Genomic DNA, 144,179 nt, shown 5'->3' on the forward strand with positions numbered 1-144,179 from the left:
TTTCCGGTCTACATAGGTCCCTGATCTGCAACACCCCAGACCTGCTGCACAGGTCAAGGGAGCAATGGGAATCTGACCTCGGGCCTATGGAAGAGGAGGCAGTACTTAATTTATGCTTGTTGTTTCTGGTGCTGAGCACCGGCACTTATTTTTCAGGGCCGGCGCTTATTCTACTGCCTCAAGCATGTACAGCGAGCAAAAGACACATATTGGAAAGACGGAGGAAGAGAATAACGAAAAAGCTTCACAATGGGAGAAAGCTGCAAGAATGAGCTGAAGGGTCAGGGAGTGGTTTTAAATGAATTAAGGGGCCCGAGATGGCTTCAGGATTAGGCTGCCTCAGTATTCCGTGCTCTCACATTTAAATGCAGCAGCCGCGTGTTTAAGAGGAGAGCTTTGGGCACCAGCACGTATCTATTTACAAATGAAGCACTGGGAGGAGGCGGAGTAGATAAAGGCTAAAATGGAGGCCCATGAACTTGTAATAACACCCTCACTTGATTATTTTCATGAATTTTCAAAAGATATACTAACCCTGGCGAGTTTGTGGACAATGGGACTTGGGAGTGGCCCTGAATGCCCCAGATGTGGCAATACCAAGGGCACGTGAATGGATATGGTGTGGGAGTGTTGGATGTTAAAGACCTATTGGGACTGGATATTTCGTGCACTAGAAACAGTGATCAGATTTCCTATAGTGCGGGAACTCAAACTGGTGATTATAGGGGTGTTCCCTGGGTGGGACATGACCAAGGGACAAAAGAGTTTGGTCCGAATCAGGCGCATGCTGACAAAAATGGAATATTGCGGGTCTCTGGAGGTCCATGGAGGCACCTCCGAAGATGAAGTGGCTGTGAAGGAGGAATTATAGCTCATTGGCCGAAGAGGAAGTATACAAATCTAGAGGCTGCCCTCACAAAAATCTGAAAATCTGAGGATTATGGAGAGAATGTCATGATACTCCATGATTACTGCTGCGGCTGACCCGATTCTTGAGTGGAATGACGAGACAACCTACGGGACTCTGGACACCAGAGGAGGGTGGAGGGCAATAGTTAGACAATGTACATCACCTGATGTGAAATGCTATGGGTAGGAGAGGAGGGAGTAAACGCTGAGATGTAACCATGGGCTTTTGAATGACCTAATTGCACAATAAAAATAAATTAAAAAAGTACAAGAATGACGGATGGTACAATTAAAATGGCTGTGCCATCCATTAAACTTTTAACATGTTTTTGTTTTTTTCAAAAACAAAATCCCAAACGGGGATTTTGTTTAAAAAAAAAAATGATTTCCACAGAATAGGAGTTTTCTCCCATGGTGTGGGAGTCATTTAAACGTTGTTACTGTCCCTTACCACCACGTTTTTCACGGCGGTAAGGAAAAGTAAGAACTGTCCAGTTGAATGCCCACTCTAAATCAGGCAATCAAATGGCTAAACCTCCGACAACTCTTCGTCAGGCCGTTGAAGAAGATTATTGGTGACGGTGATGAAGTAGTGTCTGTCGCCGACAAAATTAAGTTCAGGAGTACCTTCTCCGCAAAACTCTAAACCAGGCCTTAAGGAAATCAGTCCCACACCTTAGCATCATATTTGAAAACCTGGAGCGGAGTCCGAGGATAGCATTTCATTTATCACAAACAGAAAAGTCAGCAGCCATGAGAGGTGTGGCAAGCTGTTTGAGAGCAGGATTACACGTGAAATCTAAACAATAATGCCGTCAGAGGTGGGAGGAATCCTCTCTTTGGTGGCAATATTTGAGCAAGGAGGAGGTAACAAAGTACTTCTCTGTGTTCAATGTTAAATCTTTAAGCTGGTTTTACTTTTAAAGCACTGGAATGCAATACATGGTTTTAGACTATCTGATCATCATATAAAAAAAGATGAGGATCACATAAGATACATGGACAAGAAGAGTTATTGAAATTCCAATTGTTCATTGAATAGAACAAGAAGCTTCTCAGAATGAGAAACCAACTTCTTTTAAATTAAGATCTTTCCAAGAGCATAACAAACAGTGGTCATGGGTTTTATAGACATACTTGCGGTACAGTAAGTTATTGCAGGACTAAAAGTGTTGGAGACGCTGTATGCGCCGCATGCGCCCACGGGCATAAGAATTCCTCACAAGTCCTTGAGGCCTCCCCACATGGCATAGTGTTACGAGTCAAAGTGGTCCCATGTCATTCGTCTTCCAGTGTGACAGCAGCAGCATATCTCACCCTGAGACTTGCACACCCCTGCCCACTTGCCGGTATACACGCTGTAACACAGCTTTCCTTGCCCTTACCCATCATCAAACTGTTTTTCCAGGACACCAGTGACCATGCAAGGAAAGACTTCCAATGCATTGCTATCGCTCAGCGCACCAGTACCAGTGCCAGATCTATGAGCATGGCCCAAGACTTGCTGCCTTTGGGCGAGGTGTAAAGCCCAGCAGACAGGTCTAGAGTGTGTCAGTGTGCCCCTGGCCTGTTACTTGCATGAGGTATGTGCAAACTGTAGCTCAAAAAGGGCACAGCACTGAATTCTGCTGTGTCATCTGATAGAAGTCTGCTTTTTCCGATCTACATCTCGGACATTCATGTGCCACTGTGGAGAACATACTATGTAGGCCCATGAGGGTGAAATATATTTATAGTACATAATTGAATTGTAGTAGTTTTCATGTACGCCTTTCGAGAGACCCATGGGGTGCTCCCCGTAACCATATTCCAGTCCTCCTCTGTCAGGGCCATTTGTAAGTCTTGGCTCCATCTATCTTTTAGGTCAAGTAGAGTCAAGCCCACCGCCTGTTTCAGTGCTGCATACAAATTGGTGATGCAATGGCATTCAAGGGCCATGCCAACCTGCAGTGCATGGTAAGTCATGGCCTCCCTCTCCAAGTCTGGCTACACCTCACTTATTGCGCCCTTAAGTGCAGCATGAGTAAGGAACTGCTCAACAGTAGGTTACACGCTTTGTGGAGATTGTCACATGAAAAGGCAATCCCATTCGTAAACAACCAGCCAACATAGTCACTGAGGTATGATACCACCACGACTGGTGTGCTGTGATCTGAACTTAATAAAAGGCCGGTAAACACCACAGCAGTTAATCCAGCAAGTATGCAGTTTCCCAGCGTCATCAGCACTGGTAACTCATCCAGCTTTATTGGGTCACCCGGAGCAGGAGTGGGTTGATCTGCACGCAGGACCATCCCCCCTACACAGCCCTGAGGACATCTTTTGTCCCTGGGGGCCAGAGGTAGCATGTCTTCAGTAATGCCAATCATGTCATCACCCACTGTAATTGAAAAGTCAAGTAGTACAGTTCTTAATCCAGATTCCCCAATTCCACCTCTGCCAGTGGCAGACACAGTTTGTTCAGTGCAATGCACCTTCGGCCTGCAGCCCAAATGAGATTGGAGAGCCAGCTGTTCTAGTCAGGGAACACCACACAGGGCAGGAGTAGGGGCACGTTGGTAACAACATATACATACTCCGCCATTGCCACAATCTTCACCAGTGCCACTCGCCTCATGGGTAACAGCAGTAACAATATCCATGATGTTAATGATGCACTGAGTGAAGCAACCACCTTGCCCAGGTTGCCCTCCCGAATTTCTGCCGGGTCTTTGTATATCAGGACACTCATATCAAAAAGTGTGGGAAACAATAAGCGCGCCAACAGGCTCTGCTAGATCGCCCTCCCTCTGCTAGATGACCTGCCCCGTCGTCCATCACAGGGCAAAAGTATTACTTTGTCAGATTCATGCGCAAACCCAAAAGATTTCCAAACAAGGTCAACCGATGCATAATGGGTGGCAACCCAGTGACAGCGTCCTTCAAATATATCAGGATGTCATCTGTGTAAAGGGAAATGATGAGTCTGCCAGTCTATTCTCAGTCCTTGGCCCTGTGGTAGTGCTTACATTCTAAGTGCCAGTAGTTCCATGGCAAGAGTGAACTAGAGTGGCAACAGAAGGCAGCCCTACTGGTGCCCATATCTAGCTATCTGTCTATCTAATCTATATCACCAGTTAGTAGAAACTGGGTCTCTAGGTCTCAGAGGTATACATCCTTGTCCAAGTAGGGACCACAATCCTACTCAGGGTAAGTCAATACACAACCTAAATTATCCTGTGCTCACCCTCTTGGAGCTTGGCACACAGCAGGCAGGTTTAACTTAGGAGACAATGTTTAAAGTATTTGTGCAATAACTCATTCAGTAACACAGTGATAACACCACAAAAAGTACCCCACACCAGTTTAGGGAAATAGATAATATGTATCTGAATAAAATAAGACCAAAATAACAAAACTCCTATGTACACAAGTAAAGTTATGACTTTTGCAAGATTAAATCCTATTATAGCAATTAGAAACACAATAGCTCCAACTGGGGCTATTACAATGTCGTAACGGTGTCGTTCCAAACAGTCTGACACCACCTGTTGGGGAGTGCAGGCTGGTCACAGAGTCGCACAAACCCCCAGGCACAGTAGCTGTGGAAAACAAGGAAACCACAATGTGCAGAGTCAGGAAGATGAGGCAACACTGGAGCTGGTGCAGCTTTGGTTCCTTAGCAGCCGAGTAGGTGAGGTGTCAGGTCCTTACTGCCAAGCAGGGGAGGTGATGCATCAGTTCTGTGCAGTTTCAAGGGAGGTGATGCGACATCAGTGGTGAGGCGTTGGTTGGTAATGACTCAGCAGGGTTGATGAGTCAAGCAGGTCAAGATGCGGTGCGTCAACTTCACAGTCATTTTACAGTCCCAATCACACCAGGGGACTTCAGCTGCTGGGGGGAGGGTTATCAGTCCTTTGAGTGAGGGCAGGCCACTGGCCTTTGAAATGTAAGAGAGAGCCCCTCCACCTTTCCTGCCCAGAGAAACCCATCTGTATGCAGATGCAAATGCAGCTGAGTGTCCTGTGTTTATGGCTGTCTGACTGGAATGCACAAGGGGAGCTGTCGACCAGACATGGATTGGTGACAGGCTGTAAGGCACAGATGGCAGTGAGTACAGAAAAATGCCTACTTTCTAAAAGTGGCATTTTTGAAATAGTAATGTAAAATCCAACTTCACCAGTAAGTAGGATTTCTTACTACCATTTCAACCATACCAAATATGACAAGCCTATTCCTCTCAGCTCAGAAATGACCACTTGAAAGCATATAAGGGTACCTCTAATGCTGGCATATAAAAGAAGCAGGCTTCACAGCAGTGAAAAATGACTTTGGGAGTTTTTCACTACCAGGACATGTAAAACGTATAAGTACATACCCCGCCTTTAACTTATATAGCATCCTGCCCTATGGGTCACCTAGGGCCTACCTTAGGGGTGACAAAGGAATACTACTGGCAGACCTGAGACATGGCTAGGGGGCTACTTATGTGGGTGGCACAATCAGTGCTGCAGGCCCACTAGTAGCATTTAATTTACAGGCCCTGGGCATATGTAGTTCACTTTACTACAGACTTATAGGTAAGTTAAATATGCCAATTGGGTATGAGCCAATGTTACCACGGTTAGGGGAGAGAGAGCAGAAGCATTTGAGCACTGGTCAGCAGTAGTGAAGTGCACAGAGTCCTAAAACAAGCAAACATTAGATCAGAAAAATGGAAGGAGGCAGACAAAAATTCGAGGATAGACCACTCTAATGTCAGGTCTAACAGTAGTTATAGTTGGCCCCTAGTTTCCATAGTTGAAGCATTTTATTGTTTAACTAATAACTTGCACAGTTTGGGAAATTTTCACAAAAGTTTCAGAACTAGTTTGCCACTCACTTAAGCAGTCGTCTTGAAAGTTTCAGGGTGATTCATCAAGGGTGGTCCCAAAACGTGTTTTTCCCATGCAAATTCCCAGAGGGATTTTGAACAGGACTACAGCCCGAACACCTAAACGGACTTACACCAAGTTTGGCAGAAAGCTAGATCTCTTTTTGTTATCTGGTGTAAATCAGTTCAGTAGCTTTGGAGATATTGAAGGAAAAAGAATCATAATTATCCTTCACAGATCCACCACAGTGGATACGCTGATCCTCACACCAAACCAACACTCAGATTGTCTGGCCGCAAGCTGAGAGAAAAGTTGTGGCCACCATTTTGTTTATCAACTCGGTGCAGGGAGGAAAAAATAAAATGTGACATAAGGGATCAGGATAGAGGTATCCTGACCCAAAAGGGACAGATGGAGAGGTCCCTGAGGGACCCCTCATGGGCAAAAATTTGCCTAATTTTTTATGGGCCAATCTGCGGATCCACTGCGGCACTCAGCACATCCCCCTTGTAAATCTGCAATGAATTCATGGATCCAAAGCTCAATGAAAAAAAAATACATCCACTCACCAACTCCACGTGGGTTATGTGCAGCCAACTGAAAAAAAAAAAAGGCTGCAGGGATATTATACTAATGTTCAATACAAAACCAGACAAATTCAGCTAATACAGTTAGTTATTTAAAGTAGCTATAGCTCGTGCCCCAAGGTAACTATAACCTACACCTTCACCATGTACAGCTATTTACCCCCTCACAATGCACAGCTAATGACCCCATATATGACATCATTCATGACCTCTTCTATGGCATCATTCATAATATCATTGCAACATTTGCAATAACATTATTGATGACAAAACTGTGCATGACAGGGAAGAGAGTTATAGTTACCTTAGGGCACAAGTCATAGTTACTTGAAATAACATAACAGCTGAATTTCTATGGTTTTGTACATGTAAATTCTGAATCTAACTATAACTTCCATGTAGCCTTTGTTTTTTCAGTGAATAATGCCACTGGTCTAAGTTTTCATGACGGATCTGTATGCTGCTCTCAGATCCGAATTTAGCACCCAAATACAGGTGACTAGGTCATTTCCAAATACCATGCGGCATAGGACTGTGAAGAAACAGGCCGACAATATGCTGTCAAACACTTTTCCCATTTCTGCCAACAGTGCTGCCACTCGGTGCAGTCCGTTTGGCAGTGCATCCATTATGTGATAGAAATGCTGAATGTTCTGGGAGGTGCTTCTCCCGGGGTCTGGTCTGGGTGGACCAGGGATGGCAAATGAGGGAGGATGCAGTCTGCTATAATTTTCCCTAAGTTCTTGCAGTTTAGGAGGGACAGGGGGGTATACACACCCCTATCCATCGGGTCTCACCCTCTCTTTGTATTATAACAATAACAGCTTCTCACAAGGTATCTGGCAGATAGACAGCCTTGCACGCTGCTGAATACATTTTAGCTAGGGGTATGAGCAATTCTGCTTGGCTTCATTTGAACAATTAGAGCGGGAGGCCACTGCCACCTGAGGTATTACACTCAGTCATCCGTTTAATCACACAGGCTATCTCTACCTCTGTGATAGGAGCTAGCCATCGGCACAGTCATGGCGGGTGTCAGCCAAATAGGAGGCCAGGCACCTCTTTGCAGGGCCATACAGGGATAGATAATAACATGAGAACACTGCCACGATATGAGCTTGCCTGTATACATTATGTCTGTCTGGATGGTGGATGGCTGTGATAAGGAGACGAGTGCCCTCCACATGGTGAAGGCCCACAAGCAGGCATCCCGCACGATCCCAATCAGCACGAGTCCTCAACAGGTATTCCAGACAGTCGTGAAGGGCTAACTTAGAACCTATGTTGACATGTTCCTATTCGAGTCTGGTCAGGTCGTGGTAGGCCTCTTTCTCAGTAATGCACACATTTCCAGACTCTGGAGCTCTCGCTGCACTTGGTACAGTTGGGTGTGCAGGGAAAAATGCACCCCATTTGAGGTCTTAATGCAGAGCCCTCTAATGTATGGTTGAAAGAAATTGAGAAAGTAAGACGTTGACAAAGGACATTATATGAACTGTGTAAACAAAAAGAATTGTTAGACGATTACCTAGAGCCACGGTTAAGAAGAATAAACTTAAGGATAACAATTATTAGAAGAACAAGAAATAGAGTTAACAATTGTCTAACAAAGATTGTATTAACAATAGAAAAATAACTGACTGAAGAAAATTAAATTTTGGAATTGTTCAACTGGAAGAAACTTAAATTGCTGTCACTAACAAATTGATTGGTAGTAAATCTGATTACAGGGACATGTGTACTGTAACTAGAATTAAATTTTAAATATTCCTAGGGACTTTACTTATTTTGGTACTATTGGAAGCTACAGCTATAGTTTTAGTGATCCATGTTCCACCAGAAACAGAAAACAGTGCTACATCTTCAAAATGCAACACAAGAGGCAATAGTTGATGAGGACAAGTTAAAGACATTTTGTAAATTATATGAATGATGACTACACTATGAACGTTTACTCTAGATTAGTACAGGAATACACTAAAGCTTTCGATGTTAAGGACTGCTACGTCTGTGCATACATGCCAGCTTCAGCTGATGAACAAGTCTCATATCACCACATCCCACTCACTGATGCTACAGCTTGTAATATTCTGCTTAGCTCAGTATATAGATTGCAACATTTTGAATATTCCTTCTCACATTTTGAAATGGCTCCATCCAAATTTCCTTTAAGAAAAGGCATACATTTGCATTCTATGGCTAGTGAAACGGAGACAGATTGACATTGCTTTACATCATTCTTTACTGTTAATACTGTAAAGCACGTGAGAAAAACCTAACACGTCTAATGAATTCAAGAAAACATCTTTATAGAAATGTTAGAGGAAAGAAATGAAAGACTTACGAAGAATGGATATAACAAGGAGGATGTACAGAAGAAATGTGTGGAAGAGAAAGTAAGATGAATTTAGAAGAAAGGTGGCAGCCCCTAAACTGAAATTAGAGGAAAGGCTCAAAGGGAAAATGTGTGTTTAAAAAAAAGAATGAGTGGAAAGAAGGTGCCAGTGGGAAACGGTCACTGTGATCCTACTTTTGAAATTGTCAGGTGGGTAGTGGTAGATTTTTCAAAAAGATGACCTGACAGTACCAGGAGTTTATTTTATATGTGGAGGTTGTGCATAGAATAGATTACCTGCTTTATGAGAAGTAAGATGTGGCTTAGAATTGTTATTTCAAAACATGCATCGTGTACAATCTTTAAAGCAGTAACAATGACACCAGCATACAAAAGATTCACACGAAGTGTGAATGAAGGGACATAAATGATAGGAGATATATTTGGAGCAATTATACCAGCAGGAGGGGTAGGTTTGTTTGGCAACAAGTACTTCTGGAGCTATATGGTTAGAAAACAGATCTTGTAGCTATTAGGTCAATGGTTTTACAAAGTCACTATGCAATAGACATTCTTTCAGCTGAGAAGGGCAAAGTCTGTGAAATGTTAGGAATTAGAATTGCTGCAGCTATATTCCTGATGAAAGCAAACAGATAGACGCATATGCTAATAACATAACTGATTTAGGGCCTGACCTACAATCTTTGGAGACTCTTACTCTAGTTGGGAGTGTTTCCATACGGCATGCAACAATGAGGACCTGGCTAAGAAGAGGAGGAATCCTCAAAACTATATAGATATCCGTCATAATATTAGTTTGTCTCTTAACCACACTAGGTGCCCATAAAGCTATTAAGGCATTGTTAATAAAGAGAAAGAACTGAATAAAAGAATGAAACAAGATTTAGAAATGAGGAATACAATAAAATAAAAAAGAACATTTAAAATGAAAAATCCAAGGGTTTGAGGTCATTGAAGACTGTAATCTAGTAGTTATTGAAGTTATTTGTGATGGTTCCAAACCATCAAAGGAAGGATTGATAAGGCTGCCAATAGATAACTAAGAACCAAACATTAATTACTAACATGAGAGAAAGGTGTTGGGGCTAAAACTGGCATTGCTTTCAATGCTTTAATAGCATGCTCTGAACTTTCCATAATCTTTGGCCGCTTAAATCGTAAACTCGCCAAGCTGGCAGATTCTTGTAATTAAATGTTTCACTTAGAACCCCTGTTTGACTTACACATGTTATAAAATGTTTGTTTTAACAATGGAACCAGTATTAACTGTATCCCTTTTTTACTTACTAACCTGCTTTGGAATGCCCTGATGTGCATAGGAAAAAAGCTAATTTAGTTTGTATGACTGACTTAATAGCATAAATGGGAAAGGAAGTTGAATGCAACTTGTTCTTTCAGAGAAAACATAGGCGCATGGGAGGACAACAGCATCAAATCTCCTCTGGTTGTGAAAGCATCTATTGTCTGCAATTGCAACATTTCAAGACACGGTTTACAAATATTATAAATTGCAATGATCAATAATGTATAAAAGATGTCTGAGGGAAAGAGCAGAGTGATGCTGAAGCTGTTGAAACTGATTAGAGCCGATTTTCAGGTTCGAGCTGTAGAAGACACCATTGACAGTCATCTCTGCTGTGTGAGCTGCCTGGGTTCTGGGCTATGGGGGAACAGTATTGCTGTTTTTCTCTACTGCAGAATAGACATGCTTATTGTTAGGAAGAAGGGAGCTGAATAAACTGTTAGTGTGGTATGATAGCTGAGAGCATATTGTACTGCTAGTCGTGGGAAACTGTTAAACTTATAAGATTGAATATTTTATTTGCAGGAAGTTAAAAAGTATTCAGTCTACTTTAGACAACAAGACTAGATTGTTACAGTATTATTTCTGTGTGGGAGCACATTCTGGGATATAGACGAACAGATACAGGACACTTCATGCATGTTTCTGTAAACCTTTCTGATTATTAAAAAATATTATTCAATTCTAAATATAAATATTTCAAACCATCCTAACTCTCTTTGACTAACAAACTAGACCATATTGGCAACTGTAATTTGTGGTATTATATTGCAGCTTAATACACCCAACAGCCACCAAAATAAAGATCCATACTGAGGACCCAGGAGAAGAAAGTAAGTGGTAGCAGGCAAAAGAATAATTGAATACAAAGTGGATGTTGCTTCTTTAAAGAGTGAGTGCACCTGCAGTGCCGTGAAACTCAGCATTGTCCAAGGACGCACAGCTGAGCTGCAATGAGTGGATGCACATCAGAAACAGAAGGTAGGGGCAGCGGTCTGACCATATAATGAAGAGATATTTAGCATAATGTTTTGCACCTGCCATGATATGAGAATCGTGTCTACTCTGGGGTGTAACACATGCATGTGAAAGAGGGGTGCAAGTGTTCTCTACTTGCTGGGTGGATCTGTCACCTCACATCCAGCAGGTGCCAGTTAGCTTGCTACTCTTGCAACTGTTCTGTTATCCGAAATGAGAAAGAAACTTTCTCTCTTTGGATCGACTAGGTTAGAAGAGAAAAAAAAAAACTTGAATCGGACACTGCTGCAGTGGCCATATGAAGATTAAGAACCTTGCTAATCAGCAGGATAATTTTTCAAAATGTGCCACAAATGTCAGGAAATCAGAGGAACGCCAGAAACTGTCAGTTCTGTGGTGTGGCAAAATAAAAGACTTAAGACACTTCCTGTTGATTTGCCCAACCCACCGCAGTCTTGGTTGCACTCCCACTCTTTAGAATTATGGAAACTCGAAAATCACTAGGAGCATGGGGCATACTTTTTAGTCGGGAGGACAGTGGTCAGCGAAGGCCCAGATGAAATGGTGTTAGAAAATATTAAGATTAAAGAACCCGCACATCTTGTCTATCAGACCGTCTATTTTCCAATCTGCCACCCCAATTGCAGGCTTCACATGATTCCTGCCCACATGCTCAGAAGTCACTTTACAGGCTGCTCCCTGGCACCATTTCCTCTGGTGCTTTGGATCCCAACAATGGCTGACTGTACACATTTTTGAGAAATTAGACGTGGATGCAAAAGCTCTCCCATGAGGTACAGTATCCTCAAGTATAAAGTATTTTTCCCAACAATGTTTATGACCTATACAAATAAAAGACAGACATTTATGAACCAGCCGTTGGAAAATAAATGTTCTTGATTTATTTAAAAAAATGTTTTAGCAGGTAAAAGATGGGAATAATCATGCAAGGTAATATGTTCGAAGTGTGCACAGGTGCTCAAGTGAGTGAAAGCTGAAAATGCATCCAAACATGGAACTTACGAATGACCCTTGACTCCTCGGATGATTTATGGAATGTGGTCATAATAAATTCGGGCAAAATATGGATTAAAAAATGTTGAGATGCAGAATTATAGTTTTATCACAAATAATGTGTAAAAATGTTGTTGACAAAAATATCGATGTTTTAAGGTAAGAAATATCATTTGTTTGTGTTTACATAATATTTTAATTGTCTGTGTTTTATATTGTTTGCAGAATTGTTAAGGTTTTTAAATATAGTTTGTAATAAAAGTTATTTATATTTTTAATTTAATAGTAATTTATAGTGTCATAATGGGTTGTGAGGTTTGTAGGAGTACAGGGGTGGAAGTTAATGTAGTTTTTTTAAATCAATATTAATTATTTGATTGTTCAGTACGTAAATTGTGCATATTTTTTATGTTTTACTTTAGGTGCAGGTTGTTGGGTTTGTAGGGGTATAAGATGGGAAGTTAATTATAAATTGATATGTAAATTGTGTAATTATATTTTGTTAGTTCAGATATGTTTAATGTGGTACTATAGTGTGGGACTTTAATGACATTACAGGGAGTGCAGAATTATTAGGCAAATTAGTATTTTGACCACACCATCCTCTTTATGCATGTTGTCTTACTCCAAGCTGTATAGGCTCGAAAGCCTACTACCAATTAAGCATATTAGGTGATGTGCATCTCTGTAATGAGAAGGGGTGTGGTCTAATGACATCAACACCCTATATCAGGTGTGCATAATTATTAGGCAACTTCCTTTCCTTTGGCAAAATGGGTCAAAAGAAGGACTTGACAGGTTCAGAAAAGTCAAAAATAGTGAGATATCTTGCAGAGGGATGCAGCACTCTTAAAATTGCAAAGCTTCTGAAGCGTGATCATCGAACAATCAAGCGTTTCATTCAAAATAGTCAACAGGGTCGCAAGAAGCGTGTGGAAAAACCAAGGCGCAAAATAACTGCCCATGAACTGAGAAAAGTCAAGCGTGCAGCTGCCACGATGCCACGATGCCACTTGCCACCAGTTTGGCCATATTTCAGAGCTGCAACATCACTGGAGTGCCCAAAAGCACAAGGTGTGCAATACTCAGAGACATGGCCAAGGTAAGAAAGGCTGAAAGACGACCACCACTGAACAAGACACACAAGCTGAAACGTCAAGACTGGGTCAAGAAATATCTCAAGACTGATTTTTCTAAGGTTTTATGGACTGATGAAATGAGAGTGAGTCTTGATGGGCCAGATGGATGGGCCCGTGGCTGGATTGGTAAAGGGCAGAGAGCTCCAGTCCGACTCAGACGCCAGCAAGGTAGAGGTGGAGTACTGGTTTGGGCTGGTATCATCAAAGATGAGCTTGTGGGGCCTTTTCGGGTTGAGGATGGAGTCAAGCTCAACTCCCAGTCCTACTGCCAGTTCCTGGAAGACACCTTCTTCAAGCAGTGGTACAGGAAGAAGTCTGCATCCTTCAAGAAAAACATGATTTTCATGCAGGGCAATGCTCCATCACACGCGTCCAAGTACTCCACAGCGTGGCTGGCAAGAAAGGGTATAAAAGAAGGAAATCTAATGACATGGCCTCCTTGTTCACCTGATCTGAACCCCATTGAGAACCTGTGGTCCATCATCAAATGTGAGATTTACAAGGAGGGAAAACAGTACACCTCTCTGAACAGTGTCTGGGAGGCTGTGGTTGCTGCTGCACGCAATGTTGATGGTGAACAGATCAAAACACTGACAGAATCCATGGATGGCAGGCTTTTGAGTGTCCTTGCAAAGAAAGGTGGCTATATTGGTCACTGATTTGTTTTTGTTTTGTTTTTGAATGTCAGAAATGTATATTTGTGAATGTGGAGATGTTATATTGGTTTCACTGGTAATAATAAATAATTGAAATGGGTATATATTTTTTTTTTTGTTAAGTTGCCTAATAATTATGCACAGTAATAGTCACCTGCACACACAGATATCCCCCTAACATAGCTAAAACTAAAAACAAACTAAAAACTACTTCCAAAAATATTCAGCTTTGATATTAATGAGTTTTTTGGGTTCATTGAGAACATGGTTGTTGTTCAATAATAAAATTAATCCTCAAAAATACAACTTGCCTAATAATCCTGCACTCCCTGTAAATAACATTTTAAAAATGATAGTTATTTTAATTCTTTAAATATATATTTAAGTTTATGTTAATAGTCTTACTATTAATACAATTAGTATTTGTATTATAAAGATATGTTTGAAGTGAAGTACTTTTCCTAGTGTTGCACAGACTGGAGTGTGAATACATAATTTTACCCCTCCTGAGTCCAACGCTTTCCCTACTGTTGCACAGAGTGCAGTGGAAATATTATGTGTATTATTCCTAGAAATGTAGTTTTTATATATTGATTAAAATTATGTTTGTGTATTTAAAATTGTTTTAATTAATGTTTGTAATATATATTTTTAGTACTTTACCATGAACTGGTATTCTATCAACTTTGATGGCCTCCCTTTTGATGCCTCTGCAAGCTCTTTTTGGCAGTGGCACTATAGAGTTAGTGGTAGGAATTCTTTTTAGGGCGTAATTGTGCTTCAACAATTCTGGAAGAAACAATTTTGAAGTTAGAATCAAATTACACCCCCCAGCGCCTCCTTGAAACATCTTCCTCCCTGAAACTTATTTCCTGCATAGATGGTACTCTTTGATTGTTGTTCTAGCTTGGTCTGTCATGACGTGTCCTTTTGCCCAATGTATACTATTTATACATCAAAGATTTTTAGTTGAGAGTTCCAGGGAGGCACAACATACATACAAAGTATTCCTTATTTATAGCGAACTTTCAGATTAGACAGACCATACTAATAATAAAAAAAAAGATGGAAATGAGGATCCTCAGCAACAAGACCCTTTCCTGTAAACATTCCCAGACCCAGTTAAAGACAGTTCGGTAAAACCCAAGTAACTTATTCTAGCATTGACTGATCTCCACTGGAAGACCTCTTGTCATGCATCGGTAGCATGATAAAAAAAAACCATTACAAATTCTCTGTTAACTTCGAGCTATCCTGGCACTCCTCCAAACCAAACAGTGATGATGAGAAATAAAATCTAAAGTTTAACTCATGTAGCATTTTGTTCCTATAAGTGTACCTCATAGTAAGTCCTAGATACTCCACCCAAGCCAATGCAAAAACAAAAAAAAGAAATATTAGGAAAACATCTAGACCCAACCAACAGATGGCTGTATTAAGCAGATCATGGTAATCCAGAAGATACTTTAGACAGCAAAACAAGTACTTATTAGTTACAACATTGATAAGAAAATAACTAGTGCAAACACTATTTCTGTGGGTAGTGCGACAGATAGACATGCAAATAATCAAACAACATATTATGCCCATAAATGTTAAAACAAACACTGCGTATTTCTAACAATTACAAAAGACTCTCTCAACAGAACACAATAATACATAATTCTATAACTCCATTCAAACTACCTCAAACATGCAATGATCTGGGATTTGTTCCCTCCAGCTGCCTTACACTTAACCCTTGTGAAGCAAAATAGCATAGGAGGCCAAATGATGTGTGCATGGATAGAGTACTGAGATTCAGGGTACTGAGTAACCTACAGCTTCTTAGTAAGGGGGTGCGGTGAGGGGGAGCAAGCATCCGAGGGGTGCATTTCACCACCACCCCTTCCCCATACAGTGGGGGGAGGGGGGTGTAAAGGGGAGGGCTGCCACCCTGATACATTGATGGGCCCACTATAACTTGCATGCAGTTATACTTGACTGCTGTGAACATTCAACTTTCGTGCATGGCCCACGCTGTCATGGGTTAAACAGACCCCAGGCAATGTAGACTCACCTTTGACAGGCAAAAACATTTGCCACAACTAGGGGAGACCACCATGCAGGAGCAGGGACCGCACAGACACGATGATGCGGCACAGCACCGCAGCCATTCTGATTCTCTGCCCCAGCTTCAAGGCCATCAATGCAAGATTTGACGCAATGGTGGGTAGCCTAGACCGAATGGGAAAGCACCTCGATTGCCAGGACCTGCGTCTGGACCAGGAGGAGAACTGAATATCCAAGACAGAGGACATCACTCCTAAACATGCCAAAAGGCTGGAGGTGCTCGAGGCCGGTCTGCACACTGTCACAGTTAAAAACAAGGACCTAGAGGTGAGAAGTAGACGTAACAACATATGCATCCTTGGAGTAGCAGATACTACGAACACAGCACGCATGCACATCTTTGTTGAACGTTTGCTTACTGAGCTTTTTGACTGTTCCAGCTTTACATTTACATTTGTTGTGGAACGTGCCCACAGATCTCTTAGGACACAGCCGGTGCCACCACACGTCCAATCATCGCCCGCTCAACTTTAGGGACCGCAACACTTCCCTGTGCTTGGCACGCGAAAAAGCTCCTTTCCAATAACACAGCACTACAATATCCATCTATCCTGACTACACTGTAGCTATACAGGCCAGACAGAAATTTCAGGAAGTCAATTTCAGGAAATGTTGCTATGGTATGTTGTACCCAGCCAGAATGTGTATATGTCCCAGATGGGAAACCACGCATCTTTGACCAGCCAACTGGAGAGGTAGATTTCCCAAGACATTGTCAAGCCAGGACAGCACAACTCAGAATGCTTCATCAATGCTGCCAGGCAGGAACACTTCACATCGGACTGATCGTTGACTGTGTGGCGCCAGGCTACTTTGTGACATAATTAGACCTGGATTCAGATGCCCATCCACCCTCCCTTTGGAATGGGCCCTGCAATCCTGGGTCAATTGCACCCCTCTGGGGCTCCTCAATAAGACTTAATTCTCTTTTCTTGCATACTGGAGAAATGGGGCCTATCCACGGTAGTGTTGCCACCCCATGGTGGAGGCCATGTTACTTGATCTTTTGGGTTCATTCCATATTCAAATGGTTTGGGTTTCACCTGTCATGTTCAACAAAGGTGGTGTTGTATATGTATTCAGTTACTGTATTGTTTCTATGTTGCAAACCAACGTGCCAATTCACGAATCTGGTACACCACCATTCACCAGATAAAAGGCCGACAGACACCAATGCAGCAGACATTGGACATCACACTGATCCTATGGAACACCCAGGGCCTCAACAAACCCCACAAAGGGAAGCAGGTTCAACAGTATCTGACAAGGCATGGTGTACAAGTCGCCTTCCTGCAAGAGACCCATATGCCTCCCACCTCTACCTCCCCATTAGCCAAACAATGGGGTCCACACCCATATTTATCCACTCCTAGCTCCTACTCACGGGGGGTTTGCATCCTGGTTCACAAATCTTCACCATTCCATCACCAACACACCATAGTGGCAGAGTTCTACTGGTGAGGGGCATTCTAGCTGGCCGCCATATAGCTTTACTCAACATACATGGCCCAAATAATGATATTCCTGAGTTTATTTCACATGATACAGCGGCACTTGGACATGGAACCTGCTAAACACCTGATAATCGGGGATGACTAACTTGCTACAAGACCCCACCTTAGACACCACCTCCCTACATTCCTCCAACAAGCCTAGATTGTTGCAGGTTCTCTGTGACATATGTGAAACACTCCCTCCATGACCCGTGGCGACTATCCACGAGTGCCACGCTCCCATACACTTTCTACTCCACCACCCAAGGCACCTGGTCGCAGATTGATTTCTGGCTGCTGTCGCCATTGGTCATGACAGGGCAGCACAGCCCATCTACCACACACACTTTCAGACCACTTCCTGGTCCGACTTGAACTACACATCCCATGCATGGCCTATTTGGAACACCCATGGAACTTTCCCACATTGGCCCTGCATGATGACGCTTTCCGCAAGATCTTCTTGGTGATTACTGAATATTTCAACCATAATGCACCCTCGGCCCCATTGTGGGCGGTGATATGGGAGGCTTTCAAGACCTACATCAGGGAAATTATTATATCCAAACATTTGGGTGTGCTGCGTTCTATATGACGGGAACATGTAGAGGCTGCCAAGTCTAAGCTGGATGACGACTACGTTACTAATCCTGAAGAACCCTTGTTGCGGACTAGGTCCCGCCTTATGGATGAATTCAGGGAACAAGATCAAATATATTGGTGAATACGCCACTATGGTGAAGGTGAGACCCCCAGCCATATGCTGGCCCTCCTCATTCACCCATCTAGCTCCATCTCCTACATCCTGGAGATAAAAAGCCTAGATGGCACTATGGGCGTTCAGGCACAACTTCTTAACTATCATAAACAGTTGTATACTGCCAGGATCCCCTCCAGCAGCCCAGCTCTTCTACAATATTTAGAGGAGGTGGCTATGGCTTGACTAAGTTCAGAGCAACAATTTCTCAGTGAGCCCTACACTGAGGAGCTTCTACTGGCCATATATCCACGGGATGGTTCTAAAGCACCCAGGTCAGATGGCTTTACAGGTGTCGAGACATACAAGAATCTCCCGACTCCTCACCTCCTTGACATGTACCAGGAGGCAGTGGTAGAGAAAGTACTCCCCCCATTCTTGGAGAAGCAGTGATCACTTTGCTCCTGAAGCCTGAGGGAATGCCCCACGCTCTGTGGCTCATCACTCCCCCACAATTATTGAAATTTGACAACAAAATCGTAGCAAAGCTGGCCACTAACAGACTGTACTTGTTACTAGATCAGATTCTCACCAGCTCAATCAGGATTTGTGCCACACAGATCGACCTCCATCAACCTCTGCACAGTCTTCGCCACTCTTCAGCGTATCACCCAGAATCCCTGCAGCAATAGCCCTGCTGGATGCAGAGAAGGCTTTCGATTCGCTTGAGTGCCCATTCTTTGAGGCCACCCTCCGCAAGCTCTTGATCTCACGGGGCTTCTCTGCTCTGATAGTGCTGCTGTACACATTTCCAACTGCACACATCTGGGTCAATGGCACACTTACTTCTTTCTTCATTACTAGAAGCACAAGACTAGTATGCCCCTTTTGCCCCTCTATTCATACTCACAGTGGACACACTGATACGGCATCTACACGGGAGAGACTTGCATATAACTCTACAGTTCAAGACCGGACGCTTGCTCGTCTCCCTTTATGCTGAGGACATCCTCCTCTTCCTTTGTTACCCTACCACTAACCAGAGTCCTGTACTCACCAAGATCACCTACTATGGCACCTTCTCAGGGCTACAGATAAATCAGACTATTACCTGCGAGTTTTCCTTACCTGTACAGATCAGGTTAAATACTAGGCTTTTACATACATAGGGACTATAAACAAATAATCCACTTCAACTACGGCCCCACAGTGGAAAAACTGAACTCAGATAGAACGCTGGATCCACCGCTCCTTGTCCATTGCAGGTCATATTTCCTTGATTTAAAAAGAAAAAGAAAAAAAAAAATGGTGCTACTGCCTTGGTTCTCATCTCTTTGGAAACATTCCAATTCCCCTCACTAACTCATTCTTCAGAACATACAGAGCTCACTTACCTGATAGATATGGGCCAGGAGGCACCCACACATACACTGGGAGATCCTCTCACTCCCTTGCAAACGAGAAGGATTCAGTGCTCCCTACTTTCAACTATATTATCTGACTGCACAGTGCCATTACACTTATTGGTACCATCCGGATGCCCACTTGCCATACAACATACCAGAAAGGGAGCTAGTGTTCCCTACACATTTGACAACCCTGCTCCCATCTGGCGTCCCATTAGACACTACGGATGTTCAACCCCTTGCCACAACCTGCTGGGCATGGCACTACTTAGGACATCTACTGGCATCCCCTACATTATACTCACCAGTACTTCCTCTGAAAGAGGATCCATGGCTTCCACATACATAGGAAAACTACACCACCGTACCCTTCACTCCCATCACTTACCACAGGCAACCGTTTCCCAGACAGGCATCTCCAGGATGGAAGACCCTCGCTTCATAACAGCCACCCAAATGTATCACTTTGTCCTTAGTCTTCAAAGTACATTACGGTCACACCTACCCCCTTTAGATTTTGCCTCACTTTCTTTGATTACAGCAGATTCTAAGGCCAGTCTCATATCCAAAACTTTATCACACTTGTCTTACAAGGCTCCCACTTAATGACCAGCGTGAGCAGGAAGCTCGGGGACAGATCTGGGACGGGGTATCTCAGACAAGGTGTAGTCAGAGTGCAGCACACAAACATGTACAATCTCTTAATCATAGGCATAAACTATTGGATTAAAATGTTTTACAAAGAAAATATATATATCTGGAAAATGTCACTTACCCAGTGTACATCGGTTTGTGGCATGTTCTGCTGCAGAATCACATGCTGTGCATATGGATTCCTACATCTAGTGTTGGGCTCGGAGTGTTACAAGCTGTTTTTCTTTGAAGAAGTCTTTGAGTCAAGAGATCGAGTGACTCCTCCTCTTCGGTTCCACTGCGCATGGGCAGACCCAGTTGTTAGATTGTTTTCCCGCCAGAGGGTAAAGGAAGGAGTAATAGAGTATATTAGGTATAAAGCAAGAGATGTCCATGCAAATGTAAATGTATATACAAATGTAGTAACTTAAATGACTCCAGGCTTCCAGGGAGGTGGGAGGGTGCATGTGAATCTGCAGTAGAACAAGCCACGAATAGATGTACACTGGGTGGAATGTTCCGTTCGATGGCATGTGTAGCTGCAGATACACATGCTGTAAATAGACTACAAAGCAGTGTGTCCTCCCAAAAAATAGCAGTGGTTAGCCTATAGGAGTTGGTTGTTTGAAATAATGTTCTTAGGACAGCTTGACCTACTGTGGCTTCTTGTTTTGATAATACGTCCACACAGTAGTGTAGAGTGAATGTATGTGGTGTTGACCATGTAGCTGCTTTACATATTTCAGTCACAGTTATATTCCCTCAGAAAGCCATTGTCACACCTTTCTTTCTTGTAAATGTGCTTTGGGAGTAACTAAAAGCTGTCTTTTTGCTTTGATATAGCATGTTTCGATGCACTTTACAATCCATCTTGCTAAACCTTGTTTTGATATAGGATTACCTATATGTGGTTTTTGGAAAGCTACAACTAGTTGTTTAGACTTTCTAAATGGTTTAGTTCTGTCTATATAGTACATTAAAATGCTTTTGATGTCCAATGTATATAGAGCTCTTTCTGCCACAGAATCTGGCTGTGGAAAGATGACTGGCAGTTCCACAGTTTGATTAATGTGAAATGGTGATATGACTTTTGGTAGAAATTTTGGATTTGTTCTCAACACAACTTTGTGTACTTGGAAGAAAGGTTCCTCAAGAGTAAAAGCTTGTATTTCACTTACTCTTCGCAAAGAAGTAATTGCTACTACGAACACAACTTTCCATGATAGAAACTGCAGTTGACATGAGTGCATTGGCTCAAACGGTGGACCCATACGTCTTGTAAGCACTATATTTAGGCTCCATGATGGAACTGGTGGCGTTCTAGGTGGAATGATGTGTTCTAAGCCTTCCATGAACACTTTAATGACAGGAACTCTAAATAAAGAGGAATATTTTGTAAATATGCAGCAAGATGTATTTTTATGGAAGAAAATGCTAAGTTAGATTTTTGTAAAAAACATACAATATCTTGTATTGATGCTGTAAGAGGGTCTAGAACTTTAGATTGACAGTAATATGCAAATCTTTTCCATTTGTTTGCATAGCACTGTCTAGTAGTGGTTTTTCTTGCTTGTTTAATAACTTCCATACATTCTGATGGGAGTTGTAAATATCGAAACTCTATGACCTCAGGAGCAAAATTGCTAGATTGAGTGCCTTGGTATTTGGATGTCTGATCTGACCCCTGGCTCACGTCAACAGATCTGGTTTGCATGTAATTTTGGAATGTGGTACTACCAATAGATCTAGTAATGTTGTGTACCATGGCTGACATGCCCATGTTGGTGCTATGAGTTATCATGTTGAGTGAAGTTTGACGCAACTTGTTGACTAGAAACAGAAGGGGGTGGGGGAGAAGCCTTCACAAATATCCTTGACCAATCGATCCATAGAACATTGCCCTGGGATAGGGGATGTGGGTGTCTGGATACGAAGTTTTGGCATTTAGTTTTTTAGTTTGTTGCGAACAGCTTCATGTTTGGTGTTCCCCACTTTTGAAAGTACTGGAGGATGAATCTCCCATACGTGAGTTTGTTGGTGATCCCTGCTGAGGTCTGCCAACTGATAGTTTATCCTTGGGATATACTGTGCTAATAGATGAATATGGTTGTGGATTGCCCATTTCCAATTTTTTTGGGCTAGAAGGGACAGTTGGGATGAAGGTGTCCCTCCCCGTTTATTGAGATAATACATGGTTGTCATGTTGTCTGTTTTTATAAGAACATTCTTCTGTGTGAGAAGAGGTTGAAAAGCTTTGAGTGCCAGAAATACTGCTAATAACTCCAAGTGGTTTATATGTAGCTGTTTGTTTGACATCCTATTGTCCTTGCATGTTGTGATTGTTTAGGCGAGCTCCCAACCAATCACTGATGCTTCTGTTGTAATTATGGTCTAAGGCACATGGTCCTGAAATGACCGCCCTTTGTTTAGATTGGTAGAATTCCACCACTGAAGGGACATATATGTTTGGCGGTCTATCAACACTAGATATTGGAGTTGACCATGTGCCTGTGAACACTGTTGTGCAAGGCACTGTCGTGAGGGCTGCCTGTTTAATATTGCATGTGGAACAATTACAATGCAAGATGCCATCATTCCTAGTATTTTCATGACAAATTAGTCTATTATTGATTTTGTGGTATTTGTGGAATTAGGTTTTGAAAAGCTTGTATCCTTTGTGTGATTGGATATGCTAGAGCTTGTTGAGTATTTAGTACTGCCCCTACATATAGTTGTATTTGTGCTGGCTGGAGGTGTGATTTTTGGTAGTTTGAGAAGCCTTGTGTGTAAGGTTTGTATTAATAATGTGTATGATTTTGGCATTGTGTACGACTGCTTGATTTTATTAGCCAATCGCCTAGATATGGAAAGACATGCATATGTTGTCTTCTTAGGTAAGCTGCCACTAATGCCAAGCACTTTGTGAATACTCTTGGCACCCTTGTTATTCCGAAGGGTAACACTTCGAATTGGTAGTGTTTTCCTTGAATGACAAACCTGAGATATTTTCTGTGGACAGGATGGATGGGTGGGTACGTGAAAATACACATCCTTGAGGTCCAATGCAGTCATAAAATCTTTTTTTGTAGAATTGGGATGACATCCTGTAAAGTTACCATGTGAAATTTTTCTGACAGGATGTAAAGATTGAGGGCCCTGAGGTCTAAAATTGGCCTGCGGGCGCCATCTTTTTGGGAATTAGAAAGTATGAATAAACTCCTTTTCCTTCCGGAGACTGTGGAACTAACTATTGCTTTTATGAGTAGTAGAGATTGGACCTCTTCTTGTAACAGAAGTGTGTGTTCTGTGGTTAATTTGTGAAATTTTGGTTGTATAGATGGAGGGGTGTTTATAAATTCTTGGCAATTACCATTGCAGATAATTGATAGTACCCAGTTGTCTGTGGTAATATTTTGCCAATGTGTGTTGAACTGTTGTAGTCCTTCTCCCCCCCCCCCCCCCCCCCAACACACACACACGAGGTGTGGAGTGGAAAGGAGTGAAGTAAGTCACTGTTTTGGGTGTGTTGTAGGCTGCTTAGAGGTCTGGAATTTTCCTCTATTTCTGGAGTATTGTCCTCTGTATGTGCCTCTAAAACTAAAAAGTTGGTACTGTGTTTGGTAAGCTGGTTTTGTTTGAGAGGCTGATGCCTCTGAGGGCTGTGGTCTGAAACCACCTCGAAACTGAGGTTTACAAAATGACCCCCTATATAGCGTAGAATAGAGTGCACCCCTTGCTTTTGCTGTGTCAGAGTCTTTTCATAGTTTCAATTACTGTGTCTACCTCTGGCCCAAAACGATGTTTTTTTGTCGAAAGTCATGTTTAACACAGCCAGCTGTAATTCCAGTTTGAATCCAGAAGATCAGAGCCATGCATGTCTACGTATAGTGACTGCTGTGTTGACACTCCTAGCAGCGGTGTCTGCTGCATCCAGGGCAGATCTTATTTGGTTGTTTGTGATGTCTTGCCCTTCCTCCACTACTTGATGAGCCCTTTTTTGGTGTTCTTTGGGGAGATGCTGCATTATATCTTGCATCTCGTCCCAATGGGCTCAGTCATAACGTGCTAGTAGTGCTTGTGAGTTTGCTATCCTCCACTGGTTTGCTGCTTGGGACGCAAATTTTCCCTGCAGCATTGAATTTCCTGCTCACCTTATCAGGAGGGGCTGCATCTCCGGAGGATTATTTGCCCTCTTCCTGGCAGCACCAACTACAACAGAATCCGGTGGTACCCGATGGGTGATATAATCAGGGTCAGATGGTGCAGGTTTGTATTTCTTTTCTATTCTAGGTATTATAATGCATGCCTTTACTGGTTCCTTAAAAATCTGATCTGCATGTTTTACCATGCCTGGGAGAATTGGGAGGCATTGGTGCCTAGAATGAGTTGAGGATAAAGTGTTGAATAAACAAATCCTCTTTTAGTGGCTATGTATGCATGGTAACTCCATGATAGGCTGCAGCCCAAGTTATGACCTGGTTATATACAGTACTATCCTCAGGTGGTGATGGTTTAGAGGGGTAGCTGTCTAGATCATTGCTTGCGATGGGATCAGGGTCATAAAGATCCCATGGATCCACAGTGTCCTGTTGTGAATCATATGAAGGAGTGGGTGAATGCATTGGTGTAGGGCTAGTGGGAGGAGAGGTAGGTAGCTGTGGAGAATGAGGAGGAGAAGACAGAGGAGGTGGTGGTTTCTCCTTCGGTTTTGGCACTTTAGCTGGAGGCTGCAGTGTCCAATTCCTCCTGAAATGCAAGCTTCCTCTGTTTTTAAAGCAGGTGCTGTGAGAATTCTCCCCATTTCTTTAGGGATGTGGCTCCTGGATTGCCTTTCATCCATAATTTGCAGTATTTATTCTACCTCTAACTCCTCTTCAGAGGTTTTGCGGCTTTCTTTAAGTCTTTTCGAAAGTCCATGTTCCTCTGTATATGTTGGCTTTCGGCTCCAAAGTGTTTTCGGGATCAAAAAAGATGAGGACGAGGAAGGTTCTCTTATTTTCAACTCCGAAAATTGGTGTTTACCAGAGTCTGAAAAATACAAAAGAGCTTTTTGCTGTTTCCAAGGAGTGGCCTTTTTTGGTGCCTTTGGGGGGGCTGGGAGGGAGAAAAAAAAAAATCAGTCACAGACAGTCTTTTCGGGCATAGCCATGGCCCTCCAGCAGTGGCATACCCAAGGCCTTTTGTTTTTTCTTTTGTGAAGGTGCAGGGGCAGACATACTCACATGTTGTCCGGCTGTGACTGGTCTGTCTTCCTGCTCGGACTCCAAATCTCAGACTGAGACTGCTGTCTGCATTAATTCTTCCTCTTCTACATCGAAATGTTTCCCGCTCTTAGACGCCATTTTGAGCCTTCTTGCTTTTCTGTCTCAGTCTTTTTCCAATCAGAAGGATCGACAGGCCTCACACTTTTCCTCCCGCTGGTCTGAAGAAAGGCAGAGGTTGCAAACCAGATGCTGGTTTGTATATGGGTACTTTGCGTGGCACCAAGGGCAAAAATCGTAATGGAGTCCGATCCATGAGGCTCTCCACGCGGTCGGCCCCACTAAGCCAGTTGGGTGCACACGCCCCAAAGGGCAAACAAAAGTTGTTTCCCCAACTGTACTGCTGTGTCGATGGAAGATTAACCCAATCGATACAATACAGTTGAAATGAAAGTTTAATGTTTTCAGAATCGAAATCTCAGAGCGAGAAGGAAACGCGTCCGAACCCGACGGTGGAAAGAAAACTAACAACTGAGTCGATGCCCATGCGCAATGGGAGGAGTCACCTGATCTCATGACTCGGAAAAATAAAATAAAAAATTAACACGGAGCCCAAAACTAGATGTCGGAATCCACATGCGCAGCATGTGTATCTGCAGCTACATATGCCATCGAACATATATGTATGTGTATATGTATGACGCCTAATGCCTTGGCCAAGCACGATTCCCCACCCGACCCCCTGTTTGAAATGTAATGCCAAACATGCAGACTTTGCCCACCCGGCAGGCTTATTCCACCGAAATTCTCAGCCGCCCTTGGTTATATTACTATACCTTTGTATGTTTCTCTGTGTCAGACTCCTTATGTTACTGGCCCTATAAGGGGCTTGTTACTTTTTGAATGACTGTTTACAGTTGAAAATCAATAAAGTTAGTGATAAAAAAAATGTTTTAAAAACATTCCCATATACATGAGAAATACAGAGAACTTGGTGAAGGTTAAAAAAAAAAATATATATATATATGTTAAAAAAAAGTGGGGAAGGCACAACGAGACAAAAAAAATAGTCGACTTTTCTAGAAGATTTATTAGTCACTAAACAGATATTGATTTTGCTATGTTACACATGGCTCTTCTGCCATCTTGTGAAGCAGGCTTTACTTCTCATTGCACCATTTGGCCGACCGGTTATTGATTGGTGTTTTTATAAAGCGGCTGGATTTCATGTAAGCAGCGATCTTTTCCAAGGCCTGTTAGGAAAAGAGAAGAATGATAATAGCAAGCTATTCTCAGACAGCAGGGTTTAACATTCCTTGGACAACAAACAAGGCTTGATGAACCACACAACTCCTTTCTCTTCAATCTCTGCCCAAACAGACCAGTTAGTGGCCAATTTCAGTGCCTGCTCTATACCTTGACAATCTTTATTGCCCTTTCTCCTACTTTTCTTCCTCCCCCAAACACATGGGGTACTATTACAAGTTTGGATGGCTGTTCCAGTCTGCCAAACTCCCAATGGGATGGTCGAAACTATGCTGGTGACCCCTCCGCCAGCCCAATTACAACTTTCCCACTGGACTGACAGGCAGAAAACAAAAGGTTTCCAACGGTAAGCCCAGTGGGAAAGTAGCAGCAGCATTGTCACTTGCTCATAATAGAGCAAGCGGCAATGCTGCCCCACGCAGTGTGCACTGTCTATGCTATGCAAACAGTGCACATTTAGAGGATGCTGGGGGGGGGGGGGGGGATATGCCCATACCATGCAGCACTTGTTCTGCCAGCCTTTTCACAGCAGTTAAAGTGCCATGAAGAGGCTGGCAGAGAACAAGGTTGTAATCAGCAGGGGGGCACCATGTTCATCACCGCCCTGGCTGAGTCCCTTTGGTGAACCATGACATATTTTTAACAATCTGTTCTGAATCCCTGCTTTATCAAGTTTCTCCCATTTCTGGTTGAGGCTGCCCTGGGGGTACCATACTACCAGGGTGTGGATAGGTGCTGAAGCATGCAACAATCAGTGGGTGAGGCATCTACTCCAAATCTCTAGATATTCAAGGTAAGCTTTAATAGTGGTTACTTTTCATAATGTCTTCCTTCCCAAGCCTAGTTACCAATTTGCATTTATGACAAATTTAATTACTGCTTGTCTGACTCGAACTTCTTGTGCCTTAATGTGCACTCAGTAATGCTTAGTGAGTGTAGCTAACAGTCCATCCTTCAGCTTTACAGAGGTGTGAAAATTACATGTTACCTAGGAAATATATAATGTTCACTTTAGAGTGGAATATGCCATAAGCAAACTGTTGTGTGTTTTGCTTTGGTGTAGCAAACCTCAATGCATTTGAGCCATCCAACAAGGCCCACCTTGGACTGCCTATGTGGGGCTGCCTAAGGGATACAGAGATCTGCTTGTTTTTTCTAAATAATATGGTGAGGTCAGTGTAGTCTAAAAGGGTTTTTTTTGTGTGTTTTTTTTAAACATCTGAAGCATGCACAGCCCATTCTGTAATGAACATTTGTTAAGGGAAGAAAGAGGGGGGGGGGTCGGGCGAGGAAGGAAAAAAAAAAACACACCACACACAGAAGAGAAATAGTTTGATGTGAAAAGGAGACACTTTTGCCAGAGAACAAGCGAGTCTTCCAAGGAAAACCCAAACTTTGTGCACGTGAATAAACAGCACCTCAACATTTAAAGTTTGTAGAGCACTATCCTTATACAGTAACGTGGAAAGCAACTGCAGAGGACAAGAGTGTAGTAGCTCAAATGCGGGCCCCATATGTCATGCAAGGACAGCGTTAAGGTCCCATGAATGGACTGGTGGTGTCCGAGTTGGGATATCCCTCCAATAAAGACTAACTACCAGTAGATAGAAGCTAAACTGGTCTTACAGTTTTGCAGGTAAGTGGCTAGATGTATTCTTCCATAGGAGAAGGCTACTTCTGCCTTTTGTAGGTGCAACAAGTAACAGATGTCATACACTGGGGCTCCTAAGGGCCGTTTAAGAAATGTACAATCAAAGACAAAGCTTTTCCATTTACCAATACATTTGCCATTCCTGTTTGTTGGTGGCACTACTCAGCAAGTCTGCAACTATCACTGCAATTCCTGGGTGGTGTTCTGCTAAGTAGACAGTCTGGTGACAAAAGCCCCAGTACCAAATTGTCTGCACTAGTTTGGACATTTGTGGTGACTTACTGATTGGCATTGGCAGAGAATCCCAATGGTGGAGGAGAAAAATAGCTGGTTGACTGCAAGTGAGGTAGAGGATTTGGCTGTTCTTTTCATGCCTATAGGACTGGCTGGTAAAGACATGAATGCCATTGCACATAATTTGCGCTGCTACAACAGCCTGGTATTTGATTGAACACCAGAGGGGCTTTTCTGATTCTCTCTCTCCCCACAAAAAAAAAAAGGGTAGTTCTTTGAATGGATAATGAACTTCACTTGCCATGAACCTGAGGTACTGGCAATGAGCTGGGTATGTGGAAATATGCTGGGTGGGTGGGAATGTGGAATTAAGAGCCAGTGTTACCATGTAGTCCAACGCAGAGCAGCAGAAAGTAGTCTTTCTATTAATGTGCTTGGATAGGACATACTGACTAAGATGTCAGAGGAGTAGTACCAGCTGCAGGTCCTGTATTTCTTAGGGATAAGAAATTATAGGGGGGGGCTAGATTCCTTGCCCTCACTGATGTAGTGAGGCAGGTTCTATCACATAGCCAACTGACCTTCCAGAAATTGCTGCTACAATAGTCAGTGATGAGCCTGCTGTTTTGCTGCAGCTCATGACTCCTGGTGACAAAGCTACAAATTGTGGCAGGTTTTGGAAAGCTTCCACAGCCTACGTGGTGTTTTTTCCCCAATTATTTGACATAGGATAGAGTTGACATGTGAGCTGAAGAAATGTTTGCCAGCAAAAGAGCAACTAACTGAGATGCTACTGACAGTAGGCCAGATGCTGGTGTTCACCACATGAGAACCAATGGAGAGGTTTCTCCTTTCTGGTTGGGACTACTCGTGCCATGACCAGATCCTTAAAATTCTCAGCAGAGCATTATACCATGCTTTTAAAGTATGGGCAGGAATTGCAGAAACCGCTCATCTGTCAAGATAGTCTGTATAAGGAAGTCTTCTTTGATTTCTTCCACGTGGTACTGGACCTTGCGATGGTCTGCTGCACATGGCAGGAAGCTGTATCAGGGTTTGACAGGATAAGGCTCTAAAGCTGGGTTGTCTGCAGCATCCACATACACGCCAATGGTCGTCCCAGTCATCTGTTGATTTGTCTGCTGTTGGGTCCAAGTCTGTCTGAATGAACTGGGCTGGTGGGTCTAAGAATGATGGGCTTGGGTCAATGGCCTTTTGTATGGGGTAAGGCCGAAGCTCCTCTGATACGGCCTCCTCCAAGGTGAGGTGGCATATTTTGGCATGTGGTTAGACTGTTGGAGGGGCCACCCAAGGATATGCCTAGAGATGTAAATCTTCCTTTGCTGTACATCAGGATGGCCGCATTTGTTTTGGAGATGGGCTCCGTGGGCTCTCTGCTTCGAAGGTTGGTGTTGAGGATCTGCTTAGCAGTGACCAAAGCTGAAGGCACCTTTCAAGTTAAAGAGGCTTCGGGAACAGTGGGAGGCACCAACTGTGAAGGTATCTTACATTTCGGGCTCCACTTATGAGTTCCCCTCACACTAGTCATTCTCATGTGACCTTATCCGGTGATTCTCTGTATGCTTCAGCTCAAAGTATTGGACAGCCACACATGTCCGGGAGTGTTGTCTGTGTTCCAGTGTATCTGCGTCAAAGATTCTGCCTCTAAAGGGAGAAGGTACCAGAACATCGAGGATACAGCCAACCCGATATAAGAAAAAAACAAATAAATCCAAGGTGGAATGAGTCCTTATGCATTCAGGGTTTCGGGGGGCTTATCACAAGTCACCTTAAAACATAAATCTCTTCAAAAGAAGTTTGCACATCCATGCCCAACACTAGATGGCAGGCGTGTACAGCATATGAACTACAGCAACACAAGCTGCAAACACAAATGCACGAAAGTCGTGGATATAGCTCTACTTTAGAAAAAATTTTTAGCACTCAAGACCGGACTTGTAGAATGCCATAAAAGAATATAGAGACTTAAGGCAACCCATTCTAGAGCCTCCTGAAAATACAAGGTCATTGATCAGAGACCCTCTCATTGGGAATTTGGTTGCCGAGAAGGATAATGTAAAGCGAGTCCAAGAACTTATCACCCGTGTATGACCAAGAATGGATTGGATATGCTTGTACAAGGTGTGGCATTTACAAAGTCCTTGTTTCATAGGTGCATAGATAGTGCCCCGCACTCATTTAGATCTACCATTAAAGTGGCGCGCTCTTCACTGTGTTCAACTAGAAATATCTTCCATACAACTAGAACATGCCTGTCCTCCACTGAAAAATCTCATCGATGTCTATGATACAGATGTAGCATCAATGTTGTCAAGTGCCTCAACTTTGTGTGAGCTCACATTCCCTGAGCGACTGAGACCGAATGAAGAACGAGCGCCTGCCACTAGTCTGCATATTTTGTGGTAACATTTGCTTGTATTCCTCTGTGCCCAAATGTATGAAGGAGATGGCAAGGGCATTTGTCCCTGCTAGTTTTGTTTCCACGAAGGAGAACACGGGGGGGGGGGGGGGGGGGGGGGGGGGGTTGTAGAAAAGACACACACCAACTACTTAAAATAAAATGTTAATTTAAAAAAAAAAAAAAAACTGACCATCTTCCAATATAAACGGAAACTGTTACTTACGCTTTATCTACTCGTAGCATGTGGCGCTGTAAACTCTGTTCTAGTGTTGGGCCTGGATGTTTGCAACTTGTTATTCTTCAACTAAGTTTCAAGTCTGAAGACCTGATATGGCTCCTCCCTTAGGCTACTCATCTGCTGAACGGCAGAACAATCTGGAGAGAAGGACTAAGTGGGGTGCAATATTGAAGATAAGTGTACTGGGTATTGTGGTAAGGTAGTCCAATGCGCCAGGACACTCCTTCGGAGTAACTAAACCCTGAATTGTGTGATAATGAAAATGTCACTTACCCAGTGTACATCTGTTCGTGGCATCAGTCGCTGAGATTCACATGGTATGCATGAGCTCGCCATCTGGTGTTGGGTCGGAGTGTTACAAGTTGTTTTTCTTCGAAGAAGTGTTTTCGAGTCACGGGACCGAGTGACTCCTCCTTCTGTGCTCATTGCGCATGGGCGTCGACTCCATCTTCGATTGTTTTCCCCGCAGAGGGTGAGGTAGGAGTTGTACTATAGTAATAGTGCCCGCGCAATGAAAAATGTAAGTATGTACCTATTAAAGGATTAAATAATATATATACAAATGTACAAAATTGAAGGTAACTTCTGAACTGCTACAGGCTTCCGGGGAGGTGGGTGGGTCCATGTGAATCTCAGCGACTGATGCCACGAACAGATGTACACTGGGTAAGTGACATTTTCAGTTCGATGGCATCTGTCGCTGTAGATACACATGGTATGCATAGACTAGTAAGCAGTTAGTTCCCCATAAGCGGTGGTTTAGCCTGTAGGAGTAGAAGTTGTCTGAAATAGAGTTCTTAATACAGCTTGACCTACTGTAGCTTGTTGTGCGGATAGCACATCTATACAGTAGTGTTTGGTGAATGTGTGAGGCGTAGACCAAGTGGCTGCCTTACATATTTCCTGCATTGGGATGTTTCCTAAAAAGGCCATTGAAGCACCTTTTTTCCTTGTTGAATGTGCCCTGGGAGTAATGGGCAGTTGTCTTTTTGCTTTAAGGTAGCAGATTTGGATGCATTTAACTATCCATCTGGCTATACCTTGTTTTGATATTGGGTTACCTGCATGAGGTTTTTGGAATGCAATAAATAGCTGTTTAGTTTTTCTGATGTTCTTTGTTCTGTCAATGTAGTACATTAATGCTCTTTTGACATCTAATGTATGTAGTGCTCTTTCAGCCACAGAATCTGGCTGTGGGAAAAAAACTGGTAGTTCTACCGTTTGATTTAGATGGAATGGTGAAATAACTTTGGGTAAAAATTTTGGATTAGGTCGTAGGACGACCTTATTTTTATGTATTTGTATAAAAGGCTCTTGTGTTGTGAACGCTTGAATTTCACTTACTCTTCTTAGAGATGTAATGGCGATGAGAAAGGCAACTTTCCAGGTTAGGAATTGTATTCCGCAAGAGTGCATGGGTTCGAAAGGTGGGCCCATGAGTCTTGTTAGAACCACGTTTAGGTTCCATGAAGGAACAGGTGGTGTTCTTGGTGGTATAATTCTTTTAAGCCCTTCTATGAATGCTTTGATAACTGGTATCCTATACAAGGAAGTTGAATATGTAGTTTGCAGGTATGCAGATATTGCTGCAAGGTGTATTTTAATAGAAGAGAAGGCTAGCTTTGCTTTTTGTAAATGGAGCAAGTAATTTACTATATGTTTTGGAGTTGCGTCTAGTGGTTGTATCTGATTATGATGGCAGTACCAAACAAATCTTTTCCACTTACTTGCGTAGCAGTGTCTAGTGGATGGCCTTCTGGCCTGCTTTATGACTTCCATACACTCTTGGCTAAGTTGTAAGTGTCCGAATTCTAGGATTTCAGGAGCCAGATTGCTAGATTCAGCGATGCTGGGTCCGGGTGTCTGATCTGTTGGTTGTGTTGCGTTAACAGATCTGGTTTGTTGGGCAGTTTGATGTGTGGTACTACAGACAGATCTAGCAGTGTTGTGTACCAGGGTTGTCTTGCCCACGTTGTTGCTATTAAAATGAGTTTGAGTTTGTTTTGACTCAATTTGTTTACTAGGTAAGGAAGGAGAGGGAGAGGAGGAAAAGCGTAAGCAAATATTCCTGACCAGTTCATCCATAGGGCATTGCCTTGGGATTGCTTGTGTGGGTATCTGGACGCGAAGTTTTGGCATTTTGCGTTCTCTTTTGTTGCAAATAAGTCTATTTGTGGTGTTCCCCAGAGTGTGAAGTAGGTGTTCAGAATCTGTGGGTGGATTTCCCATTCGTGGACTTGCTGGTGATCGAGAGAGATTGTCTGCCAGCTGATTCTGGATCCCCGGAATAAACTGTGCTATTAGACCAATTTGATGGTGGATTGCCCACTTCCATATTTTTTGAGCCAACAAGCTTAACTGCGTTGAATGTGTTCCTCCTTGTTTGTTTAGATAATACATCGTTGTCATGTTGTCTGTTTTGACAAGGATGTATTTGTGGGTTATGATTGGTTGGAAAGCTTTTAGTGCTTGAAAAACTGCTAATAATTCTAGATGATTTATATGCAGTTTTGTTTGATGTATGTTCCATTGTCCTCTTATGTTGTGTTGATTGAGATGTGCTCCCCACCCTGTCATGGAAGCATCTGTTGTTATTACGTACTGTGGCACTGGGTCTTGGAAAGGCCGCCCTATGTTTAAATTTATACTGTTCCACCATAGAAGCGAGAGGTAAGTTTGGCGGTCTAGCAACACCAGATCTAGAAGGTGACCCTGTGCTTGAGACCACTGTGAGGCTAGGCACTGTTGTAAGGGCCTCATGTGCAGTCTTGCGTTTGGGACAATGGCTATGCATGAGGACATCATGCCTAGGAGCTGTAGTATTGTTCTTGCTTGTATTGTTTGGTTTGGAGACATGTGTTGAATGACCCTGTTGAAATTGTGGATCCTTTGTGGAGTTGGCGTTGCTACTCCTTTTGTCGTGTCTATTATGGCTCCTAGATATTGCTGTACTTTGCTTGGCAGAATGTTTGATTTTGCAAAGTTGACGGTGAACCCTAGTTTGTAGAGGGTTTGTATGACTTGATTTGTGTGGTTTGAGCATTGTGTGAGCGAACTGGTTTTGATTAGCCAGTCGTCTAGATACGGGAACACATGTATTTGCTGCCTTCTGATGTGTGCAGCGACTACTGCTAGGCATTTTGTGAATACTCTTGGAGCGGTTGTTAAACCAAAAGGCAATACTTTGAATTGGTAATGTATTCCTTTGAATACAAACCTTAGATATTTCCTGTGTGATTGATGTATTGGTATATGGAAATATGCGTCCTTGAGGTCTAGGGTTGTCATGTAGTCGTGTTTTTTGAGCAATGGTAACACTTCTTGTAGTGTGACCATGTGAAAGTGGTCTGATTTGATGAATGTGTTTACTACCCTGAGGTCTAGAATTGGTCTCAGTGTTTCGTCCTTTTTTGGTATCAAGAAGTACAGTGAATAAACTCCTGTGTTTATTTGTGTGCTTGGTACTAATTCTATTGCATTTTTTTGCAGTAGTGCTTGAACTTCTATCTCTAGAAGCTGTGAATGGTATTTTGATAAATTTTGTGATTTTGGTGGTATGTCTGGAGGGAATTGCATGAATTCTATGCAATAACCATGTTGGATAATTGCCAGGACCCATGTGTCTGTAGTTATTTTGTCCCATGCTTCGTAATATTGACGTATCCTCCCCCCCACTGGTGTTGTGTGGGAGGGGTGAGTGACGTGTGAGTCACTGCTTGTTGGTAGTGGTTTTGGGGCTTTGAAATCTTCCTCTATTCCTAGGGAATTGCCCCCCTCTATACTGGCCCCGAAAACCTCCCCTGTACTGTCCCTGGTAGGTGGGCGGTGCGGACTGTGAGGTGCTAGCTTGTGTGGCCTGACCCCGAAACCCTCCTCTAAAAGGTGTTTTGCGGAAGGTGTTATAAGATCCTCTGCTCTGCGGGGAGTAGAGTGCTCCCATGGCCTTGGCAGTGTCCTTCTTGAGCTTTTCTATGGCTGTGTCGACCTCCGGACCGAACAGAAGTTTCTTGTTTACTGGCATGTTAAGCACTGCCTGCTGAATTTCTGGCTTGAATCCAGACGTTCTGAGCCATGCGTGCCTACGGATGGTAACCGACGTATTAATGGTCCTTGCGGCCGTGTCCGCTGCATCCATGGAGGAGCGTATTTGATTGTTGGAAATGTTTTGACCCTCCTCAACAACCTGTTTTGCTCTTTTTTGCAGATCTTTTGGGAGATGTTCAATGAGATGCTGCATCTCATCCCAGTGGGCTCTGTCGTATCGCGCTAGCAGCGCTTGTGAATTTGCGATGCGCCACTGGTTTGCTGCTTGGACAGCAACCCTCTTCCCGGCTGCATCGAACTTCCTGCTTTCTTTATCTGGGGGAGGTGCATCCCCAGAAGTGTGTGAATTTGCCCGTTTTCTGGCAGCCCCTACCACCACAGAATCTGGTGGCAGCTGAGAGGTGATGAATACAGGGTCCGTAGGAGGCGCCTTATACTTTTTGTCCACCCTAGGCGTCACTGCCCTACTTTTAACTGGCTCCTTGAAAATGTCCTTTGCATGGCGTAGCATGCCTGGGAGCATCGGCAGGCTTTGGTAGGAGCTGTGGGTTGAAGAGAGGGTGTTAAATAAAAAATCATCCTCTACTTGTTCCGAGTGTAGTTCCAAATGGAATAGTGCTGCTCTAGCCACCACTTGTGAGTAGGCTGTGCTGTCTTCCGGTGGTGATGGCCTAGTTGGGTATGTGTCTGGGCTGTTATCAGACACTGGTGCGTCGTACAAGTCCCACGCATCCTGATCTTGGTCATCGTGGCTCATGGCGGTGTGAGCTGGCGAATGTGACGGGGTGTAAGTTGGCGAAGCCGGAGTTACAGGTGGAGGCGAGGGAGGAGGTGTTACCTTTTGTGCTGTTTGTTGCTGAGGAGTAAACTGAAGCGTTCTCTTTCGTTTGACAGGTGGAAGGGTACTGATCTTCCCAGTCCCCTGCTGGATAAAGATACGCTTTTGCGTGTGATCCACGTCAGTGGATTGCAGTTCTTGTTCAAATCTATGTTTCTTCATTTGTGAAGACATAGAATGCTCTTCAGTATAGGAGCCTGAAACAGGGTCTGATGTCGCTTTTTTCGGCTCCGAAAACCCTGTTGATTGTTTTTTCGGCTCCGAGGTAACCTTCCTCTTTTTCTGTGCCGAAAATTCTTGGCCTCTATGGTCTTCGGCGCCACTGTCTCGGCGTCGATCCGTGTCGACACCGAACTCTCGGTGTCGATGCTTCTGTTTAGCACTCTCTCGGTCCAGAGGAGGCTGCGTGCCGGTGTCTCGACCGAAGTCGGACGATCTCGACACTGAATGGGCCTTTTTCGGTGCCGATTGTTGGTCACCGAGAATTTGGGTGGAGCCATGGCCGGTTGGCAGTGGCGTCCCCTGGGCCTTCTTTCCTTTTTTAAGTTCTGATCTCGACGTCTTACTCACAGTTTTTGTAGAGTCTAGCTCGTCGGAGTCTGAATCCTGGATGGAAAAGGATTCCTCCTGTTCCCTCTTCTGTCTCGAACTGTCGACGCTCCTTTCGCGTGGACGCCATCTGCAGTCTTCTCGCTCGACGGTCGCGCAGAGTTTTTCGGGACCGGAACGCCCGACAGGCCTCACAGGATTCTTCGCTGTGCTCGGGTGACAGGCACAGGTTACAGACCGAGTGTAGGTCCGTATAAGGATATTTGTTGTGGCATTCGGGGCAGAATCGAAACGGGGTCCGTTCCATCGGCGTTGTTCTCCACGCGGTCGGGCCGACTAGGCCCCGACGGGGTGCCGAAATCTACCCCGAAGGGCACCGAAGCGCTTCGATGTTCAACGCGTCGTCGTATGTGTCTATCTCGAACCGGATCGCAACGATACCGTCGAAAATCTTCTGGTTTCAGCTATCTTTCCGTTCCGAAACTCGGAGCGACAGGAACACGTCCGAACCCGATGGCGGAAAGAAAACAATCGAAGATGGAGTCGACGCCCATGCGCAATGAGCACAGAAGGAGGAGTCACTCGGTCCCGTGACTCGAAAACACTTCTTCGAAGAAAAACAACTTGTAACACTCCGACCCAACACCAGATGGCGAGCTCATGCATACCATGTGTATCTACAGCGACAGATGCCATCGAACCTACATTTTAACTTAGATAGGGCCGGAGGCATTTTGGCAGGTATAATCCTTATAAGGCCCTCCATGAAAGCTTTAACTATAGGAATTTTGAAGCAGGGCTTCCGTTGCTTATTCTGCAATTGCAGTCAAGTGTAGGTGGATGGAAGTGTACGGTAATACAGCCTTTTGGATGTGAAGCAAGTAGCAAACGATAACCTGAACTGAGATCTGGGAGGTTTATAGGTTAAACAATGCAACAGTGGACACATTGTTTCCGCTTTTCCACATAACAGGCACATGGAGTGTTCTTGGTTGAGCGGTCTGCAGTCTGGGTCACAGAGCTGGCCCAGAGACTGAGTGAGAAATTCCGGTCTTGTATGGAGCTTCTTGTGAGGGCTGACAGACACCTCGAGGAGACACTGTCTGGTCCAGGGATTGGCACCACTAGAAATGAGAGCAATGGACACCTGCTTTGCCATGTCAGAAATGAGTGGGAGATGTGGAAAAGTGTATGCAACTATCCCAGACTAGTTAATCCATAGCACATAGTCAATGGGCACGGTTATTTGGAGGTGAAGTTATGGGATTTAGAAGTTGCCACCAGGTCAATCCTCAAGTGCCCCACTGCTGGAAGCACCTGTGTAGGGCTTGTGGGTTCAGTACCAGTTTGTGGATTGAGGAGTCTGGCCTGGTGGGTCGTAATGGTCACTTGAGCCAAAGGGTAGAGTCTTGGCCTGCTTGTGACCATTGCCTCAGAAGGAACATGTGCAGCCTTGCGAGTGGTCAGTGTGTAGCAGATCTTAATGCAAGAGATTTCACAATATTGACCGGGCCCTTTTCTGTATGCTGTACCTTTCTTTGCCCCAGAGAACCCTACAAAAAGCGGATCGCCCATCCAAATGTTGCTGGTGCAACAGATCTAAAAGCTTTACACTCGTGGGGTCCAACCTGACGAGTCTCTCCTCCACTTTCAAGGGGTGATGCAGGGCACGGACTGTTAGAAATGTGATGGGTTTCCAAATGTGCAAAGAAGACATGACTTTGGTCTGGTTGCCCAATGTCCCTACGATTCACAACTTTCATGTTGAGGCCCAAGGCAGCCTTCTTGCCCAGTCTGTTGAGAAAATTTAGTGTAGGGCAGTTACACTGAGTGCTTGAAGTGACTGCAATGAGGAAGACAGTCTTCAATGTCAGGCGACTCAATAAGCAGCTGTGCATCAGCTCGAACGGCATACACTCGAGAAAGATTCCAACCAAGTTATGGTACCAATATGGCATCACAACAGTTTGGGAGCAATATGCATGACAAAACTTTAGTAAAAAGCAACTTCAACAAGGACCAGTCCAGTCAACTTAAAAAGTTCAAAAGTGCTGCCAACCCCTAAAAGTCACGCCCACAACAAGGCCTTGCAGGGCCAAAGGCAAAAACAAACAGGACAACTGACAGTTTGCATATTAGGGGTCTGTCCTGGAGACTTACCGTTAGCCGCAAATTTCTTCCGGCACCCCCGCTAAGTAACGGAGCCTCACACTGGTGCCAACCACCCTTCCAAGGCAATCAGCATTATCACAGCCAAGAAGAATCATGTGTTTGGCTGCATCTTGACCATCCTGAATGGTGTGAGCCAGTGATGACTTTGGTCTTCCAGGTCTGCCGGCAAGATCGATGGCCATGTCCCAGGGGTGTCTGTAGAGTGATCCAACAAATAAACTGCCTCAACTGACCTCCATGCTAGGCTGGTCGAAGAGAATTAGTCTTCTGAACACCTCCATCAGTTTACACTCGCTATCTGGCAGAAACGTGGGGAATGAGTTTGTGTTCATCTTGGTGGTTGAAGCCTGAACCACAAGACTTTCCAGAGTAGGGTGTTAAGTGAGGATAGCAGGATCACTAGGCACTGGTTTGAGGTCTTGATACCTGCCTATTCACAGGTGGCTAAGAACAGGGTTTTGACAAGTGCCCATTCAAGTGTTAGTGAGGGCCTCATTGAATGGGAGCAAGGGCTCAGAAGTAGCTGGCCAAGGCTACAAGATCTCCAAAAGAACATTTTGCTTAACCCAAGTGGAAGGTTGCTGTGGTAATTTGACATGCAGCTGATGTCTTGGACCTACAACTAAGGAAGCACTCTTCGGTTTGAGGGCCAAATGAAGTTCAATCCTTTATCAAATGAACTATCAAGCCCATCACTATCATCACCTGTGGGTGGTGTCAAGCACTGAAGAGAATCAGAGCTGAAAAGATAAAAGAAACTAAGGGTACTTTAGAAGAGGAACACTATTAGAGTCAGGCTGTATGGTGATCGGTTTCACTATTAAATCAGTAAAGGGCAACCGATGTCATGACCGTGCTGACACTAGTTCGGGGTCGGACATCAGACCCAGCACTGGATCCTCCAATAGCAGCATCATTACCAGCAGTGATGGAGGAACAGTCACAGGTCATGGCTCCTGGGTGGAGGTCTGAACCAGAAGTAGTCCAGAGCCCATCGAAGATCCAAAGAGGTCAGATGGCGCAGAGTACGATCAATCAGCTGTAACCTGACGGCCAATGCAAATTCTGTCCCCCACCTCCTGCCCACCATTCGCCCCAGGCATGTCAGAGGGAGCTAGAGAGTCCTACATATCTACAAAATGTACTCCTTAAGGTCTTCAACCTGTTGTCAGGGTGCACCAGGACGAGCTAAGAGACAGGCTGCACAAATAGAGAACCAGAGGTGGAAAGACTAAAGAAAATATGCGAGGGAATCTAACTTGCTACTGTCCGACAATGAGAGTTGAGTTCCATTTTACTTTGTCTTTGGACTGCAACTTACCTGAGGACTATCTTTTGCAGGAGTGGCCTTGTGAGCAGGTCCACGCCCTGGACTTGGAGTGGGACCTGTGAAGGCTGCAACTTCTTGTTTCTTCTGATGAGCAGCTTTGCTTCCTGAACCCAGATCCATTTTGGTGCATGAGGGTACACTTGCCACACTACTTGAGACATACACTGAGCCCAAAATCCAGAGACATCTCATGCAGGACCATAACCGACATCTGTCTGGTAGTCCTGTCATGGTTTGAAAGCTGTAGTTTTAGAAGAGAACAGTGTTTCCTAGCACACTGGTTTTTGTTTAGATGGTCCCAGTAGACAGACAAAACTGGGAGCAGAACTCAGAATATGGGTTAGAATGTGTAGAAATAAAGGGACTGACATCAGCAGAAAAGGGTAGCAACACCAGCACCTAGCAACTTGCAGGAGCATTGCTAAAATGTTTCCAGATCAAGTCTGGCACCTGGATTAGATTCTGAAAAGTGATGAATCTGCGGTTAGAAGCATCCATTAAAACAAAGTGTAAACATCCAAGACCAACACACACTTTAGTTCTTTATTTTTCCTCACACAAAGAATTTCATTTGGTGGATATATGAATCAATAAATATTGTGTTTGAGAAGTACTATAACTTCAATATTGCATCCAAGCTGGACTACTGCAATTGTCTCTCTCAATTACCCCCACTAAGGCAATAGGCTGCCATAAATACAGATCAGCCACCAAACAGACCAGAGGTACCAGAAGTAAACCGCATCTTTCTCTGGTCTTCTCAAGCACACTGACAGTGAACTAAATGATTCAGTTTAATCAACTTTGCCAGGTAAGCAATGGTTTCTATAATTCTGATCCAACCTTCCGGATTCATCACTTAGCACTGCACCCCTAACCACTTTTCATTGATCTGTGCTCCCATCTGATCATAATCTGTACGCGTCTAAAATAAAGAGACTTTGAACCAGACGTTTCTGGAATGCTTTGACCAGAGTGCTGCGTACTCTCAAAAAAACCCACTTCACACCAGAATCAGAGTTTGGTAGAAGAGATACTCTTTTACAAATGTAATGGATATCCCACCCACCGTATTACTAGTGCCGAAGTATATAGTGCACTTGCAATAGTGCACCCAAGCTATCCGTCAAGTTTGTGACAGATTATTCCATCTGCCAAACTCCATCAGGAACTTAGAATTAATTGTTTGCTCAAATAAGATGCTCCGTCACTATCGCCCCACCTGGGTTCGTTCAGCACCATGAAACCTTCCTTGGTGAACAAGTAGTTAGGTCACCCATAAGCACAACCCTCCATTCCAGAAGGATATCCAGGCCCTACAGGAACAAACAGCCTGGAAGGATTAAAGTCACTAAAGTACACTCAGACAAGCATCCCTAAACAGTAAGATACTACAAGAGTTACCTCAAACTGCTGCATAAAGGTCTTCAGGTTGGGGAAGGAATCAAGACAAGTGGCCTCCAACATCCGATGTTGATCAAGAACATCATACATTAAGAAATCGGCAATGGTGATCTGAGGAGAGAAGACTGGGTTTAAGTACTGCAGTATGTCAGGAACCACTGACAACAGCTATAAGGCCAGCTGCCACAAGCTGTGCATCCTCGTAGGAACAAGGGCGATCACAAGTGACTGCAATCACTAAAGTCTTGTAAATTTACCAGCCTTCTTTTACCCATAGTCACCTTTCTCCCATTCTCTCATCACAAATAAACCACAACCCTTTCCACACTTAAAACTGCCTTTCAACGACCAGCACCGCTGCCGTCTGGGCTAGTTTCCCCATGTAGCCCACAGCATTCTAAATGTTGCAGATGGCTGTGGACTGGCAGATTGATCACACTCCACAAAGTCTTTGGGTTCAACCACAGCAGCAAGGGAGTACTCCCTCCTACACACACACACACTCCCCAAACCCCCTGAGCACCAACAATCCAAAAATACCTTTTCTCCTGCAAACCACTTCCGCTCTCCAAGGAACTGTGAAAACTGCTTCAGTTTATCAGGGAGTTTCTCCAGATATGGGCTCTTTAGACTCTCCTACATTAAAAAAAGAAAGCACGGTCAGAAAAGTTAAATCGGGCAAGAAGCTCTGCAGAAAGGCACACCACCACATGCCTTTACAAGGAAGACTGCCTTGCACGAAAAACCGTACAGTATTAGTCCACCACCAGTACACCATTAGATAAACCCGCCTCCCACTCTTATGCACAAGCCACAAGTACTGTAAATATAAAAATAAACTCACAAAGTTCGGATTGTATGCAATATTAACCAGTCCCATGCGGAAGTCCATGACTTGGTTCACTAAAACATCCACTCTGGTCATTTCGGTCTCACCTACACCACCTAAAACAAAATGCAAACAAGATGCTGTGATGTGACATGTTTACACTTCACAGAACTCTATACGGATTTCAGCAACTATTTTCATCAGTTACTCGCAAAACTGATATTAAGTGAGCATCTGCTAGCATGTGGCAAAATTATGCATAAAATTCAGCTTGCAGGACCGCCATTGGCTCAGGAGCCCCAGACAGTGGGTGGCCTTCACAGCTCAGCCTGAACCAGCAGCATAGTTCAGGTTCACGTGCCCTAGTGCAAGGAAGGATATTTGTATCCCTCCCCCCCCCAAACCACCACCACCACCTGCTGTATATGGAAAATGTCACTTACCCAGTGTACATCTGTCTATGGCATGTAGTGCTGCAGATTCACATACTATGCTGTGCATAGTCCCGCCATCTACAGTGTTGGGCTCAAAGTGTTACAAGTTATTTTTCTTCAAAGAAGTCTTTCTTCTGCGTAACAGGATCAAATGACTCCTCCCTTTGGAGGTAGTGCGCATAGGCATAGACTCCTTTGTTATATTGCTTTCCCGCAGAAGGTTGTAGGAAGGAGTGATAGAGTGAACGAATATAAATGTACAACTAAATGAAGTAAATGATATCCATGTAAAACACTATATACACACACTTAAATATATATATATATATATATATACACACACACACACACACACACACACACACATATGCTGCCACGACTACAGACTTCTGGGAAGGAGGGAGGGTGCACATGAATCTATAGCACTACATGCCATGAACGGATGTACACTGGGTGACATTTTCCGTTCAGTGGCATGTGTAGCTGCAGATACACATGCTATGCATAGCCTAAAAAGCAGTCCTTCTCCCAAAACAGAAGTGGCTAGCCTGCAGGAGTGGAAGTAGTTTGAAAATGTTTTAACTACAGCTTGACCAACATTGGCCTGTTTTGAAACTACATCCACACAGTACTGTTTAGTAAATATGTGGAGTGGACCATGTGGCAGCTTTACACAAGTCTGCCATTGGTAGGTTACCTTAAAAAAATAAAAATAAAAAAAAAAAGCCATGGAAGCACCTTTTTTCCTAGTGGAATGTGCCTTAGGCTTTATTAAAAGATGTATTTTTGCTTTAATGTAACATGTTTGAATGCATTTAACAATCCATATAACTAATCCTTGTTTAGAGACAGGATTTCCTTTATGTGGTTGCTGAAAAGCAACAAAAAGCTATTGAGTTTTCCTAAACTCTTGTTCTATCAACATAGTACATTAGAGCTCTTTTAAAAGGTCAAGAGTATGAAAGCTCTTTCAGCAGTGGAGTCTGGCTGTGTGAAGAAGACTGGCAATTCCACAGTTTGGTTAATGTGAAAAGGAGAAGCTACTTTTGGCAAAAAAATTGGATTACTCCTAAGTACTACTTTATGTTTGTGTACTTGGAAAAAAGGTTCCTCCAAAGTTAATGCTTGTATTTCACCAAACACTTCTTAATGAAGTAATTGCTACTGAGAAAGCAAATTTCCAAGTCAGAAATTAAATATTGTACTCAAGACAAATGGGACCACCATTTGAGCCCATGCATTCATGCGATATTCAGATTCCAAGCAGAACTGATGGGGTTCTTGGTGGAAGGCTGTAATAACAGGAACTCTAAAGAGAAGTATGTTGTATAGTTTGTAAGGATGCTGATATGGAGAGATTAATTTTCATAGAGAAGAAAGCTAAATTTCCCTTTTGTAAATGAAGCAGGTAGCATGCAATATCTTGTATTGATGCTTTAAGTGGGTCTATATTTCTAGGTTGACAGCAGTAAACAAAAAGGTTTCCACTTGTTAGCATAGCATTGCTTAGTTGTAGGTTTGCATGCTTGTTTCAGAACTTCCATACATTCGAATGGAAGTTTTAAGTATCCAAATTCTATGACTTCAGGAGCCAAATCGCTAAGTTGAGAACACTGGGATGGGGTTGCCCGATTTGACCCTTGTTTTGTGTTAACAAATCCGGTCTGTTTGGAAGATCTAGGTGACAGTTTGTTGACCAGAAATGGAATTAGGGGGGAAGCATAAGCAAATATCCCAGACCAGTTGATCCATAGAGCATTGCCCTGGGACAGAGAGTGGGGGTGCCTGGATGCGAAGTTTTGCCATTTTGCGTTTGCTTGTTGCAAATAGGTCTATTTCAGGTGTTCCCCACATTTGAAAGCACTATTGAAGTACCCAAGAGTGAATCTCCTATTCGTGTATCTGTTGCTGTGTCCTGCCTAGCAGGTCTGCTAGCTGATTGCGTATCCCTGGGATGTATTCTGCTAGCAAGTAAACGTGATTGTTAATTGCCCATTTCAAAATTGTTTGGGGTAGAAGGGACAGTTGAGATGAATGTGTTCCTCCTTGTTTCTTCAGATAATAAAAACACACAATATGACAGCACTGTATTAAGAGTTTTGTGCTTGAGAAGGGGTTGAAAAGCTTTTAGGGCAAGGAACACAGCTAACAATTCAAAATGGTTTAAGTGATAAGTTAACTGTATTGAATTCCACTTCCCCTTGTAAGGTAAGGTTGTTGAGGAGAGCTCCCCAACCTATCATGGATGCATCTGTTATTGTGGTCTGAGGCACGGGGTCCTGAAACGACCGCCCCTTTATTAATTGTTGTGATTCCACCATTGAAGAGGTGTGTTTGGCAGTCTAACACTAGATCCTGCAATTGACCCTGTGCTCGAGACCATTGCTGGGAGAGGCACTGTTGTAGTATTCTCATGTTTAATCTTGCAAGCGGTACTATTGCTATGCAGATGCCATCATTCCCAACAGTTTCATGATAAACCTTACAGCGGAATGCTGATTTGGCTGCATCTGTGATGAGATTTTGAAAAGCTTGTATCCTTTGTGTATTTGGATAGGCTAAGGCTTTCTGGGTATTGAGAATAGCACCTAGGTAAGGCTGAACCTGTGCTTTGTGTTTTGCTGACATTGTATAATGTTGCTTGATTTTATTAGCCAGTCGTCTAGATAAGGAAAGACCTGAATGTGTGGTCTTCTTAGGTAAGCTGCTACTAACGCCAGACATTTTGTGAAAACCCTTGGAGCTGTAATGCCGAATGGAAGAACTTAGAATTGGTAGTAGTTTCCCAATATTACAAACCTTAGGTATTTTTGATGAGCTGGATGTATGGGGATATGAAACTATGCATCTCTGAGATCCAATGCAGTCATGTAATCTTGTTTTTGCAGTAGTGGAATGACATCCTGCAGAGTTACCATGTGAAAGTGTTCTGACAGGATATATAGATTTAGTGGTCTGAGATCTAGAATGGGTCTGAGTGGGCCATCCTTTTTGGGAATGAGGAAGTATAGTGAATATACCCCTGTTCCGTGTTGAGATTCTGGAACCAATTCCATTACCTATTTTAGTAATAGCGATTGTACCTCTTGTAACAGAACGTTGTGTTCTGGGACAACCTGTGATAGCGGGGGGTGTTTGGAGGAGCAGAAATGGGTTATAGGCAGTGACCATTGCGGATAATTGAAAGTACCCATTGGTCTGTGGTGATATGTTGCCATTGGGAGTGGAATTGGAGATGTGTGGGGTTGTGGTATACTGAGAAGTCACTATTTTGATGGAGTAGTGACACTAAGGCTTGAAATTTGCCTCTGGCTCTGAAGTGTTGGACTCTTATAAGATCCTCTAAAGGCGCCTCTTTGTTATTGTAGTTGACCTTGTTTAGGTTGTGAGGTGGAAGCGTCTGCAGATTAGGGCTTGAAACCTCTAAATAGTTGCTTACGAAAGGCGCCTCTATAAGGTGTAGTGTATAGAGCTCCCATAGCTTTTGCAGTATCAGTCTTTCCTGAGCTTTTCAATTGTTGTGTCAACCTCAGGACCAAATGGGTGTTTATCAAATGGCATATTGAGCACCGCTTGTTGGATTTCTGGTTTGAAACCAGAAGATCATAACCATGCATGTCTATGTATGGTTACAGCAGTATTTATGGTTCTAGCTGCTGTATCTGCAGCATCAAGAGCAGATCTTATTTGGTTGGTGCTAATTGCCTGATCTTCAACAATTTGATGAGCCCTTTCTTGATGTTTTTGGCAGGTGTTGTAAGACTTCCTGCATTTCGTCCCAGTGTGCCCACTCATCTCTCGCTAGTAGGACTTGTGAATTGGCAAAACGCCATTGGATAGCTGCCTGTGTAGCAACCCTCTTACCAGCAGCATCAAAACTTCCAGCTTTGTCGAGGGAGGGGTATCCCCTGAAGATTGGCTAGACAGTCTGGTGGTACCCGTTGCATGATGTAAGCTGGGTCTGTTGGTGCAGGCTTGTATTTTTTCCTCTAATCGTGGTGTTAAAATTCTAGCCTTAACAGGTTCTTTAAATATGTCGTCTGCATGTCAGGCAACATTGGCAAGCACTGGTATTGTGAGTGGGTGGAGGACAATTTATGGGAAAAAAAAAATCCTCCTCCAAAGGTTCAGCAAGCATTTGTACCCCATGGTACGCAGCTGCTCTTGAAATGACCCATGTATGAGCTATGCTATCCTCAGGATGTGAAGGTTTGGAAGGATAGAGGTCTGGGTCATTTAGTGGTATGGAATCAGGATCATACAAATCCCAGGTGTCAACTGTATCACTACGGGAATATGTAGGGGAGCGTGTTGGTGAAGGCAATGGTGGTGTTGCAGCAGGTAGTGGTAAGAAAGAATGTTGTGGCAAATGTGGGAGAACTTTGTAAAGGTAACTGTTTCTCCTTCCTTTTAAAAGATTTTTGCTGGTGGTGAAGCTATATCAAGATTTTCTTGAAAAGCCAACTTTCTTTTGGTTTGTGGAGGAGGTAAAGCAATGATCCTCCCAGTCTCTTTTTAGATATGTATCCTTGTTTGGCGTCCAGGATTTCAAGTATAGCCTGGATATCGATTCTTCAGAAATATATTCTGATGTTGTTTTAGAGGACTGATCATGGAACGCCTGAGCTGTGCTTTAAAATCAGCTCGAAAGTCCTCGTTGCTCTGTATAAAAATATTTTTTCGGCTCTGAAGTGGAGAACTTTTTTGGTCCCAAAAATACAGCCTGCTGTTTTGGCTCCAAAAGTGTCAAACTTACGACTCCAAAGAGTGTGGACGTCGGCTTGGATGTGGAGCTTTTAATAGATCTACTCTAGAATCGAAACAGGAGTGGCCTTTTTCGGTGCCGAACCTGAAGGTCGGTTGCAGATGATTTTCTTTCAGGTGGAACCATAGCTTTCTGGCAGTGGTGCACTGAAGGCCTTAATAGGTCTCTTGGAAGTGGGCGTAGGGGCGGTCATACTCACATGCTGAGCTGCAGTGATCGGTTGGCTGACTTCATCAGAGTCTGCTTCAGAGTCGGTGTCCTGGATCGAAACTGCTGTCTGTGCCTCCTCTTCTATGGTGTCATTTTACCCTATACTTCAATGCCATTTCAAGTCTCCTCGCTCTCCAGTCCCGCAGTGTTCAACCGGAATGACAGACAAGCTTCAGTTTTCTGCGACACTTTGAGAGATTACATACCATGTGTTGATCTGTATACAAGACTTTTGCGTGGCATCGAGAACAGAATCGGAATGGAGTTTGATCCATCATGCTTTGGTGTGGTAGGCCTGAACAGGCCAGAGTTGGGTGTGCGCACCCAAAGGGGTGTCTTCTGGTTTCCGACTACTACTGGCTCGATAACAGATTGAGAATACAGACAGTGAAACAGAGTTATAACGTTTCTGAATTGAAATTTGGAGCGAGAGGAAACACGTCCGAACCAGACAGCGAAAAGAAAATCTAACAAAATAAGTCAATGCCCATGTGCAGTCTCACCTAAGGGAGGAGCCATTCGATTCAGTGACAAAGAAAACACATTACTTTTTTGAAGAACAACTTGTAACGCTCCGAGCCCAACACTAGATGGCGGGACTATGCATAGCAAGTGTATCTGCAGCAACACGCCACCGAACATGTATAAACTGCAACAATCTGGGTTCAGTAGGCGCTTCAGGCCTCTTGTGACACTGCATCTGCTGCATCAATGGAAGCTATACCCTCGGCCTGAACCACCCAGTGTAGTCTGTCCTGCATACTAGTGAGGGGGAACACTCACAACCAGGATGAATTTAGGGGATGGGGATCCAACTATGGTTAAGTGATTTTGAATTGACTGCCTGGAGAGCTGCCTTTTAGGCCTCCATCCACACCAAAGGAGCTCAAACTTTCAGTCCTTTGCCTCAATGCTTCATGTATGTATATTGTACTACTGGGATCTGGTTTGTCATTTAACAACCTCCACACAGATTATTGCAGGATACCACTTGGATTGTTTGCGGATATCATGCAAACTAAAATGCAACCATCCTTGTGGTGTATGGGCCAATATCAACATTCCCTGGTTGAGTGCTGCTGCAGTTTAACTATGACTGCACCTCCGTGCCGATTAAGTCTGAAGAACACTGCCACAATTTAGTTTTCTACCACCAGCCCCCCCTTTACAATTAGCTCAGTGCTAGAAGCTTACTAATGTAAGTTACCACACAAATGGCAACCTACAATCACCAAACCTACATCAAGAGATGCCTGAGAAAAAAAAAAAAGAAAAAAAAAAACACACACACACACACACACACACGTGCAGTACAATACCAGGTGTAGAAGCAAGCGCTGTGTACCACAGACTACACATGCAAAGGAACCAGCAATACCACAGGTTAAGTTCAGGTTGACATGAACAAGAGCACTTTGGAAGCCCTCTGAATATGCAGTGGCTAATAGACTGCTTCAAGATATCACGTTCAGAAGTTTTTCGGTATGGTCTGGTTGGTTACACATTCAGTGTCCGCTATTAGAAGAAAAAAAAAAAACACACACACACACCCCCACGGTACATTGCGTCCTTGCACAAAGTGCTCTGCTACTTACACAAGTTGAATTTGCGCCCGATGTACCGGAGGATGGCGTTGCTCTGAGTGAGTTTCACATCCCCATCAATCAGGTATGGGAGCTAAAAATGAACACAGTAACAGTAAGAAACAGAATAAAGCATGTTAAATGTTTTATATATTGTGAATATGATCTTCACAAGGGACAGCACGGAGGATAACTGGGAACACAAGTAGTCATGGGACACTTGCTATCAAGAAATGAGTTTGCTTGAGGTGAGGTGGTGCAGGAGGGACAAACCACCTGGACTAGATGTGGCCTAGGCGCCCAAGTACACAATTGCAAGGGCTGAATACAAGTAATGTTTGCAGGGGTGAAGAAAGGGGAAGAGAAGAAAGGAGAAAGGAGAATCAGACCATGGTAACATGCCCAGTGTGATTCACTCAGAACTAGATGGGAGTCTTCTTTTGAAACCAGACCCCAAAAAAAAAAAAAAAAAAAAAAATAAATAAAAGAACCCCCCCCCCCCCCCCCCCCACACACACACAAGAGGCTAGGCCCTCATGCTATCTACGCTGCAGTTATTCTCCAGGTCCATGCAGTGAATGTGATCATATTCTGAAATCCATGACTTCACACAGTAGGTAGAGTGGTTTATACGAAGTAAAAAGGTCAGGCAGGAAATTAAAAGAGGGGGGGGGGGGGGAAGAAGACGACACAGGGAGGAACAGCACTTTATACACTCCAACTATCCTAAAATCAAGGTGGTTCGCAAAAGAATGGTTATTATAGAACAAGTTACTTATCTTTGGTAACGATTTATCTGGTAGAGACATTCTACCTGTAGATTCTTTACCTTAGCATTTCCACAGGCGTCCGTCTGGAAATTTGTTTCTTCGAGCAGTACCCCTGCGCACCGTCAGGTGGCGTCTGTTCACTCCATGTCAGTCGTTGGAGTCATGGTCACCAGATATGACACAGGTCAAACATAAGCACCACCCTGGCACACGGACGTCAGTCTTTCCCCAGAGGCAGAGCGCCATCAAGAACACAGAAATGGGGTGCCAGAACTAGGGCCCTGAAAGGGAGTCCCTGCCCCCTAAGGATCAGTTCGCAGAGCGTAGGTAAGGAATCTGCAACTAGAATATGGTTCTACAAGATCATTTGTTATTGAAGGTAAGTAACTTGTTCATCTGATAGATCCATCCAGTTGCGGATTCCTTACCTTAGAATAGATACCCAACCAATATCATACTAGGAAGTCCTGCAGGACCGAAGAACCAAAGTAGCCGTCTCTGCAGGACAGACTGCTCAGGGAGTAGTATTTAGTGACCATGTGCAAGGACTCCTGCATTCCTGTCTAGCAGATATCCAGGACAGAAACTCTGCATGCTAATGCAGTGGTTGCCGCTGTTGCCATGGTAGAGGGAGCATGCAAACTCAGGGGGTTGCTTCTTAGCCAAAGCGTAGCACATTTTAATGCAGACAACAACCCATCTTGTGAGGGTTCTTTCCTGCACTGCCCAACCTTTCTTCGTGCCCACAAAGAGTTTATCTCCCGCCCAGAGCTCTTGATCATGATTGAGGTAGAATGCCAATGCTTTTTGGGTCCAGATGGTGGAGTTTCTCCTCTTCCTTAGTTTGGGGGGTGGCGCATAAAAAGTAAGCAAGGTGATGGATTGGCCTACATGAAAGGGTGTGACCACTTTAGGGAGAAAAAGTGGTAGTATGTTGCACTTCCTGGTAAGTGTAGATGGAGGGGAAAGATGGCTTAGAAGAAAGAGCCACCACCTCACTCCGAGGGCAGAGGTGCTTGCATGCTTACTCTGAAAACAGCCTTTTTTGTGGCTAAGTGGACAATTGTGAAGTGGCTCAAAGGGAGTGCACATCAGATAATTAAGAACCAAGTTCAAATCCCACTGGGGCATATGGAACTGGGAAGGAGGAAAGAGTTGGTTAAGACCCTTAAGGAAATTGTCCAACAATGGGAGTTAAAAAATAAAAAAAAAAAAGGAGTTTGTCAGGTAATCGGAGGAAAGCCAATATGGCAGACAAATAGCCCTTGAGGATGCCCAAGGCAGAGCCCTGCTGGGTCAAAAACAAAAACAGACAGAAGAACCTCCGGAAGACATTGGGTGGTGGAAGGGGTTGTCAGACTTGTCTATACACCATGCCAAAATGTTGTGGCAACGCAAGGCATATCCCGTTTTGGTGGAGGGACACCTGGCTGCCAAGACAGACTTTGGGTGGAAGATAGTTTTCTCTTTGAAGACTGGACAGGTTCAGGTGGAGAACCATGCCCTGCTGCTGCGACAGAAGATCCACTAAAGGGGCAGGCTGATCAGAGGATCGTGGCCATGCACAAGAGCTCAGGATACCAGACTCTTGCCCAGCTCGGGAAACCAGACTCCTTGCCCAGCTCGGGAAACCAGACTTCTTGCCCAGCTCGGGAAACCAGACTTCTTGCCCAGCTCGGGGCCACAAGAATGACTTGGGCCTGGTCATTCCATGATCTTCCTGTGAACCCCAAGCTGAAGTGGCATTGGTGGAAAGTGGCATTGTGGACTCATTTACTAGTCAAGAAATTGTTTGGGGGGGAAGAATGGGAGTGATTGGGTCAATGACCAATCACGGTTCAAAAGTCACCACTGCAGATCTCGCGCAGTACCCCTCCAAGATCTGGACCATGTTGGAGAGATTTCTCTGCTGCTGCGTCCACTGGAATTTCCAGTCCCACTGCACAGCCCACATATGCCATCTGGCATGAGCCACTAGCAGGACGTAGGAGGCCATGAGGCCCAGCAGCCTCAGTCATTCTCACTGAAATCTGACAGAGCCTGAAACATCAGTATCATTGACTGAATATCCTTTGGGTTGTGGTCACGCTCCAAGCACCACAGACACACCAGGTGCGGATCAGTCACCGACATGATATGGTGGCAGGAGTCGCAGGGCTTGAAGCCGGCCTTCTTCGACATCCTCCAAGAACCAGGAAAAAAATAGAAAATAAATAAGTGAAAATCCAGTCAAAACCCGATTGTGGGTAGCTCTTCTGGATCTGCACAGAGGCTGGCACGAAAAGAAAAGTACTGAGGGTCAGAGCACCAAGGTGGTGCTTATGTACAGACTGCTACATCATATCCAGCGACCACGATGCCAACCAGACGTGCAGTCGACCTATACCGGGGAGGGGGACATGGACTTCTAAGGCAGGGATCTGCAACTAGAAGTCTATCAGATGTGACTGTAGTTTGCCAATGCTCCCATCCTTCCAGTCTCACCCCTGAATTAGCCATCTCAAAGGTAATGAGCCCTCTGCTGGAGACGAGCGGGAATGTGTACAGACACAAGGTCAGTGTGTTAATGCAATGTTGCCTGCACACAGAAATGCCACTCAGCCCACTTATGAAGATCCTGAAGCTGTCTGCAGTATTATATTGTGGTATGTACGCAGTGAGTCATATCCCTTACAAGGTCACAAGGTGCTTTCACGTAGGAACATGAGCCATGCAACTAGGTATTCCTGGTTAATATAGTGTGGTTTGAAGTGGCTATGGGAGGCGTGCAGCACAGTAAGAACCATTACACCATCTCACATTTACTCTTCTGCAGGCGCGTCCCTACCCAGCACACCCATGCAAAACAGCTTACATTCGGGAAGTCCAGTCCCAGCGTTTCCTTTTTCTTCAGCCACTGGCTTCTGTCATAATCTGGACCTGAAAGACAAAAAGAACCGTTTCTAAAATTAGCTATGTACAATAATGCCAGCCCTGTAACGCAACCTTTTACAGCCAACATGCGGTTGCTCTAATTACAAATGACTTTCCTTGCCCAGGTCAATCATATCCCCTTGTAAGAAGTCAGTAAATGAGGGGAGGGTGGTGTCACTATCCCAAGCAAACACAAAACCCTTGCTCACTACTGCAACAAGCGGAATCAAGGCAAGGACCACTTTCCCGCACTCAAGCAAGAGGCAAATTACTTTGTGGCCCAGTCAGCTAGGGAGCACAACTCATTTTACACCAATTGCAAATTTTCCACACTGCCAGACCCAATTTATATCCAACTGGATCGCACTTACCAATAGTACACTGTAACTAACCAACAAGGAACCAGACAGTGCCTCAACCACCCATAAAGGCCATTCTCCTCCTAGCCCCTCCTCCACACACCAAAGTCCACTTCATTGTCCAAACAGGATCCACTTCTTTCATTATCCCCTCCCTTCTGCTTTAGTCTGCTAGTGAACCACCCTCTTCAGATACAGGACCCCTTTTCTGTAGCTCCACATCACCATGCCGCAGACCTTTCCATCCGTCACTCCTTCGACAGCAGTGCCCTCGCTCCTTCCACTCCAGGAGGACTGCCAGTCCAACAAAATAGAGGCCACGGTGTCTACCTGCCCACCTTATTTCCGATATATCACCACCTCGCAGTTATGAATGGAAAAATATAAATAAAGTGTCCCCCACCACAAGGAAAAGACCGCCATGGGCAAAATGTTGCCCTATATTTATGATCAGCAGAGCCCCCCCACCCCCACTTTTAACTGCCACTCTTTGTAAAAGCCCTCACTGATACTAGCACGCCTAGTTTTTTTTAAATAATCACATTAACAAAGACCACTCTTAGAATAACCTACTCAATATATCTTTCCATCGGGCTTCCATGCAATATATTCAAATGGAAGGTACTCTTAATCAGTCGTAGTAGTGATAGACAAGAGGAGTAGGCTAAGACTGCGCCAGCGCACTGGGCACACAGAAAACAAAACAGCACAGAGGTGTCATTCCAAACAGTCAGAGAATCAATGACTAGTTAATTTATAAGCAAGAAACCGTGTGTAATTGTAAGCATTGTTTGCTGTATTAATGGTGTGTTTAATCAAAGTACCAATCACAGTTTTATATGAAGCTTAAAGCGTATGTATGTTCAGAGGTAGTCAACATTTAAAACATGCTTATTGTTCTTTTGACCAAATAGGGAGTTAAAAAAAAAAATATATATATATATATATATATATATATATATATATATATATATATTTTAGAATGCAAAAATAGGATTTTTCCAACTTGTTGTCAATATGGTACGAATTCACAACTTAACTCTCCAAACACTGTCAACAGCGTTTCAACCACCTATACAAAGAGGGCGGGGGTCATTAGGATGAGGCTGTTTTAAAGCAAGACATTAGAATCACACATGGTGTTGGAACCAATGAAAAACACTTGTTATAACATTGCCCAATAATTGTATAACGTTACCCGGTTGGCACACCAGTCACCTGGCATCCATACATGTGGATGTATGTATCTGCAGCATTTGACACTATAGATCATCGTAATTTAGTACCCTCCATCAACACACCTGGCGTCACTAGATCTGCCCAATCTAGGTTCTCCCCTTCGTAAGACCCACAGTTCTGTACCAAAACGATGGAGCCGCTCGGCAGAATGTGATGGAGGAGCCACGAGTAGCCCATATCTTACAGAATCATTGTACATGGATTCAATTGGGCCCCTCTGAAGGGGTGGCAGCCCCTATAAGGTTCGGGCCCACCCTGAGCCCCAGGGGCTTATGCTATGCCGCTGCTCCCTCACAATGTCACAGGACCTCATAGGCCCCGCTCACACGTTGGCTCCGCAGCCAGAGTCAAGCTCTCCAGGATGATAGAGTTTATACAGCACCAATTCTCAGTTCCTCCTCAGAGACGACGAGGACCATAGTCTATGTTCCTTGTGGAAAAGAGCACATGAGGATTTTGATTTTTACTGGATGTCAAACTGAAAACCTCCGATGTAAAAGGCAAATCACTTTCAAAACGAAGAACCTTCCGTAGATCATCCCAGTGGTTCACAAAGAAATCTTATTGCGTAACTGAATCGCTACTTCTGCATTCCCATCAATCCAGAACACATGTACTGAGAACTGCAGTTCTTGCTAGCCTCAAGACTCCCAATAAGATTTTACCAGAGGGCTAGCTCTATAGCTGAAGTGATTGTAACTTTCTGACGAACGAGGGTCAGGAGTTTGGTGGACATAAATGTGGTAGATATACAGACTGCCAAGTACAGTATAGCCTATGGCACACGACTGATTGCTACGCTGTGTTACATTTGTGACAGAGTATCCCATCTGCCAAAGTCTAGGTAAGGCCCTTAATCTATAAATTCGGTTTCCACAAATTAGGGGTCAACTTGTCTAGACATTTTGCACTTGTCGTCTTTATGCAGTGTTAAAAAACAAAAAATAATTTACACAATTTTTTTTTTTCTTTTTTTTTTAAAACAGCTAGTTTAGTATAAATATGGTACCTGCTGGGGAAAAAATATAATTATGATAATAAATAAACCACCAATAAAAATATCAGACATAAAATGTAGAAAAATCAAGAATAACCTACTCCAAGTATTGCCTGAAAAAGGAGGACTGCCATATCAATTCCTAAAGAGAAGGTTCAGTTTAAGAAACTCTGTGGGAGCTCAGGTCGTAAGGAGTTGGCATTTACTTCAAAAAGAGGACAGGAATCCGGGCTAACCTTTTACTGGAGCAATCATTGGCTCCCCAAAAATATTCACACTGCTCATATATACCGAGTTCAACAAAATCTCCAACCCCACTGAACTGCTCAAACTAGTTGGGCACTCAGTGTTGCACTTATTACACAAATGCTCAACTAGGCTTCTACAAAGAGGTAGCACACATGAAGCTGTCTTCCCCATGTGTAGTTGAGTATCGATTGAGTACTTGGAGTGAACAGAATTATCTGCAAGTACACACTGAACACAACTACAGAAAAGGGCAGTTCACAACACATTTATTGACCACTAGTTGAGTGCAGAGTTGAGGTCGTGTTTTAAACGGATGCTTAACTGGCACCTGCTTGTACTGCTGGATATCTGAATAGCTCAAAAACTATTCTACAATCAAAGATCGCGCACTTGAGTGACAACTAAACAATGTACGGTGGTCTGAAGGCTCATAGTGAACGGGGTTGGGGGTGGGGGGAGTGCTTGTTCGCCCTTAGACATTGGAGGACATACTTATTGCCCAACCATGAAGAGTGAGTTGCTGAATAGTGATAAATGGCCTCTCAAGAGCGTAATACCTATAAGGGTGATGACCAAGCAGCTATTTTTAACCTGCCAGGAGAGAGCCGCCCAACCACAGGTCTTTGTGTTCTAATGTTTGTTTCTGGGCTGCCTTGGGATTGTGCTACATCATGCTGTGCCATTTCCTATAGTTAAGTACTCTATAAATACTTTGCTACTGCTGGCCCTACGAGCAGCGAGTAGTGATCACTGACAGTGGTGTGTACTGTTCAGCCAACGTTTCCCTTCATATAGAGAGGGGTTTCATCTAACAAGTCATGGATTTGAGGATTAAATTAACTCTATGTTATACAGTTTACTGGCATTTTGTTTCTCATGATTGCCTTATATCGTTCCCTTACTCATATGCCTCCCCATCATCTTTCCCATGACTAGAACTTTGTAATTTTGCTTGAACCATTTTGCTCATCTTATTCATGGTCTCAATGTGCATGTTGCTTTAGTGGCTGAATCATTATCTGTGTACTATGTTAAATGCATTTGTAATCACCAGTGAGGATATTCTGGCACTGAGAAGGTGTGTGCACCAATCCTGCCTATGGTAAGTTAGTTAATTGATAAGACAGGTCTTCAGCTACTTACCGAATTCAAGAGAGGAAGAGGCTCTAATGTGGAGTGGTAAGAGGGAGGGGGTCCACCAGTTGTGAGCTATGTAGGAGAACTACTGTCCTTTCCATCTCATTCTGTGTATGTGTGCACGTAGGAGTCCTGTGGAGTTGTCTGGGTAGTTGGTGGAAGGAGGTGCAACTGTTCAGGTATTGGGGTGGTCCACGTTGTGTAGAAACTTGAATGCATGTTTGAGGAGTTTAAAGTTAGCGTGTCTGAGTCAGTGGAGCTCCCAGAGGTGTGGTGCCGCACGAGTCATGTGGGAGGTTGAGGATGAGTCAGACTAGACACCAGCCAGAGTTGCTTGGTAATCCACTATGTATAACGTTCAGGATACTGTGGATTAAGGTCTTCAAACAGAATACATTTTCACTTCTTAAGTTCCCAATACATAAATACAAAGGTAGGCAGCAAAATTAAAGCTGATTTTCACATAAAGACCAGATATTTGGTGCTATACAGATTGCTCCACTGTACTTCAGTACAATATTGTGAGCCAACATAGGAACAGGAAATGTGTTGCATCAGTGTAGGAAGTTGTCCTGCTGTGTGGTGGGTACCTTAGATAAATACACCTTATACCAGGGATCCCCTATTAGTGTAGTGTAGGCAGTGACTAGAAGCCAGGCTCTCTAGAGGTAGCTGTGGATGAGCATGTCTTAGCTAGGAGACATGCAAAGCTCATGCAATACTACTGTAGTCGCAGCACTTACACACATGAAAGATTACACTCAATGTTACCATAATAAAGCACTTCTATAAAAAAAAAATATATATAATAATAATAATAATAATAATAATAATAATAAGGAATGCAAGAGTCACCCCCCACCTAGGTAAGTGGGGTGTGTAGAGGACCACTGGGGGTACCAGGAAAGCACACAAGTACCACAACAGCCCCCCCCCTCCCCAGCAACCAGGAAAGAAGGAGTAAATTACTAGAGTTTCCCCAGAACATTCACTCAGGAAAAAAAATAAAAAAAATGGCAAAATCAGAGATGACTGCAAGAAACAAACGGTGGTTGCCTGACAAGGAAGACCTGTGAAAAGGGGACAAGTCCAGAAGACACAGCAGAGTCCACTGGGGCAGGAACCCCCCAATCCACCAAGCTGAGGTTAGCAGGAGCTGGTCGGCAGTACAGTGGAAAAGTCAGCACTGCAGCCCTAGAGTCGGAGTAGAGTTCCTGGATGATGCAGGTGATGTCAAACGCCAGAACGAAGATTGCAGTTGGGTTTGCGTGTTTGGATGCCATCAACAAGCCTTGGTACAGGCAAAACTCACGGTTGGCGTAAAGTGGTGCTGCTGGGGACCAGCAAGGCCCAGGAGGACTCAACTTAGGAGGTGGGCATTAGAGTGAGCCCTCAGCGTCAGAGCCCACAGAAACAGGAATCCCACAGGATAGGGACACAGAAGGAAGGTGCAAATGGAGCCCACGCAGCACTACGAAAAGAAATCCCATGCCGCAGGAGAGACACTCAGGGAGCTGTGCTTCGCATGAAAGAGTGCTGGGGTCTGGAGCCACATGCCTGATGACCTGTTGTAGGAAGTGCCAACAAGCCTTGGCAGGTGCAAAGGACATGGTGCACGGGGGAACTGTCCTGCATGGGAGGGCAAGGGCTTACCTCCACCCAAATCAGACAGCTGGTAGAAAGGACCATCGGGACCACTTCCAACCACCTGTGTTGCAGGATCCACACAGCTGGTCGTCATTGCTGTTGGTGCCTGCAAATGCAAGGGAGTGACTCCTTCACACAAAGGGAGATTCCTTCTGTCCTCAAGAGGATGCATGACCGGGGAAATGTTGCAGAAGCTGGAAGGAGCCGGAGAAACAATGTTGCAGGCAAATTATTAGTCTTTGTTGCAGATTGTCGGGTTCTGGAGAGTCCAGATGCAGTTTCTTTGTTCAGAAGTCGAAGTAGGGATGCATAGGAATCCTGCAAGCCAAGTCTGATGAACCACCCAAAGGAGAGACACCTAAATAGCCCTGATAGGGGGTCACCGAGGTAGGTGACCAATCCCCCTATCAGGAGGGGGTTCTGACATCACCTGTCTGACCTGGCCACTCAGATGCTCCCAGAGTTCCCTGCCAGCCTTTGATCCAAGATGGCAAAACCCAGGGACCCTCAGGAGAAGCTCTGGGCACCACCCCTGGGGTGGTGATGGAAAGGGGAGTGACCACTCCCCTTTCTATTTGTCCAGTTTTGCGCTAGAGCAGGGACTGGAGGTCCCTGAACCGGTGTAGACTGGTTTATGCATGAAGGGCACCAAATGTGCCCTTCAAAGCATACCAGTGGCTTGGTAAGGCTAACCCTCACAAGCCATGTAACACCCATTTCCAAAAGGACAGGGTGTAACACACCTCTTCCAAAGAAAATCCTTTGTTTTGCCTTCCTGGGCTTGAGATGTTCAAGCACCAGGAGGGCAGAAACCTGTCGGGGTGGCAGCAGCTGGGGCTGCCAGGAAAACCTGAGAAGGCTGTGGAAGCAATGCTCGGGGTCCTCAGAGTCCCCAGAGTGCATGGAATCATACAACCAATTCTTGCAAAGGTAATGAAGTAGGATTCCAACAGGTTTGATACCAAACATGCCTAGGTTTGGAGATGCCATTATAGGTGGAAATAGGTAGTGACCTATGTCAAATACATGTGTAAAATGATGTTCCTGAACTCACAAAGTCCAGGAAAGTGGGTCTGGAGTTTGTGGGGGTACCTCTGCTAGTGCAGGGATGCCCTCGCACAGGTACAAGCACCCTGCCCTCTGGGCAGAGAGGGCCTACCATAGGGGTGACTTAGTGACCTATTTAAAAACAGGTGCATGCACCCGGTCCATGCACACTGCAATGGCAGGCCTGCAGAACCCTTTGCATGGGCTCCCTATGGGTGGCAGAATAACTGTTGCAGTCCATAGGGATTCCCTGGACCCCAAGGCCCTGGGTACCATATACTAGAGGCTTACATGGGGCACCAGTATGCCAATTGTGGGATGAAATACAGAGTTTTGGGAGAGAGCATAATCACTGGGTCCTGGTTAGCAGGATCCCAGTGAACACAGTCAAACCCCAACATCAGGCAGAAAAAGGGGGTAACCATGCCAAGAAAGAGGGTGCTTTCCTACAAATCAGTCAACCTAGTTCCATTGTGTTCGTCAGCAGTTACCATGGTCAGATTAACTGGATATTTATATTCTTTAACAGAAGCTTCAAAGAATAACTTTCTTATGCAAATCATGGTACAGAATTGAAGTGTGCATTGTCCTGTAAGAATTTCATACACAGCAAAAATATGCAGAGTTGGGCCCTATTGTAAAATTTAGACAGTTACATTTCAGCCCCCAAATTGAAGAGATTGTTTTATAGAAGTTCAAATTAAGTAGATCTCCAACTAGGACTGCAATTACATTTCCAGGTACATGTTTATGTAACCTCAAAGCATCTTGCCAAAACTGCAAACCTTAAAAAGTCTTAAGTATTTTGCACTGCAACATCATAAGAAATAAGCTGCCCTCTTGTCTTTGAGTAGCAAATTCCGTAGCAGACATAAGCATATAGATTGCAATGACAATGTAGATAGTTATATAGGGGAAAACTGAGGGACCCTCGGAAGAGCCCCAACTCCGGGGCTGCTGAAGTGAAATGTATTTGATGGTTACAAATGTGTGAAAATGTCTCTGGTAGTGAGTGCGTCATAATGCTAAGATGTTCTTTCGGCTATGTGCCCAAAATTATATTTTGGGGGCTAAAAATACACCACAGTCGTAGGTGGAACGTATGTGCTGAGCCATTGTGAGTTTCGCCAACCTGAAAGTAAGCCATTCATGAAATTACAAGTCAAATGTTTCAGTAAACAGCTGGTAATATTCAAAGTCCAACACTAGATGGCAGAATGGAGCACAACACATGATCATAAGCCTCTTCAACGAGTAGCTTGTGAGTTACATGTAGCTCTCCAGCTGTCTAAGTAGCTCTCCTGTATGCAGCCCAGCCTACTGAATTAGAAGCTTTGGAGCGGACGATATTAAGAGTATGCTTCCTTAATTTTTTACTCTTGGCCCGATTCAATGCTTTTAATGTTCCTAATGTTCTAAACTGTGAATTTATTTTGTGCATTTAATTTTTATTGTGAGCACCGGAGCCCGCAATCAGTGGCTGCCGGTTACTCTGCTCTCTCCCCTTCCGGGTTGGGACTTTTACGACCGCCATCTTTTTAGGCGTGCGGTCTAGTTGTTTGTTTAAGCCGGCTGAAGCTGCCATGCGTCAGTATTTAATGACCGACGGGCACTGGGCTTGCCGCTGGCACGCCAGAGGCAAGCCAGTCTGCGCCCTGGAGCGCTCAGAGATACTACCCTATAGACAGGTTAGTCTATACCTCTTCGCAGCTGCAGGCACTCAGAACCACTGACCCCTGTCCTTCCCTCCATAGTAATGCGAGTCCTCTTCCCCTCCTCCCATGCCCACACTGTTCGTGGACTGTTCTACAACAGACATCCTGACGTCCCCCTCCCTCACCTTGGTAGAATGATGTTGCTCAACTGCCGCTCCCTTCCAGCCCACTCCTTAAACATTTACACCCTCCTGGAAGAACTCCTGCCTGATGTGCTATTCCCTACGGAAACCTGGTTGGACGATGATTCTACAGTGGACATTTGTAACTCTGCCCTCTACATACTCTATGCTACATCTAGATAGACCCGTCACCAGAGGTGGGGGAATAGCTATTATTCATAAAACTACTATTAAGTGCACCATTTCACCTTTGGACATTCCTGATTGCGAGAGCCTGATGTTTTCATTATACCGGTCCTCTACCTTTACTTTTTCGGGAATCCTGCTTTATCGACCCCCTGGACCTGTTTCCCACTTTCTGGACACCTTACCTGAGATTGCAGCCAGCCATATTTGCAAATTCTCTAATTTAACTATTCTAGGAGATTTTAACATTTACCTTGATAAATTGGATTGCCCCTCGGCCAAACTATTAATAAATTCCCTTTCAGCACTTCAATTAACCCAGCACGCAATTGGCCCTACGCATCTGAAAAGCCATACGCTAGATCTTATTTTTAGCAATATTGCTAACCTGACGGCTGCTCCCCCTTTGCCACTAACATGGACTGATGACTCCCTTCTATCCTTCCCTGATGTGATTCAGGAACAGCCCCTTAGTTCTTTAAGATCTGGCCGTGTTTGGTCAAAACTGGACCCACAGGAATGGCGTAGTGCCCTCCAGGCCCTTGATAAAACCAATCACTCTTGCTCCAGAATCGGCAGACTCATTTGATAAATGGATTTTATCCTCCTTGGATGTTATTTTGTCCATCAAACCTAGAGTAAAAAAATAAAAATAAAAAATAAAAATCTTCTCAAACCCAAACCTTGGTTCTCTCCCCACTTCTTGAACTTAGGAATAACTGCAAAAAGTTAGAGACTGTGGCGAAAAAACTACAGTCTCTCTGCTAGAGATATTTATAGACAGTCTATCAGAGTATACCATCACAATATTAAGATTGCCCAGTCCACCTATTACGGTGGGAAAATAGAAAATTCCTCATGCCCCCAGAAAGAAATCTTTCAAATTTTTAAAGAACTCACTACACCTCCCATATCTGCCCCCATGACTGAAGCTTCTGTCACCCACAGTAATCTACTGGCATCATATTTTCAGGATAAAAATCACCAGTATATACTCTGGGTTCCCCACCTCATTTAATCTGCTCCCTATTTGCCAGGCTTTAGATTTTTTTCTCTGAAGGAGTCTCATTGACTACTTTCACCCCTCTCACTGATGTGATAACCGACAACCTTTTGTCCAAAATTAAATCCAGTTCTCCTTTGGACCCTGCCGCTCCTTCTGTTTTTAAGGGTATCGGATATTATTGTTCCTCCGCTTACTTAAATTCGGAGCTATTCACTATCTTGTGGCTCCCTTCCTCAGTCTTTTAAACATGCTGTTATTAAGCCACTTCTGAAGAAACCCAAACTTGACCCCACCCTACCAGAAAGTTATAGACCTATTTCCCTCCTTCCTATTGCCGCCAAGATCCTGGAGAAGCATGTCAATTCTGAACTAACCAGCTACCTTGAGAACCACGAGCTCCTACATCCCACCAAAATGGGCTTCAGAGCCTTGCATAGCACGGAGTCAGCCCTTCTTACTGTAACTGAGTCGGCTCGTCAGCTCTTAGATCAAGGGACTCACGTGGCTATTATCTTGCTTGATCTGAGTGCAGCCTTTGACACAGTCAATCACAATCTCCTCTGCTGCAGACTCTCAGAAATCGGGGTAGGAGGAGCTTCTCTGTCCTGGCTCTCTTCCTTTCTCAAAGGTAGATCCTTTCAAGTTCTGGACCGCACTTTTTTTGCTGATATTTTCCCATTGAACTGTGGAGTCCCCCAGGGCTCCTCTTAGTCCAACTCTTTTTAACGTTTATCTGTCGAAGTTAGCCGAAGTGATCGCTCCTCACAACCTCTCATTGGTCACTTATGCAGACGACAATCAATTGGTGGTGTCCCTCTCCAGCTCTGGAGACTCGTCTGTGGATAACCTCTCCCGCTGCATGAGGGACATCACTAATTGGATGATCGAATCCAAACTTAAATTTAACGATGGGAAGTCGGAAGTTTTGCTTCTAGGCAATAGTTCCCCTGCCTTCCCTCTTCCATCATTCTCAGATACTTTTAATTATCTTCCCCCTTCCAAAACACAAGTTAAGAGTCCAGGCGTGTGGCTCGATCCTCGGCTTACCATGGATTCTCAAGCCAATAAAGTTGCCTCCACTTGTTTCGGTCTCCTACGTGCGTTTAGGAAGATTCTCACCCTTCTCCCTCCTACCACCAGAAGAATTCTTATCCAAGCTTTAATTCTTTCTCAGCTTGACTACGGAAACTCCTTGTTCCTTAGCTCTCCATAATAAAGAAGTTGCAGAGTGCAAAATGCAGCAACCAGGCTTCTTATTCAACTACCAAAATATTCTTCTGCCAAATCTGCTATTTCTGCTCTCCACTGGCTCCCCATTAAGGAGCGGATTCACTTTAAATCACTTTGTATCGTTCACAGGGCCCTACATGGTAGGGGTCCAATCTTCTTAAGAAGACTGATTTTCTTATATACTCCATCTAGGAATCTACGGTCTTCCTCTCTTAGGTAGGTCCACATTTCTCACTCTAAGAGAGCCTGGGGTAGCAACTCCTTCTCTAGTAAAGCTGCCAGTCTCTGGAATGCCCTTCCCTCGGAGCTCCGCCATGAATCCTCGGAGCGACTCTTCAGGAAAAAAACTAAACTATTCTTTTCCGTAACTAACTCTTGTCCTTCTACCTGTACATCATTTCTGCTGCTGTTAGCACTGGGATGCCCTTGGGTAACTATGCTCTCTATAAATCCAAAAACTAAGCTAGGTTAGGTTCATAAATGTGTACTAAAATTGAAAAATGTGTATTAAAGATGAATGTATTTTCTGAACTCCTCTGATTAGTTTAGAAAAGTATTAGATCTTGTCAAATGTTTCAGGACACCATTTGACTGATAAATCATGCAGCATCAGAAGTACTTCACACTCAGGAGTACCTTGGTACCAGGGATATTACAGCTATGTCTTATGTATTACCCATGTAGAGGCATTCCAAACTGATAAAGCTATATTTTTACATTACTGGTAGCAACCCTGTCTGGGGCACAGAGAATCACTGCTGATAACCTTGCCTGGTGGGGTCGCTAATGTAACCTTGTTCAATGTGCTCACCATTACAATAGTAATAGGAGTATCTTGGGATGATATTCATTGAAGTTAATTAGCTCTTACTACAGAAAAGGTCAGAGACCACTGATCTATAAAAGGAGTGTCACATTGATTAAAGGGAGTGGCGAGTAAAAATTTAAGTGTTCCTTTATCCCATCTTGAAAGGACATCAGGCGTTCAAAATGCCCCCTTATTGGGTTGTGTTATAAAAGCTGTAATGTAATTCATTAGATGCTCCATTTAAGGTTGCGCTCACTGACACTGCTCCAGAGCACACACTGCTGCAACAGAAGGATGTTGGATCATAGCAATGGAGGTTACCATTCATGAAGTCTAGAATGAAGCAAAAGAAAGGAGAAAAGGGTTCCCCATTTATTTATTTTTTATTTTTAACTATAGTGTGATGCCGTCCCCGATGTATTGTGAGCACCAGCTACATTACACAAGGTCACTTTACTTTCTCTTTTAAGGTATGGGAAGATTGAGTTATTTTCCCCAGAACAACAGGATGTTGAGTCGCTGCAGCGACTCAGACCAGTCTCTAATTCCACAGTCAGCAGCTCTGGCCTTAATACCACAGCTTCTCCCCAAATTTGAAATGTTCACCTTATAAAAAGATTCGAGAAACAAAGTAAAAGGGTTTTCTTCAACTGTTTCATCCACTAGGTTAACGAACCTGCCAGATCGTCATAAATAAATCGCTGTGTATAAGGGAGCAGGGTTGCACTGCTGTTCTCAAATTCACTCAAAAAAAAAACAAAAAAAAAGATTTGCATTGCCAAAGCCAATCAGTCTGGCCTTTTCACAAAGCTACAGTAACGGAATAGCTACTAGATGTTCTTTTTCAAGTGACAAGAAACTGTGAAGTCTTTAACAAGACTGCAACTCTGCAGAACTTCACTTCCACTTACTCATGTCAGAAGCAACTGTTAAACAAGTCTTTCACAAAGCTCCAATAACTCATGTTAATAAATGTCCCTCGTGTAAGATGCAACTGCTTCGAATGTCCTCAAGTTGAGGGTGCGTCTTTCACACACAAAAAAAAAACAAAAAAAAAAAAAACACACCCCACACAACCTTAGCTATTCATTTCAATAGGATAAGTAAAAATGCCAACGCTGGTGAATGACTCAATTTTCAGTATATGTCTTACTTACTATGGAAATGGAATACCTGTAAAGACAACCGCACATATACAGGTACCAGCAATCCCTGATTAAGTCAAGTGCCTTCTACTGTACTGTAAACAGAGTGGCACTATATATCCTAGTAATGTGCCCTCTACCTTATGGTATGGGCTATAGTAGGAAGAAGCATAATGCAAGCCAATAGATAAAAATTTGGTGAAGGAAGGTCGGAACCCAGGATACCGAGGAGTGTTAGGCAGCCAATTTCCACTTTAAGCGTAACAGAGGCCACATTCATTTGTCAGGGAAAGAAGGTGGCTTAATGTTAGGATAGCCCGACTAGTTGGATTAAGGTAAGGTAGACCTAACAAACTGTTTGACAGTTCAAAGTAATGTCAATCTAAACCAGACACTTAGTTTCAAGCGAGATTCGCCTTCTTAAAGGACATTATTCAAGGCTCAGGCAGCACTGTGTTGTTGAAACAGCTATGCGCCAAGTATTCAACAAGCCTCTCTTTCTAAAAAAAAGAGAAAAAAAAAAAACCCACACACCACAAACAATTTAAAGTTGAAAATCATTGTCTATCCGAAAATTCTTTATTCAGGATTATAGTCGGTAGGATTAAAAGCAGTTCACCTCCTATACAATCGGGAAATCCGGGTGTCTAGTGGATTTATAATGGATCCCTACACTTTTCAAATTGACATGTTTTGGCAGTACCTGCCAGGAAACTTTGTTCTCAAAGCATGAGTCCTCTGCCCGTCTTCAGGGCAAAACGTCTTCTAAACCCTACTGTTTGTTGCATGTCTGTTATATCTAGCATGCATAAGGCAAGACTAAAGCCTACCTGTGACCTCTGAGCCTCTCCCTGCAACGGTCAGTGAAGGGCCTCAGTCTCTGGAGGGGGAGGATTGGTTCCTTTGTCACACATTTGTCAAAGGGAACCTATATCAGGCCGCCTCTTAAGGCTGTGGCTGCTCTCACTCAACCCCCACCCCCTCAGCTCCATTCAATTTCCCATTTCCCCAGCAATGCTATCCTTATATTGAACCCTGTAGAGCCAACCCTGTAGGAAGCATCATAAAAATACATCATGGGGATGAAACCCAACTTTCTTAAAATGTCCTCAACTAATGTGTTCTAGATACTAAAACCATGCCTTAATGCAGGTATATCGGGATGTTTTACTGCTTGATAATAAACCCCGTGAAAACATCATTCCTCCAACACCGCCTGCTTGTTACATCCTTTGACTGCGTGCTATCTCCCACTATATTCCTAAAACCCTGCATGGAAACCCGAACTTTATTTCCACTTTATGCTTCTCTGCACCCTGCCCCCCCCCCCTCCTTCAGAGTGACCCTCTTCTCACCTTCCATCCTCTGTATGCCTTCTATTTCCGAGTATAGCCTCCTGGCAGTCTCTTGCCTGTCTGCCTTAATCTTACTGTAATTCTGCAAAAGGCTGCCTCCTCATTTCACTGAGCACAACCTCTCCTGCATTAAAACCCTATCTCTGCAACCTAACACTACCCAATCTCTGCCATCCTATTTCTCTCAACCATTCACCTGAAACGTATTCCCCACTAATAATCACACCTAGCTGGTATCCGTATAATGTATGAAAGTAACTGTAGTAAATGCATGCAATATTTTTTTCTTGAGAGATCAGGACAAATCACAATAACCAACATTTAACCATTGGTTAACCTTAGTTTCTGGAGTAGCGTGCTACTTGCCATAAAGCACTTCCACGCCTCTATAGCAACACACACACACCTACCTGCAATTTCTTATGCCATTTCAATAGGCCTCTGCCAAGTCAAACACCAAGTCTTAAAATTTCAGCCCAGAGCCGAGGTTACTCAGAGCGCTATAGAGTCAAATAAAAAAGCATTTATATTCTTTCGTGTAGATGCAGTTCTACATGTCATTACTAGGTGTCCCTCACAACTATTGAAATGTACATGAAGCTGAAGTTACACTAGCCCTTACTAGGTGTTACTATGGAGTCAAATGTAGGAGCATTAAAAGTCTTCCATGAAGTTGCAGTTCCACTAGTGGTTAGTAGGTGTCCTACACAAGTCAAATGCAAAAGCATTGACATTTTTTACCCACGGCTGCATTTCCTTTAGCCATTACTAGGTGTGCTTTAAAAAGAGAAATGGAAAGTCACTGACATTCACTGTAAGCTGAAGTTCTACTAGTCATTACTGTGTCCCTCACAGGTGCATTGTTATTCTTTCGTGAATGTGCAGCTCCACTTGTTAAGAGGCCAACCTCAAGTCAGAAGCAACTACTTAAAATGACCAGCACCAGGTTGAAAGGGTGCGCTTTAGTACAGAAATTTGCATACACACTTGCTATTTTAATCATTTGTGTTTTCCTCAGTAGGTTAAATTTGGCAAAGCTGGTTCATAATGAGGAGACAGAATTGCAGATAAATATGTTTCTTGATCTATAACTGTCTGTGATCACACCCTACTATTTATAGGAACTTATTGGTAAAGTACATTTAGATAATTTATTTTGGTTGTTTGCAGGTCCAACAAATGTTTTCTGCATGCTGACAGTGCGGGTACAACACTCCAACAGGGGAGATGTAGTTCCACAAGCAGTTAGAGGGTTCTCAAGGGAATTCAATGTCAGTCAAACCTGTGGAAGTGCGGCTTCAACCTAAAAATCTGCATACACACTCCAGCTACTTTAAAGACTTGCTCATTTCAGTAGGATAAATAAAATATACCAAAGCAGGTTTATAGGGAGGAATGAGCATTGTAATTTATAATGAACGTCTTTATGGTTTTAAAAATAGTAACTCTACTGACTACTAGTCCCTATACATATGGGGTGGGGAGTGTAATATTTAAAGGGATAGGTGGCATTAAGTTAAATATCCAAGAAGTGAAGTTGAATTATGGCTCAGCTGGTGAGGCTTGTTAAATGCTCAAGTAGGGCTTGCTAAAAGACCAACACAAGCAATCTAATCTGCATAACGAAGTTCCAGTGCTCATCAAAGAGCAAGTGAACTTTGTAGGTGTGATGCTCAGTCAATGCTCACCTGGTTAGCCTCAGCTAGGTTTGAGTTCGGTGTAGTTTGCATGTGCACATTTTTTACCAGTGGTCATGGAGGCTCAGATTCACTGAAGAGCCAAGCTTCATGAGCGCTCTGTTTTGGTAGAGGGGCAGCCTACAGCTGGGACTCCAGACTGTCACTAAGAATGTGCTAGAGAAGTCCCTACAGCAAACGTGGTGATCAGCAGCACGCCAGATTTTGGTGTCCTGTTATTATGCTAGACTGATCAGCAGTGAAGCACCGTCATGTGGCTGTTTGTAAGGACTCCGATTAGATGTGGAAGTAAGGTCTATATTTCTTACTTGCACCCCACAGGTACTACTAAAATTGAAACCACATTGTGCTTCCCCCCCCCCCCCCCCCCAAGCTGGTTCTTGGAGGAGAGATCAGCTTGGGTCCAATTCAGAGCTACTTGGGTATTTGAGAATGTCACCTTTATAGCACATCCAAACTGAGGACAGGGCTACCAGTAAAAATACATGAAAATGTCTGGCATCCAGCTCTAGACATGAGATCCACTTCACTTTGGGAGTACTGGCATTAGTAGTAAGACTAAGTAATCCAAGGAGTACCAGGCCGGTGAAGTTCAAAACCATCTTCAATTTTTCATGACCTGGCCCACTGAAGACACCTTATCATGCCACATCCAACCCTTTGTTACCTGGTCCGCAGACATACTGCTTGTCTTCATATGAAGTCCCTGTGTATTCCAAGAGCAGCCTGATGGGATGCGCCAGCTGTAATGGAAGAAAGCATAACAGACAAGATCAAGTATATGGCATGGGTCATCAGTACGTAAAGTCATATGTAGAAGACAATACCAGGCACACTGGAAGAATGCACAGGCATTTCATCCCCTTCAATTTAGAGGGTTCCCAGCTACAAGAATCCCTGCCTGTCGTCATAGCTCGGATATTTATCCCAGTAGATGTTAGAGCACTTTACACACAATGGGCTAGTCAGTCTTGTATTTGTTCAAGATATGTAATGGACAATATAAAAATAGCGCACCCCGAATATAGAATCAACACATATACGTATCTATACACACACACACCTCCCCCCCCCCACCAAACAGTACATGTAACTTCAAAGTGTGCAGATTTGGGGTCAGGAATAGTAAATCTATACTACCCTATATGAACTTGCCTTTTGATATTTTGACCCTCGAAATGGTCCTCAATACTTAAGTACCACAATACTGTTAGTGTTGATATTCAGTAGTACAACCCTAGATAAAAACATTTTAGATTAAAAGGACATTCATTCAAGTCGAGAACATTTGAATATATCTGACCATCACTAGACGTTTGACAGTGAGCTGTGCCTCAGTCACGCTTTGAAGCATAGGAAGTGGACCACCTACTTTTGATAGTGATGATATTCAAAACCTGCAGAGCAAATTCAGAAAAGGAACTGGCAAGGTATTGTTTAGACTCAAAATGATAATCTCTTAATTATCCATATTCACTACACTACCGCCTCCGGTCACGGTAATTATCAATAAACAGGAAGGGGCAGCTGAAGCTTTTCATAAACATTGTTTTCCCTCATTTCTATGAAACCTCACATCAATGTGTGTTTTGTGATTACTTACCTCAGGGCCACATTATAACACTTCACAATCACTCAAATGCTGCTTCATAACGAAGTTTATTCTTGAAGTGCAATTAGGCTATTCTTCCTGAGTTACATGAGTCTCAGGCATAGTAACTGGGTTGGTGCATCTCAGTGCAGCTTTTAACTGACTGAAACTAGCATGTGGCCCAGAGGAAGCAATACACACCTATTGGTAATTCGTTTGATTAACACATAAGTTTGAGTCAGCTGGTATTATCTGAGGGTGCAACATGTTGGTCTGAATTTGCAGAACCCTGCCCACCTCTCACACACACACACACACACACACACACACTTATTTGTATACCTGTAACCTTACAAAGTTTGAGGGCAACAATAGGTTCTAACAGTTGAAACGCCTTTAATCTCGTCTCCTAAACCTAACCCCACCCCCCCCCCAAAAAAAAAAAAAAAAAAAGAAAGAAAAAAAAAAGATAGCCTCACCAGTGACAAGGTCCTTTTGGGCCTAGTCGGTTGGGGAACATGGCACTTCTAAAATGTCAGGCATTACACACAATTATGATGCACCCTACCGTGCCAGCAGCATGGTGCGCTCAGGGGTGCCTTACCGAATATTTAAAACCAGTTTTCCTTTCTGTCAAAATTTAACTTCGCTACAGACCTGTCTAAAGGGCAGTCACTGGTCTGCAATGGTCAGTTGGCTGACCACAGGTGTAGCTACAACAAAATACAAGAGACCTGGACATTGCTGTTGGCCTCTGACAGGCACCTTAAGGGTCTCTAAGTGCCCTCACCTATGGTCTTGGGTAGGTGGTGTGAGGAGTGGGGGGAGGTCTTAGTTTAGTCCTGTGTGTTTTTGGGCACCAGGAGAAAGTGTGGAAACCTTTGCTTCTAGAGCTCCAGAAGAATTTGCGCAAAATATAATTCAACTGGAAATCCCTCTGTACTTGATTGAATTCCAGCTTCATCCTGCTCATGGCTTCTAGCACCTCTGAAAAAACGAGTAAGTCTCATTCGGTGTTCTGCAAGAAGTCTCCAAAGCGAAAACCTTCTTCGATATCTGGCCTTTTGTTCCACGGGAATGCCTACTATATCAGCAGCTGCCTGCTCAAAGAGGATTTTTCCTCCAGAAAAGTGGCAAAGTCCCTTCCTGTGTTGCAATTATTAAAACGTTAGCTAACTGACTCCCAGGCTTACACCCAAATCAATCCAAGTCCCAGTCTAGTTCCCCAGTATACAGTCATTGACATGTGCGTTATATTCTAACATCAGTGAATGCTGTGGAATGTGAGGGTGGAATGTAGAGCATGGATTGGTGGGAGGATTCTATTCATGGGCGATTGTAGAAACAGTCCAGAGAGGTAACATCTTATTGATTAGTCGGAGAATAAACCTCATACTTCAAACGCATCAAGTGGATCATTACAGTGGAGACAAGGATTTCGACATTGGTACTACGTCAGTGTCACCAAGATGGCAGATGGTGTGATCTGACTCACTAGTTTGTCAGATTTACTGCTTTCAGCACCAATGTAATGCTTTGGATGAGTTCAACGCATTTGACAGCACGAGGGTGATGTATGGTCACACGTCGTAACATTGTTTAAGTTAAGCGGCCTTGTGCACTTTTTTTAAATTATCGATTTGGGTGTTTTCATTGCAGTTGGTTGCACAGCAATTTTGAACGAGCACTGCACAAGTTGTGCTGCCTCAACATTCGTTGTGTGCCACATGTTTGGAACAAATAGCACAACTGCACGCACTTTATACCGCGCGCTCCTACCTTTCCGCTGGATTGAGAAGGAGGTTTCATCTGGTACGCGGTGGTGTTTCAGTAACAGGAATTATTGTGCGCCAAGGCATTTCACGCTGAATTCTTGGTTAAACCTGGAATACCTTTTTATCATAGTGCGTGTTGGCTGTCGATTCTCTGTGAAGTGCTGGGAGGAGTTTCGTTGATTTCCTGTTTCCTGCCCAGCATTGACACTAAAAAGGGACTAAGGAACACTGTACTGGAGGAAGATGTTCTTTTTTTGATCATAAACAGTTGAAAGACTGAATTGTCAAGGATATGGAGGCATAAACTTACATTATTCTCTACGTGTTTGAACCTTTTGGTTTTAACATTGGAGCACTTTTTTTTGTAGTTGTTTTTAACAAGGGAAGTGACAGTTGCAAAAATGCAATTTGAATCGCCAGCAAAATTTTTGCAAACCAAGGGAGATCCACCAATGCCGTGGACCAGGTGGAAAGAAGAGTTGACGTACCTGAAAGCAATGGATGAGAATATATGTCTCAGGAAAGGAAAAAATCATTTTGGAACATTGTTTAGGATTGGAGGGTCAAATGGTTTTCTGAACCTTGCCTCCCATTGTTATGCAAGGACAGGCTGATGGAGAGTTGGATGTTTTTAAAGAAGCATTAATGAGACTGGAAGATAGGTTCAAACCTACACCGAGTATTGCATTGAATAGTTTCAAGTTCTACACTAGAGTACAGCACTCTGATGAAACTTGATGAATTTGACAGCGTTGCGGGGATCATCAGTACATTGTAACTTTGGGGAGATGACTGATGAAATGATACGAAATCAGATTACAGTACATGTGAAAAGTAGGAAAATTCAAGAACATTTGTAGGTTATGGGGGATGTTATCTTGACGGCGAAAGCCTTGGAGCAGTCTGAGAGATGGATTAAGTCAGTGCAAGTTTGACAAAAAAAAAAAAAAAGTGTGGAATCAGAGGTTGTGGGTGCTATGAGGGGTAGTAATTTGGGTACCAGTAACAATGTGGCAGGGGGAAAGGAAGGAATGATAAGTCAGAGAGGTTATCGTGTTTCTGATGTGGTAGTTTGAACCATTTTGCATCGTTGTCTCAGTGTCCTGCGATTGGGAAGGAGTAAGAAATGTGGTAAAATGGGAACTTTTGCTCGGGTGTGCAGAGATGTTAAGAATAACATTTCAAAATAAATTAAAAAAATGGTGTATGAAGAGTGGGAGAAGTGAGGACTGGCAAAAGTATGATGTGAAGGATGAGGAGCCAGGGGGTATGGTGTTATCACTTAGGAGTAGTAAGGAAGAAACAGGTGGTATGGCAAAATAACCTATGTGAGGTGCAAATTTTAGGAAGAAAATTAGAACTAATGGCGGATTCGGGATCGCCATGGACGATTGTGGTGCAGGATTACTTTGAGCGAGTATTTGAGGGAGTTTGGAACATAACTGATCTAAAGGAACCTGATATAGCCGAGAGTTTTGATGGTTCAACTATTGATGTGATGGGGTTTGTGGAGACCGAGACTGTTCAAGGAGAGGTGTGCCAATGTTAAGTTGCATGTGGCAGCTAAAGGTATGAATGTTCTAGGTTGGAGAGACCAAGGTAAATTGGGAATAATTTTGAAACCAAGAAGTAGAGAACCTGTCTTAGCCATAGAAGATTGTGAAAATAGAGTGGATTATTTTTAAGTTTCCACAAGTGTTCACCAATAAATTGGGCAAATTGGTGAACTACAGACACAAGATTAGAGTTAAGGCTAATGCTAAACCTGTAGTACAAAAGCTCCGAATGTTCCCATAAGTGTCAGAAAGGAGGTGGAACACATTTTATCTGAGATGGTGGATGAGAATGTGCTAGAGGAAATTGAATCTTCAGAATGGGTCTCTCAGATTGTGATGGCCCGGAAAGCTGACAAGTCCTTGAGGTTGTGTGTGGATTTGAGGGCCGTGAATGCTATTATTGTAAATTGTAATCCTTTACCCAAGATCAATGAGGTGATCAGCTTGCTTGAAGGGGCAAATATAATTTCCACCCTGGATTTAAGATCAGCCTATCAAATAGAATTGACGGGAGACTCAAGACATCTCACAGCATTTATCACTCCTCAGGGAGTATTCCAATTCAAGAGAACGCCTTTTGGATTAGCATCCTCATCAGTTTTACAGAGAGCAATGTTCCATCTGTTCAAAGACATGGATAGATATGTAAAATGTTTCCAAGATGACGTTTTAATATTTTCAAGAAATAAGAGCATAAAGAAAGAACATGTGATTAATGTTTGTAAAGTTTTGAGTGAGAACGGATTGACTAAAGTAAAAGAAGTGCAAGTTTTTTTCCAAGTATGTCGAATATTTAGGTCATACTATATCAGGAGAAGGAGTAATACCAAAGCAATCCTTAGTGGATGCCATTGTTAATGCTCCTAATAATCGGGAAAAATTGTCATTTACGGGTCTTGGTGAATATTACAGTAAATTCATTGAAAGTTTTGCCACTAAGATGGAGCCGTTGAGGGAACTCACACGTAAAGGGAGCCAGTATGCATGGACGGAGAAACAAAATGAAGCATTTGAAAGAATCAAAAAAGAAATTGTGGAGGCCCCCCACTTTGAAACCTTTCAGTGTTGGAGCACAGTGTGTGTTAACAGTAGATGCAAGCATGCATGGAATAGGAAGGGTAGTTTTGCAAAGGTGTGGAAAAGACAAGTGGAATGTCTCATTTGCTTCATGTAAATTGACGGATGCTGAGAGAAGATATGTGGCGATTGAGAAGGAGTTGTTGGCATGTATTTGGGCAGTTGAGCATTTTAGAAATTACATCTGGGGTTCAAGCTTTATTCTTCAGACATATCATAAACCATTAGTAGGTATACTTTCTCCTGGTTGGGGTTGGAATGCCACGGCTCATATTGACAGGCTTGTGTCTAGATTGCAAGAGTATTGTTTTAAGGTGGAGTATGTGCCTGGTAGGAGTAATGCTGTGGCAGATTGTTGAGACTTCTCCAAAATGAGACGAAGGATGAAGCACTACATAATGTGCTGGAAAAGGTATCTGCTGTGTTGGGATACATGACTGCTGAGTTTGATGGTATAGAGGAAGAGGAGTGGATGGTGTGTGATGAAAGGGATGCTGTTTTGCAAGAAGTGAAGAGGTATGTGAGAGGGGTGGCTTGACAGAAATAGGATTCCAGCAGAAATAGAATAGTTTGGAAAAGTTGGAGACTAACTTGAAGTAGAGAATGTGCTGTTATTTAACAAAGGGAAGTGCATTCCCCCATAGGTATGCAGGAAACTATTTTGAAACTAGCTCATGAGGGACATCCAGGAATGTCCATGAAAAGGCAGAAACATACTTGTTTCTGGTGGCCAGGGTTAGATAAGATGGCAGACAGAGTGGTCAGAGAGTTGTGTGCATGAGAATGCAGAAATAAAATGTGAACTGTTCCTGCTCCTCTTGTACCTGTTCCATGGCAGAGTTCTTGGCAGAAGTTGTTTTGACATTTTGGGTCCATTTTATTCACTTCCCGTTGATGCACGTTATGCCTTGGCGACTATTTTTCCAAGTGGCCTGAAGTGAAATAGGTTCCCTGTGTGTCAGTTTTTTTTCAAGGAAGTGTTTGCTAGAGAAGGTTATCCCAAAGTTCTGATTTCAGATAATGGATGGAGCCCAGTTGGTTGCTAAAGAAATGCAGAGTTCTCTTAAGTACAGCAATATCAAGCATTTTACGACTCCACTATATGAACCATAAGGAAATGGACAGGTGGAGAGATTCAACCGGGTCCTTAAGGAAAGTATTTGTTGGGCACGTGGATTTGGAGGAATGTGGAAGATGATAAGGGAAAAGTTATGGTATTATCGAATTACTCCACAGTGTACCACGGGTTTGAGTACTTTCAAACAGCTGAGAAGGGGGACATGTGTGCACGTTGTGTCCATAGTGGTTTAAGAGGAAACTAGGTAAAAATTGGGAGGATGTGTCTATGGAGGAGGTCCGAGAAAGGGTGAGGGGTAAAGAGTATAAGGAGGTCTACGACAAGTGGAAAGTGAAGGAGCCTAGCTTTGGTGTGGGAGATTGGGTTATGATATGTAAGCCTGGATTTGTGAGAAAGGGTACGTCTAAGTTTGGAAGAGCCCTTAAGGTGATCAAGGTCTTTAGGAAAAGTGCGGTTACACAGGATGGAAAGGTGTGGAATGTGAGGAGATTGACAGTGCTGTGGTAACGGTGAATACTTGGATGAAGGAGAGTGTGCTTATCATGTAGTAGGGGTTGGGAAGGATTTTGGTAGCAGGGGGTTCACAGTCTATAGAGGGTATGGATGGAGATATGCACCTTGAACAGGCTATCGTTGGAAATGATTCTGGTGATGAGGCACGTATGGGATTGGAGGGAAATGAGGTGGATATCACCAAGAACAATGATTCTGTTGCATCAAGGGTGAAGTCCAATGCAAGAACAAGATGCTGGCCTGTCAAGTTTAGGGACTTGGTTTAGATTTTATTGTAAGACTGTACGCTATAGTATTATCTTTCGTGTTTATTCAGTAGTTTAAGTATAACATTTGTATGTTTTATTTCTTTTATGGTTTCATTTGTTGTTCTATATTGTTTTATTTAAAGGAAGGGAGATGTGTTATATTCTAACATCAGTGAATACTTTGTAATGTGAGGGTGGAATGTAGAGCATGGATTGGTGGGAGGATTCTATTCATGGGCGATTGTGTAGAGAGTCCAGAGAGGAAACCTCTTATTGAGTATTCAGAAAATAAGCCTCATACTTCAAACGCGTCAAGTGATCATTACAATGTGCTTTTTGCCACTACTTTCACTTGACTATTTATTAAATAAATAAAAATTAAAAAAGTATCTCTCGCTCTTCGGTTTTCCCTCCATGATGTCATTTTGATCTTATTTAATGCATTAAGTTTTTCTTTATTTTAATATCGGTTATGGAGTTTTGTGACTTTCTACTGTGCATGAAACCTTGTCTGATTTAAGCAAGAGTGCTTTGTGTCACATGACCCAGGATTGAACACAAGTTTTAGTTTAAGTGATGTCTGACAAGTGTTTTTTTTATTTTTATTGTATTTTTAAGGTGGATACTAGCCCATCGCGAATAATCCACTTTCGTACACCCATCTATAATGAACCAGAGACTCAACAAGCATAGGCAGAACAAATTTTAAAAAAATGCACCTCTGACTGGACAATGCCTGCCTCTACCCCTCCCACTACTAATTCAGCTACTCTGTGGCAATGAAGCAAGGTTACCACACGCAGAGAACTAGGCTTTTTCTGTCCAGATTACTTTGTTCTTGGAGGTGAGCAGATGCTACTCCTCGTAAGTGGTAGTGCTGTAGGTCAGGCTTCCAGCATCCTCCATCAGGACTCCCAACTTCGATTCAGGCAGAACACACCCCTGAAACCACACTATGTCTGAAAAGGGCCTACTGGATGAGACAGGGGCACATACCACAGACCATTAGCACAACACCATACGGAAGGAATCACTAAACACTGATCACAACCTACCCCTCCTTCAAACCCCACCCCCAAGTAACCACTTGCAAAATGCCCAACAACGAAAGTGCCTTATTGCAGATTCACATCCTGCATAACAGCTCATTAACAATTTTTATTTTTTTAAACCGGTGAACTCTGAACCTTACCAACCCTGCTGAACAAGAAAACCCTTTCTGCCAGGGTGCCTGCGGTCTAAGAGACATGAAATGTGCAATTGTTTAATCTTCAAATGGAAGGCTACTTGAAAGCCACTTTGGCTTTGATTGATGGAGTCACTTGCGCTTCCTGATCAGATTTTTTTGTTGAGCGAGAGATATTGTAAGAGTGTTCCCAACAGAGCTGTGGAGAGCATGCTTTTAATGGACATATAAAAATGGCTTGCAGTATTTAGTCTAATTTGTATATTGTTAAAGCTATTTTGCAAGCACTTTATCATAAAACGAAATCTTTTGCACATTTGGTGGCAGTCTTGTTCTGTGTATCTAATAGTGCATTTCCCACGGATTCATTTCATTTGATTTTGAGATCTCCTAGTCAAACCACAAAAAAACAAATAAACCTAGTAAGTCTTATCTTCAGATCTATTACCTTTTCTTTTCAGTCATGCTGTACAGCACCCCCAAATCCCCATATGCTGCACACCATTGCTAAAAAGGGGAGCTTATGATACAGCCATCTGCGTTATTTTGAAGTCCCATTCTATGCCTTCAAAATGACACTGCCACTTTTTCCATTTGAGTTGGAGTAAATAAAGAAAATAAGGTATCACTAAGGCGATTAATATCCCCATTACTACTACTAATGTCCATTAGGATAATGACAAATAAAACTATAAATCTGATCAGGGCCATTGGAATTATGGGCTAGGGGAGGGCCAAATTGTGTGGGTGGGACAATTAAATTATGAGACAAGAAAAGGAAATTATGCAGTTTATTGCAGCACACTGTGCTAGTATTACTTCATTTTGTCATTTTTAGGTCACAACTTACCAGACAGCACAGCTGTGTGGTTTGTCTTTACATCATGGGGACTTTCCGAAAGTTGACCCAGGAATGCATTCCACTCATCGATTACTATTGGCTTTGTAACTCCAAATTTCTGTCTTTGCTAGCTCTCCAGGTCCACTTTGTCCCTCCGGTTGCCTAAACCATGTTTTCTGTATCCTTCCAGAAACTTGCTTTCAGTTAACAGGCCTTTAAATCTGGTTTGTATCCCAACACATCTGCTTTGCATTCAAAGACTGAGATCAAATGTCAGGCTCGGTCTTCTGAAGGCGAGCCTTTACTTTTCTTTCACCGACTTCAAAGTGGGAGGGTACTGTGATTAGGAAAGTTTTATTCCAGCACACAACAACGTTTAAATGAACTGTTCAAGTATTTCAGAATTAGGAATACAAATGAAGCCCATTGTATTATTTCTGTAATGTGTGGGAAACAATACTTCACCAAGTTTAATGATTTGTTTTGATCTTATTGATGTTATTTCCACACTCATCTGTGCACTGTATAGTTTTATTTATAAAACTGCCAATACAGACAACACCTTTTAAAGTGAATTGACCATTACATTTGCACAAACATACAGTGTGGTAACACCATGAACACTCAACACCACTCTGCCCTGTACTACTTGAATGGGAAAAGGCACAGCCAATGTTTACCAAGGGGCGGAACATAATCAACTTTCATAATATCCCCAATACGTCTTTCACAACTAGACGGGGCTTTAAGTGGGTCAGGTCCCTCTGGTTCTCAGACCCGGTAGTATTAAAACAGACATTGGAGCAGGCCCTTTCTGGGGCCTACATTCATGTCTCACTTTACTGGGAAAACCACTTACGATCCTCGGTGTGGTAGTATACAAAACGGAAAACGAAATACCAACGGCACAATACAACCCTGTAACAACAAGGATGCAGCAAAAGTACCTATGCCCTAGTTTACTGTTCGCTTCACAAAAATAAAAGCGCGAGTTAGGGAAAGAGACAAGACAAAAAAAAAAAAAAAAAAAAAAAAGAAGAATCCAAAGCGTGGGAAATTAAGTCTGAAAGCAAGGTGAGAGGGTGAGAGAGCAGAGATGGAAATAAAAGATGAAGGAAACTAAGGGGGGAGTGAAGTACATGTAGGGGCGAAAGGCACAGGCGGGCGGCAATCCTTGAGCACGACTAGTAATCCCATTGGCAAGTGTCTTTTCCTAGACAGTTACTTCTATGACGGCTTACACAATGGCTGGCATTTGCGCGAAGCAGATACATGGTGTGAATAACAGACCAGGAGAGAAAAAGATACTCATTTGGGCGCTGAATTACAAAATGTGATAGCAGAAAACTAGGGCTCAGTACTAGCTTCCTCGTTTGACCAAACTGTGATCCTAGGTAATTGGTCGATTTTATTTGCCTCCTTTTACTTCATTACCACATGAGAGCCCCTTGAAATACACAGGTTTAGGATGTGTACTATACAAACTTATCTTGTGTTTTATTTAATAAAACTACGAGGTTGTTCCAATTATACACACAAGGTGCACCTGACAAATTACTTGCCTCTGTGTTCACTAATGGCATGGTTTTCAGAATGGGGGCTGCGTGGATGTTTCTAAGATCATGTATTACTTCTAATAAATGCCTCTCAATGCAGTGAGAGGATATGATTCTAGTGAGGTAAAACGCCCATGCATTTTTAAAAAAATGCACTTTCTTGAAGTTTGCAGGCAGTTTTACATTTTTAAGTTTAGTGCAAAAATATTTTTTTTTAAAAATAATAACTTATTCCTACAAATAAGTTGTCTAGGCGACTTAATGTATAAATAAAGTATGCCCGTTTCTAATTTTTTTCTGCTTTGTTACGTGAACAGCAGCCAAGTGCTGCTGTTCACCAGGGGGGTACAATTAGAGGCCAGGAGGGCCACAGGCAACCCCTGAGCTGTACTGAGTATCCGTGACCTTGGGCGAGCAAGGCCAGTAAACTAGGGCCCCAGCAGAAAGCTGTCCGACAATGTTTTGCAAACAGCAGCTCGCCCATCTCAATCGGGTCTAGTTAAAGACTTAGTGATCAGTTATTAATTTACTTCAGCATAACAGTTAGCACCCCACTCCCGGCCCTCCTTCCTCACACCTCCTGCTACTAGACTGCAGAACCCACCCCACCACAAATTCATTCTGACAAGGGTGCGGTCCCATCAATTTGATTTAGGGCCATCCCTGACAGGTGTTTCAATCTCATCTGTTGTAGTATGCTCCGTCACAGTTTTTTTTTGGGGGGGTGGGGGGTAGGTCATGTGAGTGGTAGCACACCAACGATAACAGACGCAGTACAACAAACGATTTGTAGGCGCCACACTTGGTTCATGGTGTTTCCAGCTGCACAGTTTTAACTGAAGTTAGGCCAGCGCCTGCTTTATGCATCTGCAGGGCATAAAGTTAATTCATTAACATAAGATTTGAGTTAGTGCTTCAAGACAGTACAGGTTGGCAACAGTGGCCAAGCTTTGCCCGTTTCCGAGCTGTGCAGTATAAAGATAAAGCAGTAAGTAGACAATAATGTTATATGAATTCACTTTACTCCCTGCAGGTGCATAAAACAGGTGCTGGCCTAACTTCAGTTAAAACTGTGCAGTGGAAAAACCATGGCAGAGCCAGGAAAGTTGAACTTGGCAAACGGGCTTTTTATACCAACACTCCTCTAGAATGCTCCACTCATCTCCCAAGTCTGCTACAGGTGGCACATAACCAACTGGAATAATACTGTGGATTTTTAATTATGGGAGTCAACAGGATTCTTATTGGCTCCATGCCACCTCTGGCTCAGACTAGTCAGACGCCTGGCGCAGCATTTCCCATTAATGCTCTGATATGAACACTGCACACAAGGGGTACCTAGTAGTAGTACATGACTGCCAATAGACAAGTACACAAAAGATGGGGGGGCATCAATGCCTACTGAAAGAGCTATATGGTACAGATTTAGGGTATTAGCAGGGCTTTCTTGTGAGACATGCAGCTTCAGACATGTGACACTGGTGTGAGAAAACTGCTTTTGTCTTCATTCTCCTTTCCTGTGAGAAGGGACAGTAGCTCATTTTCATGCTCTCGACTGCAACTTCTTTAATTAGATTAGAGTTAAAGGCCTACTGTACAAAGATCTCTTGTGGACCATAGCAAAACTGACAGTGTGTCAGAACCTACCCATTAGTTACTATTGGTGTACTTTCTTCTCACCAAGTTACTTCTTATTTGATAGCTTTGCTTTCTCTTGTGTTAGTCACTCCCTTGGAACATAGCTTATTTACCATCCTATTGACTGGAGGTCCTTTATCCTTCCACTGCTACCATTTAGGGAACTACTCTTTCATTTAGAACTTCGAGTGTGCAGGTGTTCTCCGACTCTCCCTCATGTGCTTCTACCCTGCAAAACATCTTCCACACTCCATGTTGACCCCCTTTATCTACTTTGAACACTGCAAAACACTCTCCGAAGTTCCATGTCATTCTCTACCTCATTTACTTCTCCTGTGCACTTCTCAATGCACCATGTTATCTTCTTCCTCGTGTAATTCTCCACCATAAACCCTCCCCCTGCCCAGTTTCTCTTCCTTGTGAGCCAACCCATCCCCTCCAATACTACTCATCCACATGTTTTTCAATCGAGATGCTGTACATCTATGCTGCCAGAGCGAGCATCACAGATGGAAATAAGTGTACATGGTATTTCTATTGTGCAAACCTAGCCAAAAGGAGTGCTGTACATGGTCAAAGACCAGCACAAAGTTAAGAGGAGATGGAGCTGGGTTGAGAATGGTTAATGCACTGTTCTTTCAAGAATTAAGTTATCAGCTCTTTCCTGAATTGGAGCTGAGGAAGCCAGATGGGTATTGGGAGGTTCTCAAAGATTCTGGGTGTATAGAGGGCAATGAGCGGTCTTACTTTTTTGACTCAGTCTAACCAGATTATGTTCTGGCTGTGTGCACTGAGATCTATACATGGTGAGCTTATCCACAAGATAAGCAGGGGTGCTGGTCATGATAGCTTGACAAATGCACCTGGTTTTGAAAAGGGTTAGGGCCAGCAAGGGGAGTACCATCAGGAGGGTGCGGGAGGGGTGGGGGGGAAGGATGTGATCATATTTCTTCGAGCTCTGGATCGAACATACTGCCACATGTAGAACGCCCCAAAGTGGTGATAGTGTGGCATCTGGGAGGCCACGGAGTAGGACATTACTACCATTCAGATGGCCGCAAGCTGTACAGTATGGATAACAGATAATGACCCTCTGATTTAACCGGACACCTGATTTGTCAACTTGGTCACGTGATCTCACTTCCCATCTCATGTATTTGGAAGGCCAAACTCTAGCCCACTGTTCACTGCTATTACGAGATTACTGTGCAGCACTACTCTCCCACACCCTTCTAGATGTTATGGTATTTATTCACAGCACTTCAATAAAGCTTACGCTTTATGGATTGCGGCGCAGCTCTATCTTCTAACATGTGGTTTCACCACAGCAATATGAATAGGGCTTTAGAGACAGCAACGTCATGGGGACGCCAACAACCTCCCACCATAGGCTCTGCACAGGTCAGTCCCAGTGCACAGTGTAGGAGGGCGCCTCACTGCAGCCAATCCCAGTATAAAAAAAAAAAATATATATATATATATAATGAGAGGCCAGGACTAGATAACCTTGTGGCCTCAGACCAGCTGCGATGTGCATTAGGGCGCAGTGACTGTGTGTGGCTTCACTTCAGAAAATAGCAGTAAGGTGAGTGCAGACTGCTTAAGGACATCTACTGTGTAGCAATGCATTGGCTCCATGTCAAGAGGGTGACCTACAGTAGGCCCAGTGTTAAACACACATTATGCAAATAGCACACCAGCACTTGGTTTTGCTCCCTCCTCATTATGGGCATTCAAGTGGCAGCAGGCTTGCTGATGTTAGATAACAAACAGGGATGGGTACAGGGAACAAGTCGGGGGGGGTGGGGGGAATGGAGGGACTAAAAGTTAGTTCATTATGCAAGTGTCATCATGGGGTATAACACTGCATGTGACATCACAATCAATGATTTAGCAGGAAGTGACATCAGATTTTAAGACTCAACACATGTTTAGCAGGTCAATCATGAGTACATTTGAGCGCATTATGATTATAGATGCAAACCCTCCAGATTTAGGCAGAAGCCTCAAGCTTTTGTATAATATATATGTATATGAACCAATGTTGCCTTATCTCAGTTTAAGGCTTCCTTCTCCGAAGGATTGAAAGTAGTAACTCTGCCGCCAGCCTACGCCACCAGCAGTAATATTCCATATGCAGCATTTTTCCATTGAAATGGGATTGCTTTAGCTGCCTGACCTCTCCAGAGGGAGTCCACTCTCCTATGTGAAGCATGCTTACTCCTCCCTACCCACTACTTAATGTGGGTGTGATGGGCACCTGCACTGATTTTTAGAAGATTGAGGCTCATTTTTCACCAACACTCTACAAACCAAAGTAAGATAAAAAGACAGAAAGGGAAGAAAGGCGAACGAGAGACAGGAAAACTATGATGAAGGTACAAAAGGGGGTTGAGAAAAAAAAAAAACACACACACACACACACACACACACACACACACACACACACAGCCACCCAAAACCCTCCTCCACATTTGGCAGCAGCCATCTTTCATGTTTTTATAGATGGCAAAACTATATTTAAGCCATCCTCACATTCACTAATGTGTGACTCTTGTTTAGTTAATAAAAACCCAGATCAATGCATTGTATACAATATATAAAATTCTATAAAAGAAAGGACAAACAAAAAAGGAAAACTTTTTTTTTGTTTTTTGTTTTTTTTCTTCAAAAAACACACTTGCAATTCTAGAGCAGTCGAGGGGCAGGGTGACCATTAAACTAACTTTGCAGACATTTGATTCTCGTGGTGCGGTTGATGTTACATGGTAACTATGTGTACTGTCTGAGAACCTGCTGTTGTGCCTACGGGCTTTTCTTTTGCCTTTTTAAAGGAGTCATCTTAAAATGTGTCCTTCCACATGCTATAACATTGTCAAACCTTTAATACGCAACTAATAAAATAAACAAACACTTAAGTGAGCGAACTGTCAGCTAGGGTGTGTCCTAAATAGTAAGTTTAGGCTTGCGGTGTGGACAGTCAAAACGTTGATGAATCTGCAGATTGACTGCGGATCGTGAGGTTCAAACATTGACGTAACTGCTGGCCGACAGGAACGAGTCCCATTCCTCCCGAAGACTGGTTTTAACAGTTGTCGTCATGCTTCCTTGAAGGCCGGGCAAATACAAATCAGATGGACCGTGTCTTCCTTGGGACCTTTACATAACCTACAGGAAGGTTCTCCTCCATTCTTGGTCTGCTCTAGATGGTAGAGCGCCTAGACGAAGAGCCAGAAAAACGACACTTGATATGTAGTGCGAAAGTTGAAATCAAATATTGTGATGGCGCCAAGGTAGTGTAAGTGTGCATGAGAAGCCAGATGTGTGAGCGTTGTGCAAATTTTGATTTATCAGCTAGAAAGGACTGCAATCCCATTTCCTTTTTTAACGCTCGACACAGTGGATATGAGAGGTTGGAGTCCCACAGATACATAATTTCTGTCTCTTGCACAGAAACCTTTTATATACTGATTTTGGATTGTTGCTCACTGAATACCATAAAACCATGACTAGGGGGCTGGTCATATTTTCTCTTATTTTGTACCAGGACTTTATTGTATGTGCTTTCCTGCCCAACTGCAGTTGTATTCGGCCAAATTCTAGCCTAACTTGTGCGGGAGAAGCAGAGCCTGGAAGTTTAAAGACCTGCTTATAGATTTTTATTTGTTGGTCCAGTAGCGGGGCGTCTTTCCCATATAAAGACACACTTCCATATGTAGTGGCTGGGAGGAATTTGGCCGACATAAGACAGTAATGGCTTATACGATGGGCCATTTAATCTTTTTGCTAGGGTACAGAAAGCAAACGTTAAGGCTTTGCACTTCTATGTAATGTAGCGCTTCTGCAGCGCGAGATTGGCCTTATCGATAATGATGCCAAGGTATTTATAGCAGCAAGTGGTTTCAAGGGTAATGCCATTCAACTTTATATTGTTGGCTAGATTCAAAGGACATCCCATGGACATGGTTTTGGTCTTTGAGGTGTTAACTTCTAATTTGTTTGTCTTTGCGTATTCACCTAAAGTAGTGACCAACCGCTGCAGCCCTATTTTCATGTGGCTTAGCAGAACAATATCGTCAGCGTATGAAAGGTGTGATAGGATCAAACTTCCCATCCTTGGAGAGTGCGAGTTGGTTGCATCCAGCTTCAAGATCTGCTGTGAAAAGGTTGAAGAGGTGCGGGGCCAAAACACAACCCTGTTTTAATCCTATATTTGTCGGTATCCTCCTAGAAATCGGAGCCATCTGCTACCTTGACCTGCACCCAGGTTTTATCATATAGAATTTCTATGCTATAAGAGTTTGCTCTTGCAGGCCCCACCTTCGCAATTTGCTCGCAAGAAGTGCTCTATCGACTTGGTCAAAAGCACTTTTGAAGTCCACAAAAAAATAGTTTTTTCTTTAAGCATTTTGCTCAGTTGGCAAGGTCTCCTAGTGTAAGGATGTTAATCACTGTACCATATCCCTTCCTAAAACCAGTTTGATTCAAAGGAACCAGGTTATTTGAGTTTGACCAATTGAGCAGGTCAGCCAGGACTAAGGTGGCGAAGTATTTGGCCTTGCTGCCAATTAACGCTATCAATCAGTAACTGGCTGGGTTTGCTCTACAGCCCCCTTTGAATATTGGGTTAATGATGGATCCTCTCCAACTTTCTGGAATGATTGCGTTACACTCAATTTCAGTATACAGGATTGACAGTGTTGACCAATATTCAGGGTCAGCCTTAAAGACAGCTTGCGGAAGACCATTAGGACCAGGGGCCCCGTCCCTGCGACCCTTCCTGATGGCTAGGGTGACGTTCTTGGTGCTAAACCCTGTCCCGCTCTAACGTCAGTGAGTTTTGACTCCTTCAGAGGCTGATTTACTTCAGATGAGGGTGGCTTGAAGAGAAAGTTGGCAAGGTATTCCACCCATTTCCTTCTGGGACTGATGTGAAGTTTGTCGTCACCTGCCGGCTGATTCCATTCACTGTTGTCCAAAAGGCCCTTGAATTAGCCTTCCTTGAATTATGAAGTAATTTGAGCCAGAAGTCGTCCTTTTTTGGTTTGCATTTGCCATACCTGATTCTTGTAATTTTTCCGTAGGGTTTTTATTTAAGCGCATTGGGTTGCTGTAGAAGAGCTATCTTTTATTAGTCTAAGGTTGCGCCTCAGTTCCTGCCTTAGTTCTAAAAAATTTTACTGGTAGGTTTGAAAACCTTGCCTGATTATTATGTGGCAATTGATGCCTGGCAGGTACTGGTAGGTTTGAAGACCTTGCCTGATTATTATGTGGCAATTGACGCCTGGCGAGGCCAAGAGGGTACTGACTGAAGAAGAGTGGCCCACGCTGTCACTGTTGGTAGGTCCTGGCATATTGCCAAATGAAGCAAAGATTTTATGTTTTTACACAGCCTTGGTAATGAAGACTCCGACCAGATCAGGCGGTTTAGGTTGATAGATGTTATTGTTCCTAGTTCCTTTATAGCTGGAAGAAGGCAAGGAGCGTTCCAAACGAGTTCTATGTGCTGAAATGGTGGTCACTATGGGGAGTAGGTTTAATTTTAAAATTTGCTAACATGAGCTAGCAAAGGAAGTGACACGGCTGTATAGTCTATTATTGTCGCAGATTTTGCAATATGATGAGTAAAGCTTGGCGGGACGTCATTGTTGATCCTGCCATTTAGTACCCTCATACTCCTGAGCTCTAGTGCCTCTACCAGTTGTTTACCCCTTGTGTCCAGTCTTTTCTGTGTTGGCAGTGTTTGCAGCGGCACTGACCATATGGCATTTTCAGCTGCCAGTTGCTCATCTGGTTCTGGAGTGTGCATTAAGTTAACATTGAAGTCGCCTTTCACTAATATGTCCCATGCTGGATTAGCACATCTTCGCTTCCACCCTATTCAATAATTCATCATAGAGCAGTACTTTCCGATTTTTCCGCTGATGGGCATAGACATTAAAAAGGACTAGCGGGGCGTGCTGATTACTAAAGGTGATTTTAATGGCCTGCAAGTCGGTCTTTGAGAAAGCCAACTGCTCTGTTGATACAAGTAGTGCTGTTGAAATGTATGTGGCTAGACCACCGCTTGGCCTACCTGATTTCTTAGATTTTTTGGCACTAATGTGGTGTAGCGAGTAGCCTAATTCGACTGGGTCCTCCAGCCACGTTTCTTTAAGCAGGAAGAGAGAATAATTGCAACTAGTCATTGCTGTGAACCCGACTGCTATGGTAGTTTTTGCACCGGTGATGTTCCAGGACATTATGGTGACAGCCAAACTGATCTGTGTTTACTGCATTTAATGCACTGGGTCAATTGTTTTTCCTCGAATTTAAAGTGTGAGCCATCCATCTCCATTAGTCTCGCTGTCCCTTCAGTACAGTTGCAGGGGCCACTGTTGGTTTTTAAAATCGGTACCTTCCATTTAAAACTGTCTTTGTTCCAGTTCCCCGGATTCCAGGTCCCCTATGAATTCATTGGCCATTGGCAATTTCTCTAGAATTTAGCAATAGGGGAAAGGGATAGTGTTCACTGGATGGTTCTGATAACCATATGCCCCAAATTTCGAATTGCTGTTTGACTGCCATAATTAATGTAGCAACATCACTTGTTCTCCACTTTGTTAGAGTTTGCTCCAGCCCACTTTGAGCGCTGCCAGGGAGGAATTTCACCGATGTCAAGTCTGCGGATACGATTTTCTTAGTTTATGGGAACTCAGCAAGAAGCCTCAGAATGTTACCCCTATTTAAGCTGTCTTGATGGCCTTGTGGTTTATATTGCAGGGTAAAAAAGATCTGCCTTTATTGCCAATCATTCTCGGTGGCCTGAGTGGATTGTAATTGGTGGGGGTGATCGATATTTCTGTGTCGATGGACTTCTTAACTGGCCCTCCTCAGACTGGCTACTATGGTACCCTAACATGGGTGTTTGAGGAAACTAAGAAATTGGTTGTCGAAGTTTGGCTATTATGAAGCGTAACTATAGTTTTTATTAGCCCTTGATTGTAACCACCCTAGAGGGGTGGCTGTGACTTGAGCTGTTGTCTGGAGCTCTTCACTGCTGATGTTACTAATGCCGGATTGCAAGGCGTGTGCTGAGAGAGAGTTTGAGTGATTTACGAACCGTGCTTTTGCCTCAGTTATCTTTCTTGAAAGTGGGTTGTAATTTGGTCGATTGCCCAACATTGTATCTGGGGAAATTTCTATGACTTGCATAGCACCAGCTTGGGTGCTAGATCCTTTTCATGGGTGTAACTTGAGGCTTGACAGGTTGCCTGCTGTGGTACCCAGGGAGGTTGCTGCAAATTGTGTGGCAGCTGCGTGCGAAGTGGTGGCTTGGCAAGGTGATTCTTGAGGCACAAGTTGCTTCTTGTTCTTACCGAATAGTGGCGGCTGATGCCGCTGCGTGTGGGACATCCTTTGGTCTTAATATTCCAGCCGTTATTGACCATAGTTGGTCCTTTCTCAGTATTGGAGCGTCTGGTTGGTTTGGAGATTTTTTGCTACTCGTGTGCGTTTTTTCCCCTTGGACACCTGACGGGGTGCCTGTTCCAGAACTTCCCTCACCTTAAACTCCGAGGCGTGTGGGTTAAACTGAAATTGTACTGTCTACTGGGACATTGTGTACAGCTGACTTTGGTGAAGCGGCAGTTGGTGACAGACCTAAACCATTGTCCCAGAGTCTTGGGTTGGTGGTTTCTTGAGCACCGAAAATATTGGGTAAAGATAATCATTAACTGCTTTGGCACTTGTTTGTTTCCTTGTCTTCCTGGCTCGCTTTGTCTCTTAGTTAGGGGTTTCGGTTTGCGAGCTGGGCGCTCGTTTGTACACTCAGAATTAGTGGGCACTATTTCTTTCAGCTGTGACGACTCATCTGTACTAAATGAGTATATACCCTGGGTATTTGCCTCATTTTTTGTAGGACTACTTGCCGCCAAGCCTGATGTCTTTTGAAGTATGACTTTATAACCTGAATCATGGTTTGTATTATTGAAAGTTGCTTCATCGATATTGCTGGTTTTAACTTTCTGCAGTATCTGTTAAAATAGTCGGTAACATGCTTAGTTTGTCTATTACTGGGCCACAGTTGCAAAAGACTTGCTGTTGACTAGATATATGCTCCAATGGCCGAGTGGCCAGCAGATCCAGCTTGCGATTGATGTCGGCGATGTGTATTGTCATAACATTCATTAGGTCCATTTGTAAGTCAAGCTTATCCGATTGCATGTTAAGAGCTGTTGTCGAAGTGTGTAGAGCATTTAACAGTGAGGCATGTAATCGAGTGAGATCTTCCATTCTGCTGCTCAGGTAACCTGCTTGAGAGGAACTTTTGGAGGACAGTTTTTTGCCTTCTCTATTGATGGTCTCCGGGGGAGAAATAGTCATGATACTTCTTGCCATTGCTACAACGTCATGTTGTGGTTTGCTTATACCACTTGAAATTTCCATAATTGAGTTAAGCGGCCATTCTTGTTGCGGTATAAAGGAACTGTATTCAGTGCTACCCACCAGTAGCGGTTTGTTTAAATACTGATCTTTAGGTCCAATGCTTCACCTAGATCTTTATTGTTTGTTATTGAGAGTGACTGCAACCAAGAGTCTTCCATGTTTCCCGTAGCTGCTTCAAAGCCCAGATCCAATCTCTCATTGCTCCCCTGGGTATTAAGATTTGACCGCAAGATGGGGGGGGTCGATTGTTGGTGCATTCCCTCATGCACGATGTCGTTGTGTACCTCTATTGAGATACTTGTGGAGAGAAGAAGCTCTGTGTTACTAGGATTAATAGATGTGCCCTGCTGTTGGTCACTTTGAGAAGATTCCCTCTCTTGAACATGAACCTGGGCCGTGGTCACAATACTGCCCACCTGCAGATTTTTTTTTTACACACTGTTGGGCTGCTAGTGACCCTGGAGATGTTTAGTCATTCGTTAGCTGTGTGGTCATTATGTACTTCGGGAGCCAGGCGCTTTGAGGCTTCCTGGACGGGTAAATCGGCCCATAATTGTTGAGTGGGATTTGTTGGTACCTCGAGCCTCAACTGCCCAGTGGCCATTGGTTGTGGAACCAAAAGGGTTGGCAGGCCCACCTCAGTGTCAAGATTTGAGAAGAAGGCTGCGGCTGGATCTTTTAGAAAGGAATACTTGTTGGAAAAACCGGTTTTCTTGAGGTAGACCTGCAAGAGAGTAAGGGGCGGTGCCTGCTGATCCGACCTACCTCCTTGCGGGCCGTGTACGGAGCAATTTACCTTCCTTTGCGCCCCCCTTTTGAGGTCTTGAATTTTTGATTTAACCCTTTGTCACTAATGGATCCTGTCAGCTCATCCTGAAATCAGTACAACCAGAACACCCACACAAAGAACAGACTATAAATTTCAAAGTAAGAGGTATCATCTCCACAGTAAAAAAAAAATTAAGTCACCTAGTATCCAAAAATGTGAAGGAAATGGTGACAAATGTAACTCACAAGAAAAAGGGACATGCAATTCCAATCCCAACTAGTACTTTAAAAAAACATTGACCTTCAGAAGGAAATGTTTGTAGTTTGCATAGGAAAATTACCAAGTGGGGAGTTTTAGGAACAGCGAGCGATGCCAAACTATCACCAGTAATTGTTCTGCTTAGTTGGTTGCAAAGTCTTAATTTTAAAACATCTAATGTGGTTAAGGCACCTGCTGCAGAGATCTTCGTGTTCTGGGTAAATCAGAGGAAATAATAACGGTAAGATAAATATAACGGTTACTGCATTGGCAGAAGATCTGTATTTTGTCTAGTCCTAGTTTTTACTCAAATTAGCACTGAGGGTTAGCGAATCTCCTGCAACGCACTTCATGCAAAACGCAGAAGATAGATTTTAATTTTATGTACATAGGTAAGTGGGTTACTGCTTTTGTTACTTACAGCTGCATTGTAATCCTTTTACTCTCGCACAGAGAACAATGTGACTCAAACCTTGGAACCATCACTGCCTTATGGAACATCTTGTATATTGACAAGTCATACAAGTTTGTAAGTCAATGTGTGCGTGTGATGTAGTGTTCCGACACCCTGCACTGTGATGAACAGCGCTATATATATATATTTTTTTTTAAAGTCCTATTTAAATTATTTTGTGAAAATACTGGCAGAGAGTAATACGTCTTGCATTCTTACCATGCCTGTACACAGGGATTGAACAAAGACAAAATAATGCCTCTTAAGTGTGAAGTGCTAACAAGCTGTGCAGTTTTGTTTCCCTTCCACTACATTTACATCTAGGTGTTTGACTCCAGATAGCTCGGGGAATGATACTACAGTTTAGGGACAGTTTTCCTTAATGCAGCAGTCAGTGGCACTGGACTCCTGGCATGCAAGTGGGTCCGCAGCACAATCCCTGGCATGTCTTACTGGGGGTGGACAGGCAGTCCATTTTAAATTGTCACTGCCACCAATGGAGTATTTCCATATGGCATCCCAGTGATAGCATTCACCCAACAGATCTTTTCTAAAGCGTGGCCTGTAACCAATTTGACAGGAATCTGCAACCCACACAAGAAACGGTTCACCCTTTGAGTCTGTACGTAAAAAACATTGCCAGAAAGGTGGTATTCAGCTAGTACAGGCCTGGTCTTCAGCTAATCGTCCTGGAACCTGTTACAGATACAAGTGCATGCTCAGTGATCCTGGTGATAAGTGGGTTCGATTAAATCAATCCTACTACACAGAATCCATCAAAAAGCATGGGTAAAGTGCGTGGCTGTTTCAACAGAAGCCCCCGGTGCTCAAAGCAAAAGACCGATATCAGTTATCCAAATATTAATCCTAGTCAAATAGCCACATTTATTAATTTCTTTTCAATTTGCATCAGGCGGGGGTTATGAGACCTCATCGCTATCTGTTGTTTTGCCGGCCCTATCTATTTCTCAGATAGAGAGGGCTCTTTCCTGTGACTGCTCCCAATACCAGCGTAAGGGCTTTACAATTAAGATTGCTTTAAAAAAAAAAAAAAAATCATCTTGGCGTCTGCACTGTTTGTAGTCTGCGGTGTGTGTGCGCTTGTGTTTCTCATGTGCAGACAGCTTTATTGTATGTAATGTGTCCTCTATGCTCATGATGAGTGTGTCTGATTAAGTTGTAGGGAGGGCTCAGCCTCCCTTGCTGAGGTGCTGCCGGGACGTCCACAGGTTCAGAGCCCTGTACGGATCACTAAGGCTGGCAGATAACACGAAGTAGCGTGGCACTGAACCACAGTTTGTCGCGCGACAAGTGAAAAAGGGGGCCAATTTGCAATCTTTGGTTGTTACTCATGAGTAAAGGGTGTATAAAGCAGAGGTCATGACAGTGTTGCAAAGGTATGAACTATAATGAATAATGCTCGTGTTTCACCACATTGTGTACAGCTCCTGAGAAGTGATTAAGCACTCAATACCTTCAGCTTTTATGGTGGCTTCATTATTAACATAATCCTTTGTGCACCTTTCAAGCCTGCCAGGCCACTGACTTGAAAAGGTCTGTTACTGCTAACCTAGTGCTCACCTCGTGATTCGTTCAGCAGAAGGGCAGCACGCCACCGCTGAGGCCTCCTCAGACACGAATTCTCAAACAGGGGGTCGTAGTGGGCACCACTGCCACGAGGGGGAGTGACTGGTGTGCCATCAGGTTTCTTCAGTTTCACAGAATGACTGCACCAATTTCAGTGCCCTCCTTCTGTCCTATTGCTGTTAACATGGCAAGTCATGAATTTCTGACAGTGCTTTAAATGGGCAGGTACTGTCCTGTACGAATTGCCGGCACTTTAATTTGAAAGTCAGATTATCCACACCCCTTAGCAATGTTGCAATACATTTAATGTGAGAGTACCTGCACTTCCATAGTTCCATTTAAAGAACATGTTTCGACTAAGGTTTGTGAGGGTGGAATACAGAGATGGTCAGAGGCCATGTCTTCTGGTAGGGCATTGGCACGTGCCAGGGTCCTATGTTGGATCCTATGATCCTATGTTGTAAGCACGTGCTTCACCTTTTATTGCTTCCACTTGTTAACTTTCTACACATGACCAGTATATGTGTTTATCTGTGTACACAGCATTGAAGTAATCCGTAAAATCAGGGGCAAGACCAGGAAAATCCCTGCTAAAACATCCCTTGTGGAACACACCAAAAACCGAATGGGTTTAGAGCCCTCCTTGCTTACATCACCGGTTCACAGTCAGGAAAATTGCTCATTCTGTACGCAAGTATAGTGGAAGTGTTATCTGGCTTTTGCCTTTGTGTGGTGCTTTCTCCCACTAAATATCTGCTTGTTTCCCATCCTACACCTACACACCCCCAGTGTTGCTCAACACCCCTTTCAACCTACCTGGGAAAAGAAAAAAAAAAAAAAAAAACCACACCACACCACACCTGACTTTAAGGGTTATTTTATTTGCATCCCTGTGCCCCACATACGGCATGAATGCAAAGGACTTGGCATTCAAAGGCATGAGTTGGTAATTTGGCGGGTATAACAGGGAAGAACTGCCTCCTGTACTCAGCTTTCATTTGAGGAAGAAGCCATACGACATACTTTGCGTGACTTAAGAGGTGATATCTCCAGGAGGACCAAAATGGCTGTAACATGTTTTAGTACTGTAATAATTGAATTGGGCCTTGGCAAGTATTTTTCTTTTACATTCTGACACTTTCCGAATTAGAGGCATATAAAAAAAATAAAAAAAAGGCAGGCCGTTTATAAAAGATCTAAAATATGGACTCAAAGTACAGTTTTGACACAATTTAAGGTATGCATGGAGTTCCCCGCCAACATTTTGCAATGTGCTTTCCTTTTTAAAAACAAGCGATAGCAGAGCCAACAGCTTGGCACTTGCGTATAAAGCGAAGACCTATTGGCTTTGCCAAAGCTGGTCTCTGCACTCAAGCTGTAGGCGTATGGAACACTATGGCAATCACCTTTAGGTTTTATTGTGCATCTGCATTCGAGATTAGAGCGTTGTGCCAAGAAGCAGTTTACACTCACTTCAGAGTCATTTACACTGATCTGAGGAATCTACAAAATGAAAGCCATATACGCTTCTTTCCTCCTTAGCCGTTCCGTGCCCATGCTCCCAGGAAGACACACACTAAACTATTAGGTGACGCTATGCTTTGAACATCTGCCTACGTAATTAAAACAATGTGAAATGAATATCTCGTACATGCAGGTTTTGGCAATAAAGGTATGTTCAATTATAGGGGTTTTCGTATGATAATTTCACTTTGCATTTTAATATTTTTCCTTCAGCTTTATTAAGGAAAAAAATAATTGGAGTACCGCAGAGTGTAGTACTACAGCTTTAGGCACATCTGGCATGGGGCAACATGATTAGAATATACTGTTGTGGCACACTCCGGAATTTGTAACTGTTGCCTGCACTACAGCCAAATTCTAGAGTTGTCAGGATGCCTCATAAGGCACGCGAGCTCATCTACATTGTTTTGACAATGCATTCTGGTAACTGTAGTTCTGCTATTACAAGGTTTAACTGGAAGTGTAAGGCGATTTGCGTTGTACAGCTCGGATTTCACCAGTGCTTGTTAAGGACCGATTCAACCACCAAAGCACAGCTCCACGTACGGGGTTAAATGAAAAATTAAACCAGCTTACTTAGAATAGAAGAAAAAAAAAAAAAAAAGGGGGGGGTAGAGGGAGAAGAAACACGACCTTCTGGGAAAAAAAAACACTGCAATCAGAGATCAATTCAAAGTGGGTTGTGCTTCTATCAGCTCAGTGTTCAGGTTGGCTATGGGTTCCAGAAGGGGCTTGTGAAAGGAGAAGCTTGAGGGGCGTGCCTGGATTTTTTTGCTCCACTAGGAGCGCTGTTCCCGAGGCCGGGCCTGTGTACAGTGCACTGAGGCGCAGAACGGGTGTGCGAGACTCGCAGGGAGGAATCCTGCCGAAGGATAGTATTCCAGGGACGGGTCAAGTCCAAATCCACATGTGCAGCAACGACAGTCTGCGTGCACCACAGACAGCGACTGGCGCACGGAGACATAAAGGCAATACAAGGACTGATTACTTACGTGGACTATGTCCTTCAAACACATTTCACCTCCTCCACCCCACCCGTTCTCCACTCTGCACAAACCTACAGCAGCCTTGCTAACCACCCCTGGCGCGCGAAGGACGTGCCACACCCAATCCCTCCGGCCACCCCTACCCTCCCGTCCCGTGGGAGACCGCGGTCATTCTCCTTTTATCCCAACCTCCCCCCTTCTTCCATGCAAACCCCATCCCTCCACCACCCACCTGCCGCTCTCACGCAACTCTCGCCCTGTTCACCTTATCTCAACCGTCCCGCCTCCCTCTCTCTCCCCTTAACTCACCAACTCGCTCCCAACTTACCCCCCGGATGTCCCAGTACCCAAATATCATGGTCATTGCGTAACCGGAATAACAGATGACTCGATCCTAGCACTCCAGAAGCGGCAGACGTCCAGGAACCGTGAGCGGCGCGATTTTATATAGTGCTGGGTGCGGGAGCACGTGAACACCCGGAGGACGGGAGGAGGCGGAGGCAAGGGGCAGCGGAAGTCGTAGTTGAAGCTTTTTTTTTCACTTGGGTCAGAACTCATGTGGAGGGACTGGAAAGAATAAATAGTATTGGTTCTATGTGGAGGCGGAGGGCTGGAAGAGAACTGGGGGCAACGAAGGACCACCGAGTTCTAACCGCCTGCGCCTCCCCGGCTCAAGAGGGAAGTTTAGAAATACCGCTGCTGCCCCTGAGCTTGTGCCTAAGCCTCCCCGAAAGCGACGTTATGGAATGCGTGAAGAAGCACAGAAATACTGTTTCAACCACTATGTGTAAATGTTTTTGTATACTGTAATATTGTACATGGAAATAGTCAAGTTGTCCATTTTGGAAACAAATAAGTATAGTGATAGAAGTACGTGTTGTCATTTTTGCAATATGACATTTGCAGCGGCAAAAGTAAAATACTGGTTTTCTAGGATCACTGGGTTTAAAGTATTTTTTTAAATTTAGGCACAAGAAGCTGCTGGCGCGCCTGGTCCTTAGTAAACTTACAAGGGGACGTGGATAGGTCGATTAACCTTTTGGATGACATGGAGTATCAAGCTATGCAGTAATTGATGAACATCAATTATCAATGTAATAAATCAATAGCCACTAAGGGAATCATTAAACATTTGACAATATATCAACATTTCATGAATAACCACCGCTCGATATACGTTTTAACAATTTTATTTCCCTATTTGTTACAATACTAGTCCATTGATTAATTCAAACTATATTCAATTAGCTCAGAATTAGTTCATCAATGACCACCAATAACATAATCTAATCAGAACTTGAGAAAACATGTGCTCTAATGCTTCAGCATAAGCTAACAAGGATGAATATATCAACATTAATAGCAGAGTTCAGCAATCAGTTTGTCAATCATTTGTCACTGTCAACGTCACCCAAGTGACCCTTCCCTAACCCAGATTAGCATTAGCATGTGGGACTTCATGCTAAAGCAATTTAGAACACTAATTTAGAAAACATCTAGCTAAAAGGAAAACGTAATCAAACAGCACAGTTGGTACCTAGAAAGAAAAGGCACAAAAAGTTAACAGTCACATCGTCATAGCTACCTATCCACAGAATGTATAAGTCAGTCTTCGTCTTCAGGTCATCAATTGATCAGCAACGTATCAGGCTCTCAAGAACATGAGCCCAATGACAGATTCTCAAATCGTGTCTTCTGGCATCAGCATTCCATCCCTCACATCTCGCATCTCATCTGAAGTTCTTGCCCTTTGTCATGACTTTCTATTTAGGTTTTCCAGTCCATCCCCCTAATTCCTGATTGGTCAGTCAATCACCAGTTATTACTGTAACTAATAACTTTAATTTTAAAAATCTATAAATTCTAATATTACACCATTCTCAGGGTGTCGATTGGTTCACTGTACGATGTCCTCATCATCTGGCTCATTGGGTGTTTAAAATGTTGCATCTTCTTCTCCAGTCAGTGTCTCTATTGTTCGAGTCCTGGGGAAGTACATCTTGTCTGCTCTACACAACATACATTGCGATTTGATTCACTCATCTCCTGTCCGTCGGTACATTGCAGAAAATTCTAGCTAAGCAGACTTTAACAGCAAATGGTTCACAGTCAGTTCAATACATCAGCTTTCTCTAAAGTGCTAGTAATTCAGCTTCTGCACGAGGCCTGGCAAAACTAGGACAAAACTTCGGCTAAGTTAACTCTACAGTATAATATAATGCAAAACAGGGGTTATATATCTTAATATGACATACTACTACATTATTATTACACATGTTCATTATTTCACACATTTTTTATAATTTTAGTGCAAGTTCGTATAAGTTGGCTATCACTCTCCATGGGCACATTTTCAAATGCACACATTAATTTTTCTACGTTTAGTTTTCTTGTTAATCAAAACACATAAACATTCATTAATAATTTCTAATTAGCATATCTGCTTCAACAAAGCTTTGTGGTTTTTGTTAGAATAACAACATACAAATATATATAATGTTTATATAAATATAGTGTGTGTGTGTGTGTGTGTATATATATATATATATATATATATATATATATATGATTCTTCAACAGATGGACAATTAGCCATCTGACGGCTGCACCGATCCCGTCAGTTGATTTTCCATGGTAAAATAGACTCGCATCCAACAAGCTCGAATTCAGTTGATAATTTTATTTCTTAATACAGGTGACACAGCGTCCTGAAATGCGATGTCAACGCGTTTCGGCAAAAACGCCTTCTACTGGACAACCGTGGCTACAAAACCAACATCTTTTAAGTGTAAATTAACAGTCCTTCATTTGTTTCTATAACATCACCGTGTAAACTAAAACAGCGGCCATTTTAAAACATGTCTAGTCAAGGAATTATGTTTCAATTTTCACAATTAATAAACGAATCACCTATGATCATTAGATTATTTCAAATAATTTATATAATTTACATAAATAAGCCATAATTATCTTATAAATAAGACATGATAAAGCATGATAAAACCCCAATAAACAATATATGATTAAGATTCAATCCAATGTCACTTCTTAATTATCCTATTAAATAAATAAATACATAAATAGATAATAACACATGTAATATGACAACAATTCATCACTTTCATCTATAGTCTATTACTAACGACGATGACTTACATGGTATTTGATTGTAATCTAATCTATATAATTAAAACACCATCATGTTAATAACGGGTTTTCATGTCTAGAAGACATTCGATCAATTATGGTCTACGACCTCATTTTAAGTTGTCTATTTTGCAGTTGATGTCCAATTTCTTTAATATTTTTTATGTATTTAATATATATGTGGCCAATTGGTGCCATACTTCAAGGGACATCCTAAATTATATCTTAATGCTTAGATATTTATCTAATGTCCACATCTTCTAAAGTGATTCTTCTCCGTTTTTATCTATATATATATATATATATATATACAAATACAATTTTAACAGTGAGAAAGATGATTGGCAAATTCAAATCCTGCAGGGCACAATCAGCATTCAATTTTTCCAAGGTTGATTAACTGAGTACCCTTAATTTAGGCACTAGAAACATCTTCTCAAAAGCACTTTATAAGTGTAGTATGAAGCATTATGTAAAGATCCGAGTTGTTGTATTTTAAGGGCCAGAGTTGTTTACTTAAGTAACAAAATTGGAGCCCCCCCCCCACCCTCTGGACTCACTCCAGGGGTACTGTTCTGAGGTGGCCCACTGGAGCTTAAGGCCCCCTGCCCTACAGGGGCTGTGGCGGCCTTTGTTATGTCACTGGTTTTCTTTGTATTTTGGGAACAAAGTTTGAAATCACTTTCCATGACCCCAAAAACTCTAATAAAAATGAAACTGACTTTGTTAATGTAGTCTGATACTCATTTAAGGCATTCTAGCCTTGTAGTGTTAGTGTAGTACAATGTAAAACAACAAAAATATTACATTTTTTTTTTTAGAAATTATAAGTACGGAGCAACATTCTGTTAAACATTCACAGATGGTACCACTGAGCGTTAAGAATGTTGTGATCCTGGAAAGTTGCGTAAATTTCACTTACACAGATATGTGGAAAATGTGTAATTTACCCCTTCTGGCCATGTGGATACATGCCCCCCGGGCACTGAAAAAATGTATGGGTTTTAGGAGTGTAGGTGTGTTCTGATGTCTTAATGGTCCACCCCTCCACATTTGTAGGCCTGCTGACAGCTCATTTGCTGTCCCTGCAATATATATTGTGTACTCTACTGGTTTGTAGCCTGTCCATCTCTTACTGTAGGACCAGACACAAAATCAACAAGGTGATGGATAGAATGCTTGAATGAATCTCAGCCACTGGAAACTGCTCAGGCCGCATCCCAATCCATCGTTTTATTTTTGTCCATCATGCTATCCCAGTTTTGACCCAGCCATATGCAAAGCAGTCTTTTTTTAAACAATTCTTTTTATGGCATTTAAACAGCAACCAAAAATCTTACAGCAGCCTATTGGACAACAGTAGGATGTAATTTAACATTTCTTCCTCTGAAGGCTCCCCAGGGCTCACTCCTTCGCTCCACGCCCTTGCAAAGTCAAAGCATAACTTGAACATATGGTTATATCTAGCTACAGCTCCCCGCTCTTACCAGACTAGGCAAGGGGCACAATCCCCCTCTATAAGCATTCCACTTTCCTAAAATTCCAGTCAGTTTTCTCGGGCATCCTTTGCTTGCTTAAACCACTCTTTCAGCTAGCATAGACCAGTCCAGGTCTAGTTTCCAGTCCTCCAGTGTTGGCGGGCGACTCGCTTTCCATATGCGGGCAATATTCCGTTTTGCTATTGCCAGCCCCAGAGACATCCACGCCCGGTCCAAGGAGGTGAGAGCAACAGGCAACACTTTGGGGAAAGCACAACATCCTTCCCGCACACAATATTTAGGCATGTCATCACTGGTTCCCAATAGCTTTGTATGGCCGGGAAGCTCCTCAACATATAATAAAAGGTCCCTTCCTGTCCACAGTTTCGGGAGTCCCCACTCTGCCCATCTTTGCTAGGATCGTGCAGGCATAGTAGCTTCTGTGTAGGATTTTCCCTCGGGGAATCAAGAGCCTCTTGCCACTCCCCATCATCCAAGTCACCCAGATCTCGCACCCACTGGCACTTCAAATTCCCCAAAACATCAAGGGCGCTGTTAATAAGTTTTTGGTATGTGAGAGAAATGCCCTTCCTGGGCATATATTCTGTTAGTAGGTGCTCTTCGAGCAGGGAGGACTCTGGGGGTTCTGCCCCTTTTGGCAGTGTCATGCACAGTGCATGCCTAATTTGTAGGTATTGGAATGTTTCTGTGGGTTCCAGCTGGTATTCTGCCTTGAGATCCAAGAAAGAAAGGACTGTGCCGTTCCTCCACAGGTCCCCTATCTTTGCTATTCTGATAGTATCCCAGTTGTGAAAGCCCTTCTGCGTGCCCACTGTGCCCAATCTTGCAGTATCCCATAGCGGGGTGGCTTGTATGAACGTGTTTTTCCAACAGGGAATGAAGTGTTTCGTGCCAGATGGTAAGGTTTATTGCCATGGGAACGGGAAAGGCCTGGGGCTTAACCCCTCCATATAGTGCCTGCTGGAAGCTCCCAGGTTGCATGGCCTCGCAGTCTAGTCGATAAGTCAGCTCAGTCTGGGGAGATGGACCCAGTGGTTAATAGGTATCAGTTGTGTTGCTTGGTAACAGGCCTGCATGGCAGGCATTGCGATGCCTCCATCATACCAACATCTAGTGAGTTTTGTGGTTGCTATACGCGCAGGGCCTGTGCCACAGAGCAGGGTGCGGAGCGCACTATTGATGTTTCGAAAGTAAGAGACAGGGACAGGGTAGGGTGTGTTCTGGAGAACGTACAAAAAGCGAGGCAAGGCCATCATTTTAAATGAGGCCGCCCTGCCTAGCAAGGACAGTGGAAGGGATCGCCAGCATTCTATGTCTTTCTGTAGGTGCGTCAGTTGGGGTATCAAATTGCGGGCTCTAAATTCACTCTGGTCCATAGTGACGTAGATTTCTAAGTATCGGAACCCCTCTGTGACTATTGGGGGTGGAGCACCTGGCCTGTAGGCTCGGAGCCACGCCACAAAGTAGGTATATCAGAGACTTATCCCAGTTAATAGTGTAGCCTGAATAGTAGCTGAATTGCGTTAGGGCATGAAATATTCTGTCGAGTGTACATGTGGGATCCGTTATACATAGTAAGATGTCGTCTGCGTATAGAGATACCCTGTCCTCCCAGTCTTCTGCCCATTTCAGTCCTCTGATCAGGGGGTGTCCACCAGCAGTTCAAGAGCTAGTGTGAAGATTAGGGGGAACAGTGGGCAACCCTGTCTCGTGCCCTGCTGCAGTCGGAATGGTGCTGATTTATTTCTATTCACGGTTACTTGAGCCAAGGGCTACGTTTAAAGGACGTGAATCTATTCCCTAAAATGTGTCCCAAAGTCAAATCGCTGAAGGACCTCAAATAGTTATGGCCATTCAAGGGTATCGAAGGCCATTCTTGCATTAAGGGAGAAGACCAAGGCGTCTTCACAGAATCAAGACACCCAGCCCAGAACGCCGAAAAGACGCCTCAAGTTAAGAGTTGTGCTTCATCCTGGCATAAAGCCAGACTGATCGGGGTGGATCAGGGAGGGGATCACCTTGATCAAACTGGAAGCCAAGAGTTTAGCTAGGATTTTTACTTCAGCATTGAGGAACGAGATTGGTCTATATGAGCTACATAACTCCAGTGGTTTGCCATCTTTGGGTATAACCACTATGGCAGCCAACCTCTGATCGCTGGGTAAAACTCCCTTGTTGCGGCTTTCAGGGATAATTCTCAGGAGATGTGGGGCAATCGTGGTAGGTGTGAGTCTGTATAATTCGATAGGGAGGCCGTTGGGCCCTGGTGCCTTGCCAGTAGACAAGTTGCGTATGGCTTGGCTTATTTCATCTACTGCTATCTCCTGATGTAGTAGAGTTTTGTCTGTTTTAGACAGTACCGGGAGTTCAACATCTGCCAGCAGCTCCAGAGCCTCAAGTGCTGTAACCGGCGATGCAGGGGAATAGAGTTTCGTGCAATAGGCCGCTAATGCATCTGTAATCTGCCCGCCCTTCTATCACTCGGTCTCCACTGTTGGTCACGATTCCTGGTACCCATCTATTTGCCCTTTCCTTGCCATCTAGCCACGCCAGCAACCTTCCAGTCCTGACGCCCACTTCGTTCAGCCGTCTTTGCTGTGATATGTATTGGGAGCGGGCCGCATCTGTCACAATATCTCTGAACTCTTTCTCTTTCAAGGCCAATTGGTGGCGCATTGTCGCTTGTCCCGAACCCGTGTGGCTTGCCTCTAGCTCTAGAATGTCCTTCCCTAATGCCTCCAGGTGTGCTCTCTTATCTTTCTTGTAACCCGTTATAAGTAAGATTCCCTGACCTTTTATTACTGCCTTGTAGACCTCCCACAATGTCTGCACTGACTCCACTGAGCCTGTATTTTCCTTAAAGTAGTGCTTGGCAGTCATGGTTAGATTTTCACAAATAATTGGAATTTAGAGGTACCAGGGGTTGATCATCAGATGGCGTTGCTCCGAGACAGGTGGGCCCCCATATATCAGGAAGATTGGATAGTGATCCAATATGCCATGGCCCCCAGAAACTCTGACAAGGAGTGGCGATGAGAACGCATCCCCCCAGAGGGCCAGCAGTCCTTAATCTCACAGTGCATTGTGTTAAATTCCCCTCCTAGCAACAGTTCCCCTTCTGGTGCGTGAAAGGCCGTGTCGTGTAGCCATGGTGGGATGTAGATCGAGACTATGTTGACCGTAGTGTTCTCCGATTGTCCCGAAACTGCTACATATCTCTCATAATGGTCCCCGAAAAGGTGAGGTCTTTTGCATCAAGATACCCACTCCTGAGGAGCCTGACGTGTATCCCGCATGTCCAATCAGTCTAAATCCCTAACGATCTAGGGCTAGATAGGTGTTGCCTTGCAGGTGCGTTTATATTCCAGGAGATCAACTTAATATGATGTGGGGATCATGTCATGAGTAAAGACGGAGGGGTCTGCCACACGAGAAGGCCAAACTGCGAGAGGGAGCAGGTACCCTATCACAATATACCAACCCTTGGGAACAATTGTGTAACGTGTCCAGTCAATGATGCTGCTTGCTAAATATTTCGATAATCTTTCTCCTAAGAAAACAAAACAACGTTCAAACCCAACCCCCCTCCCTGCTTCTGTGCAAGGTGGATCTAAAACTACCCACCCCCCAAAGCTGCAGAGTGCCTGTTGCCCCAATTCAACTTTTTCAACTATAGGTGGCAGTTACCAACAAACAGAAGTCCCCATCGTATGCCTCTCATAAGGGAAGTAGTGGCTCTGCCATCGCCGCACCATGTACGATAGCATGATTGTCCAGTCCGGCGCTGCCCAGAATCATCTTGATAAATAGAGTGCTGTGAGGCTACTAAGTTGAAGGGGCTTCCTTTTCCTATAAGACTTGTGAGGTCTCGATCTGCTCCGGTGAGTTGCCGAGTTCACTGGTATATTCCTGTGTTGGTCAAAAGTCTGGTATGTCCGTTCCTTGTTGCCTTCTTCTCGGGTATGCCTTCATTGCGGCTTTCCTACCGTGCACTATCCCTCCAGAAAGGTCAAATTCCTCTTGTGGTTTCTCAAAATACCATGTATTACCCTCGGCCACCACTCGTAGCTTGGTGGGGAACATCATAGAGTATTTTATGTCTCAATCTTGCAGTATCTTCTTTACCTCCACAATGTTGCACTAAAGTTTTTGTACATGCATTGTGAAGTCTGGGAAAAATGTTATATTTGAATTTTCATACTGCATACGAGGGGCACTGCGAGCAGAATCACGTCTCGGTCCGGGAAGTTGAAAATCCGGGCTATTATCGGTTGTGGAGGTGCTCCTGGGCATGGGGTCACTCCAAGGATGCAGTTGGTCCATTCCACTGAGAAGAACTTTGATAAGACCCTTGGTTGGAGCTCCTAGAGAATGAGATCCTCAACAAAAAGTCCACTGCGGGCCCCTCTGAGCGTTCCAGCACCCCAATAATGCAAATGTTGTTTCTTCGCGACCATCCCTCATTGTCTTCCAACCGGGCTTGTAGGGTGGTAACCAGGGTCTGCAACTCCCCCCACCTGTGCCTGCACCGTCTTTGTGTCGCCCCAGAGAGCAGCGGCCAAGTCCTCCATGTCCTTCACTCGCGTTGCCGTATTTCGCAGGTCTGTTCGTAGCAATGATACTTCTGTTGACACGAGTCGATCCATGTTTCCAGGGAGGTGCAAATCCCCTGTATGGCCACCATAATGTCTTGTAGCATGAGGGACCCTGGCTCAGACGGAGGTTGATCCGAAGCAGCGGTAGCAGAGTCCAGTGACACCCCCAGATCGGGTACCTCTTTCGGAGTGCATACTTGTCCAGTTTGGACTGGTGGACCGCGTGTCCTCTCCTGCCTCCAGTCATTATCGGGCCACCAGTCGCTGGGCAGCACAGGTCTCTTCCTCCGGCAGTAGTGGAACTATTGGGGGCGGGCAGCGCCTCAGTACTCACCGCCGCCCACCTGGGGGTGTATCAAGTACCCCCATCGGCCTGTTGGTTTCCCTGCTACTCCACCCATCTCCCCCTCCAAAGTGGTGCCTCGCTGTGTATCTCCCCGGTGGGCGGTTGGCTTCAATAAGGGCGGGTGGCCCACTCCAAAGCCCGGCGTTTTATTTCGAGACCACCGGCCTTACAGGGCATGCACGTCTTGTCGGCCGCACTTCAATCAGGCCACCGGGTGGAATGGGGGGACGCGAGACCTCCTTGTCCTTTAGTTCTTTCCAGCCTGCAGCTGACTGCCTTCAACAGCACCCTTGATCCTCAGCCACCCTCTGTAGCTGGGCTGCTGCTCCTCTCTTCCAGCGCTGGTCACGCGCTTGGCCGCATCAAGCATCCCTCCCGCGGTACTGATCCAAAATTGCACCTGAATGGCTCAGGAGGTTCCCAAGGCTATTCGGACCCAGTGAGGAGCCCTTTCACCCATGAGAAGATCATTTTACAGCTGTTATGAGGCTTGATTATACATGGGGGATCGGAGCTGTTCTAAGAAGCGGCCATCTTGTCTGGCTGTTGGCCACGCCCCCTATGCAAAGCAGTCTTGACCCTGCTCCACATGGGAACAGTCCTGCCTGAACTGCCACGCCAGGTCCTCTCTAAACTGGAAACAAGCATCCTGGGACCTGTTTTGGGGTATTCCCCCTCATCAGCTAGGCTAGCTTGAATCCAGTGGCAGCTGGTCACAAAGTCACACAGACCCCCAGGCACAGTACCTTTGAAAACAAAGAAGCAAAGATGTTGCATGGAGTCGGGGAGGTGAGGTGTCACTGGAGCCGGTGTGGCGTCAGTTCCTTACAGCGACCCGGGTGGGGTAAGACGTCGGTTCCATTCTGCGAGGCAGTGGAAGCAAGCTCAATCCAAGCCCATGAAGAACACTTGTGGAGGAATGCAGAGTCCTTGCAGCAAAGCCAGGGGCCAGGAGGCAGTAGGGCAACAAGTAGGGCAGCAAAGCAGTCCAGAAGAGTCATTTGGGCAGCCAGGCAGTCCCTCTGACATAGTCCAGGTGTAGGTCCAGAAGTGTCTGATTTGGTAGGGTCCGAGACCAGTTTACATACCCAAAAGTGCATTTGAAGTGGAGCAAACTTCAAAGAGTGGTTTTGCAGTGCACAATTTCTCATTTCAACCCAGCCCTGGTTGCCAGGATCCCTGTGGGGGTTAGCAGTCCTTTGTGCGAGGGCAGGCCACTGGCATTTGAAGTGTAAGAGAGAGCCCCACCACCCTTCCTGCCGAGGGAGACCCATTCAGTATGTAGATGAATGCAGATGTGACTGAGTCTCCTGTGTTTATGGCTGTCTGGGTGGAATGCACAAGGGGAGCTGTAAACCAGCCCAGCCCAGATGTGGATTGGAGACAGGCTGTAAGGCACAGATGCTAGTAGTTGCAGAGGAATGCCCACTTTCTAAAAGTGACATTTCTAAAATAGTAATATTAAATACACTTTCACCAGTAAGCAGGACTTTCTATTATCATTCTGGCCATACTAAACATGACAGGACTGCCCATTTCACATCAGAATGTACCACTTAAAAGTCTGTAAAGACAGTAATTACAATAGGCAATCAAATCAGCATTTCAGGTTACACCGCCTGAGAGAAACAGCTTAATACTGACCACAATATGTATGAGAGAACCTTTTGCTCCACATTGATGTGTTAAATATAAATTGACAAATGCCGTAAAGATTACCGATACAGAAGGAAAGAAAAAAAAGAAAAAAAGGAAAAGCAAAAAACGAAAAACTGTAAAGGATCAGTGACAATCTGCTCAGTGGGAACCCGCGTGAACGCCGTGGGCACCAGTGGTGGGGATGGGGGCACCCGGGCGGGGGGGGGGGGACGGGGGAGGGCCTAGACAGGCACACCAAGGAGCGCGACACTCAGGCAGGGGTGGACGCAGAGGGGGAGGGGAAACCTTCATCTCATTTTGCTTTAGTTTTGTACCCCTGGTCGGTGTCGTGTATGCTGCCTTCCAGTAGTTCCGTGCGCTAATTTAGTGGTTCTGGTATCACTAGGGGATAGTGAGTACATCAAGCTCGTCTGTAAAGACAGTTCTAATGCAGGCCTATGAGAGGAGCAGGCCTCGCAGTAGTGGCAAACATATTTGTGAGTTTTTCACTACCTGGACATGTAAACACGGAAGTACATGTACTGCCTCTTACTTAGGTAGCCCCCTGCCCTATTGGTTACTTAAGGCCAACCTTACGGGTGATGTATATGTAGAAAAAGGGACGTTTAGGGCCTGGCAAGTAGTTTTAAATGCCAAGTAGAAGTGACAGTGAAACTGCACACACAGGCCTTGCGATGGCAGACCTGAGACATGGTTAAAGGGCTACTTTTGTGGATGGCACAATCAGTGCTGCAGGCCCACTAGTAACATTTAATTCAGAGGCCCTGGACACATCTAGTGCACTTTACTAGGGACTTGTAGATAAGGTTAATAGGCCAAATGGTTATGAGTCAATGTTACCATGTTTTACAGAGAGAACATGCACTTTAGCACTGGTTTGCTGTGGTAAAGTGCCCAGAGTCCAAAACCAACAAAAATTAGGTCAGAAAAAGAGAAGGAAGGCAAAAGGTTTGGGGTGACCCTTCAGAGATGGCCATTTTCCAGCAACCCCATATCAATCTGGCTAGCTTGAATCCAGTGACAGAGTGAGCCCAGGACCCAACTCTGGGCATACCCGGTGAGCCTAGGTACTTTAATGCAAAAACAACAAGGTGATGGATGGAATGCTTGACTTAATCTCAGCCACTAGCAACTGCTGAGGACCGCATTCCAATCCACCACTTTTGTTGGACCGGACATCATTTGATTGTTCACACCCTGGAATTTTTGCCTTTGTTGCTGACTCCTTTTTGTTGGTTTTATAACTCTGCACACTTTTTCAGTTTTAACCACTACTAAAGTGCTTGTGCCCGCTCCCATAAACGTGGTGAAATTAGTTTCTACATGATTTTTATCATTAATTATCTTATAATTTCCTGGTAAATGGCACTTTGGTACCAAGGGCCTGTAAAATAATAAGAGCTACTAGTTGGCTGCAGCCCTACTTTGGTCCCCCACTACTGTATTTCTAACCATGTGTCCCAGGCCTACACTCTTGCAGCCTGTAGTGCACTTTTAAACTGCAATTTCTACCTTGGAGGTGAACCCCAGGCCAGGTCCTAAGCCTTCATTTTTAGCTCTTGGAAAGATAGCACTTGGGCTTTATCGTCGGGACATTTGGTTTACTGTTAGTGGCCTTGGAGTCTTCCAATTACTTATCACTGTTGGGCTTCAAAGCGACTCTCAATTGATTTCTCCCTGCTTGTCAGTTCTGTGGTCAACAATTCCCTCTTAATGCATATGACCCTGCCCTAGAGCTTGACCCAAGTACTTGTTACTTTACACTGTTGACACTTTTGTGACAGTTTCTTTTCTTTTTGTTGAGACGCTCCACAGAGTTTATCTTTCCTAGCTGGCTCTGTCATGTGCTTGTCCACCTTGACTTGATCTCTCCTGAGAGTACTCGCTTTGCAATGTTGTACACCAGTGTGGTTGCTGTTCAGCATGGTTAAAGGCGTGGAGTGTCAGAGTAGAGTGGGGGGGGGGGTAGAGTGTTGTTGAGTAGATTTGTTGGAGTGTCAGAGTGGAGTGGGGGAGTAGAGTATTGTAGTGTTGAATAGAGGGGAGTACAGTTCAGTGGTGCAGTGGCAGAGAGTGTTGTAGCATGGAGTGGATTGAGGAAGTGGGGTCGATTGACTGGAGTAGAGTAGGGTGGACTGGATTGTGGTAGAGTGTGATGGATTAAGTAGAGTAGGGTGGATTAGTGTTGGGTGGATTGGAGTGGGGGGTGGATTGGATTGGAGTGGGGTGGATTAGGCTGGAAAGGGGTGGATTCGATTGGAGTGAGGTGGATTGGAGTGGGGTGGATTGGATTAGAAGTAGGGTGGATTGGAGTGGAGTATGCTGGACGGATTGGGATGGGGTGTGGTGAATTGGATAGGCATAAAGTGTGGGGGATTGTAGTGAGTGGGATGGATTTAAATGGGGTGGATTGGATTGGGGTGTGGTGGGCTGCAGAGGGATAGATTGGATTTGAGTGGGGTGGATTGGATTGAAGTGGGGTGTGTTGGATTGGGTTGGAGCAGGGTGGATAGGAGTGGGGTGGATTTGCTCTGAGGTGGGCTTGACTGGATTGGAGTGGGGTGGATGGACTGGATTAGAGTGGGGTGTACTGAATAGGGATGGGGTGGGGTGGAGTGGATTGGCGTGGAGTGGGCTGCTGTGGATTAGATTGGAGTGGGGTAAACTGGATGGATTGGATTGAAGTGCTGCAGACTGAATTGGGGTGGGGTGGATTAGGGTGGAGTGGATTGAAATGGGGTGGGATGAGGTGGATTGGGGTGGGGTGGGCTGGATGGGTGGGTTAGATTGAGGTGGGGTGGATTGGAGCGGCTGGATTGCATTGAGGTGAGGTGGACTGAATTGGTATGGGGTGAATTGCATTGGAGTGGGGTGGGGTGTGGTGTACTGGAGTGGGTTGGATTAGATTGGGATGGAGCGGACTGGGGTGGAGCAGATTGGAGTGAGGTGGATTGGATTGTGTGGGGGTGTGTGAATTAAGTGGATTGGATTGAGTGGGATGAATTAGGGTGGGCTGGATCTATTGAGTGTGGTGTACTGGACTGGGGTGGATTGGACTGGGGTGGACTGTAGTGGGATGGAGTGTGGTGGATTAGACTGAAGTAGGGTGGATTGGATTGGAGTTGGGGTGGATTGGGAAGAGGATGTGGTGTAATGGCCAGATTTTTAAATTGGAGAGGGATGGATTGGATTGGTGTGGTGTTGAGCAGAGTGGATTGAAGTGGGGTACATTAAGGTGTCTTGGAGTGGGGAGGATTAGACTGTAGTAGGATGGATTAATGTGGACTGGAGTGGGGTGGATTAAAGTGGATTGTACTGGAGTAGGATGGGTTGGATTTGAGTGAGGTGGATTGCGTAGCAGTGGACTTGATTGGAGTGGGTGTATTGGGTTGGAGTGGATCAGGGTGGATTGAGGAGTGGTGGATGGGAGTGGGGTGGGTTTGAGTGAGGTGGTATGGATTGGAATGGGGTGGATCAGACTGGAGTGGGGTGAATTGACTGGAGTGGATTGGACTTGGGTGAGGTGTATTGCATTGGAGTGAGGTAGAATGTACTGGGCTGGATTTGGGTGGATTGGTGTGGGGTGGACTGGGCTGTAGTAGGGTGATTGTGATGGATTGGAGTGGGGTGAATTGGGATGGAGTGGGTTGGACTGGATTGGTATGAGGTGGATTGGATTGGAGTGGGGCAGATTGTTTTGGATTAAAGTGGGACAGATTGAAGTGCGGCAGATTGAAATGGAATGGAGTGGGGCAGATCGTTTTGGATTGGAGTGGGGCAGGTTGGAGAGGAGCAGATTGTTTTGTTTGGAGTGGGTGGATTGGAGTGGGACAGATGTTTTGGATTGGAGTGTGGCAGACTGTTTTGGATTGGAGAGGGGCAGATTGGAGAGGAGCAGATTGTTTTGTTTGGAGTGGGTGGATTGGAGTGGGACAGATGTTTTGGATTGGAGTGTGGCAGACTGTTTTGGATTGGAGAGGGGCAGATTGGAGTGGGTCAGATTGTACTAGGGTGGATTGGAGTCGGGTGGTTTGGATTGCAGTGGGGTGGATTGGTTTGGAGTAGGGTGAATTGAATGGGAGTGGTGTGAATTGGGATGGGATGGATTGGATTGGGCGTATTGTTTTGGATTTGAGTGGAGCAGTTTAGAGTAGGACAGATTGTTTTGGATTGTATTAGGGTGGATTGGAGTCAGGTGGTTTGGATTGCAGGGGTGTAGGAGGCTGGCCTGGCTTGTAGTGGGTACCAAGGGGTACTTACACTCTGTACCAGGTCCAGTTATCCCTTATTAGTGTAGAAGAGGTGTTTCTAGCAGCTTAGGCTGATAGAAGGTAGCTATAGCAGAGCAGCTTAGGCTGAACTAGGAGACATGTAAAGCTCCTACTATACCACTGGTGTCATATGCACAATATCATAAGAAAACACAATACACAGATATACTAAAAATAAAGGTACTTTATTTTTATGACAATATGCCAAAAGTATCTCAGTGAGTACCCTCAGTATGAGGATGCCAAATATACACAAGATAAATGTACACAATACCAAAAATATGCAGTAATAGCAAAAGGAATTAATGCAAGCAATGTAAAGTTACAGTAGATTGCAATAGGAGCACATAGGTATAGGGGCAACACAAACCATATACTCCAAAAGTGGAATGCGAACCACGAATGGACCCCAAACCTATGTGAGCTTGTAGAGGGTCGCTGGGACTGTAGGAAAACAGTGAGGGTTAGAAAAATAGCCCACCCCAAGACCCTGAAAAGTAGGTGTAAAGTGCACCTATAACCCCCAGAGAGCACAGAAGTCGTGATAGGGGGTTTCTGCCAGGAAGACCAACACCAGCAAAGCAACCAAAGTGGATTTCCGGACCTGGGTACCTGTGGAACCAGGGGACCAAGTCCAAGAGTCGCGACAATGTAGAGAGTGGGCAGATGCCCAGGAAATGGCAGCTGAGGGTGCAAAGAAGCTGCCACCGGATGGTTGAAGCTGTGGATTCTGCAAGAACGAAGAGGGCTAGAAACTTCCCCTTTGGAGGATGGATGTCCCTCGTTGAGAAGAAGCTTGCAGAGGTGTTCCCACGCAGAAAGACTGCAAACAATCCCTGCTAGCTGCAAGGGTCGCGGTTAGGGTTTTTGGATGCTGCTGTGGCCCAGGAGGGACCAGGATGTCACCACTTGGATGAGGAGCCAGAGGGGGCGCCCAGCAAGTCAGTGAGCCCTCACAGAAGCAGGCAGTACCCGCAGAAGTACCGGAACAGGCACTTGGAAGAGGAGTGAACCGGAGTCCACCCGAAGACACAAAAGGGAGTCCCACGACGCCGGAGGACAACTCAGAAGGTTGTGCACTGCAGGTTAGAGTGTCGGGGACCCAGGCTTGGCTGTGCACGAAGGAAATCCTGGAAGAGTGCACAGGAGCCGGAGCAGCTGCAAATCACTCAGTACCCAGCAATGCAGTCTGGCGTGGGGAGGCAAGGACTTACCTCCACCAAACTTGGACTGAAGAGTCACTGGTCTGTGTGAGTCACTTGGACAGAGTTGCTGAGTTCCAGGGACCACGCTCGTCGTGCTGAGAGGGGACCCAGAGGGCCGGTGATGCAGTCTTTTGTTGCCTGCGGTTGCAGGGGGAAGATTCCGTCGTCCCACGGGAGATTTCTTCAGACCTCCTGGTGCAGAGAGGAGGCAGGCTACCCCCAGAGCATGCACCACCAGGAAACAGTCGAGAAGGTGGCAGGAGAAACGATACAAGGTTGCAGTAGTCGTCTTTGCTACTTTGTTGCGGTTTTGCAGGCATCCTGAGCAGTCAGCTGTCGATCCTTTGGCAGAAGGTGAAGAGAGAGATGCAGAGGAACTCGGATGAGCACTTGCATTCGTTATCTAAAGAATTCCCCAAAGCAGAGACCCTAAGTAGCCAGAAAAGGAGGTTTGGCTACCTAGGAAGGAGGATAGGCTAGTAACACAGGTAAGAGCCTATCAGAAAGAGTCTCTGATGTCACCTGCTGGCACTGGCCACTCAGAGCAGTCCAGTGTGCCAGCAACACCTCTGTTTCCAAGATGGCAGAGGTCTGGAGCACACTGGAGGAGCTCTGGGCACCTCCCCTGGGAGGTGCAGGTCAGGGGGGTGGTCACTCCCCTTTCCTTTGTCCAGTTTCACGCCAGAGCAGGGCTGGGGGATCCCTGAACCGGTGTAGACTGGCTTATGCAGAGATGGGCACTATCTGTGCCCATGAAAGCATTTCCAGAGGCTGGGGGAGGCTACTCCTCCCCAGCCCTGACACCTTTTTCGAAAGGGAGAGGGTGTAACACCCTCTCTCGGAGGAAGTCCTTTGTTCTGCCTTCCTGGGCCAGGCCTGGCTGGACCCCAGGAGGGTAGAAACCTGTCTGAGGGGTTGGCAGCAGCAGCAGCTGCAGTGAAACCCCGGGAAAGGCAGTTTGGTAGTACCCGGGTCTGTGCTAGAGACTCGGGGGATCATGGAATTGTGGCATTGGGGTGACAATTCCATGATCTTAGACATGTTACATGGCCATGTTCGGAGTTACCATTGTGACACTATACATAGGTAGTGACCTATGTATAGTGCACGCGTGAAATGGTGTCCCCGCACTCACAAAGTCCGGGGAATTTGCCCTGAACGATGTGGGGGCACCTTGGCTAGTGCCAGGGTGCCCACACACTAAGTAACGTAGCACCCAACCTTCACCAGGTGAAGGTTAGACACATAGGTGACTTATAAGTTACTTAAGTGCAGTGGTAAATGGCTGTGAAATAACGTGGATGTTATTTCACTCAGGCTGCAGTGGCAGGCCTGTGTAAGAATTGTCAGAGCTCCCTATGGGTGGCAAAAGAAATGCTGCAGCCCATAGGGATCTCCTGGAACCCCAATACCCTGGGTACCTCAGTACCATATAATAGGGAATTATAAGGGTGTTCCAGTATGCCAATGTGAATTGGTGAAATTGGTCACTAGCCTGTTAGTGACAATTTGGAAAGCAGAGAGAGCATAACCAATGAGGTTCTGGTTAGCAGAGCCTCAGTGAGACAGTTAGTCATCACACAGTGAACACATACAGGGCACACTTATTAGCACTGGGGCCCTGGCTGGCAGGGTCCCAGTGACACATACACTAAAACAACATATATACAGTGAAATATGGGATAACATGCCAGGCAAGATGGTACTTTCCTACAAGGGGGTGGAGTGATTTGGAGTAGAGTGGATTGGATGGGAGTGCCGTGAATTGGGAAGGGGTGGATTGGATTGGGCGTATTGTTTTGGATTGGAGTGGGGCAGATTGGAGTGGGACATATTGTTTTATATTAGAGTGGGGCGGAATGGAGTGGGGCAGATTGTTTTGGATTAAAGTGGGCCAGATTGGAGTGAGGCAGATTTGAGTGGGGTAATTGTTTTGGATTGGAGTGGGGCAGATTGGAGTGGGGTAGATGGGGGTAGGGCATATTGTTTTGGATTGGAGTAGTGCATAATATTTTGGAGTGAAGTGGGGCAGATTGTTTTGGATTGGAGCAGATTGTTTTGGATTGGAGTGGGGCGAACTGGAGTGGGGCAGATTATATTGGGGTGGTTTGGGAGGATTGGAGTGTGGTGGGTTGGAGTGGATAGGATTGGGGTGAGTGGTCTGGATTGGAGTGGGGTGGAATGAAGTGGGAGGGACTTGGGTGTACTGCACAATTATGTGTTAAAGCATCATTTCAAAAATTACACATAATAAAGAAACAATGTCGTTTTGCAATTTTAAGATGATCCTCATCTTTTTAGAAAAGGGCCCAAGAGCAAAAACAAAACTTGAGTGCAAAGTGAGAAAAGACAACTTGGCAAAAGTAAACAAAGTTAGGTATACAAAATAAAAGTTTGCAATTTTGATTGTCCTGCTAAGCAAATTTTGCCAGTCGCAAAACCAAATAGTTCCTCAGTCACATCTCAGGAGCAACGGACGGCCACTGATTATGTTGAATCAATCTGTGCTTGGTCCCTGCTCCACACAGAGGAACCGAAATAATGCCAGGCCTGCAGTGAAAAATTACGAGGCTGTAAAGTGCCACACAAGCCAACAAATGGTAAGGGATAGGCAGGCTCCAAGTCCTTTACTGTGCAAAACAGCATCTTGCAAGCGAGACACATGCGCTAGCGCATGCACTCGCAGGCTCGGCCCTAATAAAATGTGCTGAAATTTCAGAATACCTCATAATGAGAACAGTATAAAGTGAGAACATTTTAAAAATTCTGAAGTGTGGTGCAAGCTAGAGATCAGGAACCGCCAAGCCCCCGTCTTCCAAATTTTTCTTTAGTTATGGAAAGGGAGACTCTCCTACGTCATCTCGCCCAGATCAATGAGACCATTAGTCCATCCAGCATATGAAAGAAGCTGGGTGCAAGCGGAAATAAAGTATTCGAAATCAGATAGAAACAAAGAGGAAGGAACACCAATTTTGCAACGGCTGCCCTACCCATCACTGATAGAGGAAGTCTATTCCGAAAAGCAACAGACCACCATCTACTATCTCTGTGTTGAAACAACTGTGAACCTCCTCTGTATGAGTAATCCATATGCTGAGGTATTGAAACCCCTCCAACTCTGATCTCTTTCCCATCTCTGGTAATTGGGACACCTATTTACCCCCAAAGGCTCCCAGGGGAAACAACAAGGACTTTCTGGCATTAATCCTGAGTCCTGAAAAATTACCAAACACTGACAGGAGCTGCATTAGCACTGGAACCGACTCCCCTGGCGACCTAAGATAAATCAGTGCATCATCTGCATATAATGAGACCACATGGGATTGAGCCCCTATTTGTATCCCATATTGGTTCATATCACGGTGCAATAATGTTGCAAGAGACTCTATCTCCAGGGGAAATAGGAGTGGCGACAGGGGACATCCTTACCTCATACCCCTGCCCACCGTCCAGGCTTCAGACAGCTGGCCCCCTACTCGCATACGAACAGTGGACTCTGTGTAAAGAAGGCGCACCCATGCACAGAACTGCTTCCTGAAATTCACGTGACACAAAATTGCCTACAAGTAATTCCATTCAACAGTGTTGAATGCCTTTTCCAAATCCAGTAACACCACAGCAAACTCCTGAGCAGTCTCTGAGGTCTCATGCAAGACGTGCAACAGGTCGTAGATTAAGGGCAGTGTTGCACACTGGTATAAACCTACATTGATCCTCATGGATCAGATCTCGTATCCCTCCCCTCAGTCTGGTGGCCAAGACCTCAGAATTGCTCCGAATTTTAACATCTGAATTTAACATAGTTAGGGGTCTGTAAGCTGAGGAATTTGTTGCATCTACCCCCGGTTTTTGCATCAGGCATACTAACCCTTCCCACATGGATGCTAGTAATGTTCCCCTGTCTCTCGCTTCCATGAATACCTTGAGTAACATAGGCAGGAGTGTGCCCTTAACGGTCTTATAGAGCTCCACCGGGAACCTGTCCTCACCCAGATCTTTAGCTTTCTTCATTGCTTTACTGGCCTCTTCTAGGTCCTGCAAAGAGATATCCTCCTCCAGCCCCTGTCGCTGCTCAGGACACAGCCTGGGAAGACCAGCCCCTCTCACAAAATCATTGAGGTACCTTTCCAAACCAGGGGTTCCCGCACTGTATAACACCCTGAGGTATTCGGCAAAGTCAGCAAAAATCTCATCTCTACTACACACCCCATCCCCCCTAGCATCTTTAATATATAGAATGGTGGCCAGGCTCAGCCTCCCGATGCGGTAATCAAGCCAGGAGGTGTCCTGATCTATCCCCATCCCTTTGCAACCTTTGACGATAGGCTCTTGGCGTCATCTTATCAAGCCTTTCCCAGACCTCATTCATGTCCCTGTGCGTTTTTCACAATTCCCCATGTATGTCGCCAGAGCGTGTCTTCCCTCCCTGAAGTTTTGCCAACTTATTCAGTAGTGCCCTAAGTTCTGCCTGTAGTTGTCACCTCACTCCACGTGTAGTACTCATATATGGTCCCCAAATAAACGCTTTCAGGGCCTCCCACTCCACCACTCTGTCCTGCATAGTTCCCAAATTCATCTCTAAATAATCTCTCAACAAGGATGTCCCTTCCTCCCCAACCTACAGTATCCCCAAGAAATTCCAGTGGCATCGGCCATGTCTGTCTCACTTCCCGCCTGAGTCCCCACTGCAAGGTCAGCAACACCGGTGCGTGATCTGAAAGGAAATGACCCAAGTGCTTAACGGCAGACAGTTGTGTGGCATTGATCCCTTCCAGGAGAAACCAGTCTAATGTGTGTCCTCCAATGACATGTGAATTCCTGCTTCTCATGGTGCAACTCCCTCCAACCATCTAGAAGTCCTAGACAGTCCATTACCATCCTGAGTGATCTCACCATAAGTGGTTTGTGCCTTGCCTTGGGTGGTAGCAATCTTTATCACAATCCAACAGACAATTAAAGTCTCCAGCCCAGATCAGGGGAGCTCCCTCCACATCTTCCATCAAATCTAGAATTTTGTCACAGACATTAAGGGCGTCCGTGTTTGGGTCATATGTCTTTAGCATTGTGACCAGTTTCCCATCTAGCATGCCCTGTATCAGGATGTAGGGACCCACTGTAAGTGTGCCTAAATGGAACCCCAGGTGCCATCCATATGGCAATACCCAGAGCATAGGAGGAGTATATGGACATAACCATTTGCTCTCTCCATTTCTACTCCAATTTTTATATTTCCCTTGCCCATTAGATGTATTTCTTGAAGGCAAGCAATATGTACTCCCTGACTACAGCAAAACAAATGGACCCTATATCGTGTAGTATATCGTCTGAGCCTTTTAACATTCCAAGATATTACCTTCAGATGGTCCACCAATTATTCTGGAAATAGGGAACCTTCCACGTCCATCTCCAGTACTAGCAGCATCCCATGTACACTGTATTACCAAACTTAAACATGATAGCAACTTTTTCCAAAGCATAACTGTAACTCCCTAGTCCTCCTCCCCAGACGAGGAGTAACACAACAAACATATTTGCTGCAAATTTAATATAACCAATGCTGTCGGGACCCCCAACCTAATTCCCAACATTCCCAACCATACCTACAATCTAGGTGGAAGTGGCTCGAACCAAGCCCCATACAGGGTAATATACCATGTTGTGGAGACTTTAATAGCAATCGCAACAGGTACGTTTCAAAAGGATATAAATGCAGAATGCTGACTGTGACTAGTCTGAGCACAGACAGTTTCAAGGTTTGTTTAGTTATTTAAAGCAGAAAGTTATCATAGATACAACCTCCCTAAAATCTGTCAAATAGGTCACCCCGTAGCCATCAGGGGGTTGAGATCCTGTCATCCCCTCTCGATCGAGAGTACATGAGCTTTCCTCCACTGCGTCATCCGCAGATGAATCGACCACCATCGTGCCATCATCCTGGATAACCACCCTTCTCAGTACATCCAGCACCTGGCGAGGGCCAACCACAACTGCAGTGCCATAATTGTGCTTTGAAGCAGATCCCCTCTTCTCTGTCGCAACATCGAACTTCGAGCTTCGAAGTCCGCTGCTGTTCTTGGGCACCTTGTCCCAGATCTCAAGCCACTGCCAAACCTCCTGTGGTGAATCTAAAAATGTGATTTGTCCCAGAGATCACCCAGAGCCGGGCGGGTTACAACAGCATAAAGCGGATTCCCATAGTTCTCAGTTTAGCTTGACCTCCATGTAACCCTTCCTGGAGGTTTGTACCTTGCTGGTGTAGTCAGGGTAAATAGCTTTCTTATGGTTTTCATAGCAAGCAGAGTGTGTTTCTAGCAGCCCGCAACACGCAGTCACGATCTCTATAGTTCAGGATACTGGCTATAATAGATCGAGGAGGAGCTTCTGGCCCGGGGTTCGTCATAAGTGTACGATGTGCTCTCTCAATAATGAAGAAAGGCCAGAGTTCCTTCGGCAGTAGTACGGATTGGATCCAGTTTTCTATAAGTTGCTCAGTGGATGCCCCCTCCGACCTCTCCAGGAAACCCAGAAGGCAGACATTATTGCGTCTAGATCTACTGTCCACATTTTGGATCCATGCCTCCAGCGCTCCATTTTTGGACGTGACCACCTTCACCTGTCTACGAAGATTGGCCATCTCCAACTGCAGCTCTGCAATGGAGCCCTCTGCAAGTCCCACTTAGTCAGATACCTTACACAGATCTGTGCATAGTAGGTTCACCTCTATCGCGACAGACTCAATTTTTCCTTCCAGTTCCCCCTTAAAACTTATATAGCAGCCAGCAGCTTTGCCCTCGAGGGCACCCACTCAATCTCAGCAGCTTTTGTAATTGACATCTGCCTCAGCCCTGGTGTGAAGGAGTTGCCGCTGTCGCATAGTGGTCTATAGTGTTATCCTGGGATGTCCCAGCCTTTCTATGCTTCCCCCATTGTTGGTACCACTTCTCAACCGGACAGGCCAGATGTTCAATTTGTTTGGGTTGGACACCGCCAAATACAGTTTCTCAGTCACATAGAAGCAACTACCCCCTTGGAAGTCCTCCAACTGCCACCACACAGGTCAAGAGAAGTGGTCTCCCTGGTCCACCAGGTCTTCCAGTACAATACGATGTCCCCACTCCTGCGTTCCACCTGGATTTCCCTACACTCACCTCCAACACTCTTAGTTCTCCACTCTGGCCGGTGGGCATGAGTCCATGCGGGCCAAGGAGACCCTCCTTCTGCAGCCTACCTGGAGAGCCCCACCTCAGGATCCCATCCAAACCCGTTCGAGGTCCAGCTTGTCTCCAGATCACCATCTAGCAGGAAGGCCTCGTTCCCCTCTTCCACTTCTCACGCCGGGCTCCCTCTGCTGATACGCCCACATGGGGCCCACACTTTCTCAAATTGATCCCTTCAAGGCAGCCCCGACTCCACCTGGGCCACCCCCGGGAATGCAGCAACACGCCGCCATCTCTCCTCCTCATCCGCTTGCAGGATTACTTCGGGGAGGGGGTAGGCTCCACCCACCCCATTCCAGGCCACCCCAAGCACGTCAACTAGGCCAAGCTATGTGCAGGCCTGGAGCAGCCAGGTACACTCACTGCCCCCGGCAGCCCAACCAGGCAGGCAGCCGGCAGAGCCCTTCAGCGGGGCACCGCTCTCGTCTCCTCAGCCTTCTTGCTTCCCTCCTAGATGTCCGGGGCTCAGCGGCCCGGTCTGCAGGCTGACAGACCCCAAGGCCGGCACTCCAACCAGGTAGCGCAGCTCCAGTCAGCTCGGTCCCTCACCACCCGGTGGCCCGGCCAGTCAGACCACCGGCAGGAACCCAGTGGGCCACGGCTCCCTCCTCCTCGATCACTGGGCTTTTTTCAGGACGACCCGGCTCAGCCGACCTCCCCGGCTCCGGGACCGCCTTCCGTGTCCACAGAGCGGGCAGGCAGCTGGCACCCGCTCTTCCTGCGTGCAAGCTACCACCCACCGCCAGTGTTGGGCAGGGCCTGCACGCAGACCCTCCAACAAGTGGAATCAGCGATTTTTGGGCAAACAATGGCCAGGATGTTGCGGATTTTCACAGGGTCGGTCAGGATCCTATTGGGAGTGCGTCCCGCCGGCCATCTTCATTAGGCCATGCCCCCGATCAATATTTTAATACGATGAAAACAAATCAGTACACTTGGTGATGACACTTTCCCAAATTATAATTTTTGTGCAGTAAAACTCTATGTCTGTGCAAATGTAATGGCTATTTTCAGTTGGAAATGTACTGTCTGTAATGGCAGTGTGTTACCACATCATGCATACTTCACACTACGCCATTCCACTTTACACTACTCCTCTCTGCATTACTTTACACAGCTTCACTCTATAACACTGCTCCACTCTATGCCCTTCCGCTCTATGTCATCCTACTGTATGCCATGCCAGTCAACTCCATTCCTACACACCATACTAAAACATTCTATGACATGACTTGCCACTCCACTCAGCACCCCTCCACTCTACCCCCTTCCATTCCATTCTACCCACTCCATTTCAATCCACTCCACTCCAATTTACCCCCCCCTCAATATACCCAATTTCACTTCACTACAATATAATCCCACTCCAATCTTCCATTCCAATCTTTCATATTCTAATCAACCTAATCTACTCCACTCCAGTGTACCCCACTCAACCTTAATCTACCCCCACTCTACTCCAGTCCCATATACCCCACTCTACTCCACTCCCATCTAGCCCACTCCACTCTACCACGCTCCACTCTACCCCAGGCTACCACATTCCACTTCACTTCAATCAACCCCACTAGTCTACCAGACTCCACTCCGATCTAACTCACTCCACCACACTCCAATCTAGTCCAATCTACTCCACTACATTCTGCTTCACTTCATTCTAGTCCACTCCACTCTACCGCACTCCACTAAACCCCACTCAGCCCTACCCTATTTCACTCCACTCCAATTTACCCCACTTCAAACTACCCCACTCCAATCTACCCTTTTACCCACTCCACTGTACCCCACCCTGTCCCACTACATTCCAATCTTTCCTACTCTAGTCCACCCAGTCTACCTCATTCTGACTACCCCGCTACACTCCAACCTACCCCACTCCATTCCAATCTACCCTACTCCAAGTACCCCACTCCACTCCAATCTACCCTACTCCACCCCACCCCACTGTAATCTAACCCCAATCCACCCCACTCCACTCTTCCCTAATTTATCCCATTCCAGTCTACCTCACTCTGCTCTACCCCAATCTTCCCCAATCTACTGCACTTCTATTTACCACAATCCACCCAAATGTACTCTTTGAGACCTGCAACGGCTGGTAGTTGCTTCACTTGCAACTATCTTTACTCATATAACTGAGCTGTTGTCTTTACTTATTAATGCTTCTACTGTATGACACTTAGGTGGTCATTACAACCCTGGCGGACGGTGTTAAAGCGGCGGTAAAACCGCCAACAGGCCGGCGGTAAACAAATTGGAATTACGACCGTGGCGTAAACCGCCAACAAAGACAGCCACTTTAACACTCCGACCGACACGGCGGTACAAACAAACAGCGCAGCGGTCACCGCCAACAGACAGGCGGAGGACAATGTACCGCCCACACTATTTTGACAGGCCAATCCGCCACCTTTTCCGGGGCGGATTCACCGCAGATAAAAACACGGCGGAAACAGGAATTTCAAAGGGAAAACACTCACCTCTACACACTCCACGAGGAACGACGACACCATGGACCCGGAACTCCAAATCCTACCTGCGATAGTCTTCCTGCTCCTGTACTAGGAGCACCAACGCCAGCGGCGAAGACCACAGTGACTACTGCACCTATGACACAGGGTAGGGGGGAGGCAAAAAACAGGGACACACACATGCAACACCCCCAACCCCACCCTCACCCACTACAACACACACACCAATACATATCTATACATTATAGTAACACCCCCAAACCCCCTGGAAGAATGCAAAGACAAAAGCAAATGAGTGTAACCAATGTAATATATTAAAATGCAGTACGCAAAAATATACATATATACACTATTAACAAAATATACACCAAGAATAGTAGTCCAGGTATTGCACCATTTATAGTCCGTGGACCACTGGGCCCAAAATGCATGGGCGAGGCCCACACACGATACCAGATCAAAATAGAAAGAACACTGCAGGGGCATCAGATAGAAATACAACAGGCACCTCAGGGGGAAGGGAAGGGGGGGCACCTCAGCCGGATGAGTGCACGACGCCAGATCCACGAGGGGGCTCCATGCCCATTGATGTATCCTGGGGAGTGCAAAGCCACAGTCTCTCAAGTCCATACAGTGGGTGGTTTTCCCACTGTTCAATCCTGGGGAGTGCAAAGTCACAGTCTCTCAAGTCTCTACAGTGGGTGGGTTGCCCACTGCCATATCCTGGGGAGTGCAAAGCCACAGTCTCACAAGTCTCTACAGTGGGTGGGTTTCCCACTGCATTACCCTGGGGAGTGCAAAGCCACAGTCTCTCAAGTGGATAACAGTAGGTGGGTTGCCCACTGCCATATCCTGTGGAGTGCAAAGCCACAGTCTCTGAAGTCTCTACAGTGGGTGGGTTGCCCACTGTTCAATCCTGGGGAGTGCAAAGCCACAGTCTCTCAAGTGGATAGCAGTCTCCACTGGTTCTGGAGGGGGGCTGGTGCCCAGAGTGCTTCATCCTGTGAATGACAGAGGTAGTGGATGCATGTCTCCACTGGTTCTGGAGGGGGACTGGTGCCCAGAGTGCTTCATCCTGTGATGGACAGACGGAGTGGATGCATGTCTCCACTGGTTCTGGAGGGGGACTGGTGCCCAGACTGCTTCATCCTGTGAATGACAGAGGTAGTGGATGCATGTCTCCACTGGTTCTGGAGGGGGACTGGCGCCCAGAGTGCTTCATCCTGTGAAGGACAGACGGAGTGGATGCATGTCTCCGCTGGTTCTGGAGGGGGACTGGCGCCCAGAGTCCTTCATCCTGTGAAGGACAGAGGTAGTGGATGCATGTCTCCACTGGTTCTGGAGGGGGACTGGTGCCCAGAGTGCTTCCTCCTGTGAAGGACAGAGGTAGTGGATGCATGTCTCCACTAGGTTTGGAGGGGGACTGGTGCCCAGAGTGCTTCATCCTGTGAAGGACAGAGGTAGCGGATGCATGTCTCCACTGGTTCTGGAGGGGGACTGGTGCCCAGAGTGCTTCATCCTGTGTAGGACAGACGGAGTGGATAACAGTCTCCACTGGTTCTGGAGGGGGACTGGTGCCCAGAGTGCTTCATCCTGGGAAGGACAGAGGTAGTGGATGCATGTCTCCACTGGTTCTGGAGGGGGACTGGTGCCCAGAGTGCTTCATCCTGTGAAGGACAGACGGAGTGGATGCATGTCTCCACTGGTTCTGGAGGGGGACTGGTGCCCAGAGTGCATCACGCACCCCGTGACGGTCCCAGTTGCGTCAGTGCCCCTGCCGCTCATGGGCTAGCGGTGCTTGAGTTGGCGGTGCCCTGTTCAGCGGTGCTTGAGTTGGCGGTGCCCTGTTCAGCGGTGCTTGAGTTGGCAGTGCCCTGTTCAGCCGTGCTTGAGTTGGCGGTGCCCTGTTCAGTGGTGCTTGAGTCGGCTGTCCTTCATTGGGCAGCTGGGCTGTGGCTGGCGGGGCCCTCCTGGGCAGTGAGGATGGGGCTGGCAGTGGCCTCCTGTGCAGCGAGGATGGGGCTGGCGGTGGCCTCCTGTGCAGCGAGGATGGGGCTGGCGGTGGCCTCCTGGGCAGTGAGGATGGGGCTGGCGGTGGCCTCCTGGGCAGCGAGGATGGGGCTGGCAGTGGCCTCCTGGGAAGCAAGGATGGGGCTGGCGGGGCCCTCCTGGGCAGCAGGGATGATGGTGGTCTTCTCTGCCGTGCTGCTCCTCCCAGACTTGCCGGGTTTCTTGTGGCCTTTCCCCACCTTGGGAGGAGTTACACCTGAGTCCACACTCCCACCGGGACCCCTGGGAGCAGCTTGGGTGGCTGGAGTCTACCCCCTCTCCCGCCGGGCACTGGCCAACCTCTGGTGCTTCACAGGGGGGGACTGGCTGTGCTGTGGCTCCGTGCCACACTGGCTGTCCTGGTGGCCGGTGCACTCCACATACCTGTGACAACAGGCACCACTGGTTCCGGAGATGTTGTGGCTGAGGTGCTAGTTCGGGACCTATGAGTTGGACGGAGGGGTTGTGGGGGTAAATAGGTCAAGGCTGGACAGGAAAAGTTGTTTGGACACACTGGGACGGGTAGCTGAAGGGGGTTTGGGAGTGGAGGAAGAGGAGGTGGTTGTAGGAGGTGTACGTTTGGTGGCTTTGGGTGCAGGTGCATGCGCTGGAGGCTGTCGTGAGGTGGATGGCTGTTGGGTGGGTGTGTGCCTGCGTTTGTGTATCTTCGAAGGGGGCGTCACAGACACACTGGGAGAGTACAGAGGGGACGTGTGTATGGTAGTGGGGGTGGTGACTGCACATGAGCGGGGTGTGCTGGTGGGTGTGATGGTGAGGGACGTAGTGGCTGTAGAGGTAGTGCATGCAGGTGTGAGTGTAGACGAGACTGGGAGGGAGGAGGGAGACGAGGAGGAGGGGGACACAATGGAGGCAGTGGATGTTGGTGTGTCTGTATGTGTGTGATGCTTGCGTGAGTGCCTGTGGGATGTGTGGTGCTTATGTTTGCCTGAGCTTCCCTTGTGTGGTGAGGTGTGTGCAGGCTGGTCTGATGGTGTGCTTGGGATAGGCAGAGGTACAGGGGATTGGGTCTGGGTGGAGGAAGTTGGAGGGGGGAGGCTAGAGACGGGGACAATGGCTGCCATCAGTGCTGAGGCCAGAGTTTGAAAGGCTCAGTGAAGGGCCGCCTGACCAGAATGAATGCCCTCCAGGAATGCATTAGTTTGTTGCAACTGCCTTTCTACACCCTGGATGGCATTCAAAATGGTAGACTGCCCAACAGCGAGGGACCTGAGGAGGTCAATGGCCTCCTCACTGAGGGCAGCAGGGGTGACTGGGGCAGGGCCTGGGTGCCTGGGCGAATGTGATGCCCACCCTCCTGGGTAAGCGGGCACGGGGCGAAGGCTGAGGGGCTGCTGGGAGGGCGGTGCTGGTAGGGGGGGTGGCGGCTGTACCTGTAGATGCGGGGGCACCGATGTTGCCACCACCACAAGGGAGCTCCCATCGGAGGACGAGTCCGTGTCGCTGGTTTCAGCTCCTGTCCCTGCTGTGGTGCTCCCCTCACCCTCCGGCCCACTGGTGTATTCTGAGTCCGTAGTGTGGCCCTCCATGGCCATGTGGGATGCAGCTCCCTCGTGCTCCGGTGCCACTGCTCCTCCGCCTGATGATGCTAATGCACACAAGAACAGGGAGACCACAAAAAAGGGGGGGGGACAGAATAAAGACATGTTGAGTGCATGGATTACCGCTACCGTTGGCGCACAAGACAGACACAGAAGCCCCCTGCACTACGTCGCGCTCTTGGGCTCTACAGTGCAATTCCTGGGAAATGGCCTACAAGGCTATGGACGACATCTGCACACATAGATGACGCAGGTGCATGAATAGCTGTACTTGGCACTCTACAGAGGTGGGATGGGGGGCCACAGGGCCATGCCTTACGGAGGGGCCTAGCCTACGGAACTCGCCCTGGCCTAGGGAAACCCACAGCCTTCCTCCCCCACCCAGACACCTCCACTGCACGCAAAGTCAGCTGAATGAGAGTGTACTCACCCCCTTGTGTCTGCTGTGATGCCCTCAAGCGCCCATCCAACTCCGGGTAGGTCACCGCCAGGATCCTGAACATCAGGGCGGTCATGGTTCGACGGGCACCCCTCCCACATTGGGAGGCCACCCCCGGCTGAGCCTCCGCCGTCTTCTTGCTCCAGCGGCGAATGTCCTCCCATCTTTTCTGGCAGTGGGTGCTCCATCTGTGGTGGACCCCCAGGGTCCGGAGTTCCTTGGCGATGGCACGCCAAATATCCTTCTTCTTGTGGGCGCTGACCTACATGAAATATACAGGGGAAGAAGAGAAGTCATTACCAACTGCGCTGTCAAAGTGAGTGGCCCCCAACCCTACCCTTGCCATGTGGCACATGCACCCACTGTCTTTCATGCACGCAGAACTATGCCCCCTTCCTTCTTACAACCAGCCCTCTCCACACAGGCATAGCCCATACAACATGCTCCCTGTGTACTCACCTGTTGGTCTGGAGGACCGTAGAGTAGCGTGTACTGGGGGAGGACCCCATCGACGAGCTTCTCCAACTCCTCCGATGTGAAGGCAGGGGCCCTTTCCCCAGACGCATGAGCCATTGTCTCTTCCAGACCGAGGTCACAGCACCACTTGCAGTGTAGGTCCTCTCCTGTCGAAGATCAGGTATCGAGTGATTATACAGATAGAAAATGGCGGTCACGTCCGCGGCAGTGCGTACCATCACCACCGCACACATTTTGTGTATGATTGGTGTTCTGTGTAGACTGTGGGTACATACCTCTGAGTTGTTTGACTCTTTGCTCGCTGTTGTCCTTCATAGGCACCGTCTGCTGGGACATGCGAGGAGATGGCGGAATCCTCCGGTGTACTGACCGTTGGTGGACCTGTCGACAATGGAGGAAAGAAATGTGATTATCACCTGCAGGTTTGACCGTGCCACAATCCAGGAACTGTGTACCCAGTTGGAGCCTGACCTGATGTCAGCAATCCGCCATCCCAAGGGAATCCCCCTCAAGTGCAGGTGCTATCAGTGCTCCATTTCCTTGCAAGTGGGTCTTTTCAAACAACTGTGGCCATGGCATCAGGGATGTCCCAGCCTATGTTTTCCAACGTATTGCCCGGAGTGTTGTCTGCCCTGCTGAAACACATGCGGAGTTACATTGTTTTCCCTCAGGTAGAGGATTTGCCTACAGTGAAAGGTGACTTCTATGCCCTTAGACATATCCCCAACATCATAGGTGCCATTGATGGGATCCATGTGGCTTTGGAAACCTCCCCCCCCCCCACAGGAGTGAACAGGTGTACAGAAACCAGAAGAGTTATCATTCCATGAATGTACAGATGGTATGTTTGGCAGACCAGTACATCTCCCATGTAAATGCCATGTTCCCTGGCTCAGTGCATGACGCCAACATCCTGCGGAATAGCAGCATCCCTTAAGTGATGGGGCAACTCCAGAGGCACCGTGTGTGGCTATTAGGTGACTCTGGTTACCCCAACCTGTCATGGCTACTGACCCCAGTGAAGAATCCCAGGACAAGGGCAGAGGAACGCTACAATGAGGCCCATGGGCGAACTAGGAGGGTGATCGAGCGGACCTTCGGCCTCCTGAAGGCCAGGTTCAGGTGGCTGCATATGACAGGTGGATCCCTATTCTACTCACCAAAGAAGGTGTGCCAGATCATCGTGGCCTGCTGTATGCTTCACAACTTGGCTTTGTGACGACAGGTGCCTTTTCTGCAGGAGGATGGTCCAGATGGCGGTGTTGTGGCAGCTGTGGAGCCTGTGGACAGTGATGAGGATGAAGCAGAGGAAGAAGACATGCAGAACAGGGACTCAGTGATCCAGCAATATTTCCAGTGAAACAAAGGTGAGAATACATTCCTGCCTACTACATGTACTTTTACACTTCTACCTCTATCCTGTCTGTCGTTTTCACCCAGTGTATGGTCACTGAGTTGTCACTTTCCCTTACGGTTTCACAGGTGTGGATCCCAACGTGTCTCATCTGCTTAGTTTTCTCATGGACTAGAGCTGTGTGACATAGGTATGTTGACATTACTATTTCAAGAACATTTTGTCACTGTAATTGCAAATACACTATTTCGAAATCACAGACAGACTCCAGATCTTTTGGTGCTTTAGGTGTGTTTATTTAAATACAAAATATTGGAGGGGGGAAGTTAAATGGTGAGGGGTGATGGCGGAGGAGTGTCCATGGCAGAGTCTAGTCTATTAGTCTCACAGGTGCATTGCCCATATGGGCATAGGAAGTGGAGCTGGGGCAGTTTCAATATGGACAGGGTGACAAAGTGGGACAGTGGGATGACAATCAGGGTGGTCTCATTTCTTGGCGGGGTCTTGGCATCGTCCTCTGTCTTGTTCCTGGATCTCAGGGACCGTTTGCGGGGTGGTTCTCCGTCTGCAGGGGGTGGGGTGCTGGTGTGGTGGTCCTGTGGCGGTGCCTCCTGTCCACTAGCGCCGGCGGAGGTGGTGGGCAGTTCATCGTCCATGCTAGTGTCAGGGGCCCCTTGTAGTGCCACAGTGTCCCTCCTGGTGTTGAGTACTTCCTTCAGCACCCCTACGATGGTGCCCAGGGTGGGGCTGATGGTTCTGAGTTCGTCCCCTAATCCCCAAATACTGTTCCTCCTGCGTCCGCTGGGTCTCCTGAAACTTGTCCAGTACCGTTGCCATCGTATCCTGGGAGTGGTGGTAGGCTCCCATGATGGAGGAGAGGGCCTCGTGGAGAGTGGGTTCCCTTGGCCTGTCCGCCCCCTGTCGCACAGCAGCCCTCCCAGTTCCGCTGTGTTCCTGGGCCTCCATCCCCTGCACTGTGTGCCCACTGCCACTTCCCCCAGGTCCCTGTTGTTGTTGGGGTGGTGGGTTATCCTGGGTTCCCTGTAGTGGTGGACACACAGCTGATTGACGGGTCCTGGGGACGGAGGTATGGGCCCGCTGGGTGGGTGCTGTGCTGGTGTTTCCTGAGGGGGGAAGGTCTGTGGTGGCCTGTGCCTGTGTGAGGGGAACCAACTGTCCCGAGGCCCCCAATGGTCAGGGCTGGTCATCTAGATCCAGGTGGACAGAGGTGCTGTCATCACTGTGGGCCTCTTCTGTGGGTGGAGTGGACATGTCTGGACCCTCCTGTCTGGTGACGTTGGGTAGTGGTCCTGCAGGGGTGGAAAGGCATGATTATTGCATCTGTGTGTGGCATGGTGTGCAATGGGTGGGTGACCGTGTACCCCAGTGCTGGCATTCCTGTGTGTGAGCTAGTGTGATGATGGTTTAGGGGGGTGTATGGCTATGTGCAGTGGGCATGCTTTAGTGATGGGTGTCTATGCGTTGATGTTGCATGCAGGGCTTGGTGTTGGGATGTGTGGTTTGTGATATTGGTACATTTGTGAGGAGTTGGAGTGATAGGGGTGAGGGCGAGGGTGGGGGTATGTGATGGCATTCAGGTAGGGTGGGGGATGTAATAGTTAAGATTTGACTTACCAGAGTCCATTCCTCCACCGACTCCTGCGAGGCCCTCAGGATGCAGAATCGCCAATACCTGCTCCTCCCATGTTGTTAGTTGTGGTTGGGGAGGTGGGGGTCCGCCACCAGTCCGCTGAACCGTCTGGTGGTGTCTTGAGACCACGGAACGCACCTTCCCCCGTAGGTCGTTCCACCTCTTCCTGATGTCCTCCCGATTTCTTGGGTGTTGTCCCACTGCGTTGACCCTGCCGACTATTCTTCGCCATAGCTCCATCTTCCTTGCAATTGAGGTGTGCTGCACCTGGGATGCAACTAGCTGTGGCTCTACCCGGACGATATCCTCCACCATGACCCTGAGCTCCTCCTCCAAGAACCTGGGCTGTCTTTGGCGTGCCATGGGGGGGTGTAGGTGATGTGTGGGGTGGTGTGTGTGGTGATAAGTGTGGTGATATGTAGTGGTGTGTTGTGTGAGGTGCTTGGAAGTTGTGTGGGTGATTGTTGTTGTGTGCCTGTGGATGCTATTTTGTTGATGGTGGTGTCTCTCTCTGGCCTTCGGTCGTGAATTGTGGTCGTAGGGGTTTGTGGGTGATGTGGGTGTGTGTTTTATATTGTATTGGGTGTGTGGGAGTGGTGTGTGTATGTGTATCAGGTGTGTGTATTTCGAATTGTCCAATGTGGTGGTGTTTTGGAGATGTGTGTGTATTTTGAGCGCGGCGGTGTGCACCGCCAATGGAATACCGCGGTTGAAAGACCGCTGCGTGGATTCGTGTGTCGTGATAGTGTGGGCGTTTTTCTGTTGGCGTGACGGTGGAGGTTTTGTTTTCCCCAGTTTATCACTGACCTTTGGTGTGGCGGACTTGTGCAGGTGTCTGAATTTTGGCGGATTCCGAGATGTCGGTCATAATAGCTGCGGCGGAATTCCGTGGGCGCGGCGGTGTGTTGGCGGTCTTCTGCACGGCGGTAAGCGGCTTTTACCGCCAATGTTGTAATGACCCCCTTAATTCCCACCACATGATACTATACTTTTTATTGTGCAGCTCGCCCTTTCAGGGATGTATTTCTTGCAGTTCCTCTGTTGGGGTTTTGGTATTTGCCAAGCCTAGCTCTCTTTCTGGGGTACATGTATGTAATAGCCTTCTTGTCCTTGTTTGCGTGACCGTGGCTGTTCTTGCTGGTCGAATTGAGGTCTTGTTATTTGTTGTTTAGCAGGGCTCTTTTTCTTCCCCCTCCTGGCACGTTTTTGGCAGGAGTTGCCCTTTTCACTGCTCAACTCGACCCCTTGGTATTGTCACTTAATGCTTATTGTCGGTTATGTCCTGGCTGGTGTGTGTGTCTCTTTCACACTCTTCACCTTTCAGTCTACAGTTTTCTTTTTCTCCTGCTGCTAGTGCATTGACATAATGGTGTCCTACTCAAATTGTAACATGTAGTCCTCTTTCTCGCATGGTGTACTCCTCAATGTCTATGGCCAGAATATTGCTATTCTTATTAATAAGTACATTATTCAATTTTTTCACATTTTCTCATATTTCCATCTTTATGTATGTTTCAAGGTTCCAGTATGTCTACGCTCCACTAAATGCAACTCCACGCCACACAATGCCACTCCACTAAACTTAAGTGCCAGACAACTCCACATGTTGCTTCACTCCACGCCAAATAAAATGACTCCACTCCATGCCACAATACTCCAAGAAACATAGTGCTACCCCATGCCACACAATTCCACCCCTCTCCATACCATACCACCCAATACCTACTCCACTCCACCAACACAAAGCCACTACACTCTACACCAGTGGTCTTCAAATGTTTTAATTCCACACCCCGCCCCCACCCCGGGAGTGAAGGAAGAAAAAATAATTGTTGCCCCCCTCCGAATTCCTCACAATTATTTTATTGAATTATCAATGTTTAAATATGTTGAGACTTATTTAAACATTACAGATAAGTTCTGTTACTGTTTTAAAAATGCATTTAAATACATGATGCCAACCATACTATTCTGGTCTGGCAGGCCTTACTCAAGTGTAAAAGTATCAACAGTGTGATTATTAAAAAGGGGGGTGGGGTGGGGGTTTTGAAGAGTATTTGGAGTCCCTTCCCATTTGACACACACACCCAGCTTGGATATAAATGACAAAACATGTTAGTGATGGCCTATTAGAGACCGGTTTATTGCTGCCCATTTTTGTGAGCTTAAAAAAATCTTTTTTTATCAGCATAATGCTTCTCTTGGGCAGCCTGCGCCACCGCTGGGATCATTTGAGGTCCCTTTAGGGGGGCCTGCCCACTATTTTAAAGACCCATGCTTTACACAATGTACCTATACTCCACTCCTCTAAATGCAACTCCATGCCACTCAGTGCCACTTCACTATACTCCAAACCACACAGTGCCACTCCATGTCACAAAATGCCACTCTAGTTGAAATAACACAATGCCATTCTACTCCATGTTGGACAATGCTACTTCAGACCGTCAGTCCACTAAATGCCAATACACTACACTCCATGCCACAAAAAGACACTACACTCCTCTCAATGCCACTTTACTTCATGCCATAGAACATCACTCAGAACACCACTCCACTACACACAATATGACTGCTCTCGACTCCACACAGTGCCATGCAATGCAATGCCACTCCACTCCTAAGCCAATATATATCTCATATAGGTGAGACCTATTGGTTTTACTAATGCTCGTTTTGCAGCATCCCTGGCATCCAGTAGACTTTCTGTCCCCTGTAGGCATAAGGAGGACAAATTCTCCAATCTTTTCCACAGGTGGGTGAGAAAGACTGTTGGAGTTCAAGGAGTGGGAAGCGTGGTCTGAGGTGAGTTGTCCCCCAAACATATTTCCTTTTTTTTTTTTTAATACATCCCTGAGTGTCAGTGGGTTTTAACATCCCCAGCTCCTGACGGTTGGACTGTGGGTAATCCCCCAATATGATAACCATATTCATAGTGACTGATGCTGAGACTCTGGATTCATTTTCCTTTATTGATGAACATTTGTTGGGTCCATATCATTTTATTTGTTTCTTATTTCTACTCCTTTTGATGTTTGAAATGGTCCTTTGCCAGCTCCCCTTGCACTGTTTCTGTACCAACAGCCATCGCTCTGAGGCCTCTCTGACCCACTCACACCCCATGTGCTCCTTTTGTCATTGTTGTTCATTTTCATGTCCCCTCTGCCTCTCTGTGTTTGTCTCCACTGCTTTTGCCCTCATTGTCCATCTGTTTTCTCTCTTGTTTTCTTTGCTCTTTAGTTCTCTGTTAGTGCTGTGTTTTGTGCATTTCTGGTTGTCTCCTCTACTAGTGCTCTGTTTTGTGCATTTCTGTGTTTTTCTGTTCTTTCCCTCTGATCGTGCTCTTTTGTGCCGTGCATTTTCCCCGCTTTCCACCTTTTTCCCCACTGCCCCCTTCCCACCCGCTCTTGCTGCCTCCAACCTCACTCACTGCCATCTGCGCCCCATCTTCCCCTGGACCTACTTCATGAAGGCCGCAGCACAGGCGCTGACAGCACGCCAAAGGCTAACCCATCTGTGCCTGATGGCAGCCAGTGCCACGAACCCCAACCCTCCGCCAACCACCACTACACCACTGAGGAGCTCAGAGCCCTAGACCCTGGATGCCCACAGCAGCTGCCACACCTCTTCTCCTCAAGCAACCAAAGGACCCTTCACCTGCAGATGCTGCCATTTGTCCTGCAACACAGAGACACCAGCTAACAGAGGACCCTTTGCCTCACTCACCTGGAAGACCACAAACAACTGGAATTGCTCAACTGCATCCTGCTCAATGCCTGATCCTTGTGCAACCATGCCACTGAAATCTGGACCGCCATCACCTCCCTCTACCCGACGTGGCCTTCATCACCGAAACCTGGCTAAACCCCTCCTCAAATCCCAGCCTCACCACTGCAACACACAACGGCTACAAAATGATACATCAAGACCGCGCCAACAAACACAGCAGGGGCATCGCCTTCATCTTCAAGAACACCACCCGATGCATCACCACCAACGACCCCCTACATACCCCTCTGAGAACATCTCAATTTTCAGGTGCAAACCTATGCCAAGACAAATATAAGAGGCACCCTTGTGTACAGACCCCCAGGACCCCGACCGTCCCTATCACTGCACCACTAGGCATTGCCTCCAACCACTGAATCCTACTTAGAGACCTCAACTTCTACATGGGCGACCACAACAACACCCACTCCACCACTCTTCTTGAGACCTTGAGCAACATAGGCCTCACCCAAGTGGTCACAGCACCCACACTCAAAGCCAGACACACACTTGACCCTATCTTCACTTCCAGCAACAGAGTCAGATTTAGACATGTCACAGAACTCACCTGATCTGACCACATCATCAGCCACTTTACCATCTCCAGTGCCCAACACACCACCACCAGGATCCACAGACCTGACTACCACAACTGGGGCAAAGAAACAGGCCTTCAGCAACAGGACACAGGCCCTCAGCACTTCCCAACACAAGGCCTTGTCTAACCTTGACATGGCCATTCAGAGTTTATCCACTTGGATCACCAAATGCGGCAACAGAGTTGCCCGTGGAAACCAGCCACAACCAAGAAAACCTCAGGACTAGCCAGCTGGTACACCTCAGAGCTCAAAACCACAAAGCACAGCTGGTACCCGCTTGAAAAACAAAAGCGATCTGCCAGGAACCCCTCCGGCAGAGCCGCCCACAAAGCAGCTTTCAGAAGTTGCCACCAGCAAGTCAAGTAAGCCAAGAAAGTCCATCACAGCCCACATTGACACAGCAGCCAACCTCACTAAAGATTTATTCAGAATAGTCAAATAATACTTCAACCCAGCAGCCACAGAGAACACCATCCACCCTTCCCAGGAACCCAGCGACACCTTATCAGACTATTTCCACAGCAAGATTGCCACCATCTACAACAAGTTCCACCCCAGCCCACAATCTTCAACCTCAGCTCTCTTGACCCCCAGCACACACAAACAGAACATTCACCATGTGGCCACCGCTCACCACAGAATCCACCTCAGCCATCATATCATCCATCCACTCCGGGGCACGGACCAACCCATGCCCCCACCACCTGTTCAATCTCGGAAGCAACCATATCAGCAAAGAACTTGCCAGCATAATCAACACCTCCATCACCTCATTAGTTTTCCCAGACAAGTCGAAAAACACATAGAAATCAGACCCCTCTTAAAGAAGCCTTCTGCCGCCTCTTGCAAACTCAAAAACTACTGACCTATCTCCCTGCTTCCCTATCCTGTCTAAGTGCTCTATACAGCCCGTAATCAACAGCTTGACAACTACCTGGAATAAAACAACCTACTGGACATCTCCCAATCAGGATTCCATATTCAACCACAGCACTGAGACCGCCCTCATCGCTGCCACGTACGACATCATAGCACTCTTCAATCGAGGTGAAACTGCTACCCTGATTCTCCTTGACCTATCAGCTGCATTTGACACTATACCACACCTTTATACAGCTTCGGCATGCAGGAGGATGCCCTCAAATGGATAACATTCTTCCTTACAGGATGCACTCAGAGCATCTGGCAGCTTCCCTTCACCTCCAAATCCAAGAACATCATATGCGGTGTACCCCAAGGATTATCCCTCAGCCCCACATAGTTCAACACTTACATGTCTCCTCTGATTGACATCGTCAGAGCCCACAGACTCAACATCATCTCCTACGCAGATGATACTCAGCTCATCCTCTCGCTCACTGAAGACCCCTCCACCACTAGAACAAACGTCTGCAACTCCATGACCAATGTTGCCAACTGGATAAAATCTTATTGCCTCAAACTCAACACCAACCAAATGGAAGTGCTAATCTACGGTAGAGACACATCCATAAAGGACCATACCGGTAGTCAGTGGGAATCGGACCCGCTCTCACACAGACAGACCACAATCTCAACCACAGCAAACTGACCATGAAGTGGTGGATCAACGCAGTCACCACCTCCTGCTTCCACACCCTCCACATGCTCCACAGAATCTTCAGGTGGGTCCCAGTTAACGGCAGGAAAGCCGTCACCCAGGCATTCGTCACCATCTGACTCGATTACGGCAACACACTTCACACTGCCATCTCCTCCCAGATCCTCTAAAGACTTTAGACAATACAGAACTTAGCAGCCGGACTCGTCCTTGACCTCCCCAGATGCACTCACATCACCTCCACCTCAGAAACCTCCATTGGCTCCCCATCCAGAAGAGATGCCAGTTTAAGCTCCTCTTGCGCACATACAAAGCCTTGCATGATCTAGGGCCAGCCTACATCAACTACCGAATGAGATTACACCAGCCCGCCAGACACTTGAGCTCCTCCCTGCTGTCCCTGGCACACACACCACGAATCTGTCGCAGCGGTGGTCACTCCTTCACCTACATGGCAGCCAAAGGCTGGGACAACCTGCCCCTATCCCTCCGAACAACACCCTCCCTGGCAGACTTCAGGAAAATACTTTGTGGTAGAGACTCTCAATTTAGTAACAAGACTGTTAGATTTGGGCGTCAGCACCACTGTGCGCGGGGACTGAGTCTCATCCTGCGCCAGGTGGCTGCTGTTGGCCGAACCCTTCCAGCCAGCTAGCAGCACCTGACTAGTACCCAAGAATAAAAGGTAATTTGTGGCAGCCCTTCGCATGACATCTGGAGTTCTCAGGGAAATCGTGGTGGAACACATTTCACCCCATTCGCTCAGTCACATATGTCTCACACATAAAAAGGCAAAACAGAAGCAGGACTAGGTTCAAAAAGTTTTATTGAATCAGCTGCATACTATGTAAAAAGGCATGTCTATCAATTATAAGGATGATAAAACCTAATAAAAGCAAGGCAGTGACAAGGAAAGTTAAACATAGGAAAAGTCCCACCATACTGTCACAACAATAGTTCTAGAATCCCTACCTGCACTACTAAGATTTTAAAAGAGCATGGCAGTGTAAGCCCTAATTTGCCCATAAGGCCCCCTCAGAGAACCCCATACCTGTAACTCTCGGTAAAGAAGAGGTCTGTTGGTCTACTGCAAATCCTCCCACATGGAGGGAAAGACTGCGTCAAGTCTTACTAGAAACTGCAAAGACAACATGCAGTGTACAATGGCAACTGGTTGGAATTCCCCTCTATCATGTAGGGGCAGAGGTAATAAAGCATCTGGTGTTCAGAGAAAACTGCCCTGGTGTGACAACACGTAACTTTCTGTGTATGAGAGTTGGGGACATGATGAATGCTTTGTGCCGGCAATAACTCATAACTTATCACATTCAGCCTTGAATGAAACACAGAATGAAAATGTCATGCAGAGAACAGAATAAAAGAATTCTGTGCGAAAGGACAAGCTGATAAAATAATAAAAACATCCTCACAAAAATAAGGCTTTTGCTAAAATAATGGAAAAATAAAAATGCATGCACCGGAGTTAAAGGACACAAGCTGCAGGTCTAAGCTATAATAAAGTGCCTGTGTAATAACTAAAGTAACCTTCCAATACTGTCCCCATTCACAGTTCAAAGTGTAGAGGTCCCTAATAAAACCTAAATTAAAACACTGCCATTTCTACATCTATACCCTTTAAATCAATACTAAAATGTATAGAATGAAATGTTTATGTTGACAAGCAAAACTGAGCAATTTAGAATTTAAACTGTATCAATCAAAATAAGGCCAGATGTCAATAGGTCAGCAATAATCATGGTCCTTACGAAAATCGCCAATTTCATCAATTGTAATAGAATCCAGGAAAGAGCCCGCTTCAGATAATGTTACTGTAGCCAATTTGTTGGCAAGGAAGGCGAGAGAGCACTCATGCTCCTTTGTCTCAACTCCAGCTGAGGCGGCAGCATCCCGTGCCAGGTGTTTTAACACCAAGAGCCACTTGGTCAAAGGGCGACTCTTAGGAAGCTTCCTGCAACAAATGCAATCTCAATGTGCATGTCTGGTAATGAGTCCTTAGGGAAAATATCAACAGATCAGAGTTCAAAGAAGGTATGCGCTGTGGAGCAAGACATACGTCCGGTGCATGCTCAAAAGGACACCACAAACAGTGAAGGACAAGCTGCACACATGTAAGAACTGGTCTGAATGACAGAGACCAGTTGCACTACACCTCTTCCAGGAGTTCTGCTCCAAAGTACTGCATCATGTGTTCACTACACAGTTGGGCTGGTGGAAGCGCCATCAGTCCTTTTTGTTGAGAAAGGGGTGCCACTGGGGGAGAAAGAATAGCAACAGCAAAATGCTGCCAATGCATGTCAAAATAAAAAGGGAATACCCTGAAAACACTTGAAAAAAAACAGAGTGTATGGCTGCAGGTAACATGCCAAGAATAGAGGAAAAGGTGCGATTAAACCGGAACCGACAGCCCTAAAGAAATATACAATCCCAGCGGTGTTCGAGGTGTTAAAAATCCACCCAATTAATACACCGAAGTGTCTTAGAAAGTTAGTATTTCTGCAGATGACCTTGCCACTTGAAAAGCATTTGTCTCACGGGCAGATGTAGACAGCAGGTGTTTTTGAAACAAAAGTGCTTTCATTCTGCTCAGCTTGTCAACATTTACGTCTGAAGTAGCAGTATGAGGCCATATCTCTGCTACTTACATCTGCTGCATTGGAGGAAAAAGCACATTACCGCAACAGGTGGCAATTTGGGAGGCCAAAACAACGTAAGCAATTCTGGTTCGCATTCCACAACAGTCCTCTCTGTTCAGAACCACATAGCTCCCATTTGAGAGCACCTGGAAAGATGGACGACTCAAAGAGAAAGGAACTCCCTTCAGATAAGAGGCTAAATTTGCTACTGAAGAATTACATGCTCCATGCAACGAGAGCTGTTTACAAATCATCGAATGACACACAGAGGTTTCACGCTCACTTCCACTAAGAAAGACGTCTTTCATGCCATTGAAACATTTGTACAAAAAGGGCAGCTTCCACACCTCATCAATGTAACTATCTCCTAGCCTTTCTTATCTGCCTATAGGAACTTGCTTCAAGCACAAGGTGAATTGAAGTGTGGAAGTAGGCATGAACCCCATGGCAACCTCGTGAAGTAACCAGACAGCAGATGGTATTTCTGGCACAGTAAAAGGCAACTTTACCTACTTTTCGATGTTAAGCATGATATAAGTTGCTTCTTCCTTAGCCATTATTTGTTGCTGTCACAATAAATTAAATGCAGCAAACAGGTCTTTCTTTCTTAGCCATTATTTGGTGCTGTTGCATTAAATTAAATGCGGTCTTTCGAGCTAACATATTGCCATAGTACGCAACCACTTTTTAGGACTTGTAACGTCCAACGTAATAGACCTTAGTTGACTTTGTCAATGCTGTAAAGACCACATGCAATTTTGAATAATGTCGATCTCAAAAGAAATTATGTTATTCATGGTGTATATGCGGTTGGACAAGGTGTTCACTCCATTAGCTACAACGTCTAATGCATTCTGTAAGTTCGCCTAATCTATTTGCCTTAACCGGGCTGCGGCTTCTATTTGGGAAAGTTTCCAAATCTGTTTATAAATTGCATATACAAAGTTTTTGTTTTTGTTTTCTGGGGCCCAACAGAAAATTGTTTAGATCTGTGTCTTCTGATAGGAGACTGAGGTGTTCTTTTACCGCTGCTAGGGAGGAAGATTTCAGCCACTGTTGGCATAATCTTCCTACACTATATGCAGTGACAATATCAGAGTGTTTTGATGATATATAACCAGAGTCAGGTCAGTTCACTCTAAAACCCCCTGTGGAGTTTACAAAATGTGCATGACAACCACTTGTGTCCATTGGCCACAAAAACCACCCATCAGGACCTGAAAATGTTGTGTTAAATGTTCTTTTCTGGATCCACCCGTCAAATTGTTCTTCAGCGACATGAATTATTTTCTGCCAATTATTATATTTAGCTGGTAAGGGAATACCTGGCACATTCATTTCTTTAGTTTTCGCCAAGCTTAGACAACTAGTTTGCTGTATGGTGTTATTAAAAAAAACTTGATAATTTGCAACAGAATAAGACATGCTCTAACAAAGCTTCCCCTCCCTGTATTTGCTAAAATTTAGTTCCCCAAACAGTTTTTAAGTCCATCGATTTTAACCAATAGTCATAGCCTTCTATCGCCAACTGGGAAACATAGGAATCAGAATAGATCAATCTGGAATCTGTTAAAACATTTTGCAGTTTCATAGGAGGTCATTTAAAATAATAAGACTCAGCATTTGTTACATTGTGCCCAGTAAAATATGCAAATATTTCCATATATGTTTTAGAACTCCTCACTGGTGGGGTCAGTCAATGTTCCCATTATGTGTAGTTATACACATCTCTCAGGGTGTTAACTTTATGTATGGAATGATGTCCATAATGATTGTTACAGAACATATTGCCATAATTAGCAGTTGTGTGATAAACATCTTCACTTTCAAATGCAGTATAATATTAAAGCTCAGAAAGCATAGAATCAACTGTTTTTACACCCCAATCATTGAAACTTTAAACACAAATGGTATTTGAAGGATCTCTATTGGCCAAAGGACATAAAAGGATACTTCATCCCAAACAATCCCACCAGGAATCGGTATAGCTGAAATGTTCACTAGAGACAAGTATATCTGGACCTTATGTGAAGACAAGTGTGGTTTTAGGACCTCATCAAACAGTTCAAAAGCAGAGCATTCAGGAAAATAATGACCATGTATCAGCAAAAAGAAAACAATGACAAAACCAATCCAGAGAAGAAAGGCAAGCACAGTTTTTAGAACCCATAGATAGTTCCATGGACAAACCAGATAGTTTTAAGTTACGTGCACACCTTATGTGCTCTTGATGCAGGTACTGCAGAAGACATAGAGGAATCAGTAAAGGAATCATGGATGTCAGCAAAATATCCAGAAGCAGTTAGTGCAAACACTGGAGCCAATGTTGGAATGGTAGAACTGACAGATGTGTTAGATGTGGTGGTCTGTAGTTAACTACTCTATCAGGTTGTGTTGAATTTGAATCACACTGGTCAGAAGTTTGGACGTTGCTTGTCTCAGAATAAGTTACTAGTACCAATGAAAGATAATTTCCCCCCCTTCCCAAGATCAGGGAAGTGTCAGCACTGTTAGCTAAAACTTGTGGAGGTATATCCTGGTTGGTAGTGAGAGGGGTTCGGGAACTACCCAGAAGTCCTCTAGGTCTGCTGTGTAGGATCAGCCACATGGTGTAATGAAGTAGTCAACAGAGACAGATTGTTTTCCTTTAGAACCAGGCACGGTGGTAAGATGACAGTTCTTGTACCATGTATTCCCAGGACTGGAACCTGTGCTCGATATGAAGGGACAAATTATTTTTTCACAGCAATTTCTTCTCGCACCAGATCCCCAACTTTTGGAATGTAGTCTGTCGGTGTTATTGGTGCATCAGTTCTTCCCAAGGCGGCAGCACATGCACCTGAGTTTTCATTACATAACTGCTGCAATTCCTGCAAGACAGTGACGCGTTCATTTATGTCAAAAGGTGTGTCTGCCACCACCGCACCAGAGCCATCAAGATCCGGGACATACTTAGGTATGCCAAACAGAACCTCGTATGGGTGCCCCTTTCCAGGGTACCTTCTGGGCAGATTATTAAGTGCTGTCTGGGCTCCATATAGGTGGTTAAGTCAGCTACGACCCGTACCTAATACCCTCGCTGTTAAGGATTGCTTTAAGTCTTGTTTTTTTCACTCCGCTATACTGTTACCCTCAGGATGATAGGGAGACAAGTAATGCAATTGGACCACCAGTGTCAATATAGTGTCCCTGAATGCCGTTGAGGCAAAAGCAGGGCCCTGGTCTGAATGAAATGCCGCAACTGCATATGTCCCAATAAAGACGTGCAAATCTTCAATAACAGCTCAAGTGTCAGCTGATCATTGTGGCCATACCCGTAGGAATCTGGAGCAAGAGGCAACAGCGACTAGGATGCATTTGTATGCACCATCAGGTGTCAAATTACTACAATCGTCCAGGTACACGCATTGTAGTGTTTGTTGGAAATTAGGGCGGGTGTCTGCAGTGGGTGCTTGGCGGTGGATTCTTTTATTTGTTGACAGATGTCACAACAAAGGTCATTTTGTTTGATCTGTTTATAAAGACCTGTCCACTAGTAACATTTATGCAATAAGGAAATAGTCGCCGCTACACCTGCATGGGCAGAAGCAACACCCTCATGTGCTGCTTTTATCAACTCTGGTCTCTGATCCTGGTTGGGAATCACATTATCACCCACCTCTGGTATTGTTACAAAGGGATTGTTTTGTGCACTCATGTGGTAAGAATATTTGGCACGATACGCCTTTGGCAAAGGCTTGCTGTTTGCTGAGGCCTTCACAGCAGCCAGTGTTTCATCATCCAACCTCATTCTGAAGCGAGTAATTACAAGAGAAGCTGTTTCTACTGCTGATTTGGCTGCTTAAGCAACCAAGGTACTGCCTGCAACATGTATTCCTCCACTTTGGTGATCCAGTGTATGAACTACATTGACATTGGGTAGCATTTCTTTCAGATCTGCTACTTTCCCTCACACTAATCTGTGTTTGATGGTGTTCCCGTTTGAATCTCTGAACCCATTTTGGTGCCAGTAATAGAGATATTCATTAAAGGACTTGACACAATAGTACAAAACACACACTATTAGTGTTAGCTGTTCCGGATCTGTATGTTCCAGTGCCAATACCAGAGGGTTAAGCTCTACCAATTGTGCAGTGCACTCTCCTAGGGTCTGCGTGTAAGGGTACTGAGGAAGGAATTTGCCTTCCTTCATGACACCACTCACAACTGCACAGGCTGCGGAGTACTGTTGTTTTGTGCCTACCACTGGTTGTGCTGAACCATCAGTATAAATGAATGTTTGACATTGATCAAGAGGCAATATAATTGTTGGTTCTGATTATCAAGCTCATACTGAAGGAATTCTTGAGTCGGAAGTTTTGGGTCAAAAACATAATCTACATCAGTGGCAGTCAGAGACGTTGCTCATTGGATCCAATATGGATGAATCGCTTTAGCATTTGGGATGCTAGCTTTTGTAACAGCCTCGAGGGCAGGTATGAGAGTTACGACAATAATGCGTTTCCTCTCAGTCAAAGGTCTCTCTTTTATGACAGCCACCTGAACAGCGTCAGAATCTTTTCTGTGGCAGCAAAGCATTGTTCAGCTGTGGAGTACAGGTATGATTTGTTTGTTGTAGGTATGGTGTCACCTTCATTTAATGTTACATAGGTGAATCTGATGGCACCAGCGATTATTCTGATCAAATTTGTTTTAGTATCAGGTGTGTGTAAGTGTTTAAGCATGTCCTGCTGGAATGCTTTCAGAATGCATGTTTGACTGTCCGACATTTACTTGAAAAGTTGGGACGTATTAAATCATACAATGGTTTTATGCGTTGTGCATAGTCTGGAATGTAAGTTCTGCCAAAGTTGAAAAAGCCCTATAATGCCTGCAGCTTTTTAATGGTATTTGGTGGTTGTAATTGTGTGCATTTTTCAAGAAAATGGGGAGCCAGGCCTTTTCCTTTGTCAGATAACTCATATCCTAAAAACAGGACACTGAGAAAGGCAATTTTTGTTTTCTACATATTGAATTTATAACCTGTTTTGGCAAATCCCAAACCAATACGGGACACCCGTCTTAAATGTTCCAAGAGATCATTGTTCGTAAGGTAGATATCATCAACATATGACAAACCTTTAGGGTCAATCTGGTGTAGAATGGATACTACACGTGCTGAGAACAGTCCAGGACTGTTATTATACCCCTGTGGGAGCCTACACAATTTTCTTAGAGCCTAATGCACTAAATGCTCTTAAAACCCTACTTTCAGGCACTCTGGTGGTCATTATGACCCTGGTGGTCATCTGACCGGCAGGGTTAACGTGGCAGTATCACCGCCGATAGGCTGGCGGTAATGACCACCAAATAATGACCATGGCGGTGAACCCTCCCATAGACAGCCAATGTACCACACCAACCGCCAGTGCGGTATGAACACTGAACACGGCGGTAGCCACCTACAGGCAGGTGAAAGACAAGGATCTGGCCACCATATCATGACACAGCACACCACCAGGATTTCTGGGGCAGTTGCAATGACACCAAAAGCCTGGTGGAAAAACATCATATAAAAGGAGACACTCACCTCCAGGGACACACAGGAGTCGGCGGCTGCCATGGAACCCGAACTGCAAGTCTTGCCGATGCTGTTCCATGCCATGGCC

At 45.2% G+C, this 144,179-nt stretch overlaps 1 protein-coding gene across 1 annotated transcript; it reads right to left on the bottom strand.

Moving 5' to 3' along the window:
- Positions 1–26,407: 26,407 nt before the first annotated feature.
- LOC138299791 (glutathione S-transferase Mu 5-like) lies at positions 26,408–96,490 on the bottom strand. Its single transcript, XM_069238347.1, has 8 exons — positions 96,321–96,490; positions 69,596–69,671; positions 52,931–52,995; positions 49,319–49,400; positions 42,330–42,430; positions 42,026–42,121; positions 41,486–41,596; positions 26,408–26,590 (listed from the first exon to the last, which is right to left on the bottom strand). The coding sequence occupies exons 1-8, from the start codon at positions 96,354–96,356 to the stop codon at positions 26,498–26,500; spliced, it is 660 nt and encodes a 219-aa protein (XP_069094448.1). The 5' UTR covers positions 96,357–96,490; the 3' UTR covers positions 26,408–26,497.
- Between the last annotated feature and the right edge of the window lie 47,689 nt (positions 96,491–144,179).

This window comes from Pleurodeles waltl, chromosome 6, assembly GCF_031143425.1.
Source record: "Pleurodeles waltl isolate 20211129_DDA chromosome 6, aPleWal1.hap1.20221129, whole genome shotgun sequence".
In the NCBI taxonomy this organism is placed as follows: Eukaryota; Metazoa; Chordata; class Amphibia; order Caudata; family Salamandridae; genus Pleurodeles; species Pleurodeles waltl.

Coding starts and splice junctions, on each gene's coding strand:
- LOC138299791 (XM_069238347.1), bottom strand. CDS start 96,356: ATGACCATGATATTTGGGTACTGGGACATCCGGGGG. Junction 49,401..52,930: donor TGGGACTGGACTTCCCGAAT/GTAAGCTGTTTT, acceptor GTTCATTTTTAG/CTCCCATACCTGATTGATGG. Junction 42,122..42,329: donor TTGCATACAATCCGAACTTT/GTGAGTTTATTT, acceptor TTTTTAATGTAG/GAGAGTCTAAAGAGCCCATA.